Raw genomic sequence first — 144179 nt, 5'->3', positions numbered from 1 at the left:
AGTAATAAGATAAGTTCCTAAAAAACAAAAATCAAAATTTGAACGTGCAGAAGGAATAGCTTAGAACAACGATTAGGACATAGTTAAGAATGGGAAGGATGATATGTAATGGGATCAATTTGCAAAAACCCCAAAATCTCCAAATTAAAGTTACCCAAGTAAAAATAAAAACAACCGAAATATAAACCCAAAATATGAACCTGAAAAATTCAAGTAACCTACAGATCGAGCAAGACTCAAGCTTTCAATTTAACATAGTGAAACAAATATATCTAATTAAACATTGTAATTATACTTTGTAACAAACATCGTAAGAATCTTTCCCACAAAAAATCCAATAAATAAATCCGCCCTTGCGTCGCCAATGAATGCAATAAATATCAGTTTGACCAAATCTTATATGACAGCCAACGAACAATGTAATTTGAATCTTAAGAGCTCGGAATACCAAACTATCAAAAGGGCAAAGTTTATTATACAAAAAAATAGTCACTCAAGATGCAAAATATCTTTGTATAAGCTAATTGCATTGTTCTGTAGACTAAGTTTAAAACTAGCTATCTCAATGCAATTAAATTGTATTATCCTTTACCAACTTTCAAAGAAATAAAATATAAGTCTTCTGAAAATTAAGCGACACCCTGCTGGGAAAATGTTACAATATAAAACTTTGTTCGTTCTAAAAATTCCAAAGTTATATCTTAAAAGTCATAAATTAAGCGACACCCTGCTAGCAAAATGTTGCAATGTAAAATTTTGAATTGTTAGAAAAATTCCAAAGTGATATCTTAAAAGTCATAAACTTTAATTAAACCCAAGTAGCCCATTGGTGCATGCCCGTCCAATAGTTATGGAGGACAAATAGTGCAGCCAATAAGGACTGTAAAATATACTTGTGAGTAACACCCAAATGTAACCTCTGGCGAAATTAGGAAGAGTAGATAGTTAGGACTTAACAATTTTTGCGCCAGTCTTTTTTGAGTCTTAAGCAAGTCTATTTTCAGTCTTGCAGCAGTCTTATTTTTAGTCTTTTTGGAGTCTTAGAGGAGTTATACACCAGTCTAACCGAGGAATTTCTTGTGGTTTATATTATGTGAGTCCATTCAAAATAAACTTTCGAGAGAACCTTTTGTCAGTGCATTAACTTTTGCGTAGCATCGCTCCAGATGACAATTTTGTAGTAGTGTCTTGTATTACAAGTGTGTTGATATAACCGAAGCTCTGCGACAATTATGTGAGTAACAATAAATGCATTACTTTCTTATTTTTTTCTTTCTATGTTAATATTTCTCAAGTTTGTTAGTCCTTATGGCTCCACTCGCTCCTAAGGGAAACTGAAACTTATCAGCCTGATTTCGACTCAGTATGGTCGTTAATATAAGCTCCCTACAGGTACTCCTAGTTTAAGCTCCCCACTCTAGAAGTTCAGCCTCCACTCAGGAAGGCCACACGCGAACCGTTAGCTAAGGGCGTGGCTATTTCCCCATTGAATTAATTAATTGGAATCTCCGTGTTAGGAAACATCAGAAGATATAAGTACAACCATATTTTTAAAAGACCCCCCCCCCCCATTAGAGTTGACTAAGTGTGTAAGTGGAGCTAAAAGACCTGCAGAGGCCTTCTTCAAGATATAGTTGCACAGCCCAAAAGTGTCTTGGGTTTTGCCATCAGGCAGTTTACTGATAATCACTAGTAATTCCTCTTTCGTACATGGTGCTAGAAAAAGACCTGAGATTATTCTACTGTGGGTTTGTTCAGGAGATGGGCCAGAAGCATGTAGAGATGTCTGATTAACGAAAAATTGATTAAAAGCATCACCACGAGATTCACTTGCTACTGTCTCACCACGCATATTTATTATTTCTTTAGGTATAGCCACCTTCTTCCTTTGTTGACATATTATTTCATTAACAACCTCCCATACTTTTCTCATGTTACTCTTATAGTAATTTATTCTCTCTGCATAATACCGCCTTTTTGCATTACGTACTAATCCGTTTAATGTATTTCTGTACTTTCTGTATGTCTCTCTCGCTTCAGGAGTTGTAGATTTACAAGCTTTCAGGTACATTCTATTTCTGTGTTCGGTAGACTGAACGAGACCTTTCGTCATCCAAGGAGTTTTGGGAACACATTTGATCCGACTTGTTCGTAGAGAAAAACACCGTTCTGTTAACTGTTAAAGCCGGCTCGTGACTGCATTTGCTGCCATATCTGCCGAAGACGCATGAGTTACAGCAGACCAATCATTTGATTTCAGGGTTTCAGTGAAGTAATCAGTGTTTTTTTTGGGGGGGAAAAACTTCGATACGAGAAAACACGATTAGACGCTGACTTAGTGGACCAGCCTGCCCTTGTTGGGACCATTGTGATGACTGGGTAGTGATTGGAAACGTCAGATGTTAATATGCGAGGTAAAAGATGTGTGAGGGTTAAAGGAAAGGAATTACATTGTAAATCAGTGTTGGAGTATTTCTAGATGTACAATACCGTGTGGGACAGAATAGAGTGGGGAGAAGACCAGATGATACAGTTGTATCAAGGAACGAACGCGAGTTGGCGTCACCGTCAGTCTTCAGCAAGTTGATGTTAAAGTCACCCATAAGACATGTATTTTTACCTCGACCCCATTCATTAATCTCCGACATAAGCTGCTCAACTTGCGAACAGAAAATGTCACTTGGAAATTGCGGTGGCTTATAAAAACTGTAAAAAATCATAAAAACTGTAAATTTTGCTTCTGTTCTAGTTTAAAATTTTCTGCTTTCAGCTCAATCAGCTTGCAAAATAGAAAATTTATTTTTCTTCTAAAAGGATGCTATTCTGATTGCTTGAGTTGGAGCAAGTCTGATCTCAATGTGAGTTTCCATCGGTTCTAATCGTTTTTTGTCTGGGATTCAATCTATCTCAGGTCGTTGTTTTCTGCGATTCAGTTTGTTTTATCACTTTTGCGATTCCTGAAGCAGACTCTCCTGCGTTCAACCCTTGTTTTTCTGTCTAGGCTGAATGCATAGGTCTTATTGATAGCCAGGATCTTCGTTTCTACAAAATGCCTTGCTATATTACAAAGACTTCTAGACAACGGTTGAAGCACAGACAGCTGAAACAAAATTGTTGTCTGGGATTCAATCAAGCACAAGCCCTCGTAAATAAAGTATCCTTACTAATTTTACGTTTTGGCTCCAAAATCAAAATTTAAATCCAGAATTATGTATTACTACTACTACTACTAACAACTCACTGCAGCACTAAGCTGCCTGAGACCAACACAGCTACACACGCTCCTCCATCCCAAACTATTCAAAGCTTCCCTCTTTACACCCTTTCAGGAAGTTCTCATTTCCTTTAAATATTTCTTTATGACATCCTCCCACCCACACCGTGTACGGCCTGCTTTCCGTTTAGGCCTAGATGGTTGGCCAAAAAGGATAATCTTTGGCAATCTGTCATCCTTCATCCTCAGAACGTGTCCTAGCCATCTCAATTTTTCTCTCATTATAGCCCTAGAAAACGGAATTGATCCACACTTTTCGTACAGCCTACTGTTTCAAATACGGTCAGTCAGCCAGGTACCCAGAACAATCCGTAGGCAATTTCTGTGGAAAAAATGTAGAAAATCTTCATCCTCTTTTCTGAGCACCCATGCTTCGGAGCCATGTTTGACCACTGTCATTATTGTAGCTTCCAATATTCTAATCTTGGTTTGCAGACTTATCTTCCTGTTCATCCAAAGTTTTTTTCAACTGTGAAAAAACACCCTGAGCCTTGGCTATTGTACTTCTAACATCTTCACTGCTCCCACCGTGTTTACTAATAATACTACCAAGGTAAGTGAAGCTGTCCACCTGATCAATCTTTTTGTTACCCAATGTCACATTTTCATCTTCACTTATTCATAGCCTTAGTGAGTTAATCTTCTTAATATTTATTTTCAAGCCTATTTTATCACCTTGAACTCGCAAAACCTCTAAAAGTTCGTTCATTTTGCTCACACTTTCATCTAGGATGCTTAAATTATCAGCATAATCTAAGTCCAGGAGAAATTTTCCTCTCCATTTTATTCCGTGGTTTCCCATTGCCTTTCCTGTGCTTCTTAAGACAAAATCCATCAAAATGATCCATATAAAGGGGGATAGAACACAACTCTGATAAACTGCTGATTTAATACGAAACCAGCAGCTAACCTCATTTCCTACCTTAACTGCAGCAGTCTTATTCTCGTACATAACACTAATCACTTTAATGTATTTTTATGGTATACCATACAAGGATAAGACCTTTGTTAAAGCTCTTCTATCAACAGAAGCGAAGGCTTGCTCATAATCTATAAAACTGAGGGCCAAAGGTGTTTGATAACTCAGGCACTTCTCAAATATTAACCTAAGAGTGAAAATTTGGTTGACACATCCTCTACCTTTTCCAAAACCGCACTGTTCTTCTCTTAAAACTTTGTCTACAGCATCTCTCAGTCTAAAAAGTATCAGATTACTAAAAAATTTGCTACCTATAAAGACCAGACTAATGCCTCGATAATTATCACACTCATTCTTATCAACTTTTTATACAGCTGTTTAATTAAGGTTTTCCTAAAATTGCTAGGTAATTTTAAAATTGCTAGGTAAAATTGCCCTTTTTCAAAAATCATATTCATAATCTTCAGTAACTTATTTATAACCTCAGAGCCGCCAAGTTTAAGAAACTTATTTACCACACTATCAGAACCTGGAGCCTTATTATTTTTTTAATCCTTTTAGTACTGTCGCTAATTCTTCCTCACAAAACAAATCTTCCTTTACATCCATGGTATCACAAACTCTTTCATTTTCGTCTATATTTTATCCTGCTACTCTATCTCGGTTTACCATATTCTCAAAATGTTCTGCCCATCACTCTTTAACTCTTTCCTTATCAATAATTGTGGCCCCGTTCTTATTTTTACTGGGACAAGTCCAGATTGACTACTCCCTCACAGTTTATTAACATGCCAGTTCAATATTTTACTGTTATGCCGTCTAGCTGCATCTTCCAGATCCTCGGCAATTTTATCCATGGCCGCCACTTCACATCTCCTTGGTTCATACTTTAACGTTTTCTCCACTTTCTTTACATTTCTCTTGTTTTCATATGATCTATCACTCAGATAATTCTTGTACAAGCCCCTTCTCCTCTCAATTAGACATAAAGCTTTTTCACTAATATTCCTAGCTGCGGTCCTAACTTTCTTCCGTAAGACACCATCAGCAACTTAAGACACTTTCTTCCGTAAGACGCCAAAAATTATTCCATCCATTTTCCACATTTTCAAGTTTTAGACTCTACAGTTTAGTATTCAGCTGTTAATGGAAAGTTTATCAAATTCTCATCCTGGAGTCTACCAACATCATAACTTCCCGGGAGGTAGTTACCCTTCCGAAATTTCAGCTTAAAATTAGCCCTAGACACTACCAGATGGTGATCTTTACTATTAGCATCAACAACGGCACTCCTATATACCCTAGTATCTTGTATTGATCCTGCCAGTCTTCGGTTTACAATAAAATAATCAACAAGGTTTGCTGTCTTACCATCACGTGAATATCATGTTAACTTATAGGCTATTTTAGGATCAAACACCTTATTGGTTATAACTAAATTGTTATATCTACAAAATTGCAACAGTCTGTAGCCATTACTGTTTTCTTTTCCTACGCCAAATTTACCTAGACTGGGATACCATCTATTTCCAGGGGGGCCTTGGCCCCCCTGGAAATTTGGGACTATAAAGTAATTATTTGGAAACCAAAAGAAAAAAAGCAGAACATGCAAAAACCTTAGAAAAAATGTGTGTTGCCCCATTGTAGACTGCCTGCAAATAGATTTTGACTCTATAATTAATGTGCAAGAGCCTAACTATTGATAACATTTGATCAAAGAGTCAGTTTTTTATGGTGATCCTAAATATGTATTTGTTAATTAGTAATTAGTGCTGTTATTAGTACCCAAGAAAGTCCGTATAATTAAAGAAAACAACTTAATAAGGGGTAATTTCAATAAAAATATGCCATCAACTTTTGCTTGCACTGCTAGAGTACCCATGAGCTGATATAAGAAGCAACTAAGATCAGAAATGTTTCCCATGAACGGAATGCTGTGAATTTTTGTATTTCCCCCCTGAACGGATATGTTTTTTGTGTTTCAATGTCATTTATTTATTTTTCGAGGGGTGATTGTATTTATATAGTTGTCGCTTTGAAAAATATTTAATTTTTTACAGCTATGAAGTAAAAAGGTGTCAACCTTTTTTATTCTTTTGTATTCAAAATTAAATTAAAAGTATTGAATTAAAAATTTTTATTTGATTTTTATAATCTTAGTTTTAATGTTTTACTTTGAACAAACTACTTTGATAATGCGTTACTTTTTATAAATAATTGAGTCTTAAGGCTTTAAATATTTTGGTTTTAGATAACCAAGTTCAAAACTGTCGATATTGTTAAAAAGCTATCCGTCTAATGCTTCAGCATTGCTCAACAGAACTGAATTCTGGGACTTTATATCTTAGTTTTTGTAAGTAGGCTATTATTTTGTGGAATTTTTTTTAATTAATTACCTTTTGAATTTTTATGTACTTTTACTGTAATTGACATACTATTTTCATTGCCTTTAGAAAAATGTTTATTGTTGTAAAGTGGTTTTATGGTTGTTGGGGTGATGTTGTGGTAGATACCTTTATTCTCCCTTTATAGGAGAGATAAACTATGGCCCTAAGGTAAATTAAACTTTGGTACCGTGCCTTAGGCTATGACCAGACTAATGGGGCGTACCAGCTGGGTATATTCGAGAGACTAAATGTAGATTGTAGAGAGGATGGCTATAATACAATACTTTTATTCAGTTAACATTTACTAGTACAAGGTATAATAATTTATAAATTATTCTACTGGGAATATTTGTCCCAAGTAGACCACAAGTATCAGAAATCTACAATAATATGTAATAAGATACACTTACAATAATCCGACAATATTCCAAGGTATTTCTAATAAGATAACGAACGGGCAGAGGTTCGCCCTTTAAGTCAAAGAGTCCGTCCTCAGTCTCAAAAATCTGAGTATATATATGAAAAACTAACCGCATCCATCAGGCTCATTGACGTACTTAGCCAGGAAATTGGTTATTGAGCAAGTTCCCTCCAAGCTTACACATTCCAGGATGTGTACCTATATCTTAATAAAAAGTAGTATTTCGGTTGCATTTGCGTCTTAATATTTTTACTAGATTCAAAATTGACTTAATTAGAAAGCTTCACCACAATACTCCCTATTTAAAGAAGAGTTGTCTCAACTTTCATTATTTTACTTTTAAAACAACTTAATTTTGTACATAGTTACATGCTGCCATCTTTGGGTCATTCTGTGCATATATCCTCAATGGGTTTCCCTAGGGTCATGTTTATGGTCCTTTGTATATGTCATGTCCTTTTTTTGTCCAAGGATATCAATTTTGAAATTTATCCCTGTTTCTCTTTTTATTTGTCTCTAAGACTGTAAAATTCTCTTTTTACCCTCATTCTCATATACATCTTCTGTTTTAGCTTGCCCCCAAGTGGCTTAAGAATGAAGTTCGGGGTTCTGCTTCAATTAGATTTAAAGTTATATTTGAAACGCCAATTAATGATTTTAGTTTAAATTTCACTAACATTAATTATTTAATTTATAGGGGTGACTTAGATGATTTACAGTTCATTTTTCGGTGCTAGAAATGCGTTGGATAAATTATAAATGACAATTTTGGGCTTTTAAATTTTTACATGTTTTTCTAGCACAAAGCATTTTCACATTCTTTCAATAATATAAGCCATTTAGGCTACGTACCACATTCTTTGATATTTTCTAGGCCTAATTTAAGTTCTGATTTTATCTCACTTTATGATGAACTGGGAGCAGAGTCTGTAATACTGTATACAGTTTCCAAAATATCAGTTGACCAGTTATGGTTTGGTGTCTGATGGTGTGAGCTGTTAGTATCAGGACACAATTGAACTGGGTTTGAAATTTGCTACTTTCCAAAAATGTGTCAAAAAATGATTGAGAAATTGATCCGAAAGGACGTCACAAAAAAACTTGATTTCCAAAAAAAACTAAGGCTGTACCTAAAATAAATATTCACATTAGAATACGCATAAAGCATAAATTGTTACCTCTATAGTAAAAAGAAGCGCTCAATTTTTTAAAGATTTATTACTTTTAATTACTTTTCTTTCTTCTCACTCTCAGTATAATATGCCGCTTCAACAGAAACGTAACATTTTTTGCTGGACCATGGTTTGTAAACTCAATACTTAATAGATTATGTCTCAATGAAGATATTTATACGTTGACTCAAAGTCAAACATTTATATACAATTTTAAATTATTATATAAAACTTAAAGCAAATAAAAAAATAGTTTATACACCAGCATTGTGTAATAAACCTATAAAAGCATTGTTAAGTCACAAAAACACGATACAACATTCAACTATTTGTTCAAATTTAGAGCATTTGAAAAAATAAAACGCGGTATAGACTAGCATTGGAATTAATTCCAATTAGTGTTTTGTTAATTGCTTATAAAGTATTAATGTAGAATACTTCTTGAATGATACAAAAAGGAAAATAAAAAACAAAATATTCAATATATTTATATTAACAGAAGTTATGTTGATACATAACTTAACTGTTAAAAACAAATAATAATTATGTACCCTAATAATTTATTTAATCACTGCAATAATTATTCTTTGTACAACTTTCAAATAAGTCCGTCAAGACTTTTATCTGATAAGTCTTAACTGCAATAAAAATATTTACAAAAATAATCAACCCTAACCAATAGATTTATACACTGTAATTGAGAACCGTGATTATCCTCTATATAAGGTCTTGGCAATAGATCATATAACATGACTTTGCTATTTAACAATTCCATATTTAGTAAAGGTTTTCAAAATACCTTTATAACTGTATATATTTTCTCAATAACGTTTGTTACCACTGCGTATATTTCCCATATACGACGTTATACATTTATTTTCCGCTTCCTTTTCTTATCTTTGTTTTTGCAACTTTGGATCTATTTTGAACCAACTTGTGTCATTATCTGTTTTTGGCTCGTTCTATGTCTGTTTGTTTATTCAAACTTATTAGCTTTCTAATTCCTTTTGAATTTCAGGTACTTGAAACAGTTTAATAACGTTTTCGCCTGTAATCTCTTTTTTTCAGCTTCAATGTCCTTTTGGGACAAGGCTCCGTTTACAGCTTAGGTCTGATAAGCTCAAAATTTAGCTATTCGTCTTTTTACCTGTAATGCCACTATCAATGGACTTGTGCTTGCACTCTAAGGTTTGCTTACCAGGGCTGCCTTCTGGTAGCTCCTTACAACGTTTCTAGGTTCCCATGTCATTGGCTACAGCTAAAAGGACTATTATGAACCTGCACACACAATAATTAATTATTTATAGTATTGCCACATTTTTTTTATTTGTGGCCACAGTTTTCTCTTGGGCTATTCTGTTCTCAAACAAAGCGGCCCTTCTGCAGAAAATATACCTTGCCTTCATGGCAGACAGTAATTCATTTTTTAGCCATACAAGTGATAATGACTATTTTCACTTTAACTTCCCAACTTTTAGTGGTCTTGTCTTTATGTCATGCTAGTCATTTTTCCGAAAACGACTCCCAAATAAGAGAGCAAAATTATTCCTGTCTATTTGGAGCATATCTACCTGGCTCCGTAGTATTAAAGCTACTTATATTGTACTTATTTAGTACAATTTTCATACTTGTCTCGTTCGGTCAGTTCAATATGCACGTATAACAGAGTTTAACTGACTCCGTTGATTTTCTTTTCCTTCAATTTCGTCTGGCTATATTTTCAACTTGAACCCTTTTTTTCCTTCCTTTTTGATTATCTACTTCAATGAAGCTTAAGGGGTTTTTTTCAAGTCTTTTTCAGCTTTTTCAGTATTATATGTCTCTTCTAAGCCTAAGCCTGAAGAAGCCAAGCCTACGTCTAATATTTCTGCTAATCAGTCGAGTGCTTACTTTGAGTCCGAGTTCAAAGCGCCTGATCCAATTCTGCAGTCTAATTACGAGAATGAGCTGGCTTCTATGCTTACCGACACCTTCGACGATTTCTCAGTGTCACCGGTCACTATTTGCCAGGCAGTTAAAAAGCTGAAAAAGGTATACTCAAAAGGCTGCGATAGTATTTGTGCTCTACATAATTTTTTAGGAGGTTATGTTCTTTACCATCATATTGCCCTCCTGTTTCAGATGATTTTGACACAAGGGATAGTCCCGAGTTGCTTTAGTCTGGGTATGGTTATACCGTTATTGAAGAAGGGGAAGCCAGCCGAACAGCCTTCTTCGTATCGGCCAGTAACGATATCTTCAGTATTTTGTAAACTATTCGAGATTGTTTTGTTTGATGAGATTTATGATAAGTGTGAGATGCCTCCACACCAGTTTGGTTTTCGAAAAGGCCTCGGGTGCACCCATGAACTTTATCTTCTTGCTAACATATTACTTGATGCTCATCTCTCGTGAGAAACTTTGATCTTAGGTCAGTATGATATCAGGAGAGCTTTTCTCTCAGGGATTCATGCCCAGATTTTGTTTGAGCTGTGTAAGCAAGGCGTGTGTTCTTCTATTGTTAGGTCACTACGTGCTATGTATAGGAACCTCAAGTTTCGTGTTCGTTTGCAAGATGGTGAGCTTAGTGGGGAGATATCCGTACGTAAGGGAATTAAGCAAGGGGATATAACGTCTCCTACTTTGTTTAATAACAGTGTTAATGATGCACAACAGGTTATCTCTCCGAGTTATATTTGCAAGCATATTGACTTGTCACTTCTGGGTTTTGCAGATGATCTTTTAAATCTGTCTCGGTTGCTTTCTTCATTAGAAAATAATTTCTCGCGTCTTGAAAAAAGTCATGCGGATGTTGACTTGCAGTTTAATGTAGAGAAGTCTGCTGTTTTGTGTTTTAATTTTCAAGAACATAATGCTACTGCCGGGATTGATGGAATTACAAGAACATTATCTAGTCATATTTCGCACCTTGGTCTGCCGAATGATCGTAATCTTTGAAGAACCCAGTCTTCGCTTATTGAACACCTTTCGAAAAAAGTGCGCATTGCCTATGCGGGTGTTGTCACTAGCCGTCGCAATTCAAGCCGTAAATATTTGGCTCGTCTTTATAATACAGTTGCTTTGCCTCATGTCTTGAACCTGTCTCCTTTTTGGAAGCTCCTGAGTGCACGAAACAAGAAAGACATAAGGTCGGTATTTTTCAAGTATGCCCGATATCTTCTTCAAGTGCCACCTTTTGTTAGAAACCGCCATATTGCTGTGAAATATGGAATTGTTGAGCCTCTGAGTTCCGTGGAGGAGGTAATTCAGAATTACGTGAATAAACTAGAGCTCCTGGATCACAAGTGGGCCCACCTTCTCAAATAGTTGTGTTATTACGTAGTTCTTTCTGTTTGTATTTGTTTTTCTTGCCAGTATTTGCTTTTTCTTTCTTTTCTAGTTTGGGCTCTGTCTTTTTCTGTTTATTGTAAGACAGGCTATTAATAAAATTCATTCATTCATTAAGGTATTTTGAAAACCTTTAATAAATACGGAATTGTTATCGTAAAACAAATTGTAAATATAGAAATGTAAATAGCGAAGTCATGTTATACGAACTATTGCCAAGCCCTTATATGGAGGCTAATCACAGTTCTCAATTATAGTGTATAAATCTATTTGTTAGAGTAGATTTTTTTTATAAATACTTTAATTGCAGTTAAGACTTATCAGATAAAAGTCTTTACGGACTTATTTAAAAGTTGCAAAAAGAACAAATATTGCAGTGACTAAATAAAGTGTAAGGGTACATAATTATTGTTTGTATTTAAACATTTAAGTTATGTAAAAAAATTACGTAAGTCATTTTAAATATCAATGTAAATATAGTGAATTAATATGTTGAGTTTTTTTTTTTTGCCTTTTGTATCATTCAACAAGTATTCTACATTAAAACCTTATAATCAATTAACAAAACACTAATTGTAATTAATTCCAATGTTAGTGTATACCGTGTTTTATTTGTTCAAATGCTCTAAATTTTAACCAGAAGTTTAATGTTCTATCTCGTTTTGCGACTTAAAAAAATACTTGTGTAAGTTATTACACAATGCTTGTATATATATACTATGATTTTTATTTTTAGAAATAACTTTAAGATTTAACTAGTGATTTAATGTTATATATAAATGTTTGACTTTGAGTCAACATATAAATATCTTTATTGTGAAATAATCCGTTAAGTATTAAGTTTGAAAAGGATAATGCAGCAAAAAACATAATGTTTTTATTTAAGAGGCATATTATTTTTAGAGTAAAAAGAGAGAAATATAATTAAAAGTAATTAACCTTTACAAAACTGAGTGTTTCTTTTTACTATATAAGTAACACTTTATGCTTTATGTGTATGCTAATGTGAATATATATTTTAGATATAGCCTTAGCTTTTTTTGGAAATCAAATTTTTCGTAACATCCTTTCGGATCCATTTTTCAATCATTTTTTTTAGCCATTCTTGGAAATTAGGGAATTTCGTAGCCAGTTCAATTGTATCCTGATACTAACAACTCAAACCATCAGAAACAAAACCATAACTGGTCAACTAATATTTTGGAAACTGTATACAGTATTAAAGACTTTACTACCAGTTCATCATAAAGTGAGATAAAATCAGAACTTAAATTGGGCCTAGGAAATGTGATAAGTTGCCTCAAAGGCTTTATACTTGAAAGAATGTGAATATGCTCTGTGCTGGAAAAATATGTGAAAATTTAAAAATCAAAATTGTTATGTGTAATTTATCCAAGCCTTTTCTAACCCCCAAAAAATAAACGGTATATCAACCACATCGCCCAGATAAATTAAATTATTAAGGGGAATTAAATTTAAACTCAAATAATTTATAAACGTTTCAAATATAACTTTAAATCTAACTTAAGAAGAACCACTAACATAATGCTTAAGCCACTGGGGGTCAATCTAAAACAGAAGATGCATATGAAAAGGGTAAAAAGAGAATCTTCCAGTCTTAGAGACAGAGAAAAAGAGAAACAAGGATAAATTTCAAAATTGATATCCTTGGACAAAAAAGGAAATGGTATATATTTGACCATAAACATGACCCTATGGAAACCGATTGTGGGTATATGCACAGAGTGACCCAAAGATGGCAGCTTGTAACTATGTACAAAATTAAGTTGTTTTAAAAGTAAAATATTGAGAGTTGGGACAATTTTTCTTTAAATAGGGAGTATTGTGGTGAAGCTTTCTAATTAAGTCAATTTGGAATTTAGTAAAAATATTCAGACGCAAATTCACAAGTTTCGAAATACCACTTTTTATTAGAATAAAGATACACATCCTGGAATCTGTAAGCTTGGAGGGAACTTGCTCAATAACCAATTTCCTGGCTAAGTACGTCAATGAGCCGGATGGATGCGGTTGGTTTTTCATACATATCCTCAGATTTTTGAGACTGAAGACACAATCTTTGACTTACAGGGCGAACCTCTGCCCGTTTGTTATCTTGTTAGAAATACCTTGGAATATTACCGGATTATTGTAAGTGTCTAAGTATCTTATTATATATTATTGTAGATTTCTGATACTTGTGGTCTACTTAGGACAACCATTCCCAGTAGAATAACATATAAATTATTATACCTTGTACTAGTATATGTTAACTGATTAAAAGTATTGTATTATAGCCAACCTCTCTACAATCTACAGTTAGTCTCTAGAATATACCCAGCTGGTACGCCTCATTAGTTCGGTCATAGCCTAAGGCACGCTACAAAAGTTCAAGTACCTTAGGGCCATAGTTTATCTCCCCTATAAAGGGAAAATAAAGGTATCTACAACAATACCACCCTTAATACCATAAAATCACCTTACCATAACTATATAAATATAGGCTTAGAAGAGACATATAATACTGAAAAGGCTTAAAAAGACTTTAAAAAAAACCCTTAGGCTTCATTGAAGTAAATAATCAAAAATGAAGGAAAAAAGGGTACAAGTTGAAAATATAGCCAGACGAAATTGAAGGAAAAGAAATTCAACGGAGTTAGTTAAACTGTGATATACGTGCATATTGAATTGACCAACCGAGACAAGTACGAAATAATTGTACTAAATAAGTACAAAATAAGTAGCATTAATACTACGGAGCCAGGTAGATATGCTCCAAATAGACAGGAATAATTTTGGTCTCTTATTTGGGAGTCGTTTTCGGAAAAATGACTAGCATGACATAAAGACAAGACCACTAAAAGTTGGGAAGTTAAAGTGAAAATAGTCATTATAACTTGTATGGCTAAAAAATGAATTACTGTGTGCCATGAATGCAAGGTATAAGTTCTGCAGAATGGCTACTTTGTTTGATTACAGAATAGCCCAAGAGAAAACTGTGGCCACAAATAAAAAAAAGTGTGGCAATACTATAAATAATTAATTATTGTGTGTGCAGGTTCATAATAGTCCTTTTAGCTGTAGCTGATGACAGAGAACCTAGAATTGTAACGAGCTACCAGAAGGCAGCCCTGGTAAGCAAACCTTAGAGCGCAAGCACAAGTCCATTGATAGTGGCATAACAGGTAAAAAGACGAATAGCTAAATTTTGAGCTTATCAAATCAAAGCTGTAAACGGAGCCTTGTCCCAAAAGGACACTGAAGCTGAAAAAAAGAGATTACAGGCGAAAATGTTAGTAAACTGTCTCAAGTACCTGAAATTCAAAAGTAATTAGAAAGCTAATAAGTTTGAATAAACAAACAGACATAGAACGAGCCAAAAACAGATAATGACACAAGTTGGTTCAAAATAGATCCAAAGTTGCAAAAACAAAGATAAGAAAAGGAAGCGGAAAATAAATGTATAACGTCGTATATGGGAAATATACGCAGTGGTAACAAACGTTATTGAGAAAATATATACAGTTATAAAGGTATTTTGAAAACCTTTACTAAATATGGAATTGTTAAATAGCAAAGTCATGTTATATGATCTATTGCCAAGACCTTATATAGAGGATAATCACGGTTCTCAATTACAGTGTATAAATCTACTTGTTGGAGTTGAATTTTTTTGTAAATATTTTTATTGCAGTTAAGACTTATCAGATAAAAGTCTTGACGGACTTATTTGAAAGTTGTACAAAGAATAATTATTGCAGTGATTAAATAAATTATTAGGGTACATAATTATTATTTGTTTTTAACAGTTAAGTTATGTATCAACATAACTTCTGTTAATATAAATATATTGAGTATTTTGTTTTTTATTATCCTTTTTGCTTAATTCAAGAAGAATTATGCATTAACATTTTATAGACAACTAAAAAAAAACCAATCTGAATGAATTAAAATTCTAGTGTGTACTCTGATTCATTTTTTTAAATGCTTTAAATTTTAACCAGTAGTTGAATGTTTTATCTAATTTTTGTTACTTAGCAATGCTTGTGTAAGTTTATTACACAATGCTTGTGTATATACTATGTTTTTATTTACTTTAAGTTTTAACTAGTGATTTAATGTTATATATAAATGCTCGACTTCGAGTCAACGTATAAGTATTTTTATTATGAAATAATCCGTTAAGTATTGAGTTTGAAAAGGATGATCGAGCAAGAAACATAATGTTTCTATTTAAGCAGCATAGTATGTTTAGAGTAAAAAGAGAGGAAAGTAATTAAAAGTAATTAACCTTTACAAAGTTGAGTGTTTCTTTTTACTATATATGTAACACTTTATGCTTTATGTGTATTCTAATGTGAATATTTATTTTAGATACAGCCTTAGTTTTTTTTGGAAATCAAATTTTTTTGTGACGTCCTTTCGGATCAATTTCTCAATCATTTTTTGACACATTTTTGGAAAGTAGCAAATTTCAAACCCAGTTCAATTGTGTCCTGATACCAACACCTCACACCATCAGACACCAAACCATAACTGGTCAACTGATATTTTGGAAACTGTATACAGTATTACAGACTCTGCTACCAGTTCATCATAAAGTGAGATAAAATCAGAACTTAAATTAAGCCTAGAAAATATCAAAGAATGTGGTATGTAGCTTAAATGGCTTATATTATTGAAAGAGTGTGGTAATGCTTTGTGCTGGAAAAATATGTGAAAATTTTAAAACCGAAAATTTTTATGTGTAATTTATCCAAGGCATTTCTAACCCCAAAAAATAAACGATATATCAACCACATCACTCAGATAAATTAAATTATTAATGGGAATTAAATTTAAACTCAAATAATTTATAAACGTTTCAAATATAACTTTAAATCTAATTTAAGCACAACCACTAATATAATGCTTAAGCCACTGGGGGTCAAGCAAAAACAAAAGATGCATATGAGAATGAGGGTAAAACGAGAATTTTCCAGTCTTAGAAACAGAGAAAAAGAGAAACAAGGATAAATTTCAAAATTGATGTCCTTGGAACAAAAAAAGGACAGGGCATATACAAAGGACCATAAACATGACCCTAGGGAAACCCATTGAGGATATATGCACAGAATGACCCAAAGATGGCAGCATGTAACTATGTACAAAATTAAGTTGTTTTAAAAGTAAAATAATGAAAGTTGAGACAACTCTTCTTTAAATAGGGAGTATTGTGGTGAAGCTTTCTAATTAAGTCAATTTTGAATCTAGTAAAAATATTAAGACGCAAATACAACCGAAATACTACTTTTTATTAAGATATAGGTACACATCCTGGAATGTGTAAGCTTGGAGGGAACTTGCTCAATAACCAATTTCCTGGCTAAGTACGTCAATGAGCCTGATGGATGCGGTTAGTTTTTCATATATATACTCAAATTTTGAGACTGAGGATGGACTCTTTGACTTAAAGGGCGAACCTCTGCCCGTTCGTTATCTTATTAGAAACACCTTGGAATATTGTCGGATTATTGTAAGTGTATCTTGTTATATATTATTGTAGATTTCTGATACTTGTGGTCTACTTGGGACAAATAGTCCCAGTAGAATAATTTATATATTATTAAGCCCTGTGCCAGTAAATGCTACCTAATTACAAGTGTTGTGTTATATCCAACCTCTCTACAATCTAAATCTAGTCCCTGAAAAATTCTTAGCTGGTACGGTCCATTTGTCCGGTCATAGTCCAATGCACGCTTCGCAAGTTTTATTACCTAAGGGCCATAGTTTATCTCTCCTATAAAGGGAGAATAAAGGAATCAACAACAACATCACCTCAACAACCATAAAACCACTTTACAACAATAAACATTTTTCTAAAGGCAATGAAAATAGTATGTCAATTACAGTAAAAGTACATAAAAATTCAAAAGGTAATTAATTAAAAAAAATTCCACAAAATAATAGCCTACTTACAAAAACTAATATATAAAGTCCCAGAATTCAGTTCTGTTGAGCAATGCTGAAGCATTAGACCGATAGCTTTTTAACAATATCGACAGTTTTGAACTTGGTTATCTAACACCAAAATATTTAATGCCTTAAGACTCAATTATTTATAAAAATTAACGCATTATCAAAGCAGTTTGTTCAAAGTAAAACATTAAAACTAAGATTATAAAAATCAAATAAAATTTTTTAATTCAATACTTTTAATTTAATTTTGAATACCAAAGAATAAAAAAGGTTGACACCTTTTTAGTTCATAGCTGTAAAAAATTAAATATTTTTCAAAGCGACAACTATATAAATACAATCACTCCTCGAAAAATAAATAAATGACATTGAAACACAAAAACATATCCGTTCAGGGGGAAATACAAAAATTCACACCATTCCGGTCAGGGGAAACATTTCTGATTATAGTTGCTTCTTATATCAGCTCATGGGTACTCTAGCAGTGCAAGCAAAAGTTGATGGCATATTTTTATGGAAATTACCCCTTATTAAGTTGTTTTCTTTAATTATACGGACTTTCTTGGGTACTAATAACAGCACTAATTACTAATTAACAAATAAATATTTAATATCACCATAAAAAACTGACTCTTTGATCGAATGTTATCAATAGTTAGGCTCTTGCACTTTAATTATAGGGTCAAAATCTATTTGCAGGCAGTCTACAATGGGGCAACACACATTTTTTCTAAGGTTTTTGCATGTTCTGCTTTTTTTCTTTTGGTTTCCAAATAATTACTTTATAGTCCCAAATTTCCTGGGGGGCCAAGGCCCCCCTGCCCCCCCCTCCAGCCGGTGCCCATGAAATGCCCTGTAAAACCGACTGACAGAGATACTAGTGATTCAGATGAATTTTACTTACAGATACAGATGTAAATAAACAGGGTCCCAAGTAGAAATACGGTGTTTTTACTATGAGATTTTAACGCCCAGGTCGACAGAAACAGGGGTAGATGGTATCCCAGTCTAGGTAAATTTGGCGTAGGAAAAGGAATATGTGTCTGCCATTTTCATTGCAGACACATATTCTTTGTCTATGGTACTTCACACAAAAAAATAATGCCTAGTTCGTGCCAAATTTTGTTTTGCGATAAGGGTTATCAGTGCCCATTGCGGTTTGCCTATAATCTCTTATATTATTCGTGACTGGCGTTTCTCCTCAGTTTAATTTTCGCCTTAGTTTTATATATTATTTTAGTGCAATTTGTCCCTTTCGTGATATTTTGACTATTACCCTATTCTAAAGGTTTATGGGTTTAGTGCCAGGGTAAAATTTCCGACATGCTATTTATTTATTTTGGTCAATATATACGAAATCATATTATTGAGTTAGGACTAAAGTGAATACAGAATTCGATGCCTTTTTTATGCTGATTACGAATATAATAAGCATTTCTATCGGAAATGAGTTTTAGCCCCCCCCCCAATATAGGCCAATTCCGGGTTAGGATAGGTTAGATATAGCCTATATAGGGGGGGGGCTGAAATTAATTTCCGATAGAAATGCTTATTTTATTCGTAATCAGCATAAAAAAAGGCATCGACTGGTGTATTCACTTTAGTCCTAACTCAATAGTATGATTTCGTATATATTGACCTATATTTTTCCTAGCATATCGAACTTTACCCGAACATTCAGGTCAAACCTCCTCCAAATTTTGACTTTTATTTCGGATGTACTTTTGGTTAGCTTGGTGGATCCCCCCAATGACAAGACGATTAGCATTTTACATTTTGAAATGCCAATGGTCTTGTCATTGGTGTCTTTCGCCTGCAATTTCCTCGCCCTGGTTATTTCTGTTAATGGTGTTTTGTGAATTTATTTAAAATGTGAAATTATGTATACCTGAAAACGAAAACTATGTTTTATACTGTGCTATACTTTTTAAATTGTGAACAATTTTTTCGACGGATCTTATTTATGTATACCGTCCTTATTTGGTAAGTATTCATTTATTATCTTCTAGTATTTATAATAAGATTACAGTTAGCTTATACATGTCCGGATTCATGTAAACTCTTGCTGAATTTTCCATTATCATTATTTTTAGATTTCTTCAAAACAATTTTTTTTCAAATTCGACTGGAAGTGCCACCGAGAGTCAAAGGTCAGTAGATGCTTAGCATTAACTTAACAACGAGAGACCAGCATAGATTGAGGTTACTCCAAATTTTCTAGCTTCCAATGACCCTATTTCAGTTTTTTTTTTCGTTTTTTTTTTATTACCCCCCAAAATAATTTTTTCAACATACATAGTAAAAGAATCGCCTTTTAATGCTGATTCTAAATATGTATAATTCAATTAGTTTTACTTCACCCATTGAAAGTTACGAGGCAATAATAAATTTCTTTTATGAAACGTAAGAACACGAGTCTTGTTAAAACACGATTCGCGAAGTTTTATTTCGACTTTGAGACAAAATTTGTGCAGGAAACTATCATGTCTCTTAGATTTGAGTTTATTTTTCTCTGGGAATTTACGAGTTTCTAGGTTATATTTTTTTTTAGTTTATTTTCTACGTTAATAATTTTTACTGGAAACATATATTATGAAGGAAATTTTAACGTTATTAACATACCGATGAAAGGAAGAAAAAATATAGATATTTCTTTTGAGGCTCTTTACTAGTTTTATTTTTCCCCGGTTATCATTATTTTATTCAAATACTAATCGGCTGGGAGCAACACTAGTTCTCCCTTTATCTGTTTCCTGATCTGAATTTTGGATTTCAAATTTTTGTTTCTCTTCTTCATGGTATTGACAAGTTTTTCCGCGGACCTTAGAATATGGTTTACATGGTTTCGAATTTAAGTGTGGTTTTGTTGCTTCGTTAAAGGTCTTTAGCCTCCATTCTTCATGACGTCTGGCCTTTTTCATTAGTGTTTTAGCCACTTGTGCTGTCGAAGAAGAAAGTTGTGGCTACATTTTCGGCTTCTTAATTGCTCTCTGTAATTTTTATCATAAGGAGGTTTTTCTTACCGATGGTCCAAGTTTAGTTATATCTGTGTCCGTAGAAGAATTATCTGTTTCACATTCTGTTAGCTCGAGTCTGGTAGATTGCGTTTGTTCCAAAATCCATTTTGTGTTAAGACTGCAGTCAAGTCTAGCGTATGAAAAAAAGATAATTCTTTGGTTTCTTCCAATTTTTCTTCCTCTTTAGATTTAACCTCTGGTTTATTATCTCTTAAAGCCGTAGGTTTTTTTGAGGCTCTTCTCTATCGCTTTCATCGCTAGTATCTGATGAGCATTGGACTTTTCCCTTTTTCTCTTCTTTGTTTTGGAACGTTTGTAGCCAAGACTGGGCTAAATATTCCTTCTACTTCTCCCAACTGTTGTGGGCGTTAAAAAGGTCATAGAATTCATATGGCCTTCTGATGTATACTGGTGAAATTGTTTCATCTATTTCTTCGTCTGAAGGAATAGGCTCTGATTTCCATGGCTTTGAGAAAAATCCTTTTTTCATTCTATTATGGTGTACTATTTCTTCCTTTTCATTAAACTGATGTTTTAGAATATAAATTAAGTTATTTGGTAGAATTTTTGCAATCCTGTAGGGCCCGTCCCATTTCGGTTTTAACTTTTTTGTCCCTTCTAGATTGGTTTTGTCTACATAGACCAAGTCTTGACTTACTTGACTTAAGGCTCCTGCCTCGTTGGGGGTGGCGTAGAGAGCGTCGCAACTCTTCTCCTCCAGGCTGACCGGTCTACTGCTATTAATGGGGCCTCTTCGACAGCGATGTTAGCTATCTCAAGGAATTTGTTGAGGCTATCCTTCCACCTTGTCTGAGGTCTGCCCCTCGGGCGAGACCAGCCATTAGCTTTAGCGTCAAAATCGTAGACTATTCGGGCTGGGGTTGTCGTCGGCATACGCAGGAGGTGTCCGAACCATGAAAGAGTACGGTGCGCTATTTGGACGGAGAATGGCACTTGGGAGTTGAGTGCGAGCAACTTTGCGTTGCTTACAAAATCGTCCCATCGAAGTCCCTGAATCCGACGGAGCGGTTTCGTCTGGCAGACGTCTATCATGCTGAGGATTGTTGATTTGAGAGGCCAGGTTTCCGCTGCATAGAGGAGGACCTAGCCTACGATGCATTATAAATTCGCATCATCGTGCACCTAGATATTTGCGGCATTCTCCAGAGATTGTTGAGCCTTCCGACGATAGACGAGGCTTTTGAAACTCGGCTAGACACCTCTTCCTCTATAGAGCCTTCATTTTACAGCACGGAGCCAAGATAAGTGAAGTTCTTTACAACTTCAACAGGAGCTCCGCAAACAGTTATGTTCTCAGGGGGCGAGACTGGGCTTGGGGGCTCAATTGCCATTATCTTCGTCTTAAGCCAGTTTATTTTCAGCCCCACTTTTGCTGCCTCTTCCTGTAGGACTTCCAAAGCGTCAGTCAACTGGTCAATCGAGTCAGCAACGAGACCAATATCATCTGCGAAGTCAGCGTCCGTCAGACTGCGATCTCCAAACTAAAGACCAAGGGGCAGGCGATTTGTTGTTCGTGTTATGACATGGTCTATCACGCAATTGAACAGTTGCGGGGTGGCGGCACACCCTTGTCGTACACCGGTTTCGATGCCGAATGTCGTGCTCTGTTTGCCGTTGACTTGGACGCAACCCACGGTCTCTTCGTAAAGATTTTCAAACAACTTGCAGTATTTGTCTGGTGGACCAGTTGATCGAAGTATCAGCCAGAGCGAGTTGCGATTCACCGAGTCAAACGCAGCCTTGAAGTCCACAAAGGCTACATATGCTTTCCTCCTGAATTCCTTCGTCTTCTCAATTAACTGGCGCATGGTAAAGATTTTTTCGATTGTGGATCTCGCGGAAATAAACCCAGCCTTCTGGACTCTCCTCTTTCTTCTGAGGATACTCGTGCATCTATCCAGCAGGGTCATAGAAAAGAGCTTTCCAGGCACGGAAAGTAGCGTTATGCTTCTGTAGTTCGAACAGATGCCGTTGCTCCCCTTTCTCTTCCATAAGGGCAGGATTATACCAGCTCGCCAGTCCTTTGGGATCCATTTTGTGTGCCAAACCAAAGAAAACAGCATATGGAGCCAAAGTAGTATTGCCGGTCCGGCTTATTTCAGGAGCTCAGCAGATATTCCACATATGCCTGCCGCTTTGTTGTTCTTTAAACATTTTACTGCTGTGTAGATTTCTGATGACTTCAAAGGAGTTTCTGTGTCAGTTGTCAGTAGTTCCTGGGTGCTGGTGGCTAGGCTGATAAGTTTCTGGTCAGTATGCGTTACGGCTTCGACGTTGAGGAGGCCCGAGAAGTGGTCTTTCCATCGACTGAGCTGGGCAGCTTCGTCACTGAGTGGCTTACCATCCCCAGAGACAACACATGCAACCGAGGGGGCTATGTCTCCTGTTAGATCACGGAGATGCTTGTAGAGACCGCCAACGTCACCTTTCTTGGCTGCACACTCTAACTCATGTGCCTTCCTTTCCACAAACAGTTTCTTGTCTCGCTGTATCAGTTGGCTGCGGACCCCATTAAGGCTTCTATAGGTTGGCATGTTACCGAGTAATCTCGCCTTGCGTCTCTGCACTATGACGTCAAGCGTATCCGACTGAATCCACGCTTTATTAGCACGCTTTTTCCGACCAACATTTGCTGTCGCTGATTTCAGGACATTCCTTTTTAACGAGAGCCATTTGTTTTCACAACTTTCAAATGGCAGGAGTGCGTCGAAGCGATTCGATACATCAATGGCATATTTCGACCGTATCTTCTGATCGCGGAGACGAGAGACATCGATCTTGGCTGGTATTGGTTCTGAGCGATGGGCTTTGAGCCATAGTCGCATGTTAGTGACGACGAGGCGATGGTCAATGTTGCCAATCTCAGCTTCCCTATAAGTCCTGCAGTTACTGATCGAAAACCTCCATCTCTGTGACACGATGATGTAGTCGATCATTTTTTTGGTATGGCCGTCATTAGTGTACCATGTATATTTTTGAATATCCTTCCTTGCAAACATGGTATTCGTAATCACAAGGTTGTGCATGCTGCAGAGTTGTAGAAGCCTTAGACCATTGTCATTTAGGGAATCCGGAGTAAATGGTCCAATGATTTGTTGCCATAAGTCGTGGTTGTCGCTCACAGTTGCATTAAGGTCACCCAGGAGAATGACAATATCGTGCGGGGATATCTTAGACAATTTATTCGTCAACGCAGAGTAGAAAATGTCCTTTGTTTCGGTGTCAGCTTTGTTTGTCGGGGCATAACAAACAAGGACCATAATTTTTCCTTGCTTGTGATTTAGTCGAGCATTAGCGATTCTATCCGAGACAGGAGTGAATGACAATAGACACTTCTTGGATTTGTCATCAAGAACTAGTCCGACTCCATTTCTTCTGGTGGTTGTATGGCCAGACCAGAGAAGGTAGTATCCCTCACTTATGGGATCATTTACAATCCTGACTAGGTGGGTTTCTGTTATTCTAGAAAAAGAGACGCGGAATCGCTTCAGTTCTATTACCAGAAGCGTCTTAGCTCCGGGAAAATTTTATAACAATGTACTCCAAGTGGTAATTCGGAGGCCACCTTGGTCAATAAGATTCAAACGCTGGTCATTTCTCAGTCCAGGGGCAAGCAAGGGTTGTGATGGGATAAAAGAAGGTTGGTCATCCGGGGCAGTTGTTACGCTATTCGTTGCAATGGGTTTCGGTTGGAGGGTTGCAAGCCCAACCGACCCTAGGCCTGGATTCTGATTAGAGCCAGGATTTACCTGTACACTGAGAATCCTGGGGTGGGCTCCACCCACCTCATGAGGCAGAGGCAACCCTGATCGGAGCGTTTAGTTAGGGAAAACCCCGTATCCAGAGGTACGTGGTGAGCAGACATGGTCTGCATCATTCCGGACGAGCTCCATTCACCTCCAATCTAAACCTCCAACCTCCATTCACCTCCAACCCATTCACCTCCAACCTGCAAAATTGGTCTAAAATAGACTAAGTCTCCTAAACAAAAATTTGTCTTATTTTTGCTTTTTCTGTCATATTTTTCTTTTTGTTCTGTTTTCGCATCTTCCAAACTGTCTTTAGCCTGTTCCATAAATTTTCTCATTCTCATCACCATGTCTTGCTTGTATTGGTCCAGATTGTAATATATTGTACCATTTTGTATTTCATCTAAACAAATTCTGGGATCTCTTAGATGTTGTAAAAAAAAATAGCGTTTCTTTTAAAGAATGTGAAAAAGCCGTATTTACTGCAAAGACTACTAATGGTATGTGTTCGTCCCAATTCTCATTGTCCTCTCTTGCATGTATCCCCAGCAAGTAAGCTAATTCCCTATGTTTGCGTTTAACTTTTCCATTAGCATATGCCATGTAAGACGAGGTAAACCATCACCTTACACCAAAATATTCCGTGATTTTGTCCAATAATTTGGCTCTAAAACATGGCCCATTGTTACTAAGTAAAATTCTAGCGAATATCGCGTGTTCCAAAAACAGCCGGTTGACTAAAACTTTCGCAAGGTTTTATGTTTTTTCGTCTTTGATTGGAAAAGCGTATAAAAATGAGTTGAAATGGTTAACTACTGTTAATACACACCTATTTCCTTTCCTGGAAACTGGCAAACTTCCTCCTGCACCCCCCCCCCAATGTCTATTGACATTAATTCTCCTACCTCTGCAGGCATGGGCGTAGGCAGCATCTTGTGTAGGGGGGGGGGGCCGCTTCTGTGATGGAGGGGGGAGGGATCTTGCTAATACTTCCCGAGGTCCTTTGAATATAGGTTTTTAGAAACTAGTCATTCTATATTTCACTAAAATTCGGCCTTTAGCATTTTCCATATTCTACTTTTCCTACAACAGTATAACATAAGAGACCCACTATCTTACTTCCAATTTCCAGAAAACATAAACACCACAAAAGCGATTTGACACAAATCACATTATGGTTGGATAACAGCTTCTTCTAAGAATTCAACTCAAAAGTTTACAGTTGGGCAAAATTAAATATTAAAATTGGTATAGGGAAGACCGGCCCACGTCTAGCCAAAGCAAACAGTTTCAATACAAAAACCTATGGGGCTTCTGGGGGATTATAAACGCTGTGACAGATTGCAGTGTATTTTTTTTAAAATCTGACCTTCATTAATACTTTTACCAAAAATTTCAGATTGGATCAGGTTTTAAGGTGATTAACTCTGGAATTTTGTTCAATTTTGTCTGAAAGCCTACGCCTAATTAAGAATACTAGAAAACTCGCGTTGTAAACTCACATTGTATTCTCCTATTATTTGCCTGTTTTTGGCAGCTTCCGAGACGTGCCATGTTCACCAGTTTGCTGTTAGTATTTTTTCATCCTGTGGGATAATGAACTCCCATGTTCGGCCACAATACCCAGGGCAAATTCGGCATGCCGTACCAAGGTGTCCAAAAGTGGGCTATGCTTGTAAAAGCTGTGTAAACAGCATATTTAAAGGTTGAAGGCAAGCTTAATACCCAAAACTATGTTATTTCTGGCGTTGATTAATCCCGTCAGAACAGTAGGTGAAGTGAAGTTCTTTTTTTTCCATCTAAATTTCATTCAAGATAGAATAATCGAAAGTAAAAAAGAAGAGAAAAGAAAGGAAGGTGACTGGAACCCAGAAGAAGACAAAATAACAGTTTTTCTGTCTTATCTACAAGAAGTCAGTTGGATTCTCTGGAAGTACCATGGGTATCCCTAGAGGAACGCTGCAAGAGTACATAAAAAAAGTTGAGAAGCTGAATATCCCTCTAAAAAGTCTGGACCTGAATTTCCTTACACTTTGTTACAACCCATGATCAATATTTACAGAGGAACAAGCAAAAAGATTAAAAATTACTTGAAAACGATAGCTGATATGCTTTCGACTGTATTCACCTAGAAGCATGTAAATTTGCATACACTTATGCCATTATTAAGAGCATAAAAGTGCAGGATAACGGAACTGCAAAGGCAGTGGAAACGGTCGAGGAATTACAGGTAAAGATTGGTACCGTGGTTTTATGGATTGACTTTAAACTCTATCAGTAAGAACGCCAATAAGTAAAAGCCTATGACGGACAACTGCTTTCAACTGTCACAGTGTAGGAGCTTTCTTTAACAACCTGGATTGAGGCCTATATAAACACATGTTCAGAGCACAAGACATTTGAAGTTTTGACGAATCAGGTCTGAAAAAATCCACAAGCCTGGTAAAATCATTGCACAGCGTGGTCAGAAGTAAGTAGGGAAAGTCACGTCAGTAGAAAGAGGTCAGTTGACCACGATTGGTGCCGGTGTTAATGTGTTGGGAACACAGTCCCTCCTCTATTTATTTCCCCACAAAAACAGTGTCCGGAAGTTTTACTCAGGGGAGCTTTACCAGGAACCATCATGATCAGCTCACAAAATACTTTTGGCTGGATGACTGCCTCTCATTCTTTGCTTTACTTGCAGCATTTTATTAATCAAGTCAAACCCAAAAAATGAACAGGAAAAAAATATGAAAAAGTCAGAAGTGCTCACTAACACCCCTATGAAAGAATGTATTACTGCTAGGATAAAAGCTGTATCTGCCAAAAAGCCCTTGTCCTGGAACGGAAGAAAGTCAGAAAAGTGAAAAGACTATAAAGCAAAAGGTGTGTCTCTGGCAATAAGAGTTACAGTTAGAGTGACGATTCTGACGTAGGTGATCCTGTGTACAACAACTCTTCAGACCCCAGCAAAGACATTGAAGACAAGCCCCCAACCAGCAACTTCTAATTTGACACTGAGAAATTCAAGGCTGGTGATTACATTCTGGTTGAGCTGAAGAGCAAGAAAGGGAATTCTGTTCATAACGTTATCATTATCAAAAGTAGCAACTGAAGAACTTAAGGTCCACTTTTGGAAGAAGACTGGAGCAAGAGACTTTGCGCTAACTGACGAGATGAATAGTGTCTTAAAGACAGAAGTTGAAATAAAACTGCCACCACTGAAAGGTAGAACACCAAGATTAGCGGAGCGGCTTACTTTTGGTGTTGATCAGTCAATGGATAATTTCAAATTAATACTCTTTATTTTTTTTTAAACCTTAATGGAATTCATTCTGTAGTCTTTTATGCTGACCATATTCTTTCTTAATTTTATAGCCAAAAAACAAGCTTTAATGTTCCCCTGGTCACTTTTCTTTTTCTTTTGTCCGGTGGCCAAACTTAAGGCAGAGACGAACGAACCTTTTGCTTTGACATGATCAGCAACTTCTTATCGCTTGAATCAATTCATGGAGAGTGAAACAAGTCAAAATCAGCCAATCGTGGGCCAGTCTCCTATCTATATATCGGACTGAAAATTACTATTAAAGATCAAAACGTAAATGTTGATATAGCAAACGATATTCGGAAATTCCTGTTTATTTTTAGTTTTTTTAATCATCTACCAGGTAACATCCAACAAAAAATTCCAACATACGGAAAGTTCTCGCTAATATCTATCGTAAATTTGAAGTTCTAGGGGGGGGGCAGCTGCCCCCCCTTCCCTACGCCCATGCCTGCAGGGATGGGGTATTGACCTAATTCGGCCTCAGGGTTCTTTGGTGGTGACTTTTGTTTGGCACACTCTTGGCAGCTTTGTGTGAAAGCTTTTACATTTGAATACATTTTTGGAAAATAAAAATAACCTTTTATCCCCCCAATAGTTTGGGCTTCTCCCATATGACAGCCAATAGTGGCGTGTGCCATCTGTAAAATTTCTCCTTTCAGTGATTTTGGAATTACTGGAATAATTTTTAAGTAATTTTTTCTATATTCTTGGGGTGCTCAATAATATCTTACCAAAAGGTTTTTACTTTCATCTAGATCAAAATTATCTAAGTCCTTCAAAAAATGTTTAAAGTGCTCTGGCAGTTCCGTTCCTTTTGATAAAAAGGATTTCATTGCTAAACAAATATCAGCTTTATCTTGATGATTCGAAATGTTTCCATTAGATAGTATGTCTACCCCTTCCAGTTCTTTTTGGATGGTTGTTATCAAATTTCCTTCCGTATCAGGATTTCGTGACAAATAGTCTGGTAAAATGTTTGTACGGCCTTTTATATATATATTGGGGTATACGAATATGCTTGCAGACGTAGTATCCACCGTGTCAGCCGCGCTGAAGTATTTTGCATAGTATGTAGCCAAATTTTTTTTTTTTTTGGTCTACGCGTAATATGAATTTTTTCCAAGTAAAAATTGGCGAAAATATTCTGTACAAACTACAACTGCTAGGCATTCTCTTTCAACCGTCAAATATTTTCTTTCTGCCTCCGTCAGCGACCTGCTGCTGTATTGGACTATTGATTCTACTCCTTCGAATCTAAGTTTAATAATATGGCCCCAATTCCGTACCCAGACGCATCTTTTTGTAAACAGAAATCTTGTGACAAAGCTGGTAGTTTAAGTATTGGCGCCTGTAATAATTGCCATTTTATTTCATTCAGCGACTGTATTGCATCCGATGGACATTCGAATTCGCCTGATTTTTTCAAAAGGTTTTTCAAAGGTTGTGCTATCGTCGCATAATTTCTAATATATCGTCGGAAATAACTTAACAAACCACAAACTGATCAGTTTTTTTTTATCTTTTGGTGGCTGTAAATTTTCTATCACCTTAAATTTTTCTGGATTTGGCGAAATAGTACCTTGGTTTATCAGATATCCAAGAAAAACTAGTTTTGGTACTACTATTTTTAACGTCATTTTTAAGTCCGACTAAATGGTCTTCTAGGTTTTCAGTAAACAAAATTACATCGTCTAAGTAAACCAAGGTATCTTTTTTCCTTCCTGGTTCGTTATCTTTTAACACCAAATTCATTAGTCGACTAAAGCAGTTTGGACTAAATGATAAGCCAAAAAGCATACGTTCAAATGTAAATGTTCTTCCATCATTAATATTACTGTGACTTTGTGCTTTGTATCTGGATCTACGGTTATTTGCCAATATCCTGCTATTAAGTCAAAGCTAGTGTGGTATTTTGTACCTCCCAGCGAATCTAATATCGTATCAATTCTTGGTAATTTCATAATATCTTTTACCGTGACTGCATTTAGCGCTCTAAAATATATGTATAATCTCCAGGTATTATCTTTTTTCTTATTACTACTATTGGAAAACTCCAATCGCTAACACTCTCTTTAATTATTCCCTGTTCTTCCATCTCCTTTATTTGGTCGTTTAGCCATGGTTTTAAATGATAAGGTGTTTTATGCGGTGACTTTTTAATTGGAGGGCCCTGTGTTGATATTTTGTGCGTGAGTAAGTGAGTTAATCCGTAATCCGCTTTGTGTCTGGCGAATGTCCATCTAAAATCCTAAAGAATATTTCCCACCAGGGTTTTTACGTTTTCCGGTAAATGTTTTAAATCAAATTGTTGCAAAAAGTCAGTTTTTGTCATTCCATACTTTTCTTGTGGTTTGCGGGTTTGATGGAATTTGTTCATGGCTAGTGAAATTTACGCTTAATTATGGGCTGTTTAGAGATTTTATTTCTGACTTTGAAATCTTTTTCGCTGACCCAAGCCCTATTTGGTTCAGCTTTACTTTGCTATTACGTAGATTTGATAGTTTTAAGTAAGTGATACCATTTTCAATTTTTAATAACTTGATTTTCCACGAAAATCGTGGGGTATTCTTCGAGGGTGTATCCTCCTATCATGGCATCCATTGTTTTAACCTTTCCTTCTTTTGTATTTAATGTTGCTAGCACTTGAGCCGTTGTTCCCCCTTCTATTGTGATTTTTGAGTTTATTTTCAGGTTATAATTCGAACCGTCAATCTCTTTATCTGTTGTTAATACAAATTGGCCTATTAGTTTCATTTGCCTGGGTTATGGTTATTGTATCATTTAGGGGTTTCCATATGATCCAATATTTCCCTATAGCGTCTACTCCCAGAATATAAGGAAATGGTAGTTGCTTACATATTATCAACATTACTGTTATTCGTTTATACCCTTTGTTAAATTTTAATGGACATTCCCCAAAATTTGTCAGCTTTAGACTTGTTATTTATGCCAGGGTCTTGTTGCATCTGCTTAGGTAATTATTCACTCTAAGAGGAAACCCCTTAAATACTTCCCCTCGAATTAATGATTTAGACGCACCCGTATCTAATAAACATGGTAAATTTTGAAAACACTCAATTTTAAAACAACACAAAATCGGTAGATTAATATTATTTGCATTTGTATCACAACACTCTAAACTATAAAGGGTCTTTGTAAGGGTTCAGCTCTGGCGACCCTTAAAGGCTGGTTTCTCCGTTTAAATGCCCACTATTTGACCAAAAGTTTCTGGGTTTATCCCAGTTTTCTTCAGCGTTGCTATTTTGACCCTGGGGTGTTGTTAACCATTTGCCTTCTAGGCCTAAATTCGAGAATATTATTAGTTGTTTGGCAAGTATTATTTGTTCCCTGTCTTCCTAAAGTTCTGCCCCCCTGCGTTCTGAACTGGTGTCTTGTCTTGTACGTCTGGCTTTCTTTGCGTATACTATGCCAGCAATCTGCTGCATAGTGATTTGGTGTGCTACAATAATAGCAATTAAATTTTTTCTTAAATTGTTTGTTGGTTTTCTGGTTACTTCTAAATATTCTTTAGCTGTCATTGTTGATTCCCTAACTATCTGTCTTTAGTGGGGGTGGGTGCCCATATTTTCTATAATTATTAGCAGCTAATCTCTCAAGGTCGTGGAATCTGTCAGCTTTCACGGTCACCCTAGACGGTGACCCTTGGCCTCCGTCGCGCCTTTTTGGTTCACGGTTTGGCTCCTCAGAGTTTACCCGCTTCTGTCCCTTTTCATCTTTTATACTTTTTTGGGCTCCTGTGTTATTAATTGACATTTGATCAAATTTTTTCATAGCTTCGTCAATTTTTACTTCTGTTTCTACTAGGATTATAGGCTGCTCTAGATTTTCCGGTTTCTGTGATAATGTTAGTCTTGGCAGGTTTTTTGGTAATCCCTGGGCAAAAATGTACGATTGGACAGTTTCTACTGTCTTGCTATTTCCACCTTTTTCGAACTGTAATCCTGCAAATCGACTAATTGTCTCGTCATGCTCCCTCATGCTGGCTGAGATATTGAATATCACTACCTCTGTTCTTACCCTCTCGGATATTCTTGTCTCTATGAACCTTGTTTTAAAAGATTCAATTAGAGTACTAATCTCCTTTAGCTCTTTTTCCTTAATTGCCTTAAAATGTTTAAGGGTGCTTCCCATTAATCTGGCTGCAATGCATTGCTCTTTGACTTTATCGTCAAACGACTCAGTTAGTTCATCGAAATTTTTTTATTTTTCGATAAACTCATCTACATCTGAAATTCCCGTTTATTCTGGTATAATTTTGGCAATTTCAAGCACCGTTGATAGGGAAGCCATTTTTTCCTCTGTTAAAGCCATTTTATTTCAACTTAGTATTTTTATCTAGCCCTCTCGGCCCAGTTTTTGCAACCGCCACCAGTTGTAGTAAAGTGATTTTATGCTATTAAGGGTGGTATTGTTGTAGATACCTTTATTCTCCCTTTATATGGGAGATAAACTATGGCCCTAAGGTAATTAAACTTTGGTAGTGTGCATTAGGCTATGACCGAACTAATGAGGCGTACCAGCTGGGTATATTCGAGAGACTAAATGTAGATTGTACAGAGATTGGCTCTAATACAATACTTTTATTCAGTTAACATTTACTAGTACAAGGTATAATAATATATAAGTTATTCTACTGGGACTGGTTGTCCCAAGTAGACCACAAGTATCAGAAATCTACAATAATATATAACAATATATAACAAGATACTTACACACTTACAATAATCCGACAATATTCCATGGTATTTCTAATAAGATAACAAACGGGCAGAGGTTTGTTCTGCAAGTCAAAGAGTGTTTCTATAGTCTCAAAAACTTGATTATATATATGACAAACCAACCACATCGATCCAGCTTATTGACGTTCTTAGCTAGAAAATTGGTTATTGAGCAAGTTCCCTCCAAGCTTAAGGATTCCAGGATGTGTATCTTTATCTTAATAAAAAGTGTTATTTCGAAACTTTTGTATTTGTGTCTTAATATTTTTACTAAATTCCAAATTGACTTAATTAGAAAGCTTCACCTCCTTATCTCTAAGCTGCATTAAATAAATAAAAAGTTTTTTCAGCTAAAAGCAAGGAGCAACATTAAAATTTAAAACGAAACGAAATTATTATTTATATGAGGGGGTTGCCGCCCTCCTCAATACCTTACTCTTCATGCTACAGTTTTTCAGCACTTCAAAAAAAGTTATCTATTGTTCTAATTAAACGACCCGTGTGTCTCAGTAGTTTTTTTTAAAGAATTGGGATAAAATTTGAATTTTAGCGTAAAGAGCGAGGTGTTGAGGATAAAGCAACCCCCCTCGTATACGTAATAATTTTTGTTCGTTTTAAGTTTTAACGTTGCTCCTTACTTTCGGTTGAAAAAACTTGTTTTTTTTTATTTAATATCGATTTTTTTTAATAGCGCCAGGATACCTGGCTCCACCTCCATGGAAAAATTCCCCTCTTAGCCGAAATATCCTCTGGACAATTCAATCCTGGCAAAAATTTAACCCGGACAATTACCCTTAACATCTCCACGCCTAAAACTGAATCGGTAAAGAAAAAGCAAGACATAAAGAACTTTCATATAAGAATTCTGGCAAATTCACCAAGTGTAAAATTTCCCCTGAAAAGTTCACCCACTGAAAACTTCCCTCTCCATGTAAAATTTGCCCAGTGTAAAATCCTCCTAGCAGAAAATTCTTTCTCCCCTCCCCACCCAAAAATGTATGCATATTCCCAACAACAAATAAAACATTATTTCCATATTATAACTTAAAAACCTCTCCCCAGAGGCTGTAGTGGGTCATTTTATCTCTAAAGACATAGTTATTGGACCTTTAAAGAATACTGAAGAAAAAAGCTATCTCAAAATTCTGATCGGACGGTTTTGGGAAAAATATGGCGTGGGAGGGGGCCATGGGTGCCCATATGGGGGGACATGGAGGGCTGTCGCCCCCCCCCCCTCCTCTGATTGAATGATGTTGCCTTATGTTTATATTTTTTTTATTAGATTTCTATTATATAGCATTAAAAGTGCCAATTAGACGAGGTTTGCCCCCCCCTGGAATTCAGCTTATGGGCGCCCATGGAGGGGGCCTAGTTTCCCTCCAACTATTTGGTCACTTATAAAGGGCTCTAGAACCTTTCATTTCCATTAGAATGAACCCTCTCTCAACGGTCTAGGCCCACTGGGTCGATACGATCACCCCTAGGGAAAAAAAACAAATAAACACGCGTCCGGGATCTTTCTTTTGGCAAGAATTAAAAAATTCCACATTTTGGCAGATATGAGCTTGAAACCTCTACAGTAGTATAGGCGTCCATAAGCTGAATTCCAGGGGGGGGTGCAAACCTCGTGTAATTGGCATTAATGCTATATAATAAAAATCTCAGAACAAAAATATAAAAATAAGGCAGCATCATTCAGCCAGGGGGGGGGGTGCAAGCAAATTTTCTCAGGCTCGTAACTTATGATGGGTAAAACTAAACTTAATGAAACTTTTATATTTGGCATAATAGGCCAATTATTTTAATATATCAATTGATATCAAAATTTAGTTTTTTTAGAGTTTCGGTTGCTATTGAGCCGGGTCGATCTTTCCTTATAGATCATTACCACGAACTCTTTGATTGCCCATCAAAATCCAAACAGAGATCATTGAAATATGAAATATTTCGTTTTTCTTTCTCTACTGTATTTCTTTCTCTATTGATTTAAGTTCAAGAGGGAGAATTGTCCTGTTGTGAAACAGGTCACCTACATTTTACATGACTGTCATAAAATCAAAATGTGGTATCTGTGCAGGAAGGATGATCTTTTTTAGCATCTCTGCTCCTTCTGTAAACTATTCTAAGGTGTAAGAAATTGCATAAAGATAAGTCTACGTCTGTTATAATCTATAGAAGCAATCTCCGTAATTTTGATTTGAGTTTGATTTTCTTTTAAGATTAAATGCATAATAATTAAATATATTATTGATTAAAGAAGTTGATCCCTTTGCCAGGAATCTTTGTGGTTTAAAATTGATTGTATTTGTTTCGTTTTGCATTCAATTTAATTGCTCTTTTTATTTGAGAGTTTTTTCCCAAAAGTATTTAAAAATAAACTTGTTCCAACGTAAAAATATTCCTGACAGATTCCCCGTCACCCAACCACCACTGAATATTTTGGCATTTGCCCCCTCCCTCTGGAAAATTTTCTGCCGGTGCCCTGGGGGCAAATACTACTGTAACTGATACCCTGAACTTTTTAGTCATAAAATGAGTGACTAGTATTCTATTATTAATACCTTCCCAGCCTCCTTAACGGCCCTTATTAGGGCTGCTAAGGTATTTATTAATACCTTAGCAGCTTCCTTATTCATCATGAGCCCTACTCCCTGTCTATCTACCCCTTCCTTCCTGCCTGAGTAAACAAATTCTATATCACCTAATTTCATGCTTCCTACCCCTGGAATCTGAGTTTCTGAAATTCCTAATAAGTATAGTTCAAATCGTCTGAATTCGCAGTCAAAATGTTGATACGATAGTTATTTTTTAACGTCGTAACATACCAAGTTCCAATTTTCATATTCTTTAAATCACGGAAATTATTATGGCCTCAGGAAAAGCAATGGTTCCAGAACCAGCACATGATGGGGACTGCCATATCTTCTCAAGTCTACATGAAGCACTTAAGCCGGCTTAGAATCAGACAGCAAGAAGTTCCTGGGACCTCCAGAATGAATGGAGGCTTTGTGCAATCCTGGGCCCGGTGCTTGTTCTACATAATTAGGTAGTTTTTATAACTACTACTAAGAACTCACCGCAGCACAACCGCCTGAGGCCACCACTGCTACGCACGCACCTCCTCCATCCCATTCTATTCAAAGCCTCCCTCTTTACACCTTCCCAGGAATTTCCCATTTCCCTAGTTAAGTAATTAAGAAATTTAACGAATATTATTGTTGTAAATTACTTAAACTGAAGAATCCCCGGGTTTCCTCTCACTTGAACCATATTTAGTTTGTGAGGTGCTGCGAGGAAATAGTAATCATTAGTATGATTGGAAGGAAGTACGGTGCACAGATTTTTTAAGGTCTATTAAACAAATCTGGAGCATGCCTTCGAGTCCTTCTCAGACCGCATCGCGCTGCTTCTCCATTTCAAATGAAAAGCGCTCAAAAAAATATGTATATAAAAACAGGTAAAGTTTGTAATCAAGGCTGGAAACAATCATACAACTATACTCTGGATAGTTCAATTTCACACCTGAAAATCTGTTTCAACGTCAAACCAAACTTTAAAAAGAAAACAAATAAAATAAACAGAAAAAAAGGACAAAACTCACATCTAAACGCTTCTATAGCAAGTAGTACCAAAAGAGAGTAAATTGAAAAGAAAACTCCTAAGTGTGCCTAGAGGCGCAACTAAGGTAGGGAGGGCACCTTCTCTCCCCAAAATTCCAAGGTGTTGGGGCGCAGCGCCGATGCATTGGATTTTAGCTTATGTTTTTAGTTTAATTTAGCTTATGTGTCCGCATTTGTCGGCAAACTGGGTGTTTTGTCGGCACATTCCTTATATCCCCCCTCCAAACTCAAAATCCAAGCTTCGCCCCTGTGGGGGCCCATTTAAACAAGATATTTGCTTTTTAAAAATCTATGTCTGTCAGAATAAAGTACCTGTTTTATACAAAACAGTATGATTAACTAGAAAATACACATTATAACAGACTGATTAACATTTGGTGTGTTCTACCCATTTTACCATTTCCCGCAATTAACCAAATTACAAATTGCTTTTGTGCAACAAAATTGACCTAGAACTTGAAAGGAAGGAAACTAGAGTTTTATGTCAAGTGCTGTGGGATGAATAAAATTTAAAGTGAGAATTCAAAAATACCTCTTCAAAAAGTGTCCTTGGTATTTTTGCACCTTGCATGCCTTAATCCCGCTTTGGTTGTTGTCCTTAAACCCGCTTTGTTTGTGTTTTGGTATTAAATATGTCCCTTTTGTTAAGCAATGATTCCACAGTTGGCTTATTTTTAAGAGCCAATCTTGCATTGTATTTTCTTGTTCTTTCAATTTGAGGCAAAAAAATGGGTCCGTGTGTTAGGGGGGTCTATATATGAAAAATCAGAATAGGACCCACTCTTGTGACAAGTAGACAAACGACCAAAACGAAAAATTCATTTATATACATTTTTAGGTTATAATTTGGGCTAAACCGATAGGTGAAGGCAATTTGTCTATATTAATTTAATTTCAAAGGAAACAAAATCAGTTTATCTTACGCATCAAACAGTATATTTTTGAAACCATTCTTTTTTCTTCTTTTTTTTCAATTCATATGGGTACCGTTCTAGATAAGTGGCTGTTCAGAGCGAAATATTTCTATAAAATGAAAGTAGTACCATTAGAATTTTTTTTCTTTATTTTTTGATACCGTATTCGCTTTCCGACAATGCACAGCACCCGCCATTCCTGAAGGTCCCACATACAGTCCTAATAGTATATATCTTCGTTGTTTGTCATCAAGGAGGCACACTTGTGCCTCTATAAAGAGGCGACCCACCACAATGTTAAGCGATTTCGGGTCCTAGAGGTCGCAGAGAGACGGTGGTAATCGCATTTTGTAGTCCAAGCTCAAACTAAGAAACTTGCAAAATTTCATCCTCCTCCGACTTTATCTTCATGGGGTAAACTGGGGCGGAAGTTTCGACCCTCCCACCACAGCCCCCCTTTAACGTTGTCCGATTGGGCTGAAATTTAGAGGTTAAGCTTTTCTAGGGCCCGGGAGCTTATCCTCGAAATTTCAGCTCAATCCGATTACTCCTTCCCTGTTTTCAAAAAACCAAATATAGCCACTTAAAATTCATTTCTTTTTTTTTCTTATCCACGCCTACAGGCCACAGTTGGCAACTGATCCGGGTGAATGAGGACTCATTCGAAGCAGAATTTGACCTGTTAGGGCCTTTTGATATTTTCAGACCGAAAAAATTATCCCCCGAATTTACATTTACGAAAAACCTCGTTTTCCTATAATAGCCCATTTTAATTTTTCCCACCACAGCCCCCCTTTAACGTTGTCTGATCGGGCTGAAATTTAGAGGGTAAGCTTTTCTGGGGCCTGGAAGCTTATTTTCAAAATTTCAGCTCAATCTAATCACTCCTTCCCTGTTTTCCAAAAACCAAATATCAATAAATAAAAGTTCAAATAGGGATAAAATCCTTTTAATAGACAGTGATGATGATAACAGTGATAGAAATTCACAAAAATATCAGATATTTCGGTCACGCAGCCTTTAAATAAGGCCCCGCTTTTGCAGCCTTTAAATAAAAAAAAAGTTCTTTAAACTGAAAGTAAGGAGCGACATTAAATCTTAAAACGAACAGAAATTATTCCGTATATGTAAGGGGTTGTGCCCTCCTCAACGCCTCGCTCTTTACGCTAAAGTTTGACTTTCTCACAACTCTTTTTTTTAAACAATAAAAACTTTAGCGTAAAGAGCGAGGCGTTGAGGAGGGCACAGCCCCTTTCATATACGGAATAATTTCTGTTCGTTTTAAGATTTAATGTCGCTCCTTACTTTCAGTTGAAAGAACTTTTTTTTTTATTTAAAGGCTGCGAAAGCGGAGGGTTTGGGGGGCGGCAGCCCCCCATCTGTGCCTTCTAATCCCTGTACGTTTTAAGGTTCGACCTTGTAACTCAGCCTCTTTAACTCTTTAGAAAACGTAGTTTTTTTCAAATAATTCGGTGATGCATCGTATAACGTGTAGCTCCGGTCTTGGCTTGATGAAATCCAGCTTCGCATAAGTTATTTCAATGTTATTGTTTGAAGGGTTATTATTTAGAACGATTAGAAAAGGGGATAATAATGAAAGAAAACGGGATAATCTGATTAACTTGCAGCATATTACAAAGTAGGAAATTCACTGCTTTAGTATTTTCTTTTAGTTCTGTACATATCCTAGTGCTATTTATGGGACCATCAGGGGGGTTGGGGTGCACAACTAGAAATACAAGTATGACATTGCCTGCTACACAATACGGTTGAAAGAAAACGGCACCCATCTCTAATAACAGATCAAAGCCTTGAACAGGGCAACAATGATAACATGTTTGAAGAAGAAATTGTTTACCAAGTAGAATTATACAAAGTCTACGCTATGTGCAATGAACAACCGTGACACAAAAAATTTTATAGTCAACTTAGTTAAACTGTACTGCGACCATTTCCAAGGTAAAATGCCAATAGAGATCGAAGAATTCAACAAGCATATCAGTGGTGTAGACCTTGCCAACCCAAAACCAATGGCACATTGACAGGATTAAAAGTCCCTAAAATGGTGGCATTGACGATTTTTTTTTATCATTATTTATTGTCATGGGCAATGCACTAGTTCTTGATGCCTCTTGCCACTCAACCAAGCTAATAATGCTCGACTTCAAACAAAAGTTACCAGAAGGCTTTTTTTTCTACTCAAATCCAGAAAAAGAAAGTCTGCTGAAACTTTTCAGTTAGGAGAATCGACAAAAGGCTATGTGACATCCCTCTCTGCTGACGTCCAACTTTGTGGATTGAGAGACGATTGGTCAAAATTACGTCCCAGCGGTCAAGAATTGAAATATGCTTCCTAGTAGGGGTTCGAGTCCAAGCAAGGATACAAGGGGGAGGCGATGGGGGTGATCCAGCCCCCCCCCCACCACACGCCCCAAATGAATTTTTTAAGAATCTTTCCTAAATTATACTATTGAGCACTATATACGAGAAATAAAGACTGAAAGATCGATCGTTTTCGGAAAAAAAAACAATGAAAAATATTAACGCAATAAAATTGTTCAAAGACGGTATGTGGTATAAACGTAAGACTGAAACGTTTCTGTGCTGTTAGGGAGATTCCAAAGGAGCACAGACCCAAGACGAGAAAATTATAGAGGGCGGATGTTACACTTTCTCCTTTTGGCACTGCAACCCCCCCCCCATCTCCCCCCCTCAAAAAAAAATAAAGGCTCTGGATCCGTGCTTGGTCGAGTTCCGGTCTTCCACAATCTCACTGTGCATTAAAACTGCAAGAACTGTTGGGTATCATCAATAAGAGCTTTATTTAAATTCTAGTTTTTCCTCAACAATCCTTATCTTTTTGCGTTATAAAGAAATTCACCCTTTGAGTGGGAATACTAAGTCACGGTTATATTGTCATGAATCTTGGTCGGGACTTGAGTTTCCCGCCTTTTCTACCTTAAGAGCAACTGGTTTTATATCGCATCCAACCATGGACAAAGGAGCTTTCAGTTTTTGAGCCAATAAAGTCGAATTTTCATTCAATTTAGGTTTTGCCGTAAACGTACTGGATTTAAAACCCTAGCTTTTAAATTCCACTGAAGATTCATAGGAAAAGGAATTGCTTCAAAGTGGCATTGATCAACATTTTTTTTCTTTTATTCCTAATAATTTCAAACCGCTTCCAGTACTTTGTTATGATTGTGATCAAATTAACCTCAGCTGTTAGTTGCTCCTTTCAGTATTTTTTGTTTGAATTTCTGAGGATACTATCTGACTATACTTAACGAACAACTTCAATGCCTGTATTAGCAAAAGGTCCTTCAACTCTACATAATTACGTATACATTTCGCAATTACAAAAATTCAATTTTGTCCACTTTTGGTAGTACATGTAGATGACTCTGTTCAGTCATCATTTTCATTAGTGAATGTATACAGACTTTGGAGAATTGTTTTTGCCAAATTTGAAAAGTTAAATTATTTTGCGAAAATCGTATTACCTGTTATTCGGTAAGGCTCATTTTATCGTGTCCAAAGATAAAAATAAATAAAATTTCAGACTGTTGTACACTAGCATATTTACTCTTGCTATTTAATTTTATAATTAGTTGCCATAGGCTATGGGATTGATAAGCTTGGCTGTCAACAATTGTTTTGTTGTAAAACATTTTTATTTTAGAAAAGTAAGGTTAAATTGCTTGCTGGACAGAGTTAGGGTAATTTAGCTAAATTGTTCTCAGTCTCATGGAAACTGCAGACTAATGGCAAAATAGTAGCCTAGGCCAGTAGGCTAGGCTACCATTCAGTTCTCATTCAACACTCTTCCAAAATATGATGGTTGCTGTTGTGATAGTTGCACCCTAATAGGCCCAGATATAGCTTTAGGTTCAACACAAAATTTGGTAAAGGTCTAGAATAGGGACTAGACTATAGGATATTTCTAAAGAGCCTGCCCCTTGAAAATTACATCACAGCAAAACTGATGTAGGGTTCTAAACCAGTTGGCTGACGACTTCTATTCTACTAAACATAGCTGGCAATAATATTTTGGGTAAATTTTTCATTGTTCATATTATTGACTTATGAATAAAGAAAACATACCACTCAGTGCCTTTTTTATGCTCTTTCCAAATAGGCTATAATAGTGATTTTTGTCAGAAATGAATTTTACCCCACCACTATATATATGAATTCAGGGTATATATTTGCATATTAGGGGGGTGGGGGTAAGTTTTATTTCTGATGTAAATGAGAGGTAAGTTTATAGTTTTACCCACCCCCTAATGTGCAAGTATATACCCTGAATTGGTATATATAGGGGTGGGGGTAAAATTCATTTCTGACAAAAATGATTATTATGTTTGGAAAGAGCATTAAAAAAGGCTTCAAGTAGTATGTTTACTTTATTCATGAGTCATTAGTATGAACTACAAAAATTTACCAAAGTTTGTTCTTTTTTACTTTAAGCAGCATTCACAAGCATGTCTAGCTAGAATCCCATGTCTAGACACATGTCTAGCCAGAATCCAATGTCTAGGAAATAACTGTTCACATGTAAAATTTGATGCTTAGCTAAAACAACAAATTTAGTTTCAAATTGTCATTTCTAGCTGATCAACAGAGCTTATGCAGGCAAAACTTTCAAATATTATAATCCCTATTTTTACTGTCACAAACTAATGGATGAGATAAGCAAAACAATTGCCTTAGTGTGCTTCATTATTATGTCTGATGTTGTATATTTGCCTAAAATGAAAACAAAAATTAATTTTCAGTTTGCAAATGTAAACAAAAATGATGAAAATAGTGGATCTCGACACATTCTGATTGGCTGTAATTGAAAATCCTAGACATTGAGTTCTAGAGGCTAGAACTTAATGTCTACCAAGTTCCTTGTCTAGAGTGTCTAGCTAAGCGCTGAATTTTACTTGTGAACAGTTGTTGCCTAGACATTGGATTCTGGCTAGACATGTGTCTAGACATGGGATTATAGCTAGACATGCTTTTGAATGCTGCTTTAAGTAACTCAAATTTACTTAGATAATAAAACTGAACTCACTCTTAGTTTTACTACTGATGATGGTCACTGCATAAGTGACTGAAATATCTGGTATTTTTGTGAATTTTTATCACTGTTATCATCATCACTGTCTATTAAAAGGATTTTATCCCTATTTGAACTTTTATTTATCCTCAAGTTTATGCTGTGTAAAATTCAAGAACACACCAGTTTTTTTGTTAGTTTCCTTGTTACTTTAAAAATAAATTTGCACTATAGATTTACACAATAGGGAGGGGGGGTAAGCATAGTGGGTCTGCATGCAAAATGTGTTTGGTACAATTATTCTGCATATTAGATAGATAAACAAATAAGTGTATTTTAAAGCCAAATATACAGCCATGAATACAGTAAAATAACATAAATGAATATAGTGAATGGGGGGTGTTTAACCCCCTGGATCCCCCTCCTCCCACAGAAAGTAACCCAGCAGAAAATACCCCCTCCTTGGAAAATACCCTCCCCCTGTGGAAAATAAGGTTTATAAATTTGAAACTTTTATTTGATTTTTTTTTAGTTCTGTTGAAAAGTGCTAAGGAACAGGAAAAAGAGGAATTTACACACCAGAAGTGTCTTAAAAACAAAAAAAAAAACACAAAACCATTTGTGTATTTGCTAGGGGGGGGGGGGTAACTGCCTAGAACCAAAATTGATGCATGATTGTTTGTTATGTTTGATGGTTATGTTGTTTGTTGGTTATATTTGATGTTTTAGTTATGTTTGTTATTGTTTGTTGTTTTATGGTTATGATTGCTGGATGTTGGTTATGTGTGCTGTTTGTTGGTTATTTTTGATGTTTGATGGCTGTTGGTTATGCTTGATGGATGTTTGTTGTTTGATGGTTGTTGGTTATGTTTGATGGTTATGTTTGTTGTTTGATGGTTATGTTTTGTTGGATGTTGGTTATGTTGTTTGTTGGTTATGTGGTTTGATGTATGTTGGTTATATTGTTTGATAGTTATGTTGGCTATGTTTGTTGTTGGTTATGTTTGTTGTTGGATGTGATTGTTGATTATGTTTTTTGATGGTTATATTTGTTGGTTATGTGGTTTGATGTTGGTTTGTTATGTGGTTTGATGGTTATGATTGCTGGATGTTGATTATGTTTGTAGATGGTTAATGTTTGTTGTTTGTTGGTTATGTTGTTTGATGTTTGTTGATGGTTATATTTGGTGGATGTAATTGTTGGTTATGTTGTTTGATGGTTATTTTTCTTGGATGTTTGTTGATGGTTATGATGTTTGATGGTTATGTTGGTTGTTGGATGTTACTTTAGATATATTTGAAAATAAATTATGTTACTACCCAATGCCACCCCTTGTTTGTAGGCAAAATTCCCAGGTGTTTTTCCTCCTATACATGTCCAAACATGCCTCCCCTGGTAATAGAGTCCCCCACGATGTTTTTTCTGTTGAAAACCATAGATGGCCATTATGGAACATGTCCAATATTCCCCCTTAGCAACCTCCATTGTTTAGCATATTAGATAAGTGGAGCTACCTCCCCCTCAAGCTGTTACACCTGTACAATGCAGTCAGCTGGCAAGATTCTGAGCAGAGCCCTTTGGTTGTCACACCTATGCAATACAGCCACTAGTTCTATTAAAGGGAATACACTTGGCCATACTCACATGACACAGCCCTCTACACTCCAATGATGCACAACACACCCCATTTCAAATGGTCAGGTCTAATATGCTTGACACAATTTTATGTAACCCTGCCTTAGGAACCCATGGAGAATCTCTGTTTGTAATGTAATGAGAGCACACACCTTACATAATGATTGTGCATCATTTTCATGTAATACTTCTTTTTTTGGCTGAAACCTTCAAAGCATTTTTTTCATTTACTTAATGGTGACACACACTTTATATAAGGTCAGCACATCTTACACATGGACAGCATATCCATCACTGTTGCTTAATACTTTTTTTGGCATTTCATTTTTTGTCCATAACATACAATCCTTTTCTTTCTTTCATTAGTTGTTTCTTTGACCCTGCTAGGATTCAAAAGGTCAATTTTCTTCCAATGGATTTGTGCCCTAAGCATGTTATTCATGAAACCATTTCCAGTATTTTATCCTATTCTTAATATTTTAAAATTAACCTATTTCATGACACTTAAGATTCCCAATTTTTGGCAAACACTAGAATAACATGTTACTCTCAAAATTTGACACGCTCTAGGAGACACTACTGTCAAGGTATTAATAGCAATACAGACTAAGGAGTGGTTTAATTAAGTAATCTCCTTAATCATCTAAAACAATACATCTTAAAAACAAAGACTTTGTAAATAAAGGTTTTAATTTAAAACAAAATGACGAGCAATATTAAAAACATAGAAAAAGACAGTTAAAAAACATGACAAAAATAAAAGCTGAAAAAAGCCATATCATAATATATGCAAAAAAAAAAGAACCATGTATTATTGAAAATTGGGGGTCCTAGCATGCAACCCAGGGGGTAGGGGGGAGTGATATTAGAGATGGATTTATAACGTCTGAAGAGCTTTTAAGAAAATACCCCTTTTTCATTGAACTAAATTTATGAATATTTGACAATATCCCAACATTAGGTTCCACCCTCCACCTAGCATTTATTTTCAGAAGGCACCTTGATAATAGATACAGTGTGGCAGCATCATTCTGCTCTGGGTTATAAGTATACTTTTTAATGGTTTGGGTATCTATCCTTCTTGCAAGATGATCTTCCAACCTCTCCCATTAGGTGTTATTCCTAAGGTGAGCACTGCTGTTATTATGCAGCACCTGTGTGTGTGCTGTGCTTGGGGAGTGGGATTCCCCCAAAGGGTCCTGGAGTTTAGTTTGTAAGATACAATGGCGTCATCCATATTAGTCCTGGTTACAGAAATAATGGGGATCTTCCAGAAAAACAATATGCCAAAAATAGATGGGAATCTTGGCAATACAGAAGAAATATTAGAACGCCTGGAATCCCGGGTGGGCTATCAGGGGTTGGAATCTCGCCAGATGAGTGCTAGAAACAGGGATGCTGTGACATCAGAGAGGGGTATTTCCTAGAAATTCTATTATAATTTCTCTATTATTACTACTTTTTAAATTATCCTGGGCAAGACCATTTTTTAACCTCCTTTATCACCTAGCTGAGGTCCGGATTCTGTCCCCAGAATGAGTAGACACTGACCAAACTCCCACACTGTGCATGGGATGGGTGGGAACAAGAATTTCCCCCCTTGTGTGTTTTGATATTTTTGCTGAAAAGTGTGCCCTGGGTTGTGTAAGGGCTGAGACAAACTGCTCGGTGGACTGGACACTCCTCAGGACCTCAGAGGCAGCAAGCGTCCAGGCGGGTACCCTAGTGGAGGGAGGGCTGTTGCAGGCTAACAAAAAAAAATAAGAACACATGTAAAAATTATACACTTGAAAATTACCTCTTTGCACAACAAAAAAAAAACAAAACATAAACATAAATGACTAGATAAAAAACTGCAGAGCCAAGCTGGTGACGGAAAAAATGGGGCCCCTCCTCCCACAGACACCTCCCCTCCCCTGGAGTCCTCTCTCTCATCTTTCTTTAAATTATGTATGCTATTGTTTATATTTTACCCTTTTATAAGCCACAATAATGCTTAAAAATTGCATCTGTTATCAAGGCACCCTCTGAAAATGAATGCTAGGTGGAGGGTGAAACCTATTGTTGGGATATTGTGAAATATTCATAAATTTAATTCAATGAAAAAGGGGTATTTCCTTAAAATCTCTTAAAACGTTTTAAATCCATCTCTAATATCACTCCCACCTACCCCCTGGGTTGCAAGCTAGGACCCCCAAGTTTCTATAATACATGGTTCTTTTTTTGCATATATTATGATATGGCTTTTTTACCTTTTTTGTCATGTTTTTTAACTGTCTTTTTCTATGTTTTTAATATTGCTCGTCAATTTGTTTGAAATAATAAAACCTTTTATTTACAAAGTCTTTGTTTTTAAGATGTATTGTTTTGGACGATTGAGGAGATTACTTAAATTAAACCAGTGCTTAGTCTGTATTGCTATTAATACCTTGACATCGAGTATCTCCTTGAGCGTGTCAAATTGTGAGTGTAACATTTTATTCTAGTCTTGGCCAGAAATGAGGAATCTTAGATGTTATGCATTAGGTTAATATTAGAATATTAAAAATAGGCCAAAATACTGAGAATAGTTTCATGAACGCCATGATTAGGGTATACATCCAGTGGAGGAAAATTAACCTTTCGAGTCCTAACAAGGTCAAAGAAACAACTAATGAAAGAAAAAAAGCATTGTATGTTTCAGACAAAACATGAAATGCCAAAAAAGGTATTAACCAACAATAATGGATGTGCCATCTGTGTGTAAGATGCACTGACCTTACATAAAGTGTGTGCCACCATTAAGTAAATGAAAAAGTAATGCTTTGAAGGTTTCAGGCAAAAAAAGAAGTAATACCTGACAGTGATGCACTATCATTACGTGAGGTGTGTGCTCTTGTACATTACAAGCGGGGATTCCCCTGCTTAAAACAAAAAATCGCAAAGAAAGGAAGAAAAAGAGGACAATTAACAGCTGTGAAAAAAATGAAAAATTATGCAAATATTTCGGTCAAGACCTCCGCTTGACCGTCCTCAGTGCAGAATAAAACTGATAAAAATATAAAAACCAAACCTTAAAATAAAAACACCAAACTAAAATTGGACGACCCTTTCCTAGTAACAGTGAAAGGGTAAATGAATAAAAAACACAAGTCTAAATGGCATTTCAGAATTTCATTTTGCGTAAAGCACTCTTAAAGGCTGATTGCTTTCCAGTTTGACTATTATCGGAGACTCTATTCGATCGCACAATATAACTTTGTGGATGTATGTAAAAACGATCAGAATTAATAATTTTGTCATAATTGGGACTTAGAAAAATTTCTCCAGTGTCCCTATTGAGAGCTACCTTTTGGTGAATGTGCTTTTTTATTTCAACTGTCTCCCTGAAAACCTGCGTGAGACCTTTAACGGGGGCAACAATAGAGGTTTCGTCAAACAAAATGAAATGGTGTGGATTCTTGTACACATGTTGCACCAAGGCGGAATCAAAAACCTCAGGCCTTTGGTGTAACCTCATGGTCTTGTCAATTGAACACTTGTGTTCAGATAACCTCTCCCCCAATTGCTGTTGGGTTCTACCATCATAAAAACAGCCACAAGAACAAGGAATTCTATAAACACCACTGCCCAGAATGGGGCTGATTTTATCTTTGCTGTTGTTAAAAAAGTTCTGTGTAATATTTGAATTCTTAATGGCGACGTTAAGTTTATGTTTTTTAAGGATTCTTTTCAATTTGTCACTCGATTTTGGAATGTAGGGTAGAACAGTGAAAAGTTTCTTATCATACACCAATGGAGCGGTATCTGTTGGGGTCTGTGGATTTGATGCATTCTTTTCTGCCTTTTTTCGTCTTTTGTCTATAGTGGTCTCAAGTAATTTTATAGGATAGCCATTGCAAAATAAAATGTCCTTAATATAGTTCAATTCTGAGTCTATGTGAGGCTCTGAGCATATTCTTATTGCTTGGTCAACAAAAGAAATAACAACTCCTCTTTTTATGCAGGGAGAGTGTTTGGAGGAAAAACGCAAATACCTATCGTTATGCGTAGGCTTTTTATAAATAGAAAATTCAAGTCAAAGAGACTTATTAAAAATTAAGACATCTAGAAAAGGAAGTTTGTGGTTATGTTCTAGTTCTAAAGTGAACTGGTGGTTAGAGTCCAAAGTGTACAGATGAGTTAAGAAGGAGTTAAGTGACTCTCCTCCATGGTCCCACATAGAAATAACATCATCCACAAACTGACCCCGGAACTGGTGTTTGATTGGAAATTTTTCTAGAGCAGAAATTTCAATGAATTCCATATAAAAAGCTGCCAAAAATGGTGAAAGACTTGTACCCATGGGTATGTACCCCTAATGTGGTCTCAGAAATTATAAATTCCCCTGCTTACATAAAATTGCGTTAAGTATATTAGGCCTGATTGTTTGAAAGGGGTTGTATTGGGACATCATTGGAGTGTAGAGGGGTGTGTCATGTGAGTCTGGCCAAGTGTATTCCCTTTAATAGAACCGGTGACCGGATTGCTCAGGTGTGATGACTAGAGGGCTCTGCTCGGAATCTTGCCAGCTGACTGCATTATACAGGTGTAACGGCTTGAGTGGGTGGTAGCTCCACTTATCTAATATGCTAAAAAATGGCCGTTGCTAAGGGGAAATATTGGACATGTTCCATAATGGCCGTCTATGGTTTTCAATAGAAAAAATATCGTGGGGGACTCTAACACCTGGGGAGGCATGTTTGGACATGTATAGGAGGAAAACACCTGGGAATTTTGCCTAAAAACAAGAGTTGGCATTGGCTAGTAACAGCATTCATTTTCAAATATATCCAAAGTAACAACCAACATAACCATCAACAAACATCAAACATAACAAACAAACATAATCAACTACCATCAAACATCCAACAAACATAACCATTAAACATCAACCCACATAACCACCAAACAACAAACATAACCATCAACAAACAAAAAACATTAACCATCAACAAACATAACCAACATCCAGCAATCATAACCAACAAACATCAAACCGCATAATCAACAAACAAAACCAACAACAAACATAACCAACATACATAACCATCAACAAACATAACCAACATAACCATCAAACACAATAACCAACAAACATCAAACAGAATAACCATCAAACATCAAACCACATAACCAACAAACATCAAACAAAAAACATAACCACCAAACAAAAAACATAACCACCAAACAAAAACATAACCAACAACCATCAAACATCCAAAAAACATAACCAACAAACAACAAACATAACCATCAACAAACAACAAACATTAACCATCAACAAACATAACCAATTTACAGCAATCATAACCATCAAACAACAAACAGCAACAAAACATAACCATCAAATATAACCAACAAACAACATAACCAACAAACATAACGAACAATCATATGTTAATTTCCCTAAGGATGTCACAAGAATTCTGTGGGAAAAGAGAGGGCATGTCACAGAAATCCTATGGAAAAAGGGAGGGCATGTCACACAAAGCTGCAATGGGATACTACTGACAGGATTAAGAAGCAGTTGCCTAAGAAGGAATAGATATTTTAGGCATAATTATAAATGTCTATTAGTCTTTAGCCATAATAGATGTCTTTTGGCATAATTAAAATCATCTATTTGAAAAAAAGAGTGGAGGATCAGCTGGGATACCATAAATATATAAAGATGTCAAATGGACAGTAAGTTTCAAGGAAATCAGGGCATAGTTTGCTTTGGGGCAAGGCCGTACCCAGGATTTTTTTTCGGAGGCGGTCTTACTTAAAAAAAATTACGGGGGGGGGGTACACACAAAAAATCAAAAACGCATAGGCTACAGACTTTGTTTATGCCCATTTTTGTTGCGTTTTTTCGATTCAGACAAATATTTCAGGGGGTTAAAACCCCCTAACCCTCCTGGGTACGGCCTTGCTATTGGACAGGGGACAATTACCCCTCCCAGACCTTGGGTTGCCTCCCTCCAGACCCCAGTCCCCCCCCCCCTCCCCCCGAGCTGAAATTTAGTTTCTTCCAAAATCTTGTCAAAACTAAGATAAACCTGCATTATTCAAGCATCAACAGAAACAGATCAGTTTTTAGTACATATTAATTAAAAGAACTTTCCACAAAATAAGTTTTTCAAAGAAAAGTAAAGAACTCCATTAAACCAAAAATGAGCAAAAATAAAATCAAATAATCTACCAACTACCACAAATCAGCATCGATAAATAAATGAAACCCAAAACGAACAGAAATTACAATAAATAACCGAGTGAAACACAAAACGAGCAGAAATTAACATCAGTTGGGCGCTAAACCCCTATGCCTTCCCAAGGCCTGAACAAAATTGCACTTTACTGAAAAAAATATAAATGTTTTACTTTTATAACTTTCATAAATCAAATAATTTTAACATTTTGATTACTAAATATCAGTATATGTGTAGTAAACTGACAATGCACATTCATTTGTGTTTTTTTTCAGTAAAGTGCAAATTATGTTCTGGTCTTGGGAAGGCATAGGGGTTTTGCACCCAACCTATGTTAATTTCTGCTTGTTTTGAGTTTGACTCGGTTATTTATTGTAATTTCTGTTTGTTTTGGGTTTCATTTATTTATCGATGCTGATATGTGGTAGTTGGTAGATTATTTAATTTTATTTTTGCTAATTTTTTGTTTAATGGAGTTCTTCACTTTTCTTTGAAAAACTTATTTTGTGGAAAAAGTTTTTTTAATTAATTTCTGTTCGTTTTATATTGACTTAGTGTTGTCAGGGTAAAAAAAATAACATTTTAAATCTTTTCGTTTTTTAAAACTAGTTTGGCCTGCTATTTGTATGCCGGAGAAAAAATTTATGCAATTTTTAACAACATACACCCTTTTAAAAATCTGGACACAAATAGTACTGTTTAACTTAGTTTCATACCTCCTCTAGTTGACCTGAAATGGAAAACTTGATACCATTTGTAAAAAAATCTATTTACTTTCTTTGATAGCTTGGATACACTTACACTATTTTGATTTGTTTAGATTTTAAGAACAGAAGTAGCTTCGAAAGTTTGAACATAATACCCTCAGTCGTTCTTGGGATACTGCTGAGATGCCTTATTGGGAATTAGCATTATCACAGTGCATTTTAATTTAATCTTAAGGCAACTTTTAGTTTTTAACCATAATGGGAGGGTGGGAGTGGAAGGGGGATTAGATGCCCTCCAACCACTTTCGACTATTAAAAAGGGCATCAGCTCTTTCTATTTTCAATCGAATGAGGCCCTTTCGAAGTTCCCACGACAACTCCTTCGATATGAAGTGCCCTGGTCTAAACAACAACAAAAATATTACTAATCACTTTCGACTATTAAAAAGGGCACTAGCCCTTTGAATTTCAAATCGAATGAGCCCTTTTCTGAAGTTTCTACGACAACGCCTTCTATAAAACCTTATATGCCCCCAGGGCAAAATTAAAAACCTTTGCCCTGAGGGTTGTGGGGGAGTATCCTCCACAAAAACATATGTTCTATTTAGAATACCACTCCTCTGAACGAAATGCCTCTCTGCAAATTGTTATTGGATGTGTTTGGGTGAATGATGGGTATGGTGGAGTGCTAGTTACCCTCCAATCACTTACGAATCTTAAAATGGGCACTAGCCCTTTGAATTTTCAATTGAATGAGCTTTTTTTGAAGTTTCTACAACAACGCCTTCCATAAAAACATTATATGCCCCCTGGGCATAACGTAAAACCCTTGCCTGAGGGTTGTGGGGGATTGTCTTCCTCAAAAACATATTTTCTATCCGGAAATCAACCACGCTGAACAAAATGGCTATCTCAAAATTTTGTTTGGATGTGTTTGGGGGAATGATGGGCGTGGGGGGGGGGGCTAGTTGGCCTCCAATCACTTTCGACTATTAAAAAGGGCACTAGACCTTTGAATTTCCAATCACATTAGCCCTTTTTTAAGTTTCTACGACAACGCTTTCTATAAAAAAAAAACCTTATATGCCCCCAGGGCATAGCTTAAAAAACCTTGCCCTGAGGGTTGTGGGGGAGTGTCCTTCTCAATAACATATTTTCTATCTGGAAATCAACTAGCCTACCCTAAACAAAATGGCTATCTCAAAATTTTGATTGGATGTGTTTGGGTGAACGTGGGGGACGTGGACGAGGGGGGGGGGCTAGTTGCCCTTCAATCACTTTTTATTATTAAAAAGGGCATAAGCCCTTTGAATTTCAAATCAAATGAGCCCCTTTTGAAGTTTCTATGACAACGCCTTCTATAAAAACTTTGTATACCCCAGGACATAACTTAAAACCCTTGCACTGAGGGTTGTTGGTGAGTGTCCTCCTCAAAAATATGTTTTCTATCTTGAAATCAACTACGCTGAACAAAATGGCTATCTCAAAATTTGGATTGGATGTGTTTGGGGAAATGTTGGGCGTGGGGGAGGGGATAGTTCCCCTCCAATCACTTTCGACTATTAAAAAGGGAACTAGCCCTTTGAATTTCCAATCGAATGAGCCTGTTTTTAAGTTTCTATGACAACGCATTCTTATAAAAACCTTATATGCCCCCGAGGCATAACTTAAAACCCTTGCCCTGAGGGTTGTGGGGGAGTGTCCTCCTAAAAAATATATTTTCTATCTGGAAATCAACTAGCCTACGCTCAACAAAATGGCTATATCAAAATTCTGATTGGATGTGTTTGGGGGAATGATGGGCGTGGGGGGCTAGTTGCCCTACAATCACTTTCAACTATTAAAAAGGGCACTAGCCCTTTGAATTCCAAATCGAATGAGCCTGTTTTGAAGTTTCTACAAAAAAGCCTTCTATTAAAACCTTATATGCCCCCAGAGCATAACTTAAAACCCTTGCCCTGAGGGTTGTGGGGGAGTGTCCTCCTCAAAAATATATTTGCTATATGGAAATCAGTTATGCTGAATAAAATGGCTATCTCACAATTTTGATTGGATGTGTTTTTTTGGAATGATGGGCGTGGGGGGGGGGCTAGTTGCCCTCCAATCACTTTTGACTATTAAAAAGGGCACTAGCCCTTTTAAGTTCCAATTGAATGAGCCTGTTTTGAAGTTTCTGCGACAACGCCTTCTACAAAAGCTTATATGCCCCCAGGGCATAACTTAAAACCCTTGCCCTGAGGGTTGTGGGGGAGTGTCCTCCTCAAAATCGCATTTTTTAGCTGGAAATCAACTGCTGAACAAAATAGCTATCTCACAATTTTAGTTGGATGTGTTTGGGTTAATGATGGGCGTGGGGGGGTCTAGTTGCCCTCCAATCACTTTCAAATATTAAAAAGGGCACATAATATATATATCTAATATCTATATATATATATATATTATATATATATATATAGAAATTCAGCTAGAAACTAACCTAGCTAGTCTAATCTGAATATGTGAAGGTTTTATTTATCCGTCGACTTGTCCAGAAATGGCTCGCGGATCGCCGTATTGCGTGGTACTCTTCCGTCCACAATTTCAGGTAATAAAGCTTCCATACAAAATTTATAGAACTTTGGAAACATTTTGTCTAGCCAGAAGTTTTTGTCGCGGTTGATTTTTTCTACGTTGATATCTCCTTTGCCCAAGTAACTTTTGATGCAACTTTGCCAAATATTACAGTAACTTGTCTTTCACTTGCCGAAGTTTACTTAATACTAAGCAAAAAATAAAAAATGTAAAAGAAAACATATATCCAACGCCTAACTATTACATAACTTAGACCAAATTGCTTCTATAAGACTCTGAAATGTAGTTACGTTTTCTCGGCTAGTCTGTCAATCAAGACGGGTGACAGCACAGAAATTCCCAAAGCGGCATTATCAGTAAAATTATTGATCCCTTGAATGGACTTTCATTATTATTTGAGCAGGAAGACTAAACTATTTTTAGAAACTGAACTTTCCTGTACTTAAATTAGACAGTTCTGGTCGGATTAATAGAAAAAACAGAATTCATACTTCCTGATAATGTAAGTCTCATCAAAACTGAATGTCTCTGTATCAGGCTCAAATTGAAAGAAATTAAGTGGTTTTTCTACGATATATGGGAAATTCGGTGTCGGCTTTTAGTTTTCTCTCTTTTATTTAAATCTTTTATCTAAGTTCTACAAGTTATATCAAGGCCGCCAACATAATTCTAAATAGTTTGACCACACAACCTAACCCCAAGAGATTTCCACCTAGTTGAATCATCATTTTCATTTTCTGGTAGCATTTTGTTGTTAAGTCTCGTATTTGTTGACTTAAGTTTGATTTCTATCATATAAGCAAAATTAGCCAAGCAGTTGAGATATGTGAATACAACTCTCAGAGATTTGATGTAAGATAATTGAACTAGTACCAATATTTAGCATTTTCAATGGCACTAGGCAGTGTGGTAAATTAGATGGAGGATTTAGGGCTTGAAAATACCTTTTTTTGAGTCTTCATTTAAAAAATGACTCCCTCCCTTCAAGTTTTGAGAAATACCTTTTCTTTCTGCAGCTTCGTTAAAAAAAACAAAAAAACTTGCGCTCCCCCCTTTTGTGAATTTTCACCAGCATTGCATGCTAGATAAGGGTAAATATTGACTGTAGGACAGAAATTAGTTAGAAAAGAGGAAGTATACCATTTGATGTCTGATTCTATGCTCTTTCAAAATATAAAGATCACTGCTGTTACAATTGCATTTCAGTTTACACTAATTGGACCAGGCTCTTAAATTATATAAATAACTACTGTTGCAATTGTAAGGATTACTACATTTGAAAAGAGCATCGAATGGTATGTTTGTTGTCTGGTATCTTTGCTACACAGGATAAGCTTAGCCTGAAATGTGGACATGTCAGAAGGTTGAAGAAGGTACAGTAGATTAATGGTATGGAATCTGGTAACAGTATATTCTATCCCTTCTTCTGAACTTAACACTGAGCTCAAGAAAACGATATTGAAGTTACTGCTGATGACAAGTTGAAATTTAGCACCCATATCAAGACTGTATCTTCGTCTGTTTTTCAATCTCTTGGCATCATCAGAAGGAGATTTTTAAGCTGGAATCCTAAAGTGCTCTTGAAATTCTATAAGGTACTAGTGCAACTGAAGCTTGAGGCCGTAATACCCATGACCTATTTTCAAAAATAATAAAGAAACCCTGGGAACAGGGCAATGCTGAGAAACCAAAATAATGAGTTGATTGCAACATGTCCTGTGAAGAACACCTCTGCTATCTCAATCTCTCCACACTTACATACACAAGAAAATAGGGATATGCCCCACGGTCCTATCATCATCGACTGGATTTGTCCATATGGCAAGCAAGCGCGATTTGACTTAGAAGCAAGTTAAAACTACTTAGAAAGAATTAATTAGTAGTAGACTTTTTTGTGATCCTGAACTCATTTTTCGAAAAAAAAAAAAATGAAGACACAACACTGAATTTCAATTAAAATCACTTATGGTAGAAAACTACAGATATAGTCTGTTGCATGGAATTGGATATGATTGCTTCAGTTAAACATGAAGGTTGAATTCAAATACTCATGGCAAAAGGGTTTTTAGTTTTTCTTCTTTTTTTTCCATTGGATTTATTCTTTTCATGCTTTAGCAAAGGTCAAAGGGAAGTTTTTTCATATTGTCTTTTACTGTCTAAAAACTTTATATGTTAAGTATTTTAAGAATGTTGAAGAACTCGCGTATCTGGATCAATAAGCTATTTTAAATCCTTGAAAAAAAATTGTGTCCATTTCTCTCACCTACTGGGAAATTATTAACACTATCGGTACTTGTGTATGATATACCCTCTACCTAATATTCTTCTAATATTTTTCTCTTACGCTCAATCCTAATGAAATATACCAAAGTAAGATAAAAATATAATACTTCAGAAACAAATTTGGGCTATAGATTTGCACATTAGGAGGGGGGGGGTAAGTATAGCTGGTATGTATGCCTAATGTGTTAGGTACAAATTATTCTGCATATTATGTAGTAAGAATTGCTTTTCAACTTCACACTGTCCAAATACTTTACCCCCAACCCTTCGTCCCTTTAATGTGCAAATATATAGCCCAAATTATATATTTTCCATCTATTCTGGCACTTCTGTTTGTCTTGTCTCACGCTAAGCTGAAAGAAACCCGTTCTATAATGTGTTAATAAATGAACAACTTGAGCGGTAGTGGGTTTATCATACTAGTACCATACCATCTATTATATTTGTTATAAAATTTCGAAGATGGCGCTCAAAGTATTATATAGGAGATCGCGATTTCGAGTTCTCTTACACGCTATGATTGAAATGGTGTCGTTTAGGGGCAATCCTAGCTTTCTTTCTATTACAATTGGGTAAATCGTGTATAAATTCTTTGGTGTTGTAAAGCATGCACCATATCGAGCAACTTCTTTCTTAGCAGATGTTCAATACAACATTTATTACAAAAGACGGTTGATAATGCAAGGTGCCTTCCAGAAACTGCCAACGTAGAGTCTCGTGCAAGACAAGACAAATCCGGAAAAGCAAATATTAAAAAAAAATGAAGAATTTGCTTTGTTTTGATACCTTTTCACTTATGTTTAAGTATTTTTAGGTAAGCTGTTGATTTACACGAGAAAGCTGTTTCAGTGATCAGAAACTGCGCTTTTACTGCACTGTAAGTTTTTTCCAGTTTCTTAATTTAATGTTAGTCTTACTGTAACAGTTTGAAGAGTGGTAAATCATGGGTTATCCGGGTCAATCCTGGGATTGGCCTGGTTAAACATGGAAGTCTGAAAAATTATATTAAAAGGTCGATTTTGAGGTTTTATTAAGATATTGAGCTAATCCTTAAATTTGCCACTTCTTCAGTTCGTACTCAAAATAATAATTTGCCAATCTTTGGCCGTTTGTAGCAACATATAAACGTTTTCAAAATTGCTTGACCCTTTCTATACGAACGTTCTCGTCAAATGGATGCGTCGTCATTGTTATGCCTAAAGGTTGTATCTGACAGTTTCATTCCTCTGAGGTACTTTGCAAAACTTTTTTACTAATCTGTTCTCAAAGGATGGATCAGAATGGTAATTTAGATCAGGAAGATCGACGTGTCATTGACAGGGCCGTACCCAGGATTTTTTTCCCGGGGGGTGTTTTGTTCAAGGATTTCTTTTCGGGGGAGGGGGGGGGGTATACAAAAACCCCTCAAAAAATGAATAAAAAACTTGTTAGTATCCATTTCTGTTACGTTTTTACCAGTCAGACAAACATTTCGGGGGGGAGAGGGGGTTCAAACCTCCCCCCTGGGTACGGTCTTGTCAGTGAACAATACATTGCTGTGCCAATCCTACCGTTAAATGTAGCTATGAAAGCGCTTTTTGGCCATTATTTCGAAAGTTTGAAAATGTCAGATCCGATCTTTGGGCGTAGACAAGCGGATTAGTAGGGTGTTTTGTATCAGGATTGGTGAATATAGGGTATTTTAGGGGTACTCTTACTCTGATGTTAGATATTGTTTATATTGTTATCGCTAGATTTTGTTATTTATTTTGTTTTTAAATTAAGATATTGATGGTTTTGTATTCAAGTTAAGATAGTCTAACATGAAGTTTACTGAAAATAAAAGAACAAGAAAAACATGTTGTTGTTTAATGCATACATTGAAGATTTCAAGTAGTAACAATTTGTATTTGAATATTATTGTCTTCTAATTACCCAAAATAGATGCTCCAGTGAGTCTACTAGTGACAACCCCTAAGAACAACAAAATTGCCGATAACTGGTGATAATTTACCGTCAACTAGTGGTAAAAACACCTATAAGGTAGAGCCGTTGAAATGCTACATTAACTTATTCCAATTGTGGAACAGTTTGTCCTTGCCACTTAACTCATCAAGTAATTTTTCCCCCTTTCAATAATAAAAAAAAGAAAATCAAATAGAAAATTTTCCAAGATTGTATTAAACTGTGTTTGATTCTGTTGAATAATAAAATCTCAACCAACTTGCTGATATTAATCAAGTCAAAGTAGTGAATCGGTTCAGGCTCTAAGCAAGATTAAAATGTAAAATAATTGCTTATTATTGAAAACAATAATAATCATTCTTGCACATGGGAAAAAGGGGGGCCCCCCCCCCCCCCCTCTTTCAACACCCCTTGGTTTGTTCAAAGGGCCTGAATAATTGAATATGATTGTTTAAAAGTGCACTTTTGTTTGAACCTTGGATCAAGTCTTTGTGCACCTCTAGTAATAATGAAGCATATTATGCTTTGTTCTTTCAAACAGTTCGTGGTAAGGAACAATCCGGCTCAATAGTAACCGAAACTCTAAAAAACGGAAATTTTATACCAATAGGTATATTAAAAGAATCGAATTTTTATGTTGATTTTAAACATATAAATTTCATCAAATTTAATCATACCCATCAAAAGTTACGATTCTGAGAAAATTTGCCTAATTTTCGAAAAAAGGGGGAAACACCCCCTAAAAGTCATAGAATCTTAATGAAAATCACATGATCAGATTCATCGTATCAGAAAACCCTATTGTAGAGGTTTCAAGCTCCTTTCTACAAAAATGCTGAATTTTGTATTTTTTGCCAGAAGAAAGATCACGGATGCGTGTTTTTTTTCAGAGGTGATTGTAGCGATCCAGTGGCCCTAGAATATTTATATAGGGCTCATTCAAACGGAAATTAAAAGTTCTAGTGCCCTTTTTAAGTGACCAAAAAAATGGAGGGCAACTAGGCCTCCTCCACTGCTCCTTTTTTCTGAAAATTGTCCGATTAAAATTTTGAGATAGACATTTTGTTCAGCATAGTTGTAAGGCCGAATATCTATGCCTTTAGAGATATCATGACCCCCCACAGACCCTGGGGAAAGGTCTTTCAGTTACAAAATTTTCCCGTTGTTTATGTATAGTATTTGTTATCGGGAAGTATGCATACATTTTTGGGTGGGGGGGGTGAATTTTCTGCTGACGGGATTTTCTAAAAAGATAATTTTCCATAGGGAGGGGAGTTCACAGGAGGTGAATTTTTCAAGGGAAATTTTACACGAAATTCTTCTTATGTTTTACTTTCTCTTTGCCGTCTCATTTTTACCCGTGGAGATGTTAAGTGTAATTGTCCGGGGTAGATTTTCACCAGTATTGAATTACCTAGAGAATAAATCCGTGGAGAGAAGGAATTTTTCGTGGAGGTGTAGCCTGATTTCCTGGAATTATCTAAAAAACGATAAGAAATTAGATTAAAAAAAAAAGTTTTTTCAACTGAAAGTAAGGAGCAACATTAACACTTAGAACGAACAGAAATTATTACGTATTTGAGGGGGGTTGCTCCTCCCCAACACCTCGCTCTTTATGCTAAAGTTTGATTTTTTTTTTCCAGTTCTTTAAGAACAACTCTGTTCGTTTAATTAGAACAATAAGAAGCTTTTTTTAAAAGTGCTAAAAAAAACTTTAGCGTAAAGAGGGAGTGTTGAGGAAGAGCAACCCACACATATACGTAATAATTTCTATTCATTTTATGTTTTAGTGTTGCTCTTTACTTTCAGTTGAAACTTGTTTTTTTTTTCTATTTAATTTAAGAAAGCAGTTAAGTTTAAGCTAGTTACCCATTGCTGCCCCAGTTTGCCCAGAAGTAAAATCCTCATAGAAGGTTTTGGGTTTGTCGGGGGGGGGGGTTACTGGAAAGTTTTTAGGCGAAAAGTTCTTTTTTATACATTTAAAGTGTTTTTTTTACCAAAAAACCTTTTGTAAGGAAGGCTCTGTAAGGAAGTTAATAATTTGCCCGCATTGTATTCATAGAGTCTAAAGCTAATTTTTGGAGTATTTTGATAGTGTTCTAGCTATAGGATCTTAGCTTTTCTTATTATCTCCTTTTATTCATCGGTCAAATCTTAAAAAAAACATCCATATTTTCAACACAATACTTGGGCCCTAAAGTGAAAAAATTTTGACATTATGCCATTGTAGTATGTGCAATCTCTCATCAGAGCATTGGGGTAAACGAGTAGCTTAGATACAACTTTTCTCCAGCCAACAGGGTAGTGAAGTAGAACCAAATCGGTTTTGGCAAGCTAGAGAGCGTTATTTCGTGCAAAGTAAATTTTGATGTGAGATTAAAAAAGAATTTAAAGTGAGTTTCGTTTTTTTTTTTTTTTTACTGTGAAACAATAAGCCGAAATAAAAACACGGTTCGATCCAACTTTAACGTATTTTTCAAAATCTAGGGGGTAGTTTTTCGTTTGTCTTTTTTCAATGAAAATACCAAGAAAAAAAATTGTTTTTCAATGAAATTTCAAAAAAAAGTATAGGAAGGGAAATCACCTCACCTTCCAATTGACTACCCTGAGTTGTAAAAATATTAGCGACCAGATTTTTTTTTTTTTTTTGTCATAGGAAAAAAAATAATATAGTATTTTCAATTCTTAATCATTACCTGGGCCGGACCTTTGTGCAAGTAGTTGTTTAGCTTAAGGCTATGGAGTAAAAATCCTGGTTTCATAAAATATACCGCATATTGGCTTTTGAATTACCGTGGCTGAAACGCCCTGGACATGCACTGCTAAAAAGAACAACTTTTATGACGCTCAGGAACACTGCATTGAACTGGGTTAGTAATGAGCCCTTTTCAGCACCAACAGCTTCAAGGTTAGCAGCATAATAAAATATTCAACATGACTATATTGCCTTGATCCTATGAATAATGTCATTGATCGGTTTGTCCATTCAAGTTAGAATATTCTTGGCTTGATACAGATGCAATTTAAGTTTCACACACACACACACAAAAATCAGTTTGATACTATTTACAGAGAGGAATAAAAATTAACTTAGTTTCTTTGTAATAAAATTTAAACATACAATTCTTATCGGAATGATTACGCGCAAGACAATAGTGCCAATTTCTCAGACGCCCAGCATTTAAATTATAACTATTTTATTTTCCGTGAAATCTGGTTGTTTGGATTTAAAGCAATCAGTTGCTTAGGACAGCTTTTCTAGTGTGAAAATTGAGGTAGGGCGAGTCCTCTGCAAAAAATTGAAACAAAGTAGAATAAAATTCAATTTTTTCTTATTTTGTAATTTGTGGGCCTGTTGATGGAAAAATTCTATTTGTTGGATTTTCAAGTCAGTATGAAAAATGTCACTAAGAATGTAATAATACATCCATGATCCCGAAACTGCTTATCAACAATGTTCTGGCTTGCGTTTAGGTCCTGTACACATTCATTGACGATTTTTCTATAACTTTTTATAATTTTAATTATCATAATTATAATTATAGTATAATAACAATTAGAATTTTTTATATCGCCAGATATTTCACCCTTTTTTCCATTTTATTTGCCGCTTCTCACCACGCGAACTGAATTTCAGTTTACGTGCCTGTCAACGTTAATGTTGCTTAACGCCCCCATTCATAATTTTGTTCAAACAACTAAGAATTTTTCCTTAATTAGACATGGCAATCTACAGTAAATTCTTTATCTATGGTCATGTGCGTTCTTTGGAGCAAGTTTTTCCTTTCGATTTTTATAAGGCTTTAGGACCCTATCCCTCAAGTCTAGTATTGATCTTACCGTCCCCATGGTAACATTTGGGGGGACTGTCCTCAATTGAGTCTTCTTCATTGGCATCTCAAGAAAATACTTTGGAAATAATGGTTAATTCAGTTATTGGTATTCGCGGTTCCAGCGCTGAACTGGGGGAGTAATTTTTGTCCTAAACACATCAAAGGAATTTTTAACTTTTCGTGATTTTGTACAGCGGGAGAATTACTATGATAGACGGTTTTCATAAATAGTTATTTACATTAGGCAGGACCGTATCCATGATTTTTGTTTAAGGATTTTTAAAGTGTCAATGCGTAAAAATCTGTTTACATCTATTTTTGTTATTTTTGTACAAGTTGGACAAAATTTCTTTTGTTGGGGGGGGAGGGAGGGTCAATACAGGTACTCCTTGGATATGGCCATGACATTAGCTCATACTCAATTATAAAAGAAACTATCACAAAAAAAGAAACTGAATGCTATATAATTTTAAAATAACAGACATTGTTAAAAAAAATTTGGCAAAAATTAGCTTGTCCGTCGTTTCTGTGGTACTATGTTAAATAAAGCTTGGTAAAGAAATATTGAATTTGATGTCATGAAATCCCTTCGACCCTCTGTCTGACTTACTTAATTTGAATTTCACCGGTAAAATCATATTCTTTTAGCTATCATACTTCTTTGATTTAAAATACGTACGAAAAACAGCCTGTCGTTCGTACTTGTAAGCTTTTCCAGCGGCGAAAGAAAATTGTAAAACATAAAAGAATACAAAAAAGCTAAAAATTCATAAGAAATGTTCATGGACCTAGGTGCCGTATTTTTTCTACAACTGTAGTCGTTTCCACATATCTTAGGGGAGAGTTTCCTCCCTCCACAGCTCCTATATTCAAGTTTGCTTAGTTTTTTTTTGTTTTTGTTGGGGGTTTGGTTGGGTTTTGTGGTGGGAACAAACTAAAGAAATAAGCATTTACTTGAATTATTGTAAGATTCATAGTAGCCTTCAAACAGGCGATTTGTTTGAAATTCATCGTTATATTCCTGAGAACCTTGAGATATTGTAGGATTGTAACTGAAGCCCCCCCCCCCTCCCTCTTCTTTTTAATAAAAACTTTTGGCTCGTGAATCTTAAGTCAGGACTATACTGGCCCTTCCTCGAATGGTGCCCCTGCAGAAAGCATGGACATAATTTATTATGGATTTTAACGATTTGAGAAATCATACCAGAATAATTTGCTATTGGAGATGAAAAACGGGGTCATCCTTGGCGAGTCTTTCAACTCGTTTTGTTTTTGCTTTTAGCTGCAGTCCCCCTTTTATTTTCCTTTTGCAAAATGTGCCACTTTATTTTAACTTAAATTGGCTTTGAGTAGATGATAAAAAGTGAAAAACATTACAAAATAATTTATTTTTATTAGATCATGTTAGCTTGTTGTAACATTAACTTGGTCTGCATAGATGAATCAAAAATCAAAGTAAGAATAAAAAAAACATTATTTGATTGCACCTAGGTAAGGCAATATGTATAAATCCCATCACGTGGGATGGAGGGGGCAAACCCATTGAAAAAGGATGATTTAGAGGTAGATATTGAAAAATAATGGAAATTGTAAGATGCGTTTTAATTGGATACCTTTTTTTTCAAATCGATTGATTATCGATTTTATTTCTGTTTTTGTCGCATAAGCAGTATCTTATGGTCGGCACTTAAAAATGAGAAGGAAAAAAACTAATTCTGTGGGCAACTTGTAACATTTCAAATAGTTTTTCGTAGAATCACTGTAGGACGTAAACATTCATCCTTTTTTTTCTTTTCATAGAACAAACTCCGGTTATAATACTTTTGAGACTAATTTTGGTTTTGACATGCGCTGTGTTGGTTGTTAGCGATTTTATCTCCATGCCAAAAGTCGATCAATTCTGTGAGTGTTCCAAGCTCTGGTGGCAGTCGGCCTTTGTAACTCAGTTGCTTCGTATCATTTAACGCCAATCATAAAGAAAGTTCATATGAAGGCCATATTTGTTTGGTTTTCGTAGGATACATGTTATAGTCGGGGCTATGCTATAGCATGTTGTTTCTGTTCTACCCGCATAGACAATTAGAAATAATAGTGAGTGATCAAAGACCCTACCGAGTAAATTATTGGAATTGCAACGAATCACCCTATTGGAATTTTTTGAAGACGCTTTCCTACTCGCTGACGGGATATAATTTGATCACCGTGGCGAAGCATACCCAGACCAAGCATAGAAGGCGTGCTGCCATCTCTCGACATAATATGGAAACCAGGTGGGTTGTGCCAAACAGTTGTTGTTTTTGAGTAGATTACCATTTGGTTCCCCCCGGTCGCAGCTGATATACTATACTGTATGTAATATGCTGTGTTAGAAGATGCGAACAAATAAAATTTAGGTGAATTCATGGCAGGCGGTACGTTTTCTATCTTGTTGTTTATTAAGGTGAACGGTTTAGTCATTTGGGGAGGGAGGCTCAGTTGCCTTTATAGGCGAGACAAAGTGCAGAAGGTGTAATATCATTTTCAGATAAAACACATGAAAGCCAGATGGTTTGTTCTGAACAATCATTACTCTTAGAGTAGCTCGCGCCTGGGTTCTTCCGGGAAGGCTTATAAAATTCTATGCATGCTATGATGTGATCATGCTATGAATTATTGATTGTCGTCTCAAATAATACTTTTTATTGTGTTGTAGGTTTAAGGTAGGGTACAAGTATGCTGTCAAATAGAGATGTTACCGTGAATGTCCGAAATCTGGTTAATGTCGACATTCATCGGTGAATGATTCCTTTTTCTCTGCTTGGATTCTATTAGCTTTGCGAGTCAGCTTTTTCAGTCTTATGCTAGCTATGATGGTAGAAGTTGAAGTTAAGTTAGGTTACATTATGTTAGTTTAGGTTAGGTTAAATTTGGTTATAAATATTAGAAATAGGTTAAAAACCTAAGCTAACCCAACCTAACCTGTCATCATCAAACCCTGCATTAAATTGAAAAAGTTGACTGGCAACCAGTGGCGTCATTTCGTCTAAATCCTGGGGGGGGGGGGCAAAGTTGGAGCCAATTTTCTTAAATCAAATAAAATTGACAGTAAAAATCGAAAAATGAGCAATTTGGTACCATGAAAGTGCTATATAATGCTATAAATATGCTTTGTAGTACTATAAAGGTAAATATAATCTAAAAAAACTGATCCGTTTCTGTTGAAGCTTGAATTATACAGACGTATCTTAGTTTTGACAAGATTTTGGAAGAAACTAAATTTCAGCTGGGGGAGGGGGGCAAACCAAGGTCTAGTAGGGGCAGTTGGCCCCCTGCTCCATGGCAAATTACGCCCCTGCTGGTAACGCGTGAATGTCAACATTCACGAATATTGAACATTCACGGTAACAGAGACACAGCTAGCTCAATAGTCCAAAACTTGGCTTAAATCCCCAAAACCCATTTCTTATAGATGGGCATGATTGGTGTAAATGTATTAATTAATTGAACAGGGATGGGCTCAATTTTTATTCAGTATCAACTAAGTCTATTGCTGATTGCCGAAAAGGGACTGTAGTGAAAAGAAAGCGTAAAAAACAACAGTTGCTTCTACCCTCCAGACACGTGTGCAAAATTTACTTTTGAGGAGGAGTGGAAGTGAAGTAAAAAAAATTAAAATTAATGAATTATGTGAAAATATGTAAAACTATAGGAATAATTGAAAAAAAATCCTGATATTTCGATAGAGACGGGGTCTAAAGGACCCCTCCTTCTTTTTCACATGCTACCTGATAAACTACTTTTTTGCTGCTATTGCGGCATCTGAGAGTTTTTAATTCGTCCAAGACGTCTTTCTGTGAATTACTACTCAGTATACACACACACACACACACACACACATATATATATATATATATATATATATATATATATATATATATATATATATATATATATATATATATATATATATATATATATATATATATATATATATATATATATATATATATATATATATATATATATATATATATATATATATATATATATATATATATATAAACAGAAATTATTCCGTATATGAAAGGGTGCTGTCCCCTCCTCAACGCCTCGCTCTTTACGCTAAAGATTTTTTATTGTTTAACAAAAATAAGAGTTGTGAGAAAGCCAAACTTCAGCGTAGAGCGAGGCGTTGAGGAGGGGACAGCCTCATTCATATAAGGACTTATTTCTATTTGTTTTAAGTTTTAACGTCGCTCCTTAATTTCAGTTAAAAAAAAACTTGTTTTTTTATTTAGTTTTTGATTTAATGCAGGTTTTGATTTTGGCTCACCGTACATTAATAATTAGAACAAAATTTTCATATTAATTTAATTTTATTTGGTTAAATGGCTTTCTCGAAACTTATTTAATTTTATTTACGAACTTTTTTATTAGTAATAAATATACGTAACTTACGAAGTAACTTACGTAACGAACTTCTATATTCATATATCTTTAATACGTATATTAGGGGGCTCGTCCCCTAGTCAATACCTCGCTCTTTAAGCTAAAGTTCGAATTTTGTTCCAATTCTTGAAAAATGACCCCTTAATCACAAAGGCCGTTATTTAGAATAAATAGCTCTTATGAAAGTAATAAAAAATCTTTGGCTTAAAGAGCGAGGTATTGACTAAGGGGTGAACCCAATCATACACGTAATATTTTCTGTTCGTTTTTAAGTTTTGATGTTACTCCATATTTTCAGTTGGAAAACTTGTTTTTATATTTAATTTCTGATCTTTTTTTTAAATAATAATGGGAAATCCAGCGCCCCCTTCATAACAATGTTCCCTCCCCCATGAAAGCTTCCTCCATGGAAAGATTTTCCCACATAACCCCCGACCCACCCACCCTCCTACTACCAGAAAAAATCCCCCTAAAAGCGTTTGTATACTTCCTAATAACCAATACTATATGTTAACATTGGGTAAAGGTCATAACTTTCAGCCCTCCCCCCGGGGACTTCGGGGGATTAAGTCATCCTAAAGGACATAGTTATCATATTTTCAACAATGCTGAACAAAATGGCTATCTTAAAATTTTGATCAGGTGACTCTGGGAAAAAAAAGCGCGTGGGAGGGGGCCTAGTTGCCCTCCACTTTTTTTGGTCACTTGAAAAGGGCACTAGAACTTTTAATTTCCGCTCCAATGAGTCCTCCCACGATATTCTAGGACCACTGGTTCGATACGATCACCCCTGGGAAAAAAAAACAAAAAAAAAAACAAATAAACACGCATCCGTGATCTTTCTTCTGGCAAAAAATGCAAAATTCCACATTTTTGTAGATAGGAGCTTGAAACCTCTACCGTAGGGTTATCTGATACGCTGAATATGATGGTGTGATTTTCATTAAGGTTCTATATCTTTTAGGGGGTCTTTCCCCTTTTTTCGAAAATCAGCTAAATTTTCTCAGGCGCGTAACTTTTGATGGGTACGACTAAACTTGATGAAAGTTATATATTTGAATTCAGCATTGAAATCTGATTCTTTTGATGTATCTATTGGTATCTAAAACCCGTTTTCTAGAGTTCGTTACCACGAACTGTTTGACTAGTGTTTAGAAATTAAATTAGTCTTGTTTCTGTGGACCTCTGTGGAGGCAGTGATGATATCAAATTAAATTTAAAAAAAAATGAACGCAATTTCATTTTATTTTTAAAATTTCAGCGTCATGCATTAAATAGATAAAACTTAGCACACAGCAAAACCCCTAAAAATGCCAGGGCACAAAATAAGAGAAGGAGGGGCGAGTTTATCGAAAACAACAAAGTAAAATTTGTTCATCTTTGAAGGTGTAAAAAAACATAATAATTACAGCATATATTCAGCTACCATTATCAAAATACTCAACAGTTACTCCTTTTCTTAAATGCACCAAGCAATAATAAGATATATAAAAATAATATTATAAATTATTTGTTCTTCTACCAATGTTAAAACCAATCAAATTAATCATCAAAATCAGATTCAGAAAATAATTCATACTTCTATAACCTTTTAATAAGTACTATTTTGATGCTGGTTGTCTCTCGAAAAAGAAGGATTCAGATTATTAATTCTTTGTTTGTCAAAACTTACTATATTAGTAAAATATATACTTAGTAAATTCAGCATACTACTTAGTAAACTTTTTATTTCGTAAAATAGCAAGGAATAAAAATGAATTAGTTACTTCTGGAGCAAAGGCGGATCTAAAGCAAAATCTTGGGGGGGAGGGGGGGGCAATGTGACAAGGACGACAATAACTGACCAAATTGACAAGTTTGTTTAAAAAAGAGGTAAAAAACAAATGAAAGCACCAAAAAATCTTGGGGGAGGGGCTTGTTCTGGAGAAAGGTACGCGACTCACCATACATAGCATGCTGTAGATACCAAGCGTATCCTTAATAAGAAAGATAAAATAATATGCTTAAAAAGTACTAGACATACGGTAACGCATGGTAACGACAAAATACTTAACCATATTTAAATGAAAATAGTGGCATTCAGAATTCTATTGTCGGTAGTGTATGTTTTAATGATCCTGAGCTTTATTCAGGTAAATCGAAAGGAATGGGTGCTGATCAGATATATAATATTCATCCCACGCAGCGTTCCCATCTGCCATCAGGTTCGTAACCAGCTGCAATGTTTATTCATCTCGTCACGGTCTCTCTCCATGGCTTTGCGTTGATAAAATCCACCACCTGCGTAAACACCCCGAAAACCATGTTCATGACCTTTTTGAGATTAGCCCTATCTCAATGGCTCTTCAGATAGCGATTGAATTCTCTGTTTGACTAAATTTTTACCTTGCAAATATTACCGCTCATGGTAGTAAATTGACCAAATAGTGTTCAAGTTCAGCGCATGACAACGCTTGCAGAAAAAACTATAGAAGTGAAAATACTGGCGAATTCTTCTAAATCCTGAGGGTTTTCGTAATTTCCGCTTCTATGGTGTAATGTGTATTTTTCGAGTTTGACAGCTCCTCCCCCCTAACGAGAAAAAGATCACGCGTGCAGTGTTAATGCTTTCTACATGGCTACTGATTTTCGCTAGTTTCGTCTCCGTACTTGAAAGGGTGTTTTAAAAATAAATATAAACTTAGTTTCTAGGACCTTAATAATTCTGTACAAAGGTAAAATCACCGTTACAATACGTATTGAAAGCCTCGGTACTTGTCTATGATATAAAACACACTCGAGAAGTGAAGTTTGGTGACAATAAAATATGATGGAAATAGAATACTTTATTAGAAAAATTTTAAAGGTCATTTATGAGTTATTAAATTGGGAGCTTCGGCGTCTCAAAGACAGAAAATTCATTATTAACGCGATTCGGTACTTATGTACTATCTGTAACACACGCGAAAATTGAAGTTTGGTTAATGCTAATGAAATAAAACAAAATAGAATAAAAATATAATAGTTTAGAAACAAATTTCGGCTATATATTTGCACATTAGGGGAGGGGGGGGGGAGGAAAGTAAAGCATATATTAAATACGTAACCTAACCTAATCCAACCTAGGTACCTCCCCTCCCCCCTAAACCTTAAAAAAACCATAGTTTAAATATTGTAAACGCAATGACAAGCCACGTTTTCAATTATCTATTGAAAGAAAACCGCTTGACTAGTTTCTTAAGCATCTTTCGTATATAATATGGCGCGTGTGTTACAGATAGTACATAAGTACCCGCGATTCTTGACCTAGTTCATTTTAAGTTCATTATTAACGCGAATCTTGAGGACACCGGTTAGTTTGCTTTGACTAGTGATAGAATATAGTATCTCACCATGGATGTTCAAATTAAGATTTGGGAAAATTGTGAAAACTACAGCTTTTAGAAAACCACGTATTGAGACGCAAATTGACGGTTTTCAAAGATGGCCTAGTGTTACACTTCTAAAAATGTTGCTTCTCGTCAGAGTACAAAGTCATTGTGTGTCCATTGACGCACTGCTTTGTTTTGGGACAACAACCCCTTATCCTGAAAAAATATATTTGCCTGTTCTTCGGTCCTTGGCAAATCGCAAATCTTAATTTGAACATCCATGGTGAGACACTATATTCTATCACCAGTCAAAGCAAACTAACCAGTGTCCTCAAGAATCGCGTTTATATTGAACCAAAATGGACTAGGTCAAGAATTGCGTTAATAATGAACTTTTCTTTGTCTTTGAGACGGTCGGCCGCCACCGTAGCTGCCAATTTAGTAAATCACAAATGACCCTCATAATTTCGCTCATGAAGTGTTCAATTTTCCTCTTATTTTACTGCAACTAAACTTCACTTCTCGAGTGTGTTTTATATAATAGACAAGTACCAAAGCCTCTTACAGGGCCGCCAGTTCGTGAAAAATGTAGGGGGAAGGGGGTAGATTTTTTTTTTCCAAATGAAGATATAAAAAAATATTTTCGAAATCTATAGGGGGGTATTTTTATAGCGAAAATTAAAAAAACGCATTTTCTTTTATAGGAGGGAAGTTACCGCCAGCCCCCCGCGCAATTGGCCCCCGTGGCCTCTTCTTGTTCGATCGGAAAGAAAAGAATTTATTAAAGGAAGGATTCATTCTTTTATTTGATTTTGTATAAAATATCTATGTTGTAACCTTTTAGATCGACAAAGGATGGCACCGCTTTTGTTACAAATAGAGGAAGTAGTATTTTGATTTATGGCACACTTTGAATCTTTTTTTCTTTCAATTTACCTGATGGATTATGACGATCCGGGCTTGAAAACATCTGCTGTTTTGTCTGCTTCTGCACCGGTTTGGTTTATGTTTTACACGTTGTTATCTTGATCGCTATCATATCCGACAAATTTTTGTCCTGTTTTAAAACCATTGATGTAAAAGTGAATGCAAGCTAGTTCATCAGCGGCGACTTATCAGTTAGTGACGGGCACCTATGTATACATCTCTCCAGAAAATTTCAGTAAATTTTCATTGGTTCCCATTTAACTAAAACCCCTTTCACTCAACCCTTACTCGCCACAACCCCGGTTTTACTCAACCCCCATGCAATTCAACCCCTGCAACACCTTAGATTGAATGGGGCTGAGTTAAATGGAGGTTGCGCTGTATGGGGATGAATTGTAGGGGGACTGGGTCGAATGAGGGTTGAGTTGAACAGGAGTTGAGTTTTACGAGGATTGAGTTAAACGGGGGCTGAATTACATATACGGCAAATTTAATGCATGCACCTGGATCTTTATTTATATTTTGCAAGAGGCTGCTAACCCCCTGGAACACAATCGAAACTTAACAATATGAGTAGTTATGATAAACAGAGTTTCTCGTTCTACTCCATAATTTTTTTTTATATAATTATATGGAAATCTTCGATCAGCGTCATTACTCCTGAGTTTGCCAAATTCTTTAGCAATGTCATTAGAAGAATAACCATTTATGTACTGCGATGATCTTAGCAAGTTTGCCCCAAAACCCTATCAAACTTCAGATAAGATTTATCGGTCATTACAGACCTTCATGTTCATTTTATTTTAAGGGCCATATTCAGTTGAGGTTGGTTCAATTTCAAAATTTTTTTTGAAAGTTTGAATTTTTCGTCATATTTTTGTTTGTGTTGGTTTCTAGTCATTAAAGTCTACTCAGGATTGTATGCTGAAATGGAAATACTTAATTATATGTTTGGTTCATACCTTCGTGCAGGGAGAATAGGAAAAGGGTCCTTCTAATATTGGCCTGAAGAAGCCACCAATAAAAATTACTTCCCCTCAAAAAGAACTTTAGTTTCTTAGCTCCTCTTTTTGGGAAATATTTCCTGATACCTTGGTAAATCTTATCCTATGTGCACCTATGTACCTGGTTGTTTTCTTCTTAAAGAAAAAAAAAATCAGGCTGAAGGTACGTAGACAGGGTGGGTGGAGGTTTCAGCTCGGTGTCCTCCCTCTCGAAATGTGGGATTTTCAATTTGTCAAAACCGTAAAAAGAGTTTTGAAAAATTTACCCCCTCTACTAATTGAATCTATTATTTATGTACCTTGTGAGGAGAGCTTTTTTTTAAATGCTGAAGTGCTGTTAGGAATTCATGAGGCATTGAAAAAGTTTGATCGAATTATATAGTTTATGTCACCGGATGACACAACAGCAAATAGTTGCCCCTCCCCCTCCTCTCCTTCCACTAATTTTCAGAGTGTAAGCTCTTAGTGGAATGTTCCTAAAACTAGGAATTTCTATAATATAGGCTAATATCGAAAGAAGTTACACAAACGAAAAAGGCGAAAAAAAATTATTCGGTTAACTAGCATTATCAAACTGATTCAGAAATAGAAAAATGACCTAAAAAAGGCTGAACTGCCATTGCGTGAACATTTTAAGATAGCCAATAAATTTTAAAATATTGAAAAACCGTAATAACGATGAACAGCTTTTATTTGTAATAATCTGAAAATGTACGATACGTAAAGTTTACGATAATCGTACATCTTGAAGATAATTATCAGGATTGAGCAGCAGCAATTCATGTCATTCGCATCTACCAGAATAGACTCTCAGATCTCAACAAAATTTATTACGAAGTAAAAACTTGTGTGCTATTTGTGCTTTTGAGGTGTCTTGACACAATCTGTGGGGTCTGGAAATCCAACCAAACCTGGTGGAAAAGTAAGAGTAAGTGTCCCAGTTTTACTTTTCGGGAATCCACCTTGTCTGACATCTGTTTGGGAGAGTCGGTGGAGGCCAGCTTTCCTCCTACATTATTGTCCTCAGAACATGTAGCTATAGGGGCTATTGAATCTTAACCAAATTCTCTGGGAAGTAAGACCTATTTGGTTATTGTAGGTGTCCAGATTAAATCTGACAACTGCGGGGAAAGTTACAAGGGTTCCTAAATGTATCTCTTCGGGAAATCTGGCTGGGAAGATAGTCGCCTCTCGACCAAATTTTGTGGGAAGTAATAGATAATGCCCTAGCTATGCTCTTTGAAGGATGAGGGCCGTATCCGACCTTTAGCTGGGAAAGGCGTAAGGAAGGGAGAGGTACTCGTAATTTCTGGTTATCAGAACATTTGACAGAAGGGATTGTCGGATCTTAACGTAACTTGGTCAGACGCAAGAGTGAGTGTTTTGACGCTTTTTATAGGCTGGTTTGCGGGGGAAGGGGATCCCAAAAATATTTTCATCAAAAGACCTACTTGAACGGGATTGCCTGTCTGACCTCTCTCAGGGGGGGTGAGAGGAATATGATATTCCAGGTACCAGTGTATGGAAAAATGTGTTTTGGATATCAACCTAACTTAGAGGTAATAATTCTTGTTCTATTTATGTCGTTTTAGAATACGTGATCAATCTGACCTCTAAGAAAAAGGGGTTTTCTAAATTCTTGTCAAAAACTCATCTAAACTTGGTAGGAATTAAGAGCTATGCTCATGGGTCTGCCTTTTTGTGGTCTGGATTCGATCGGACTAATGCCAGGGAGGGGGGCTGTGGCTTTAAAATTTATAATCAGTTGGCATGAATAAAAAGAAGCAGGAAAAAAAGTAAAAGCATTTTTCCTTTTTTGTGTGAAGAGTAAAATTATGAATACAGTGCCATATGATTCATCTTAGGCCCTTGATGAGCATCAATTCTTGTTGATTACATTTAATTTCTTTGCAGTCTGGATTGAAAGGTTTATTTCCTTTATTATTTTCTTTTGCACTGTATATAGCTTTCACCAGGAAATCGCTATAATAAAATTTAGTATTCCGAATCAAAACTATCAATTATTATATGGGCGTCTATGTTTAATACGCCTATAAACACAAAAATAAGGAATAAATATGATTTCTCCTTCGGTACTAAAATATTGTCTAACGAACAAAAACTGAAAAATTAAAAAAAAGATACGTTACCTGACCTCGTGATGTTGCCTTTCTTCCTGTTTTTATAGCAAGATTTGCAACGTCATCAACTGCTTGGTGTATGCTGCTAGCTTTAAAAGTCTGATGTCTTTTTCATATAAATCCGTCAAAAAAAATTCAGGGAAATTTCTTTTACTACAAGGGTCCTTGCATCAGCTCTATCAGTGTGCATCATGGGAACAATTTCCTTGGAGGGAGGGAGATTATTAATATCACTTTGTTATCCATCCATCTTGAATGTTAAAAGAAAATCTCAAAGTCGTATTTTAATGCATCCGATTTCTTGACATGGTCTTGTGTTGAATCTTACGGTTTAGATTGGGGCAGTGGGATGAGCTTTTGCTTAAGAAATACGAGACCTTCTACGTCTATAATGGAGGTGCAATTTGAAATTTGGTCAATCGCTGCAAGAAATTGAGAAAAGAAGTAGAGTTAAATGGATCCCCCATGGCATGTATAGACCGTGTTAACAATTGAAGAAAAAGATTCGTAGCTTTGGTCTCGAAATTGAAAAAGTTACAAGAGTTCCCGGAAAAAGAGCTTTGTGGGGGGGGGATATGATGGCACGTGCACAAAGCGCGAGACTTGAAGTGGATACTAAGGCGCGCGCTTGTTCAGCCGGTAACACAGTTCATATAATTATCAGATAATTATATGAACTGTGGCCGGTAACGACACTTCAAAGTTTCCGGGGTGGGGTTCGGAGAAAAATAAGGATGCCCCCTACCCTCCGTGTGATTCAAATGCGCGATAGGCTGTATTATGAATAACACCTTGAAAAACCATAGTCGAATCGTGTTTGGACAAGTAGCTAGCTTCCCGCAACCCTTGATAGACCTGGATTTCGGAGGCGACGTCACTTTACTGGAATCAACTGCCCGTGATCAGGCGTGATCAGTGATGTCTCCGATATCTCTAAGCGCATTGTACCTACTATCAGTGGCTCCAAGACTATTATAGTGACTCCAAACCTGCGTGCTCCTTTCCAGCTCAAACGTAGTATAGAGGCAATAGAGAGCATGTCGGAATTCAAGTATATTGGCTCTATTTTAAAGCCATTTTGCGTCGTCCTGCAGGCATGATATGCGGAGACATGCTTTTGTTTGTGAACCAGTTCCCTCCTGGAAATGAAAGCCAGGAGGACAAAAGAAGAACCACCGGCAAAAATTTCAAGAGATCTGGAGCTATGGGGGGAGGGGGAATGCATGGTTAGAGATGGGATAAAAACTTGCTGAAGATCGCAGGTGAAGCTGTAGACGATAGATCAAGGTTGTTCTCAGAATTCGTTCCGAGGTTCTTTGGTGCCGGACAGGACAGTCCATCGTCTAGTTGCCGCCGGAAGTAAGTAAGATATAATATATATGATGGTGATGTTTTCCTTTTTTGTTCAAATGAGTTGCGCTCGGTGAAATGAGCCGCGAAACTCTGATTGAAAGTAATTTTCGTGCAGTTTATAAATATTAAGGTCATCGGAAGTTCTTGTATCACCTTTCAGATTTGTTGTTCACAACTATATTTACCGGTTGCTTCTCCAGAGACTTGGTAATGTAATACAAAAATGTAGAAATTCGACTTGGGCTGTATTTGTCTCATGCTCAACGGTATTTGAAAAGCGTTACTGAAATAGGAAGCCGAATATTCTTGTGGATCAATCCAAATCACTTTTTTTGTCTACGAAACAGCAGGAATAAATAGGCCTTGTAGGCACGTACGTAAGGTAGTGCGGGCCATTGTGTCTGTGCCTGAGTGTTGTTTCGCGTCTCTCTGAAATCTTGAGTTTTTTCACTATCTCAATATGTCCTATGTAGCTCAACTTCTTTCTAGCTTTTATTGTTTCTTTGCGTCAAATTGATTCGGTGTAAATAAATGTCTTAGTGCGCTAAATCTTATGGTTCCTTGGCTAGGCTTTTTTATCGGTTGCCAAGATGACAAATTTTGAAGTTTAGGCTATAATTAATCTAAAATTTAGGCTAAGTTGATATTTCGAGCGTCAAACTAATCTGGATCTTTGGTAGATATACTTTATCTTGGCCAGATTTCAACTGCCAAATTTGACGGAAGTATTTTCTGCCACTTTTCAGTGAAACCGGTGCTATTTTGTGCTATATCAAAGAAGACTAGAAAATAATTTCTCACCAATTGCAAGACTGGGATGGGCAGGGTTAAGATAAGTCGAAAACGATTTAAGTGGGAAACATGAGCTTATAAAAAAAAGAAGAAAAAACACATCGATTCCATGGCCTTGTTCTGTTTGAAGTTGCGATTAAAAGTTGTACATGCATAAAATAATTGACACATATAGAAATGTAGGTATCCTGACTTTACAAAAATAGAAGGAATTATCTATAGGTTACAAAATTGGGAAATATTTAGAGTTATAGACAATATTAACTGTGAAAAAGAACTGAAGAAAAAGAGCTATCTCGTTTTTGATACCGCAACGAACATGTTCATGAGTTCATAAGGGTACACCCTTATATGATTGCCTAATATAGAGGAAGAAGAGCCGAAAACTACTCAATGCCAATAATATAACCGAGGTCCGAAGTGTAAATGTAAAAAAAAAACAGATAATGTAACAGTCTATACCTGAAGATATTCAATTTAAAAATACTTCTTTATAAAATGAACAATAACATAGCAAATGACCAATACTATCGATTGGGGCTCATCAGAAAAATACCACTAGTTTGGGTTTCCGCGCTTTGTGCCGACTGAAGTTAATTAGAGGAAAAACTAACAAACATATCTGGAGGAAAAAGTACTGCTACTAACAACTCATCGCAGCACCCAGCCATCTGAGGTTAACACAAATGTACATTGTATTCAAAGCTTCATTATTTGTCCTTAACTGAGAATTTAACCATGTCCTGTAGTGGCGCAGTGGGTTTGACCTCAGCTTGGTAATACGGGACCCAGAGTTCGAACCTGAAACACATTGCAACAGTTTATGTTACAACAAACTGTTGCAACACATTACAGGACTCGAGATTTAATGCCTCTGATGAGATTATGCGAAAGCGTATTCATATTCATCAAAATAAGCAGAACCAATGAACCAATTGTTTGTAAACCTCTATTTTCTTAGTGTTTTTGAATTTTTTGAACATAGAAAAGTGCATGTCTTCTTGCTTCCTTTTCATCGGACTAAACGTTAAAAATAAGATAAACATCAAAATTGAAAATAAAAAATACCCGAATTTCTGTTTGTAATCTTCTCTACGGTAACGAGATAACCAATGCGGGAAAGTTAATAAACTGTTACACAAACCGCATACAGTAACACAATAATTTCACGTTTTTTACTTTACAGCATTTTTGAAACAAATAATTTGAATTATTCAGCCGTGGAATTTTGAAGTAGATCACTTAAATAATTAACTGTATTATAGAGAATCATCTTTCTAGCTTTTTTCTTCATTTTTGTAAGTCTCTCTCAAATTTAAACCTTCTATTCTGTCAAAGTCTTGCTTATATAAAAAAAAAAAATTTCTCGATTAAACTTAGCCGTCTTGTTTGGGAAAGTTAAATAAAGTTTGACTTTTTTCCAAGTTTAATAAAGTAGCTAAAGTCATATGAGAAAATGGTTTATCAACTTTGTGGACAACTTTTATTAACGTAATTGGCGTCTTAGGAGCCCCGCATAAGAGTTCAAGTTCGAAATTCTATGGTGAACATCCTCTGTCTAATCTAGTCGGATCTAGCCCTTTCAGCACTCGGGGTAAGAATTATATTTGGTGCCCCCAGGTAAACAAACCCATTATAGATATCAAACTATGATTATTTTACTTCTTTAAAGAATGTGTTTATTTATTGTATGTTTACTTAATTGTTTTACTAGCATTAATATGTGTAGTTTTATGTAAATCTGGGAAATTAGGGTCCGAATTTTATATGGTCAGGTCAAAAACTGCCTTACGAGCTGGAGCCCCCTACAAACTAGCGCCTGGGGCAGGTTGCCCCTCTTGCCCTGCCCCAAATCCGTCCCTGGATCTAGCCAATAAGATATTTCTTCAAATTATCCTTTGTAAACGGGAAAATCTGGTCACTAGCGTAATGCTAAAACCAAGCTTTGGCAATAGCGGAATATTGGCAATAGAGGAGTGAAATCTCATTGTGAAAAACCTTTTAGGAGCATATCTCTGAAAAAAAGTATCAGTCCATTTTTTTGTTTTGGGTGCAAAGTATTGGCAGAATTGGATGATGAATTCGAGAATGAATCAAACAGTTCGTGGTAAAGAACTGTAAGTAAGGAGACCCGGCTTAATAGTAACCGGAACTTTGAAAAACGGAATTTGGGTACCAATAGATATATCAAAAGAATTGGATTTTTATGCTGATTTCAAATATATAAGTTTCATTAAGTTTAGTTTTACCCATCAAAATTTACGAGCCTGAAAAAATTTGCCCTATTTTTGAAAAAAGGTTGAAACACCCCCTAAAAGTGGTAGAATCTTAATAAAAATCACACCATCAGATTAAGTGTATCAGAAAACCCTACTGTAGAGGTTTCAAGCTCCTATCTCATTCGAATGGAAATTAAAAGTTCTAGTGTCCTTTTTAAGTGACCAAAAAAATTGGAGGGCAACTAGGCCCCCTCCCACGCTCATTTTTTTCGAAGTCACCTGATCAAAATTTTGAGATGGTAATTTTGTTCAGCATAGTCGAAAACTTAATAAATATGTCTCAGGATGACTTCATCCCCCACAGTTCCTGGGGGAAGGGCTGCAAGTTATGAACTTTCCCCATTGTTTACATATAGTATTGCTTATTAGGGAGCATGCAGCCGTTTCCACGAGGAACGTTTTCTGGTGGGGGGGGGGGTCGGAGGAGGGGTGAAATGGGAAAATCTTTCCATGGAGGATATTTTCATGGGGGAAGGGACATTTCTATAAAGGGAGCGCCATATTTCCCAGTATTGTTTAACAAACGATCAGAAATTAAATAAAAAAAACAAATTTTTTTCAACTGAAAATAAGGAGCAACATTAAAACTTAAAACGAATGGAAATTATTACGTATATGAGGGGGTTCGCCCCCTAGTCAATACCTCGCTCTTTACTCTAAAGTTTTTTTTAGTACTTTCAAAAGAGCTATCTATTCTAATTAAACGGCCTTTGTGATTCAGGGGTTTGTGATTCGAACAAAATTCGATCGTATCGTATCTATCGGATCGTACGAAAAATCATAAAAAAAAGCAAAATTAATATGCAGATTTCGTTTTGATTATTCATGTACGGTGAGCCAAAATCAAAGCTTCATTAATCCAAAAACGTTCAGAAATTAAATAAAAAAACGAGTTTTTTAACTGAAAGTAAGGAGCGATATTAAAACTTAAAACAAACAAAAATTATTGTGTATATGAAAGGGGCTGTCCCCTCCTCAACTTCTCGCTCTTTACGCTAAAGGTTGACTCTGTCTCACTACTCTATTTTTTTAAAACAATAAAAAACTTTAGCGTAAAGAGCGAGGCGTTGAAAAGGGGACAACCCCTTTCATATACGGAATAATTTATGTTCATTTTAATGTCGCCCCTTGCTTTCAGTTAAAAAGAGAAAACATTGTTTTTTTTTATTTAGTTAATCAAAAACCGTACGTAATCCTTTGTCAAATTTGGCAATGACACTGTAGCTACTTTTTATTGAAAACAAGATGGTTCTGCTTTATAAAGCTGAACCTTCTAAAATCCATGTCTAGCAAAGTTGGGAGAAAGATGAAAAACATGTTGACATTGTCGTTTCAAATAGTGGATACTGGGACACTTCTGGATATTATTGTAACTTGTAATTTTGTGACAAAACCATTTAAGGGTATAAGATGATGGAAAGTATGTTGAAACCCCTATTAATAAAGTAAATTGGGGTAAGAGCTGCTTGTCTGAAGCTTTGATGGTAAAAAAAATAATACGGCACTGGGCTTTACAGTCCCTACCGGAGGTACTGATCTCCATTCCATGACCCTTCAGCCAGAAAGTGCAATTGGGGGGTGGGCCAGCCATTCTATGCTTTTGCAAACCCTTCCTGTTTCCCTTTCCCAGATTTCTGTAGGTACTCATTTAGAGCTGGGTCGACTCTGGCTGAGCTAAGTCACGTCACTAACCTCCGTTTTAAACCAAATAGCCAGTGACACCAGGACTCGAACCCTTGTCCCCTCGGACAAAAGATATCAAGTTTGGCGTGCTAACCCGCCCGACTAGGACCGCTAGGACCGCATCCGTGATCTTTCTTCTGGCAAAAAATACAAAATTCCACATTTTTGCAGATAGGAGCTTGAAACCTCTACAGTAGGTTTCACTAATACGCTGGATCTGGTGGTGTCATTTTCATTAAGGTTCTATAACTTTTAGGGGGTCTTTCCCCCTTTTTTCGAAAATCAGCCAAATTTTCTCAGGCGTCTAACTTTTGATGGGTAAAGGACTAAACTTGACGAAACTTATATATTGGAAATCAGCATTAAAATCTGATTCTTTTGATGTATTTATTGGTATCAAAATCCCGTTTTTTAGAGTTTCGGTTACTATTGAGCCGGGTCGCTGCTTACTTACAGTTCGTTACCACGAACTGTTTGATTTAGTTGATAAAACCCAGTATATTCCAAGTAATCTATTATCATTTCACTTACCGTGCAAAACAGCAGCCATTGTTATCGTATGTACATTAAAACCATTTAAGAACACCCTTCATGGCCGTCTTATTAGTTTTGTTAGTCCCAAGAAACCAGTAAACCTTATTATCAGAGGTATAGGAAACTATGCCTTTTAGAAAGATTTATCTTGGTTCAGGTTGGAAACAATTAATTATAAGCATCATCTTTGAAAACCTAAACAATTTACAGTTCTCAATTTTGTATATAGAGATCAGAGGCAGCGCTGTAGCGTTGCCTATACTAAAGGCCATAAGGTTTCAATGTTCTATTATTTATTATTTTTTTCGGAGGGAAGGGGTCGTCGTATAAACTTCGGAGGGGGTCATTCGATTGGAAATCAGAAGTTATAGTGCTCTTTTTAAGCGTAAAAAGTGATTAGTCAAAAGTGATTGGAGGGCAACTAGCCCCCCTCCCACATGCTTTCTTTTCTTCAAATGCATATGATCAAAATTTTCAGATTACTTTTTTGTTCAAATTAGTCTAAAGATCAGATAACAAAATCTCCAGGGTCGACGAAACTCCCAAGAGCCTGGGGGCAAGTGTTGTAAGCTAGGCCTGGGGACATATAAAGTTTTTATTAACGGAACGGTTGTATGAACTTTGGAGGAGGCTTATTTGATTCGACATTGAAAGTTTTAGTTCTTTTTTAATAGTCAAACTGATTGGAGGGCAACTAACTTCCCACACATTCTTTTCCCCAAGTGAATTCCATCGTAATTTTGGTCGATAGCAATTTTATTCAAAATAGTCCAAAGATCATATAACAATGCTTTCAGGGTTGACTTCCCCCAGAGCCAGGGGACAAGTACTGTAAGTTGTGCCCCGAGGACATAGAAGACTTTTATGGAAGGGGTGGTCACATAAACTTTGGAGGAGGCTCATTTCATTGGATATTGAAAGTTCTAGTTTACTTTTTAAGAGTCAAAAGTGATGAGAGGGCAGCATTTTTGCTAACTGTTGAACATAAATTGCCAACAGCCTCTCATACCTTCTATGAGGCACATGAATATGCCACGGACATGTGATTAGAAGGTAGACCACTCCAGAAAATATATAAAACTTTAATAAATGTACTACCTTTGTGCATAATGTACGGGATAGTATATTTGGATTTCATAATTGGTTTTTACTTTATTTGGCTATTTATCCGTTTTATACTTTTTTCCTTTTTACCTTGTTTTTACCATTTTTCCTTTTTTGCTGATTATACGGACGAAATTGCTATTTTCTGCAATTATTTCTTCATTTTAGTTATATGCAACTCTGTTTTCAGTTTTATTTTAAATTTGCCTTTATGTGTCGGGTCGGCTTTTGCTCCTTTATTCTGCTAATTAACAAAGTTGTTATTATTCCTCTCTTGAAGCCCTAAACAATTAACAGTTTATTCTCAAAGGCTTGTATTTTAAAATTTACGGAAATTGACACTAAAACATGAATAATTAGCAACGCTAACAATAATAGGCATAAAAATAGGAAGCCTTAGGGTGCATTAAGTATTCGAGTATAAATTCGTCTTTTTCGTTTTTTTGTCTGGCACTCTCACTCTCAGTCGACCCTGGCCTTAACTCTATTTAGCCTTGGTTATGTTTTATGATTTTTCAAAGCTGAAGCAACTACAATTGTTGACTAATAATGTTCTGTACATACGATGATTGAATGCGTAATATTCATGATGATCAAACTTTAAAGTTAAGAAAGTGTGGGAAAAGCGTCAGTTGTACTTGAAAATTTTAAAAAAACATTTTATCGCTAGATTTGGACTTTGGCTGGCTTTGAGAGCTTGCGAATTCTTGCGAAGCATTTTTAGAAAATCTTCTGTTTTTATGATAAGTGTACAAAGCAGATGGCTTAGTAAGAAAAACACTTACTTACCAATGGTTATCCACACGTCGCAAGAAATATCGGAGTTTTTTGCAATATTATAGGAGATACGGTACTCCCGTACAATCCAGAACACACTCGAGAAGTTTGCTTCATGTAAGATCTGAAATAACCGGTTTCATAGCGACAAATGACGGGTGACATAATGCATTGTTGCCTACTTATAAATATTGGGCTATATATTTGCACATTAGGGGGTTGGGATGGGTTAAGGTTACGTTACTTTAGTGGCCACGTGATTACCTCCCCCCCCGGCCATTACCCCCTCCCCCGGAAGATACCCCCTCGGAAAATACCCCCCACCCATGGAAAATAAGGCTTTCCGAATTTGAGAATTTTATTTGTCTTATTATTTTAATTTCCGTAGGGGGAACGAGTTTCGGTACTTGCGTATTATAGGCCACTCACTTAAGTTTACGCTGTTTAAAACTCGAGAATAAACCGGTTTCTTCGTTAGTTTTTTTCTGCTTAGCGCGAGACAAGACAAATACAAGTGACAGAATGTATGGGAAATATATAATTGGGGCTATATATTTGCACATAAGGGGGGGGGTAAAGTATTTGGACAGTTTGAAGTCAGAAAACAATTCTTTCTAGGTATATGGCCACTAAAAAATTACAGAAGAATAGCAAGGTATCTGGAAATTTTGTTAACTTAAAAAAATATATATATATGTATATAAAGTAAATCTAATGTTTCATTTAAGTGTTTTTTCTTCCAAGTGTTAAATGTTTTTTTTCAATGACCATTTTCCAAGTATTAAGTACTATTATTAGGTTAATGTAGTGTTTCATTTAAGTGTTTTATGATGATCGCTGATCAAAGTTTATGTTATTTTACTATGTTCATGGCCGTATATTTGGCTTTAAAATACGCTTCTCTATCCATCTATCTAATATGCAGAATGATTATACCAAGCACATTTTGCATGCAGACCCGCTATAATTTAACCCCCGCCCCTAATATGCAAATCTATAGCCCAAATTTATTTTTAAAGTTACGAACAAACTAAGGAAAAGACGGTGTGTCCTCGAATTCGTAAACTTGAATGAGTGGCGCATACTACACAAGTACCAAAATTCGTTCCCTCTACGGAAATTAAAAAATAAAACTCAAATAAAATTCTCAAATTTGGAAAACCTTATTTTCGACGGGGGAGGGGGGTGTATTTTCCCGGGGGGGGGGGGGTATTGGTACTGTGCTGCAATCCAGGAAACATGCGAGAACTTGCATAATGGCGTGTTCGTAATGCCCTATTCACAATGAGACTTCGGTTAGGCTATACTGAGATTTAACTGGTGCTAATTTAAGCCAACACGAATTCTTAATAAAATTTTGAGCCAACCTGGAAATTCTTAGAGAAATCTGATTGGCTTAAGTTTGCGTTTGATAAGTCTTGGCATTAGTTAAATCTCATTGTGAATAGGTCTAAGTAATTTTTTCTCTAATTCGATTTGAAAACAAGGAATTCCGGGCAGGGAATCGAAGCCATCCCACTCGCTTGTATATGTCGATGCGAACCCTGGGAAAAAAACACAGGAAACTACGGGGAAAAGTGTACAACGCTAAGATCTTGAGGGACTCTGGGTTCAAAGGCTCCCTTCTGTCCAAAATGTAGCATTTGCTACGGTGTCTTACGTGAAACCAATTTCTTTTTTTTCAAAAAGCCAGATTGCATTAGGTTGACCAGAAGCAAATAAGATTCATTTAAAACCCTCGACTGACCTTACGCTATTAAAGCGTCAAGTCTAATTTTCCCTTCTTTAAACGTTTGGATGAATAATTTCTCAACTTTTAGCATTAGTTTGTCTGATTTTATTTTCTGTTCCAGGAAAACAGTAAAGATTATTTTCTCGCTGCTTATTATTCCACTGAAGACACAATAAATAGACTTTGTTGGTATTATTGCGGTTTAGTTTTATATTATTAGCCGTTAGTAAAGTCAAGGTCAGCCGTAACGGCTTCTCTGATATAGTTCTATTTGTAAATTTAAAAATGAAATGCCAGTAGATACCTCGCGCTTTAGTTCATTGCCATTATACACTGAGCTGTGTGAATAATCTGGACGATTTCTTCGACTTTGTCTTGTTAATGTTGCTTAATTTGAGGGTACTGATAGTGTAACATTCATAGCTGGGTTAGCCACCCCTTGAAAATAATTCTTTGTTTTGTGGTATTTGTAATTCATCTCAGATAACTGTCACCAAGCTTCTTCTTGTTCCGCTTTCATTTCCGTCGTTTTAGGCTAGGATATCTGTTTACAGGAAGCTGAATAATCTAGTACCCGTATTTGTCGCATAGGGGTAGTCTATACCCTTGGTGGATGATGCCTTTGGTGTTTAAGCTGACTTCATGTTTTGTTTAGGCCTAACTTTATTATTTATGGATTCGGCGGATTCTCTTTGATATATTTTTTTTTACATTGTGTATGGAGCAACGCTCAGGATTGGCAGCCCTAGTGGTTTATCACGATTCCTAGTGATTTATCACTATTCTTAATTTTTTTTATATTGCCTAAACAAAAAAAAATCACTAAGTGAACCAAAAAATCACTGAAATCTTGTTTCACCGCGTGGCACCCCTGGCAACAGTACTGCTTCAATACCTTTTCCTTTTTTTGGTGTCTTGTGAGTAGCGATCTGCAGTTCGGTAACGGTAAAAGATGGAACAGAATTTGATATTGGTATAGTGAAACTGAAAAGAAAAGCTCTCAAGTTTTCAAAATTTCTAGTAATCTTCCAGAAAAGGAGTAGTGAGAAAATGATTTCTTAATTTTGCTCTTTTGATGCCCAGAGCTGATCCCACTTATATGGATAACTGGGGGAAAGGGGGTTAATTCTTGTAATAAGGTTTTGAGGGATTTTATACTGGTGAAGTGAGGTCTGATTTTCACATTTTGCCCATTTTTCGGCTCTAAATGCAATCCGGTCCCTGTAGGAAGAGGGGTCATCAGCACGTTTACAAGAATAGTGTTTTCAATCACAACTAAACTTGATAAGACATAGCAGCCATTTTCGTAGTTATGCTTTTCAGGAACCCAGGGGCAATGGGACTTCATTGTGGGGAGATGGGGGTTTGCTATACCGAAATTTTGACCGTCAAGGTATTTACCAAAAAGGGTTGCTGGATCTGGACCAAACTTAGTCGTAATTAGCAGTTGGTGACTTACATCTGTTAGTCCTTGGTGGAGAAGGATGTTAACTATAGAAGTATCTACCAGAAGAAACCCTCTACCGTTAGAACCCTCAAGCCGTAACGGTCAGTGGGTTTACTTGCGCTTTACTAAAAACTTAATACAGTACAACAGATACCGAATTGGTAAATATGAATGCTTATCGTTTAGAAACATCGAAAAGGGTTGTTTTCGGTTAAGTGTCAACGTCCCCTTGAACGTTACGATTAGAGTGGTGGTTGTTACCCTGGAGGTGTTTGAGAGGGTTCTAGGCGTTTACCCTCCCCCCCGGCGATTACCCCCCGGAAAATACCACCCCCGCCGCGAAAAATACCCCCCTCCCCCCGGAATATACCTCCCCCCGTGGAAAATAAGGCTTTCCAAATTTGAGAATTTTATTTGAGTTTTTTTTTTATTTCCGTAGGGGGAAGGAATTTTGGTACTTGTGTATTATGCGCCACTCACTCAAGGTTATGCTGTGTAAAATTCGAGAATACGCCGTTGTTGTTTTTTTTTGTTAGTTTCTTTGTTTCTTTAGAAATAAATTTGGGCTTTAGATTTGCACATTAGGGGGGGAGGTAAAGTATAGTGGGTATGCATGCAAAATGTGTTTGGTACAATTATTCTGCATATTAGATAGATAGATAAATAAATGTATTTTAAAGCCAAATATACGGCCATGAACATTGTAAATTAACATAAATGAAAGGGCACAAATAACATAAACTTTGATCAGTGATCATCATAAAACATTTAAATGAAACACTACATTAACCTAATAATAGTATTTAATGCCTAGAAAAACGGTCATTGAAAAAAAAACACTTAACACTTGGAAAAAAACACTAAAATGAAACATTATATTTACTTTACACTGGGATTTTTTTTTTTTTTTTTTTTTTTTTTTTTTTTTTTAGTTAACAAAATTTCAAGATACCTCGCTAGGCTGTAATTTTTTAGTGGCTATATACCTAGAAAGAATTTTTTTATGACTTCAAACTGTCCAAATACTTACCCCCCGAAAAATACCCCCCCCCGCCGTAGAAAAAAAGGCTTTCCAAATTTGATGATTTCATTTTAGTTTAATTTTTTTAATTTCCGTAGGGGGGAAAGAGTTTTGTTACTTGTGTATTATGCGCAACTCACTGAAGTTTGCACTGTGTAAAACTCAAGAACAAAACCGGTTTCTTCGTTGTTTTTTTTTTTTCAGCTTAGCCTGAGACAAGACAAAGACAAGTCAAATCGAATGAGCCCTTTTTCAAGTTTCTACGACAAAGATTTCAATAAAAACCTTACATGCACTCAGGGCATAATTTATAATCCTTGCCATGAGGGTTGTGGAGGAGTGTCCTCCTTAAAAATATATTTCATGTCTGGAAATCAACTACGCAGAACAAAATGGCTATCTCAAAATTTTTATTTAATGACTTTGGGGGAATGATGGGCGTGGGGGGGGGCAAGTGGCCATCACATAATTTTCGACTATTAAAAATAGCTATCGATCTAGCAAAATCAAAACGAGTGCGTCCTATTTTAAGCTGCTACAGCCACGTCATCTATAAAAACTTAAAATGCCACAAGGACACACATCACTAACTTAGCCGTATCGACTGTTGGGAAATGACCCCCACAAAAATACAAATTCTATCGGGAAATAAATTATATTGAACGAAATGGCCATCTCAAAAATTTGATTGGATGTGTTTGGTGAAATGATGGGCGTGAGGGGGGGTAGTTGCCCTCCAATCACTTTCGACTATTAAAAAGGGTGCTAGCCCTTCGAATTTTCAATTGAATGAGCCTGTTTTGAAGTTTTCTACAGCAACGCCTTCTATAAAAAAACCTTATATGCCCCCAGGGCATAACTTAAAACCCTTGCCCTGGGATAGCTGCCCTGGGGGGGGATAGCTGCCCTCTAATCACTTTCGACTATTAAAAAGGGCACTAGCCACTCCAATTTCCAATCGAATGAATCCTTTTCGAAGTTTCTACGACAACTCCTTCGATACGAAGTGCCCAGCTGAAGAAAAAAAAACACATTGTGCCCACATCGTTCTTTACTTAGGCAGCGCTGCCGCGCTGCCTATGAAACGTTAATCTAGCACTCGCAGAACGTTAAAGTTTGCGGCTTCAGGGAGGCTATTGTCCCGCTTTCGTTGGGGTAAGCGTATACAGTTTTAACGTCGCTCTTTACTCGTATTCAACAAACAAAAGATGTTTATTCTGATATAAAACATAAAAATACCACTTAATTGAGTAAAAACCGTGGATTTTTGTATAGAAACTTATCCGAAAAAAGCTAATACTATATTCCGGCTTTTAGTGCATGCTGCGTGATTCCTCTTTTATTTGATTTCCTGTCTAATTCTTTTGTTCTTTTTTTTTGGTGGAAATATTCCTTTTGACTTCGTATTTAACGCTGGCTTTTCAAAGAACAAAATACCAAATGGAACGCTTCCAGAAGTTAATGGAAATCGATAAGAGTAACTCCTAGTTACCTAGGTCTTCTGCAGCTCTCTGGGTAAGGGAAAATAAAGGAGGTTGATTGCCTGTAGCGATATAATAGGACGAGTAGAATTGATATTATTGTTTTTCTTTCTAGTTGAAGCAAGATTAGTCACGTTCTCTATGAATTGACTCTAGTTGAGAATATCTCAAGAGTCAAATTTTTAGGGCGGTGAATATTCAATTTTTTTCTAAGGCAGAAAGATGCGAGGAAACCAAAAAAAGGATGTTTTAACCAGATTTTTCAGTATCTCTGGGAGAATTCCTCCGATCACTGTTGGGGGTCTCTTTTATAGCCTCCCATGTCCAGGATTGAAACATTACATCTATGATTCCCAGGCTATTTCTGCTACGGAATGTTCCTTAAAACTGTTTAAAAATATTAAACTATGTACTTCTTACGCTTAGAAAATCTTACCTCCCCTTGACAGTTGACCTGGTTTGGCTTCATTTTGTCCTGTCTGTTTGCAGCCTGATAGGATTTGATTTGGCAGCCAAGTTAAATTACTATGGACCGTATTTCGGCCCAAAGAGATACATGCATCAGGAAGCTTAGTCTGGTCCAGTCGCTTAGTTTCATCCAAATCCTATGGGGGGGGGGGGTGAAGTTCTAGATGATCTTCCCGTGTCAAGTGAAGATGACTGTGAAAAATGAGCCATATAGTACCATAAAGGCAAAGGTATGCTAAAGAAAACTTTCTATGGATGCTTAAATTTTGTAGGCCTACCTTAGTTTTGACAAGATTTTTGAATAAGCTAAATTTAATCTGAGGGAAGTAGGGTCTGGGGGGAGCAGTTGCCCGCCTGCCCCGTTGCAAATTACGCCCCTCGCCCCCCACTAAGATTTAAAATATGCAACCTCGCCCATTTTTTTCTGAATTTTTCATGCACCCTACACTAACAGTAGTATTGACAATAAGAGCTTGACGGTGGTGTTGTTAATAATTTTAGCTCTTATTAGAATACTTAACAGATACCACTGTCGAAATTTTGGCCCACATTTTGTCTTTGTATAGTCTATAACATTAACTTTGGCATGATAAGTGTACAAAGTAGATGGCTTAGTAAGAAAAACACTCACTTACCAATGGTTATCCACCCGTCGCAAGAAATATCGTAGTTTTTTTTACAATATTATAGGAGATACGGTACTACCGTACAATCCAGAACACACTCGAGAAGTTTGCTTGATGTAAGATCTGAAATAACCGGTTTCATAGCGACAAATACAAATGACGGATGAGAGAATGCATTGGACTTATGTAATTTGTGCAATATATTTGCACATTAGGGGGTTGGGGTGGGTTAAGATTTACGTTAGGTTACTTTGGTGGCCAGTGTTTACCCCCCCCCCCCCCGGCGATAACCCCCTCCCCCGGAAAATACCTTTCGTGGAAAATACCCCCCGCGGAAAATACCCCCTTGGAAAACACCCCTCCCCCGCGGAAAATACCTCCCAGGAAAATACCCCCTCGGAAAATAAGGCTTTCCAAATTATGAGAAATTTATTTGTATCTTTGTTGTTTTTTTCCGTAGAGGGAACGAGTTTCGGTACTTCTGTATTATGGGCCACTCACTAAAGTTTACGCTGTGTAAAACTTGAGAACAAACCGGTTTCTTCGTTAGTTTTTTTTCAGCTTAGCGCGAGACATGACAGACAAGTGAAAGCATATATGGGAAACATATAATTTGGGCTATATATTTGCACATAAGGGGGGGGGGTAAGTATTTGAACAGTTTGAAGTCAGAAAACAATTCTTTCTAGGTATATGGCCACTAAAAAATTACAGAAGAATAGCGAGGTATATGGAAATTTTGTTAACTAAGAAAAAAAAAAGTCTAAAGTTTATGTTATTTGTTCCTTTCATTTATGTTATTTTACTGTGTTCATGGCCGTATATTTGGCTTTAAAACACATTTATCTATCTAACATGCAGAATAATTGTACCTAACACATTTTGCATGCAGACCCGCTGTACTTTACCCCCCTCGCCTAATTTGCAAATCTATAGCCCAAATTTATTTCTAAATTAACGAACAAACTAAGGAAGAACTGTGTGTTATCGAATTTTACATAGCGTAAACTTAAGTGAGTGGTGCATAATACACAAGTACCAAAATTCCTTCCCTCAACTGAAATTGAAAAATAAAACTCAAATAAAATTCTCAAATTTGGAAAGCCTTATTTTCTACGGGGGGGGGGGGGGTATTTTCCACGGGGAGGTATTGGTACTGTGCTGCAATCCAGGACAGATGCGAGAAGTGAAGTTTGGTTAATGCTAATGAAATAAAACAAAATAGGATAAAATATAATAGTTTTTGAACAAATTTGAGCTATATATTTGCACATTAAAGAGGGGGCGGTGGTGGGGTAAAGCATATCATATATTACATACGTAACCTAATCTAATCTAACCTAGCTACCTTTTAGTCCGCCTAAACCCCAAAAAACTAAAGTGTAAATGTTTGTCATGGAGTGAGCAATATCCCGCTATTCACCGGAAACCTGTTTATCAATGGCGGCTTTAAGATTCCGATTTGGTCTTTCTTTTGCATGTCCTGGATTTTCCGGGGGGCAATCGCCGTGGGGTAAACGCCTAGAACCGATTACTTTACACCCCACCCCCCTCCAAATGTGTAAATACATAGCCCAAATTATATTATTATATAAACTGAGTATTATATTTCCACTATGTTTTGGTATTTTTATTATCAATTTTTTTGTTATCAATTTATTCAATCAAAAAACTTAACATGAAGCTGAAACATAAACTTAACACGAAGCTGAAACGAAACATAACATGAAGCTGAAACATAAACTTAACAGGAACTGATGAAGCTGAATATGATTGTTCTATAAAGCAGACGAATGAAGAAGGCGAAGGATTCACTGACACAAGAAGTAAAACATCGATTTTTCACGGTTCCTACGGTTTTCATCCGCAAATCTATCTCGTCTTTCCATGTCTCTACTCCTCGTCATGGGAGGCACGTTAGCAGATACCACAGCACGTCCATTCATCAATGGCCTTTCATTAGCCAGTATCGATGTTTTACTGCAATTTAATTGCAATTGCAATTTAAAAGTAAAAAAATGCCAACATAGCTTGAAATAGTCTTGAATACTATTTGGTAGAAATCGTTTTGCATATCAATTTTTTTTATGATTGACCTAACTTCACTTCCCGAGTGTGTTCTGGATTGTACCCGTTTCAAGCCTTTTTTTTCTACGTCTATCTTATTCAAATTAATTGAAATTGAAAGATTCATCCAATTGAAAGGCTGATTTAGATAAATATTGACTTACTTCTATAATAGTCAAAATTTCAATCCTTATCATATGGACAGGTCTTCTGGTAATATTGCCTTGTCATAAAAAAGACTCCCCCATCTCTTTAAATCGATAGCAGCTATTGTAGTCAAATTGGAACTTTCGCCTCCTGTCATCAACGTTGCTTCTTCTTTTGACGAGGTAATGATGCAATTTCTTTGTCCGACTTATTGAAAAACTCTCTGTCAAGAGTACATTCACGATTCACTGGTTTTCGGCAAAAAATTTCTTTAGATTGTGGATAACCAGCTTAGTGCAATTATCAGTCATGGTGTATTGTTAGGAGACGTGTGACGTTGCGTGCGCGTGCATGTTGCGGGGGAGGTGACCCCCTGTGTTGTTCTATTTATTGTGTCTGGCATACCTACCCATTGGGGATTGAATTTCGGGTTTCTGTGAGATCTTTTGTCGACGTCTTTATACGCTGGGGTGAACTTTGGCTCGATTCTGATTGTCTGTCCAGGAGGCGACATCTGATTGAATTGCTGAATCACTCGAGAAATTATATTAAGTTTTTGATTTTCTCATTTTAAGACAATTTAAGTGTTAATCTCTTATTGGTTTTTCGTTACTTGGGCACTATATGGGACTCTACAAGGAAACCAGTCACGAAAAACCCGTTTTTGACGGGTTAACCGCTATAGAGTAATACAATGTTAGCGTGGTTTTCATTGCGTATACGATATTTAAACTGTTGTTTTTGGGGGGTTTAGGGGGGGGGGACGGTACCTAGGTTAGGTCACGTATTTAATATATGTGTTGCTTTAACCCCTCCCCCCCTAATGTGCAAATATATAGCCAAAATATGTTTATAAACTATTATATATTCGTCCTATTTTATTTCATTAGCATTAACCAAACTTGACTTTTTAGAAAGGCCCATATAATGCCCAAATACCGGTTTTTTTCCTCATCTCTTTCAGAATTAAATATTTATCTAATGTTCTCAAGAAAAAATCGGGCTTTTTATTGTTCAACTTTTTCTTAAATTTAAGCTTTTTTCAAGCGGAAGAAGAAGAAGAAAACTATGCAAAACGATTTCTACCAAATAGTATTCAAGACTATTCCAAGCTATGTTGGCATTTTTTTACTTTTAAATTGCAATTGCAATTAAATTGCAGTAAAACATCGATACTGGCTACTGAAAGGCCATTGATGAATGGACGTGCTGTGGTATCTGCTAACGTGCCTCCCATGACGAGGAGTAGAGACATGGAAAGACGAGATAGATTTGCGGATGAAAACCGTAAGAACCGAGAAAAATCGATGTTTTACTTCTTGTGTCAGTGAATCCTTTGCCTTCTTCATTCGTCTGCTTTATAGAACAATCATATTCAGCTTCATCAGTTCCGGGAATAAGTGGCAACTTGCAAGATTTGGTGCTTCCTTTTTTCTTCTATTTCTCAAACTGGGAGGCACGTAAAAACCTTACGGCTGGCACAATCGTCAGTTGTTCCGTAGATTTAACGCCAAATTTGTCCCAAACTTCTGAAGCACTTTCATTGACAGCTGCATCTGTATCCGCCTTCGTTGGGTCTTCTATTGCTCCCTTGTCATTCATTGTTGGCCTTTGGATCCTTGAGCCAATAATACAGTCTTTCTTTTTCAAATGCATCCCATTTCTCCTCTTGCAATTCGTCAGGTTCTGCTGACTCAACAATCGTTGGCCCAGGTTGATCATTCAGATAATAATTTGGAGAGTCGAGCCCGTTGTGAATGCACTTAGTTTTTAAATAGTCTCCATAATTATTCGAAAGTTTAATGAAACTTTCTCTAGCAAATTGCCATTTTTCACTTATATTCGTAAGAAATCTTGATGATTGCCGCACTGCCCTGATGTTTATAATTGAAAATGATGTCATATTATCTGCACTACTATAATGTTCATATATGGCATGCGTCTCTAGCTCAAAATTGTTTGGGAATCATTGATTTAAAAATAGGGAAACTAATTTCGGATTGTATCTATGTATTTTTCTACAATGTTCTTCATATTTACATTTCTTTTTATCTTAATATATAGTATTGTCAAACATAAAAATACAGGGTACGTTATTACAGCAAAGCGGCCGGAGAACTCAGCTGGAGAACTTCATGCAGTGCAATAACGGCTATTTTAGTGATAGTTTTCTTTTTTTGTTTCCGCGCCATCTTGGTTTTACCTCCGTCTTCAGCTTTACTTTCTTCTGCTGACACCTCCTCCTCCTTCTGTGTTTTACTAGCGATTTCTTCTTTCTCTTTTTTCATCTTCTTTTTATCCTTGCGTGATTCAGTTTTTGTGAAAAATTGTATTTTACTTTTTAACATTAGGATTTTTAATTACAAAAGGCACTGGACTCCCTTTAATATGAGCCCTTAAGCAACCCTCTGCTGTTTAAATGCCCCGCTAGGAGTGGAGAAAAAAAAAGGAAAAAAGGGGACGAAACAGTGCTATCCAGGCAAAAAAAGGACGAATCAGTGTCCTCCAGGCAAAAAAAAAAAAAAAAAAAGAGCCGTGAAACAAAAAGTAGCCGTGCAGGCTACTTTTTGTTTCAATCTGAGGCTATTTTTAGAGGCTTCAGGCTTTTTTTCAAATTTATACGAATTTGTTATAGAAATAACATCATACTATTAAGACTAATCCAGATGATAGTTATCTAAAACTACAAGTGGCAATTTTATCTCGCTAACCAGTATTTTTTTTAACGCGTTTCTTAATTTTCGATTACTAAGGGCCGTGGTTCGTTCTTTACTAGGTTGCAGCTACCGCTGGGAAGGGTCTCTGTTCGTTTTAAGTTTTTGCCTTGCTCTTTACTTTCATTTGAAAAAAAATTATTTTTTTATTCACCTTGTGTTCGTTTATAATATCAGGAAGTTTTCTTCCAGAGTAAGTCTTTGTACATTTCAATCTTTCTCATTGGAATTACTATTTTGACTGTTTTTTAGACTTGTGGTCCCTTTTTCAAAGGGTTGATCTTTTACCTACCGAATTTATTCTCCTCTCCCAATTTATTAGTGTGCACGGCTTTTATTTGAAGGCTCGACTACAAACTGTTGAAACTTTTTCAGAAAAATAGTATTGATAATATTGAAAAATAATATTATATAAAATAAAATTTTATATGCATTATAATGTGGAAAAATATCATTTATTTGTTTGTGTTTACTCGGGTTTTTGTATATTTTGGATTCACTCAGGTATTTTTCTGTGCACGTGGGGGGGGATCCCCAATTGTTCTAGAAGACCCCCTCCCCTCCATAGAAAAATAGGAAATTAGTGCCTCAAAAATGCATTTTTTGACATGAAAATTCCCTGAAAAATTCTCTTGAAAAAAATATGATACCCTAGCAGGGGCGGATCCAGGATTTTTTTAGGGGGAGGGGGGCGCAAGATAGGTTGATCCCAAAAATTTTTTTAGGGGGGCGCAAAATAGTTTGATCCGATAAACTTGTGTTAGGAGCAAGTTTAATTAACGCAAACTTGGGTTAATTAAGTAAATTACACTTGTTTAGACTACGCTAGGGGGAGGGGGGCGGGTGGCGCGCCTCCTGGATCCGCCACTGTACCCTAACCCAAGACGTCCATATGAACCTGTCTAATTAGGTCTTGTAAAAAGTATTTAGTAGTCGATGGTCAAGATGTTACGTTCTTTTTGTTTTTTGGAATGATTTGTTTAGAGAATATCCTTATAAATCTTTAAAAATAAAGAGTTAATAAAAATATAAAATGTGGTCTTAATTTATTTGGCTTCTGAATGGCCTAATGGACCTTGGTCCTTTTTTCAATCCTTAATCAAGTCGAAAATCGGTCTCTTTATTCGATCGTCCTGCTGAAGTTCGGTTTTTAACCAAATAATCATAATGATGAACAAAATACTGACCATGGCATTGACTTTTTGCACTGTGTGAATTGGCAATAAAATAGCCTAGCAGACTTGAGGCGATAGCTTTTTTTTATCAGATTGCTAAAATTATGGCAGGACTGGTTGTCATTGCACTCAAAATGGACTTGTGCATATATTTTCTTGGCAAAGCTACTAAACCAGTTCTTCTTTATTTAAAAACTTTATTTTTATTTGTTATTTTTTTTCCAATCAGTTATGGTCAATTTGTATCTGCTTCTGCCCGTGATTTTCTTTAGTCATTATATGAGCTTGAGATAAGTTGGGAAAATCAAAATTAAAAATCCAATTAGTAAGTTGAATTAAATGTTTTCGAAGTTCCAACTAAGAGTATGGGAAACCGATGAGTTCGGAAGTCGGACCTCCTCTCCAGAAGCAGGGGGGGGGGACTGACGATCAACTTCTTTACTTTTTATATATTTTCGGCTAAAAATAAAAGGACCAATTTTGCCAAAAAAGTTTTATTGACTTATTTTTGTGCACATTTTAAAAGCTAGCCTAAGTTCTAAGCACTAACCTAGCCCTAACGATTTATAACCCAGTAAAAATTATTAAAAGTAAAAAAATCTACCTACCTTAATAAATTTTCAGGTCAAATTGAAATAAACTAAAGCCTTCAATTGAAATCCAAGCTTTTGATGTTAAAACTAAGCATATTTTGTTTTAAAATTTTCAAGTTTTGCTGGGTAACACTGTGCTGTTAATGGTGCTAGTAGTTTCCTCTATTGCAATGCTAATTACGCCGATGTTAAAGACAGAGAGTTTCCTCTCTCGCAGTTCGTGGAACAGACATTCAGTCCCCTTCTCGAAATGTCAATATTTTTGTCAGTGTCCTGATGTTTTACAGTATGTATCATATTTGAGTCTTAAATTTTTGGAGGGAGGGAGGGGGTGTTAAAACCCGACACCCCTCCCCTTTGGATACGGCTTTTGTCACACCTCAAGAGGTTTTCTGATTTTGACCCCCGCTTGTATTAATTAACAAGCTTTTCGGTTATTTGTTAAAATAGACGCAAAACTAACGTTTTCCGTAATTGAGCCCTTCCCCATGAATTGGCTTGACCCCCCCCCCCCCCGTCTAAAATCTTTGTTACAGGTCCAATACTCCTATAATGACTCGATTTTAACATGTTCTGTTTAAAATTTTGGCTCTAAAATATGACAGTAGTGAAAGTGGTGACATAAATCGTATCTTTTATGTTTTCGCTCTTTCCTGATTGAGGGTATGTCGTAAGTCTTCAGGTCTTAATGATGCATGTTGCCTGATGATGTGTCGTCAGATTAACGTTTAGAAAAGGTAAAATCTTCAATAAGGTTTCTTAATAGCAGACATGCTATCTTCCGTTCGGATATTGTTTCGGATATTAGTATTGATGTTGGTTCGACAGCTGTTTTCAGGACACAAATCCGTAATGAATTGTCGGATCTTTCACGAATGGGTACTGCAAAACTTTTGGAAAAAAAAAACAGATAAATATAGTGAACGACACGCATTTCATGGCTTTGATTCACTTTCAGCTTAAATTTAAGCATTTACCTTTATGGAATTTCTCATTAAACCATACTCAGCGTTCGATTATGTTCAATAGATTCATCAATTTTGGCAAAATAGTGGTTACTTCATATTCAAAAGAGTCGAATCACGCCAAAAAAAAAACAACAAAAAAAAACCTTGCATGACGTGTAATCTTTTTCAAATTAAAAAAAAAAAGTCCATTAACACTAGGCTACCGTAAAAATTAATAAAATTACCACAAACAAACTGTTCAAAAATGAAGAATACGGAACGGAGATAGAAGCTCTGACCAAGCATGAAAGGCTTTCTAGAAAACGTCTATTTATTTTCTAAATGTATTAATTCCATTTGTCGCTACTACGTTGACTTTTCTATAGCGTAATTTGCGCTTGCGTAACGTAAAATTCTACATAGAGCTTGAGTCAACTTAGAACTGCCTATCTTACACACTAAATGTCTTCCTTAAGGTTACGTTATGTAACGCAAAGAGTTAAGTTATGCTATTGTGAAAGGTTTAACGGCGTTGTGTGGTAGATCCATTAAGAACACCTTCACGTTGCGTTTTGCCGTAGTATTCTCCCCTTCACGCTGGATTTCGCGAGGCTTAGTAACCATGCGTAAGACCTTGCGTTAATGTAATCAAACAGTTTGTGGGGACGAACGTAAGACGGAACGAAACAAAAAAGCCGGGACAGAAGAAATTGAATAAATATCAATTTCCCACTATTATGTATCAATGTCCCATTATTATGTTGTTTGTGAAATATGTCGAATTTTTTCAATGACCCTGTATTATTATATCAGGTTCAACCCTCGAGGTATTCAAAGCGTCTTTGATGGCGTTATTGCTAGAATTGTGTCGATTCAGCCATTATGAGATATAGTTTATAAAGAGAAATCGAGAGAAATATAACCTAGCAAAGTTCATTTTACAACAGTTAACTAAGGCATCGAGTGATAACTGATTTTCAGAAGTCACGTCCACCAGGTGAGGACTGGCGAAATTGTTTCAGGTTAGGCAGAACCGTGCAAAGCGTTGCGGGGGCTTCGTAACGCGTGGCGGAACTTTGCAGCACCTGTGCCACTCCGAGATGTATACCGGGGGGAAGTGGGTGACCCGTCGCTAAATATACTGAAACTGGTTTGATTCGATTATCAATTAAATAAATTTCTCGGTTTTGTTTACTTTTCAATTAATCAATCAATTTATTAATACTAAATGAAAAAAAAAAACAATTACAAAGCCCAAGAAGCTTTGCTTGTAATGGGCCAACAAAACAAAAATAAAACACTTTTCTAAAGCACATACAATGAAAAAGCACATACAATAAAAATACAAGCACATAAAAAAAAAAAAAAAAAAAAAAATGCTGGAACAAGATCAGGACATTTATCAGATAGGAGATTTAGAAGGAAATTTAACATATAACTGAAAAAGAATGTAAATGAAGAGAAGATATATAAAATTAAAATTTTAAAATAAAATTCTATCGTTTTCGGTAAGCGTAAACTGAAAGACGAAGAAAGTTCGAAAAATATATGTACATTTTATATTATTTACATTTTATCTCATGTGACATCGTAACCTTTGAAAAACTCGTTGATTTTCCTCCAAAATTTGGGAATATTTGCCTTCCTAATTTATTGTACGTTTTTATTCTGTAATTTGTGAATTTCTTTTTCTAATTTGTCCCTCACTGAAAAATGTTAAGTAGGCCTCTTTTTTGTCTCTTTCAGAAAATCTACCAAGTATCACCAAATTTGGGTTTCTAAAGCTTAAATTTGAGTAAATATGCACGAATTGCGTTTATTGTTGTATGAGGGGCTTTTGAAACAAAATTTTACCTTATGCCTCTGATACTCCTTTGTGTTTTAAATATCCTTAATTGATTTTGCCAACGAAAAATTAATGTAAAAATCACTATTCATAGTTTTAGACTAAAGTTTAAGTGTATTTTGGAAATATAATAATTTTTCCCCCTTTCTGTAAAAGTTTTAAAATACCTGTTTGTTCCCCTGCAAATGAATTCCACAGAATTCTATCGTGAGATTTGAGATCATATAATAAAACCATTACATAATCCAGAGTGATGCAATTACTTTTGATATGTGTTTGACCTTTTTTAAAGCAACCTGGCTAGTGAACCCAGTCTGTTTTTTTCTGCCATTTTTGCGTTGATGTACGTATTTGTGTCCCTGGGTGTGAAAACATCCAAAGGTCATTCTACTGATGAGGCTTTCACATAGCTACATTAGAACTTCATTTTACGGAGCTGAATTATATAAAATTGTCCATTACTGGTCGTTAAAACATTATAACAAAGAGCTACAAGTTTAAATACTTACGGACCTTGCGTAAACGAGTGTGGTAGACAGGAACGTATATCGGGAGTGGCGTCAACCCACCCCCCCGTTTCTGAAATATTTCTCTGACTCCTAAGTTGGTCTTAAAAATGCTAGTAAAAAGACTAGTTCTCCTAAAAAAAAAATAATTCTTTGACTCGTACATTGGTCTTAAAAAGACAGGTAATTCCCTTATTCTGCTGAAGTAATTCCTGCTGAAGACGCCTTGTTTGTATACAGGCGAAATATCCGCGTTGTTTTGTTTCTGTTGTTTTTCTTTTCTCTCCACTGGCCACAGTCTCGTTTGTTTGTTTTTTTTTAGAGATTTTTCTCTTTGTTGGTTTTTTATTCCCTTATTCCGGTCCCTAACAAAAAAATTTTGGTAATCCCTTCACAACGAAAATCCATGTGGATCCACAGGATATAGCCCTGTGGGTTAATTTGTACTCCTTGTTTTTATATTGTTTGAAGTACCCGTATAAAGCACTAAAATCTTTTCTTAGTCAGTTAATTTTTTTCCCGTGAGCAATGTCTTTATAATTTAGGCTAATAAGTCTGTAGTTACGTGAACTTTCGCACGATCGTAAACCCTCATAAATTTTTATTATATGCGAAAGTGTTGTTTGTTTTATTTATTTATTTGTGAATGTTAAAATAAAAAAGTTGAAGCTGATGAAATTTTTTTTTTATAGCGATAAAACATAAATATAGAAAGTCCAGAGCCAATGTTAAATAGAATCTGTACTCTTGAATCTCCCCCATGTTGTAACTGTGATAGATGCCGGTTCCTTGATAGGTTTCTTTTTGAGGGGTGGATAGACGAACTTTGGGATTTGATCGATATTGTCCACAGCGCACGTGCTAAATTATACTTTCTCCCCTTCTTTATGTGTCTTACTGATTCTTTTTACTGGTGAATCATGAGTAAGCTCAGCAGCAGAGCCCGTCAGATGACAGGCATAGGAAGAAAGCGTGGTGTATACTTTTTTGTGAGGATTGGAGAAATATTAGTTTGGCTCCTTGTCTCACTGCAGTATTGGAAGTCCCTTTACTCCCCCACCCTCCCCCTTAAAAAGGTTACTGTAACTTCAAACTCTATCTCCCAGCCATGAGGAAATAGATTGAACTTACCAAAACACAAGGCCGAATAAAGGGTGATTCGAGCGATTGGGCCCAATCGGTCCCCGCATTTGAAAGGGCCCCGCGATACCATCAAAAATGAACAAAATTTTTGAAATTTAAAGCAGTTTGCTTATGATGATAATGAATAAACTATGAATTATTCAAATAATTAAAAACATATTTATTTTAAATTCGCTTTGCTGGATGAGATTTATTAATGGGTTGAATATTATATAATGTATATTTTGTAATGTAGAAAACTGATAGGCCTACTCGTAAAAGTTACCGTCAAGTGTATTGAAATTTATTGTCAAATGAATTTGAATTTTATTTAAATTTAATATATAGAGAGGGCCATGCACAAAAATTAATCGGACCCCGCACCTATTCCATCCGGGCCTGCCAAAACACGCATTATAAAATTCGTTTCTATTTTGATAAAAAGCCTACTGATGGTATAACGAAAAATACTTGCTGGAATTCGGACTTCAGATACCCGGTGTATGATGTCACACGATCGTTTTCAGAGTTGAAGACTAATGATTAGCTGGGTTTTACCGACATACTTCGACTTTTTCGTTAACTTTTTGACTTTTATTAACATAATAAACAAAAAATATAAACTATTACAGATATGAATCACTGTAGCCTATAGGTAAAATGGAGAAAATTTGTAAAAAAAAATTTACCTGTTCACAATTAATCCTGATACACTAGTTGGTTTATCAACCAATAATTTAAGATTGCATTCACGAGTTTGAGTATAGTAGAAAGTGGCAAAACATGTAAGAAACTTTTTCACTTGAAGAAAACTAAAATAATATTTTTTTTTTTTTTAATCCAGAAAAGTCAGTTTTTAAAAAGAGGTTCTTGAAAACATCACCCCCTTTTGACTTTCTACTTGATTCCCAGTCGATTTAATAGAGTTACTATGTGCACTAATAACCAACCACTGGTCCCAATAAATATCATGCACGCGAAGAAATTCAAGAGGAATTTCCCTTAGCGACCAAGGTATAATAATAATAATAATCTGTATTTAAAAGCCAATTAAAGCCATATACAAAAAGACAAATACTAAAGAAAAATTACACAGGTATATTAAAAAGATGTGCACGGTTTAATGTTAAAACAAACGAAATTCGGGCTATTCAAGTTAGAGCTTTTGCAAAAAGCCCCTAATCTCTGCATTAAAGATGTGGACTCCATAGAGGAAACACATATTCATAGGGGGATCTCCGGGTCCATTCTTAATGCTGTCGTACGATTTTGGAATTTGTTGCAATCATTTTCAATAATTTCTATTTCTTTTTAAATAATATGCCCCCTCCTCGGGGTCATCTATGGAAATGGTGTTTTTAAGGTGTTTCAATCATTGCGGAGCCAGGAAACGTATTTTTTTACCTGGGTGGGTTGGAACCAAAACCTCTCCTCTTCTTTCTGCTGGACGTTACTAGTTTTCAGCTTCTAACATCGTTATTTTGGCTAATATGATGTACAATAGAACTTTTCCTGTATGGAATGCGAACATTTTGTTGTCTCTGATAAAAGTAGTTATACATAGGTCCTATATTCATGCTCTTATCAAGTAACTGCAAATTTTTCTTTTTGGTGGCTTATGCAATCGTTATATGTCCCATATCTCGTTAAGTCAGAGATAACGTTTTCAATTGTATGCATAACCTAATATTTTAGTGTTATATGCTGAGGTGCTAAATGATAAATTGACCGGATTAGTAAGAACTGGTTCATGTTGATAACAATCTTCCTGTATTCCTTTATCCTACATTTTTTGTTTATCTCTTTTTTTGCTATGACAAAAGACTAAATTTTGGACTTCTGTTATCTTAGGGACTCGAATACTACAATGTTGTAGATACAGCAGGCACCTAAGCAGAAATAGAGGCCTTCGGACCCGTGTATCCTCAAACATCTCGTAGTTTTTATGATTAACCAAAACATTTCCTATTAGTAATAAGCCCTTTAGCTGTGATAAGTTCCCCCTTCCATGTATTCTCCACAAGTAAAATCTCGTTTGTGGGCATATCTACCTCCAATAAAAATGGCGCTTTTATTATTATTCAATTTCATTTCATCTAGTACTTGAAAAGAAGTTGGCGAGAGCTCACTATTTAATAGAAGGGGAGGGTCGATGATACTAATTTCAAGTAAGACCCTGCTCTTGATGCTAAACCAGCTAATTTTAAATACTAAATTTATCACTTTGGCTTTTCCCGACCACGAAGGCATCATGTTGCAAATTCCCTTCAAATTGTCACGATGTTCACGTTTCATTCCAGAACATCTGATAATTTTCATAAGTAGTAATTTGCATGAATTTATTCGTTTATAAACCTCCCTGGAATAAAATCCTGCATATTGGCAAGATCTCTCAAACCAAAAATTTGAGAAAATAGATATGCTTGGTATATAGTATGGTGGAGGGGGAGGGGGTCAAGTCTCTGATTTCCCCGAAGTTTCGATGTTTCTACACTGTTTTCACTAACTTTTTCATATTAAGTATCCATACTTATATTTTTCTTATTTGTGTGTGTGTGTGTGTGTGTTTTTTTTTTTACGATTTCTCGGAATAAAATTGGGCGGATAGGACTACTGTAATACCCCTTTTTTATTTTTAACTTTGTGCTCCTATCTAAAGTATGCTTAATATATTAATATTGACGTGCTGGAATTTCCTAAGTGACTTTTCACTAGAAGAGCTGTTGTTTGTATTAGGAAAGGTAGGCCGATATTTTCCTAAATTCGAAGAAGCACAGTCTTGATTGGTTTTATGACCTAAAAAGACATTATTCGGAGTTGACCCCCACTCAATTCAAACCATTGATACATCCTTTAGCGATAACGAGGATTTTTAAGGGGGGCAAGGGGGTTTAAAATATCGGAAAATCGCCCCTTGCTGTTCTCTGGTTTCTTTCTAGTTCTGAAGTAATTCAAAAGCCTATTTTCTTTCCAAAATGTGTCATATCTCCTTTTCTCATTTGCAGAAATAGTTAAGAAAGGAAGTTTTGGTATAAAAAATTCTGTTTTACCGCGATTGAAAGTCTTAAAGGAAATGTTCAACTGCGTGATAAATAATATCAGAAATCTATTGGTAAATTCGTCGAATGTTAGATTAATTTGCTGGCTGAAAGATTAATGTACCGTTCGATTTCCCATTCAACGTTCTGTACCCATATACCAATTGCGTCCTGGCCCGTTTCCCAATGCCTGAATATAGCCCAGGGCCTTATACACGTTTTGATGTTGTTGTTTTTTTTGTTTTTTTTTTTTTTAAGATCGCCACTTGAGAAAATTTTCTCGACCAACGAGAGAAAATAATGCTAACCAACAAAATCGACAAGGTTTTGCATATAGTCTAAAACTATACCAATGCATTAGGGGGGGGGGGTATGCAATTGCCATGACATTACAGCCATTAAAAAGTGGGGGCAACTGCCCTGGGGACCATGGCTGCGGGATTGCCCATTTTGATTTGACTTTTTTACTTATATTTGAGTCGTCAGAGGGGGCGCTGTAATTAATTTTCCCCCAGGTGTCACCAACCCTAGGAATGGCTCTGGGTGGCATTGGTTTTATTATATGATGGGCAATGAATGGCGAATTGAGTGGTATGTTTCAGCTAGCCATTTAATGAAACATTTTAAAATTTACTGAATCTTCGTTGTAACTGCAGGCATTTGAATCGCCACCGGTGAGTCCACCTTTTTACTCCATTTTTGTAGTTGCCTAGCTACAAAAGTACTGCAGGATATTTGAATACTGCCTGTAGTAATCAGTAGCTTTGCGGGCTCTTTTCGAGTATTTATGCAGTGAACCGTATTTTTCATTAATGATTATGGGTGCTTATGTGCCCAGCTGTTTCTGACGTACGCCTGGAGGGGTGGAAGTTAAGCGGGGAGACCAGACGAACCTTACACGGCTGAAGAGGCCTGTTTTTGTGTCGAACAAAAGCCAGTCGTAGGAAGGAAGGGTGTGAGTTGAAAATGAGAACCAAAGCTGGAAATAAAAATATTGTGAAGAAGTGTAGGAATAGGAAGAAAAAAAGTGACTCGGTTGCGAAAATGTGTAAAGAGCTTGCTGAATCTAATAGGTTAGTGTTTTTTTTACCTCTTCTAATATATAAAAAACTGAAACGCTACAGCATTTAGGCAACTGATGGCCTCAATGTTAAAATGAGTCCAGTATATTGTGTTGGTAAATTGGTCAGGGCTCCTTAACAGGTTTGTTGAATCTTGTCATTTTCAATAGTTTTAGCAGTTTATATTCAACTGTACTTTTTCAAGACAAGAAAGTTGTAATTGAAGTCATTTCAAAATGAGCAAGATCTGTGAAAAATCCAAATTTTTGTGGCAAGACTTTCGGAAAAGCTGAAGATCAATTTGATGGTTCGAAATAAGAAGGAAGCTAAACAAAGGAATATGGGGCCTCAGTAGGCCCCTTGTTAGTGTTTTAGTGGTTTTGGGTAATCTTGGTGCAAGGTAAAATTTGAGTCGAGGGGCTAGATGCGGGCGCAGAATTTTGCTATACATCTAGTGGAAAGTTGGGGAGTTAGAGGAACGATAGATAAGGTCTTAAGGTACTCCTTTGTTAAACGGACTCTTTTAAAACCAGTCACGAAAACCCGAGGCATTCACTATAGAGTAGGCAATGATAAAACCCGTTTTTGACGTATTAACTGCTATAGAGTAGGCAATTCCCCCACCCCCCGAATGTGCAAATATATACCTTGAATTGGTATATATAGGGGTGGGGTAAAATTCATTTCCGACAAAAATGATTACTATATTTGGAGACATAAAAAAGGGCATCGAGTGGTATGCTTACTTTAATCGTAAGTCAATAATATGAATAACGAAAAATTTACCCCTAGGTTAGGTTAGGCTACGCAATAATATATGCTATGCTTTACCCCCCCCCTCTCCCCCTACTGTGAAAATATATAGCCCAAATTTGTTTCTAAACTATTATATATTCATCCTATTTTATTTCATTAACATTAACCAAACTAACACTATATAAAAGAGTCCGTTTAACATAGAGTACCGGTCTTTAATTGAACCTCTTCAGAAAGAGATGTGCTAGAACAAAAAGAAACACATTTTTAGATTTCTAATTTCAGATTTATTTTAATGGTTTGGTTCGAGTTTTTGACAGTTCATCCCCAGCCCGTCTCTAATGGCCTCATATAGCCTTGGGCTATGTAGAAAGAATAATATAATAATTAATGAGGACTGATTCAAAAACAGACTCAAATGGGGAAATGATTTATTGATACTTGCTGCATAGTATAAAGCATTTTTTTTTTTTTTTTTTTTTTTTTTTTTTTTTTTTTTTTTTTTAGTTTCTTTATTTAGTCTAGGGCTATGTGAGACCTTTAGAGGGGGTCTGGGGAGGAAATGCATAAAACACGAAGCAAACAGTGGAAATAAGTGGATAATAAAATTAATAATCTTAAAATGCGCCTCTTTTTGTTCTAGCAGGTCTCCTCCTGAAGAGGCCCAATTCTAGATCTTTACCGAATGATATTTTTCAGGAATGAGTCCAAAGCTTATATTGAGCCCCAAGAAGGTGTTTTCAAACTTCTATCTCTGCTCCTTCTCTATTGCATGGGAGACAGGAGTCTTAACTTTGATAAAATATGTTTTTCGTTGGTTTTTGTTTGAGACTATTTTTCTTTTATTCTAGATTTTGAAAATACATTTGCAATTATTTGAGCAAAATTCTAAACCGTTATAATTTTTTTTAATTTAAGAAACTTCCAAATTTTGGAAAACTTTATTAATCAGGATTTAGCAAAGTTATGAGATTCAAAATAATTAGTAAAGTATTTTGAGCCGTGTACATTGTTAAAGCCTGATTTATAAGTTTTTTTTTGGTACTCTTTTAAAATCCAGGACACAGGAAAGAAAGCCGGATCGAAATATCAAAGCCGCTATTGATATTTCCGCTGCATAGTGAGATATTGCTCATCGGTGACAAAAATTTAAACTGTAGTTTTTTGGGGTTTATGGGGACTAAAAGGTAGCTAGGTTTGGTTAGGTTACGTATTTAATGTATGCCATGCTTTGCCCCATCCCCCATAATGTGCAAATATATAGCCCAAATTTGTTCAGAAACTATTATATTTTCATCCTATTTTGTTTTATTTCATTAGCATTAACTAAACTTCACTTCTCGCATGTGTCCTGGATTTTAGAAGAATTCCGTTTTTTTGTATAAATGTACCTTAGATTTGGAAAAAAATCTCTGTATTGCTGAAAATCCGGTACTTGTCGATTATTCGGAACACATTCAAGAATTACGCTTAGGTTATATTGCAGAAAAACGATATTATAGCTACAAAAACAGGTGACGGATGATACAATGCATTGGACTTAGACAGAATGCATTAGACTTGAATAATTTGGGCTCTATATAGGCATATTAGGGGGAGGGGTAGGTTTCCTTAATTTTGTGTCTGAAGTATTAGTTCATCATCATGTTTTGTTACATTTCATTCTAACTTCACTTCTTGGGTGTGTTCCAATAACCGACAAGTACCAAAACCCTACTGAACCCATTGGAAGTGGATTTGCAAAATTAGGAGCTGAAGAAAGTCAAACTCAAACCCGCCTCAAATAGGGAAAGAGCTGAGATAGTAGGTTGAAAACACCTATTTGGGGCATATTTAGGTTCCTGCCCTTTCCTGAAAGTTTCACTCACCTAACTCAGCTGATTTCCAAGATAGCAAAAAGCTCCTAGAGGTACAAAAAGGTACATTTTGAATGTGTCCCGCTACTACTTGTACATAAGTCATCAGAGTGATAGACTGATTTAGGCAACGCAGCTACACAGGCTTCTCTATTTCTTCTTTTAGTCCACTCCTTCCCATTACTTTTTACTTCCTTTAAATTGTTGCATTTTACCTCTTGTCCCATTTGTATGCGTATACGTGGGTATACGTAGCCTGCTGGAAATACTACGTTCCCCGTTCCAATTGCATCCATAAACTGTGTTCTAGATTTTTTACTGGAAATTATGTGCAATGGTATTTGGAGCAATTTCAAGGAGTTGGTCCTATTACTGCTACGTGACACGTCCGTTGAACCTACCATCATTGCCAGTTATGATTTCCAACTGGTGAACAAAAATTGCCAAGTTCAATCGTCCGAACAGCGTATCATTAGGGACATCTTGTGGTTGCACTTGAGCATCTCTCTTGAAATAAATTTTTGGAATTGTGGAAAAAAAGAAAATATTTCTTTGTTGTGCAAGTTACATTTTTTGTCCTAGCCGAGTAGTTGGCACGCTGGATTCGGAATCCTCTGTCCGCAGGGCGGGGGTCGATTTCTGGTGTGTCCGGTTTTTTGGTTTGGGACGGGGGTCAGTGGGAGGAATCTAAGCTCAGCCAGAGTCGATCCAGCTCTAAATGGGTACCCGGAGTAATCTGGGGAAGTGTAAGAATAGGATGGCTTCCCTCCCGCATTGCAATTTCTAGCTGAAAAGCCTTACAACGGAGGTCAGAACCGTCGGTTTGGACATGAAGGGTCTAGTGTCGTATCTTTTACTTAGTTTTTTTGTCAGTCATATGTTTTAACAAACCTAAAGAATTACCAAGTACAAAGGGGCTATGATTGTTATTTCGAATTAAAGCTTTTTTTTCTCCATTTACTGATCCATGCTCTGACACTGAAAGCTCCACGGCTACTTGGTAAATCAAGAAAAAGAGTTGGGGTGGGGCAATTCAATATGGAAAAACTATCAAAGAGTGCCCTTTGAACTACGTAGGTACAGTGGCGTACAATTATCTATGCTTTTGACGATAGTGCAAAATTCATTGCTTGGAATATCAGGTTGGCATTTAATTAGGGCAAAAATCAACAATTTTATTAGACGTGTTAATCGCAATTATTACAGAATATCTTGTGACATAATTCACCTATCCTTCTTCAAATGTTCAAATGTCTTCAGTAGATCTAGTAGCAGGAATGTCTGTTTTGAGTTTACATGCTTTGAAGGTAAAACCTATTAACTTTTTTCTCCCTATCGTTTCAACTTATTTGGTTTTATTAGTGTATTGTCTATTTACTAACCACGTGTGTAGCAATTTTGGTTTTGGTTTTAATTTTGGTTTTTTACTTTGATTTTGGTTTATTTTCATGGCATGGTGAAAATTTTGGTTTTACTCGGTCATACCTAGTTTACTAAGGCCTAGCATCTCCCTGTATAAACAGATACCATTAAACATATGCGATGTGTTTCCAATAGAAACGTGTCAATTTGTCGACCGAAAATAAAACATAAAAATACCAAAGAGGTGTGGTCGTTTGTTTTATTGTATTGCAAAACGATTGACACACATACATTCTGTTTTTATTTTTCTTTACAAAGATATTTTAGTTAATAAATGCTATTTGAATAGTGGCAGTAAGTCATGTCTGAGATTTTGATACACAGTTTGGACTCAGTGCAGTGATTATGAGAATCTAGCTTTTGAAGGTTTGCATTATGATTTTGCGAGTAATAAAAAAAGAAGGCCGCCACTGAACTGTAAGCATCGCCAGAGGAATAATTCAAGAAGGACACGTAATGCTATCATGTTAAGGGTCAACCTTAGGGTTGATTCCGCCAGAAGATTCTAAAAAATATTGGTGAATTGCGAAAGAACAGCATTTTGTCACCACGTTGGAATAAAGAAAAAACCAGTTTTAACCTTCAGAATATTTTACAGGTACAAGACACGAAACAGTGCATTGCATTGGTTGCCACCAGTACGGAATACTCGTCAAAGCGAAACAAATTATGGGAGTGAACTGAGTTGTTATAGTGATAAAACAAGTTCTGAACAGTGGACAAGGTCTCGGTCGTATAGAGACGAACCTCAGGGAGAAACTTCGAGTCCGCCTAATAGGACTTCATATCCAAGACTGGCAAAAACGTTGCCATCTAGTGTAGCTCCTCCAAGTGAAAACACGGTTCGCTCTCAATGCCGACAAAGGAGTGGCGTCGAATTAAGAGAGAAGAGGAGGCGTTATAGAGGCATGACAATGGGCCAAAAAGTATCTAGTAAGTGGGCTTTTTTTTCATTAACCATTCTGCGCAATAACCATATCATTATTAATGTTTCGTCGTATTGATAATGTAAGAAAGAATGTGCATTGCATCTTTTTCAAATATGTTTTTGATGGGTCTTTGCTCAATAATAGCATTTACAGAGGGTTATCTCCGAATTAGGTAAGGGAGATGTAGCTTGATTTAGACAAAAAATATGCATGTCTAGAAGGCTGCGTAATCTTTTTTTTTCTTCGTGTAAATCCTGGAAGAAATTTCGTTTTTACGAAAAGCCGAAAAAATGATTTTCGCACTCTTGTAAAACTGCAGAAATTTGGAAGGACTCTTGTTTTGGGCACGACAAAGTTATAACCAAATATTGTCATTGAGTGACATAATTAGTCTTTGTTCAAGATTAAACGTTCCATATATTATAGTTGAACTGGAAAGTTATTGCATCGCTGCTTTAAAAAAATCTTCATATAAAAGTACAACTTGCTCGTTGTCAACATTTCGCATTGAGAGTTTAGCAGACGGTGATAAAGCGTTTTATTCTTGCCTCGAAGGGCATCAGCCCAATTAGAACCGCTTCAGAACTGCCTGGAAGTGATGGCAGATTATTTTGAAGTGGCTCAAAATCATATAGAAGGGTAATTCTATGTCCCCGACCCTGCTTACTTAGTTTAGCTTGAATTGGTAAAATTTCAAGATATTTTACCATCAGCATATATTATTGATATTCAGAGCCATATTTTTTGGCTGCTGCTGAGGCAGAGTCTAATCGAGGGGGCCCGTGGGGGGGGTGAACTTGGCAACTAGGGTTTGAGGAACGAGTTTGGAGTAGCTGGCTAATGAACATAGGAGAAAATGAGTAGGTACTCTGGGGCAAAATGTTTTGGAGCTATATCTTCGTAGAGGTCACAGATTTACTTGAAATTCAAGTATTTTTTTTCGATAATATTTTCATTAAACGGCTTGTATTGATATCAGCAATTATCCTGCGGAGGGGGTGCTTTTGGAATTAGGGGTCTGAGAAATGGGCATGGAAAGTTGTGTAGTTCTGAATGGGATATGATGAAGGATAAAGTCGTATGAAGTTAAACGCCTCAAGCAGAATACAGTTCGACACCCAGTTCGATTTGGGGCCCTAGGGAATGGTTGGGAATGGCTGCTAAAGGTGAAAGGAGATGTGTATTGACAGCTTGAGAATGACTCAATGAAAATTGGGTAGTTTATAGGTGTATTGTCTTAGATGTATATTTTCTAAGAAGCTGAAAGAAAAGACCGGATCATGGGGTGTCCCTGGAGACAAATTAAAACAAAAGATGTGAAAACTTGGAGGTAAGTGTAAAAAGGCTGAGACCTTTATTTACTAGTCTCGACTGTATACATAACTGAAATAAAAAGTAAGGAAAAATTCACCCAAGAAAATACATCCAAAAGCTAACCATATTTTTTGACTGCAGCTTTTGAGCCATTTTCAATCAGCAAACCCCATCCCCGTCTGAGAGTTCGTAAACATTCGCAAATACGATTTTCAAAAATATTATAATGTTGTTAAAATTTGCCTGATATGATATAGATCTGAGGCATGACATTTGAACTATGATAAAATATAATAACATAGAAATTGAGTGTCGACTGCAATATTTTATCCAATCCTTATCTTTCAAATGTGCCAAGTCAAGAATGAGCATGTGACATTGTTTCTCTTACTTTGTATAAGATAAGGTATTATATCAATAAGTAAAATCATTCGTCAAAGTTCTGTGTAAAATTCGGTACTTGTGCATTATACCCACTCTTTTATATACTGCTAGTTTGGTTAATGGTAATGAAATAAAATAAAATAGGATGAATATAGAATAGTTTAGAAACAAATTTGGGCTATATACTTGCACATTGGGGGGGGGGGGGGTGTTGGGTAAAGAAAAAAGACAGATACTCCAAAATGGATTACATTTCTTCTCATTCAAGTAAAAATTCATGGTTTGTCTATTTTCACACTCTTTTGTTTTGGGCAATAACCCCTTATCCTGAAAAAATTCAACTGCCTCTTTTTCTGCCTGGCAAATTCCAAATTATAATTTTATCATTCATTTTAGATCATCCGTTTCACACAACTCGACTCTAACAACTGTTTTATGATTGGGTATCTGTCCCGGTAACTGCTGCGTCTCATTTGACATATAAAAGAGTGGGTATAATGCACAAGTACCCAAAATCCAAATCAGCCCCGACTTTGAAAAATATCCTATTAAATGTTAGTTTTGGGTACTTATGTATTATGCCGCCAACACTCAAGTGCTTCATTTCAGTAGAAATATTGGTACTTGTCTAGAATCCGATAAACACGCGACAGATGTATCGAAGATCGGATAGGCATTTTACCGGGCAATGCATAGACGCTTTAAAACAAAGGGTTTCTAACCCTGGGAACTATATTTAAAGTTTAATTCTTTGGGGTTTTGAGGGAATAAAAGGTACCTAGGTTGGATTAGGTTAGGTTACGTACTAAATGTGTGCTATGTTTACCCCCACTCCCCTAATATGCAAATGTATAACCCAAGTTTGTTTCTAAACTATTAATTTTCATCCTGTTTTGTTTTATTTCAGTAGCATTAACGAAACTTCACTTTTCGCTTGTTTATAGGATTCTAGAAAAGTACCGAAATATCACATATCCTAACAATAGAATATCCTAATGAAATATCACAAAATATGATACTTTATTAACAAAATTATGGAAACTACGGGAGAAACTCGGAAGAGTATAGTCATGTTGTGTCCATTGACGCACTGTTTTGTTTTGGGCAACACTCCCTTATCCTGGAAAAATCTAATTGCTTCTTTTTCAGTCTTTGGCAAATCCCAAATTTTCATTTTAACATCCATGATCAGACACTATTCTCTATCAATACAGATCGCAAACTAAATAAATTTCATACGTGATCATAAAAACTGGTTCTTGTTAGGTTCTACCACTGTATAAAGATAATTAACAGTAAGTTCAACGCAGATGATTTCTGCATCTCCATTCTCGGTGCGAACAAACAGCTCCTCCCACATACTCTTTCATTAGTGGGTTACTGATGTTAGTATGTGCCAGCGGTCCAATTACCCTGGAACACGTAATTTGGCAGAAACTTTCTCAAAATGCCTTTGAACCCAACTCGAGACTTCGAAACCTGCTTGTGATTCCTAAAAATATCAAATAATAGCACTGCACTTCTAATTACCGATTTTTATATATGTATTGAAATATATTAATTTAAAATTAGCGTCTTTAAAATTGAGTGTTCCAACGTTGAAGCCAAATTTCGCGTTCAAGAGATCTGACTTGTCTACCCGTGAAAAGATCTAATGTCGCTTATGGTTTTACGTTATCCGGAGCACTCACACCTCGGTCCGGGTTTTTATAATGGGTGAGATAGGGAACGATCATACTGTACAAACTATTATTTATATACTGTGGGTTCTACTTAAATGAAGCAATTGAGTGTTGGCGGTATAATACATACGTACCTATTTTTTATGATTATAAACATCATAAACAATTAATATACTGTCACAGAGAATTAGTATATAAAGGGAAATCATGGAAGAAACACTATTGTGATACTAAAAACCCATATCCATGGCATTACAAAATCGTTTTGTCTTTTCGTCCTACTAGGCTCCTTGTAGGCTATACGAAGGTAAATGCTTTAATGTTGTTGTTTTTTTAGCTTTCAAATTTTATGAATGGAATATTATTTTTAGACTTCATAGTACGTAAAGGTTTCTCTCTAAGTAAAATGTAGTGGAACCATCTTTCTAAAATGTTGGAACAACTCCCCTCTTGGTGCGATCCGGAGTATAAGTGTAAAGGCCCATTCACAATGACATTTTATTAATACCGAGATTTAGCTAGCGCTACTGTAAACACCTTGACCCCATCCTTCAATCCTACTTCATCTGTGCATTATATAAGACAGTGCAGTCATACAGGTGAAAACGGTTCAGACACCTATTTTTTGCCTATCTGGCAACACTACTCGATCGCTACCTTACTTTCTATGCCTTTGTTCCATATTGATTATGAAGGGGAAATTTCGTTTCATATAATGTAGTAGTACTGTATGTGCTTAGTCTACAGTCAGGGCCGTATTCAGGATTTTTTTCGAGGGGGGGTCATATGGGGGAGTTTACGAAAAAAAATTTAAACGCATCAAAAATTTGTTCATGTACATTTTTACGAGTTGGACAATTTTTTTTTTTGGGGGGGGGGGGTCAGAACCCCTAACCCCTCCCCCTTCTGGGTACGGTCTTGCTTGAAGCCGTCCTTTTTTGTGGAAATGATCCTGTTTTTAGGATTTTTTTATTTCTGGAAAACACGAGGACACAGGGACCTTTGTCTCTGTAAATTGCGTCACTGTTTTTATTTCATTTAGAATTTTTTTTTTTCTAATGAAAGAGAAAGGATATCTCCAAAAATGGAGATGTACTGCATGCTGATCATCTTTTGTCATTAATAGTCCCAGTACAAAAAAAATGTTAGAACATTTAATGTTGCTTTGTTCAGATACAAAAATATGCAAACAAAACAAAAGAATTTTATTGAAAGCGAAGGATTTAATGTTCTTGACACTCAGTCAAAGGTATTGAACGAAAACATCTGTTGATCGGACCCAAACTTGCATTTAAGGTAGACACCCTTGAGATGCAAAGCGTAGCAAGGTTGAATAGCCCGTTCGTTTAAATATGCCTTTCATTCAGATATGGTTAAAAGAATTTCTGCCCGTGATAATGCACCTTTAGTTCTAATTAACGCTGATTTATATTCTGATATCAAATGTCTGCCGAGTTGGCATTAAATCGCTCTCGGAGTTAAAAAATTCTCTATGATCTTCATTTACCTTCAAGCATTTTTTTTGCTTTAAGTCAAACAATCAGCTTTTGAATTATGTATCAGTTTCATTTCCTTTTTAAGTAGCCTATGTGGGATCACTTAATTTTCTTCTCTCACTTTTTTATTGTAGGATAGATTTTTTATTCCGTATAAACTGTCTTCTAAATGGAACCAAGAGACTAGGCAAAGAGTATAGGTAACTTACAAGAGTGGAAACTGGCGCTAGCGTCGACAAAAAAACTACTAATGTCATCTAGCTTGTGGCGCTTGGCATTTTTTCAAGCTCTGTTATCTTTTTTTAGGAACTAAGATCAGATACTTATTACAACCCTAATTTTATCAATTACGCTAATGAAATTAATTAGTCTTATTATTACACTGATAAAAGCCGCGTTTTCAGACACTGGGTCTCAACGCGGGTTGGACGCGTGTAGTGCAACAAGCGTTTTTAAAATGTGGGTTCTACCACCAAAAAACAGGGATAGAACCCGCTCTGTTGAAAACGCCTTATGGTAGGATTGAAGGCAAGAATTCAAAAAATGTATAATCAGGACTTTTAAACCTATATAGACTCCAGTAACTTTGAGGTTTAAGAAAAAAAAAAATCGAATCAAGAAGTACAAAGATATTTGATCGTTAGTTATGCTTCAGATTTTCATTGATTTTTAATGTTTTCCATAAAGATAATTCAAATTTTATAAGCTGTTTCTATTGTTGCATTTCAACCTTATCTTAAAGAGATGCATAAATTGATCATATTGTGAAAGATTGAATTTATGAATAGTTTTCAGCCCAATGACAAAGGCCACAAAAAATTGAACAACAGATCGTAATGAACAAAATTCATTAAGTGTAAACTCAGGTTTGTAGTTCACTTTTAAATTCTAGCGCCAATTACTGTGAACCCCGTGTTTGAACTTGGTACTAAAGCAGGTTCCAGAATCAAGAAACCCAGGTTTGAACACGACAGAAACCACGATGGCTGAAAACGGTTGATAGCAGAGCCCAGACCTCTGAAAACGAATGGTGCACAGCTGGGTTTTAACCGATGTTGGAACATGGTGCCTGAAAACGAAACTAAAATAAACACCAAATGTTAGATGACGTTGGTAGTTTTTTTGTCGATGCTACCACCATTTCCGCTCTTAAAGTTACCCATATCTTTGGGACTGCGCTCAATTTGCTTCATGTGAATTAGAAGGCCAGGAAGAACCGAAAATATAATTCGTTGTAAGAGTAATATTAAAACTAAAACAATTCCTTGGATGTGCGAAGTCGTTTGCACCAACAATCAGTAATTAGTGACCCCTTGAATAGACAAAGACATGTGATGACCCATGATAAGTTCCAGCAATAATTCAAACAAGTTTAAAAGAGGGGTTCAGAACCCAAGCTAATCTGGTACCCGTATATTGATCAGAATAAATATAGACGTCTGATGATTAGGTTAACCAAGTTGTACCACCAGTTTTTGCTAAGAATTCATAATTGTTGGATGTTACTTATGTGTTTTCTAAGGTAGAAAAGACAGTTGCTTTTTGCTTGCATGTATGACAGATAGAGGTATTTGGTTTCTGTACCTAACTGAAGGAACTATTTTTTTTAAACTATATTTTTATGTTTGCTGTAAGCCTGTACCACTGTATATATAATTAGCAGTATGACCTTCCCCTATCTCACCCATTATAAAAACCCGGACCGAGGTGCGAGTGCTCCTTAGAACGTATAAACATAAGCGACATTAGATCTTTTCACGGGTAGACAAGTCAGATTTCTCTTGAACGCGAAACTTGGCTTCAACGTTGGAACACTAAATTTTGAAGAAACTAATTTTAAATTATTTATTCCAATCCATATATGAAAATCGGTAATTAGTAGTGCAATGTTATTATTAGATGTTTTTAGGAATTAAAAGTAGGTTTCGAAGTCTCAAGTTGGTTTCAATGGCATTTTGAGAAAATTTCTGCCAAAATACGTGTTCCAGGGTAATTGGACCGCTAATGGCAGATATATATATATATATATATATATATATATATATATATATATATATATATATATATATATATGTATGTATATCATGGGCATAGGCAGCATATTGTCTAGGGGGGGGGGGCCGTCGATAGTGTGATAGAGGGGGAGATGAAGTTATGTCGGCATGGGCGTACGTAGCATCTTGCCTAGGGGAGGGGGCAGTCACTTCTGTGATGAAGGACGGGGGGAGCATAAGTTATATTGGCAGTTCACAAAACCTTACATTGTCAGCAAGTTCTATCATACTTATGAAATCCTTATTAATAAGTAATCAACAAAAATTATAAATCATCAATATGCTTCAGCATATTGATGCATGTCCAAATATCGGAACCGATATTTGGACATTTCTGTTTATTTCCAGTTTTTTCAACCATCTACCTTTTATCAACTGCTTTTCCAACCATCTGCTTTTTCAGCCATATTTAATGTAAACTTGAAGGTCTAGGGGGGGGGGCAGCTGCCCCCCTGCCTCCCGCTCCCTACGCCCATGATATATATATATATATATATATATATATATATATATATATATATATATATATATATATATATATATATATATATATATATATATATATATATATATATATGTGTGTGTGTGTGTATTTTCTTGGATAGGGCTATTGTGGCAACTTTTACCACAGCAACCAAAAATTAGAACCCAAGTCCTAAAATTGGTCTCAATCAGGAACCCTTATCGCTATCTAAACTCACAAAGTACAAAGATTTTCAAACAGAGGTGCTTATTCTTTAAAGTTCAGGAAAGGTCTGCCCATTTCATACCAAAACATTGATTGAAAACGAAACTAGTCTTATCTCGGCTCTCGGCCAAAACAGGTAATTAACATTTTTCAAGCTTCACAGGAACTACAATCTGAGAAAATAAATATAACGACGTGAAAAAAAAATGATAAACCATCCAGTAGCGGATCCAGAGGGGGGGGGGAGGGAGGTGCCCCCCCCCCTAACCTAGTCTAAAGAAGTGTAATTTACCTAATTAACGCAAGTTTGCAATAATTAAACTTGCTCCTAACGTAAGTTTATCGGATCAACCCATTTTTCGCACCCCCCCCTAAAAAAATCCTGGATCCGCTCCTGAAACCATCAAATCTATTCCACCAATTATTAGAAGAAAAAACAATTCCTTATTTTCACAAATTTCATCAACCCCCGCCCCCGGTTTTAGAAATCCTACATAGGCCAATCAGTTAAGTCCACTGTAAATAAATAATATATTAATTCATAATTTGTATATAAATTAAGTCATACCTGTGAGATGGGACAGTTGCAAACCACTTGGCTGGCTCACCAAGTTTTTTTCTGCTTTTGCAATTACGAATAATACAATTTCGAACCATTTCTCATTGATTGACGCATACACACTAACCCGCTAATGCATGAATAAGTGGGAGGAGCTTTTTGTTCGCACCGAGAATGAAGAGCCAGAAATCATCTGCGGTAAACTTACTGTCTAATTGTATATACAGTGGCCTGTACACACTGATAGCATGACGAAATTGAATTTCTAACAGAAAAAAATCAGCTAGAATTAATTTCCCTTAGAATTTATTGATGAAATGATAATTGAATGGGAACATATAGTAAGGGAATTAAGTACATTATGTAAGCATAGTGCAAATAAATGCACTTCGGGTAAAGAAAAGTAGGAGCTATAGAATTCAAATCAAGTTGCCATCAAGTCATGGCTAATTGGAGAAAAAGCCAAGACAGATAGTCTGAGTGAGAGGCAAAGCCTTTTTCAGGATTGTATAAAAATTATGTCATTTTCACTTGTCGGTAGATGGTCTATCATCCATCCATCCTAGGGCAGAACTAAGGTAGATAGTCATAGAACTAAGGGATGATCGAGATTTTTGGGATGACTCATGAAAATGTCCAATGGACTTATATGCAAAACAGGGGGCTGAATTTGTTTGGACTCACAGGCGAACAAGTGACCTAAGCCTAATAGGCTTGATCTAACCCCCAGGACAATTTCCAGGAGAAAAGCCATTGCACTTATTAATAAAATATAGATATAATGTGTATATGAATACAATAGATATGTGTATGAACACAATTGTGCGAGTGAAGTCATCATACTCAGGGTTGTCTGCCGGTGAAAAAAAAATCACTAGATTTAAGTAATTTTGTGGTTGGTTTAGTGATTTTCTTCAGTACTCTAGTGATTTATGTGCTGATTTAGTAATTTTTTACTTAGGCAATATAAAAAATCGCTAGAAATAGTAATGACCAGGGGTGGCATCCCTAATCATACTGATTGATACACTATAGAGATAGAGGTTCATTTTCGAATGCTGAGTAAAATATTCACTCAGATTTGAGCCAAAAGATCCTGGACTTTGTGCGGCAATGGCTTTATGTGAGAGAAAATCAGTCAAGTGCCAGCAATAAGAGGATTCGTAAAGAGAAATCCCTCTCCATACTGAAATTGGTAAAGCTACGCCAAAAATACAAAAAAAAAACTGCATTTTCGACACCTTTTTTTTAAGGAATCTTATTTTGCAAATCCAGAAGTCTTCCTTCGTGGATGGCTTCGTGGATAACAAAGCACGTATTAAACAACGCATTTCCTGTCTAGAGATTGCATTTTTGAAATAAAGGAATTGAATTTTTAGCTAAAAAAAAAAGAAAAACTAGAAATAACTTCCATTAAAACTTATTAGAATCCCCCCCCCCTAACCCAGGAGAACTACTACGTAGGCTCCTAAGGAAAATATAAATACAATTATGCAAAAAAAACATCTTACTTATTAATATAATGCAGAGACAGTGACGATTTGTATGGAAATTTTACAATGTTCAGTAAAAGCAGAGACTTCCAAATATTTATTCATTTAATCCGAAATGGTAAGTTGTGAAGCTTTTCGTGAAGATGGCGTACCGGTATCCCTTCAGCTTCCAACTTCTACACGCTGCTACTCAATACTGAAACCTCTAACTGTTATTAGAACACAGATTACAATTGCTTGACTATGTTCCTGTCTTATTTTGATACTGGGTCAGTAATCTGTCCTTAAAATACATTTTCAGTAATTTCCACAGTTTACCTTTGCCATGCTTCTCCTTTTGTCTGTATCTTTTCAACGTTACTTCTTTTTTTTATTGTCCATTTGTTATTCTATTCATGTGATTTAAATGAAAAGTACATAACTTTATGCTACATAAAATGGAAACACATGGTAAACCGTATCAAGCATAACGAACTAAAAAAGCTCATGACTTTGATGCTAAAAATTAATCGGGAGAAGGAAGGCACCATCGAATTTGGGGAAACATGGAATTACCCTCCAGTGAAAGTTATCTGGAACACTTTGATCTAATTTTTAGTCCACGTCTTAAAGGTTCCGAAATAAAATTTGGCAGGCTCGAAATTTTGGCCATGGTTCTTGTTTGAATGACGTGTTTCCAGCTGTTGTAAACGGAAAATAGATATTAGGCTGGTGTAGACATGCTTTATCTTGTCACCCGACTGCTTTATCACAACTCATATAAATAGGATTCTTCAGTATTAAGTCTGTATGATATGTTTGGCTTGCGTATTATCCATTCAAGTAAAGACAATCAACACCACATTGTTTCAAGATATGATGAAAATTGGTTGAAAAAAACCTGTCATAGAGACATAAAAATGAAATATACGAGGGGGTCCAGTAGTTCTCCAAACTTATCAGAAATTTTATAGGGATAATTATTTCCATTGATTCCCCCACCTTGTCTACAGAGCTGTTCCTAGGGTTAGTGGTGCCCGGAGAAAAATTGATTAAATTGCCCCCCTCCCGGCTCAAATATAAGAAAGAAAAGCCTAATCCAAGTGAAAATTTGATCAAAGGAGGCGCCACCACCCCAGCCACAGCACCCGGGGCAGCTGCCCCGGCTGCTTCCCCTTTGAGCGGCTCTGCTTGTCTTCTAAACGCATTCCCGTGAACTTAAAGTGTATATAATTTTGACTATTTCAGTGCAGGGCGTCCTCAAGAAGGGATAACGCCATCTTCATCTTACCTCGTTGGTTCTCATTTTGTGTTTTGATGCATTTCTTTCGAAAAATGTCTTCTTTTTTTAAACTTGTTTTTCAGACTTTAAAATTTAGTGTGTTCCTAATTGAGCTTTTTAGAAGGAGTTCAAATATATAACCAAGAATTCTTAACAGCCACAATTTATTATCATATTTTTAGAATTATTATTTATTTCATCATTGTTCGATGTTAATTCTTTATCGTTCATTGCTGTTTTATTTTTCAGGCGGTGTTCGTTCAATTAGTCGCGAAGGTGGCTCCAACCTCAAATCAACCCTGCCTCGTGAGCTAGGTCAAGACCTCGTCAGACCTTCACGATTAGATATGCTTTTGGATATGCCCCCTGTTTCAAAAGAAGTACAAATTAAACATAGTTGGAATCCAGATGATAGATCATTAAATATATTTGTCAAGGTAAAATATTATCGCTAAAAGCTTCGTCATACAACACTAATAAAGACTAATTTGAAAATAAAACCACAAATATAGGGAATTGTTGCACCTAAATTCTCCAAAATAAGAGGCATTACGGATTGTCCTAACAACATAGAGGTATTAATTGAAAGAAAAGTATTAGAAGGCACTAGAAACTATATAATGCACTGCTAGCGAGGGCTAGCTATGCTGTTGGCTCCGTTTGACTGGAATGCACAAGCAATTCCTTATTTTTATGCAGCATGCTACGTATTAAACGAGTCACTAAACGATATTTTAAAACTGTCACTACAGAATATTATATAGACACTTACACATCAACAAAACAGATATGTGTTTACTCACTTTCAGGGACGAACGTAGGGAGTGTTGGGTCCGGATTTTTCCCCCTCCAAAAAATCCTAAATTGTCTTGAAATTCTTGGCTCTTCTTATTCAAATTGTAATATAAAATTTGTTTTTATTATTTGTTCCTTTGAAAATTTGTTTTTATTCTGAAAAGTTTGTGATTGCTCTAGATTGGTAAGACATAAATATAATTTTTGGGTACAAGCGTGGGTATTGGGTAGGTCTAACCTGGCGATAAATCTGCAGTAAGAGGTGTAATTTTGTTTAAAAACCGCTTGCCTGGTTGGTGTGAATATTGATAGGTCTTCGGGAGTGGTGTCAATTGACGAAAATGTTGAGGGCACAGGATTTTTTTTATTTATTATTTTTTTTTTATTTTTTTTTTTTTTTAATGTATATACAAAAGTAAAAAGAATGGCAGTGCCCTTTCGCCCTTGTTTTTTTTTTTTTTCTTTCTGGGTCCTTAGTACAAATCTCTCGGGGTAATTGACCCCCCCTCCCTCCCCCGTTGAGTACTTTGAAGCGTTACATATCTTATTTACATCATTTTGGTAAGGAAATGACCCATTTTTCTTTTGTCGGGCGGCCAAAGTCCTACGCTGCACGACTGAGAGACACTAGTTGTTGTCCATGACGCTTATTCCATGTACCTTTTAAGAAGGTAGTGAAGTCCCCACATCCATTACTTACGTTTATATAGATCTTTCTAATCATTCAGTTACAGATGCAAAAAAGTTCAAATAGGGATAAAATCCTTTTAATAGACAGTGTTTCACAAACAGTGATAGAAATTCACAAAATCCCAGATATATCGGTGACCATATGCGACTGAAATATCTGGTATTTTCTATGATTTTGTATCACTGTTTGTGAAATACTGTCTATTAAAAGGATTGTATCTCTATATGAACTTTTATTTATCGTCATGGAAAGGCAGTGTGGTCTCTGAAATTATCCATATCTTCTGTAGCTTACCCTTGGGTCATATGGTTCCTCTTTTCCTGATTTTTCTCCAGATAAAGCTAGAAAAGAAGTTAGAAAATAATTTCCGATATCGAATAGAGCCAATTTATTAACATATGCGCCGTTTCCTGCAACAAAATAAACACATACAAACACCTTGAGCATAACTAGCGGAAGCGTCTGGAAATTTTGTTCGCACGCGTGTTTCTCGCAATCTTTGGTTGTCTGGAAATATCCATAAGGAACAGTTATACAATCTATTTGCATGCCGGAACCTGTAGAAAATAGATTTTTCGCAGGGGAGATGTCGGGATGTTTGTTTTGATAAGCTCTGGCTTTAAGTGCCTTTTTTCTGCTTATTTCTATTCCAGTAAAGAACAACGTTCTTGGTGTTTTATCAGCTTGATCTGAAGGTTTTCTCTAAGATATGAAAAATAGCAGGTCTTCTGGCCTCCAATTTTTACACATGCACACGTCTTAAAATAACAATCCTTGACGGGGGAGCTGTCATGAGGTAACTAATGTTTCCATCCCTTCTTCTAGTTTATGTATATTGAACAAAGCCAGGAAATTTTCTGAAATTGATATCCTAAGTATCTCATCACTATCATCATCATTTTGTTTATAACCCCTCACAAAAAAAGTGGGCAGAGCCCAGAAAAAGACAGAGTAAAAATCGAGAAAAACAAAAAAGAAACACCAGAAATAAAAACACATACTTTGACAACTACGAATAAGGGACAAACATAAATGACCAGCTTAGGCTTCAGATCATAGGCACTAAAGTTGTCATTCTTCTAGAGGAGACTGGGGCTCTAGTTTGAGTCTAATATAAACATAAGTGTACTAAAAGGAATGTTTGTTAACACTGCAGATTCTGTTAAAGAATTCACAATTTGAAATTTTTTTCAAATTATCTCTTTTTCTTCTTTTAGTGACAGGGATGTCTTTGGTGGGCTATTTTTTGATTGCAAATTTGTATTATTGTTTAAAGTTTTTTCTGTTGGTTTTCCTACCCCGGGGGTCTCCATCCCCGGATCTGCATGAAACTGGTGTGTATGGTAGGGGAATAGGCTATGAAATTTGCCAGGGGGATCCTCTTATCTTAAATTGAGATTGCTTCCCCCATCCAATTTTTTGCGTTTTACTCAGCGAAACAGTTATCTCCAACTCAACTGACAGGAGTTAGGTAAATTTACCTCGAAACCAACAACAATTTCTTATAACCCTATTGAATATTTTGTATTCAATTATATAAATAATATAAATATTAATTAAATATTTAATATAAATATTATTATAATAAATATTATTAAATATAAATATCAATTATATAAATAATATAAATAACCCTATGCTGTATTTTGTACTAAGTCACTTGTTAGTTGCCAAGTGACCAAAAAATAAACAGGTCATCAAATATCCGATTAAATAAACAATTTAATAGGTCAGGAGCTACGTGGAATTTCGCACTACCGCAAACAATTATAGGTTCTTCTTCAATGTGAAAGTGTTGTTTATTTTATTTAATTGTTTATGATTGTTAAAAATTAAAAGTTAAGGTTGTTGTAACTAATTGTATTAATAAAGATTTACCTTACATTACTGACAAAGTGAATTATTAAAAAGTAAGAGCTTGTGCGCATATTTCAGTATTCTTTGAATTCCTTTTTTGAGTTCGCCCACATAAGGAAGACAGCCTTGATAGAGCAAACACTTTTGCAGTTATAGGTTAGGCTGTAGATAAGTAAAGATCAATTATATTTTAAACCAAAAATACGGCCATGTAAACAAAAAAAGCGCAAATTGTATAAACGTACATCAGCGATCTCTACTCTTCCAAATACCTATCACAATGAAAACACTTAAATGAAATATTACATGTATTTAATAAACTAGGATTTTCTTTAAATAAACCTTCCCAGATACCTCGCTATTCTGCAGATAAAATATGGCGACATACTTTTTAAGATATCTGGAAGTATCAACTCAGTTTTTCCGAATATACCTTTGCATATCGTAGAGAGCCCCTGTCATCAGCTCAGGCAGTGCACCAAATCATCCTCATCTTTCCAAAGTGGGCAAGTATACTGTCTTCTTTGCTAATTCTTTCTTTTTAATATGTTTTAAATTTTGCGCTAATTGGAAGGCAATTAACCCTGAGTTCCAACCAAAAAGTGGGAATATATAGCTGGTAAATTGAGCTTAAGGTAGAACTCGTACCCATAAACTACCTTAACATCCTTCTAGAATTTTGACGTATATAAAATTTTTAACATTTGATTTCCTAGGATCATTTTTTATTTTTCTATATTGCAATTGAATTTGGCAACTAGCATGGGCGCCCACAAGCCGAATTTTTCGGGGGGGGGTTTACCTGGTCTAGTCGGCACTTCTAATGCTGTATAATAGAAATCTCAAAACAAAAATTTAAAAATATAAGGCAGCGTCATTCAGCCAGGGGGGCTCTGCCCCCCGTATGGGCGCCCATGACAACTATGCAGATCTATTGCACAGTTTTTTCTCAAGTTAGATTTTTCCAGTGTCTTCTTTTCGTGGAAATAACCTTAAGTGGAGCCCGAAAATAAAATTAAACACGCTAGTTTGATTCTTGTACAATTTGTAGTAACAATAATTTTTCTTTTGTGGATAATAATGGTTACATTTGGTCGTGGGGATTGCACAGCATAAACACGTTACTATGGTGACAACTCATCATGATAAGTCAATGAAAGAAAGGCCAGAAGGATGGAGAGAGCCTAAGGGGGAAGGCATTAAAATTATAACTTTGAAGACGTTAGATCATGGAGATAATGATGCGGACGATGACCTCAGTAACGTTTAAGACAAGAACTACGACTTTATTGACTGCGATGATGATGGCGTCGGAAACAGGCGCAATGGCCGTCGTTGTCCGTAAATATGACCACCGTTTGTCATCGTTGGGATCACCGTCGTCAATAATTTCCTCATTCTTGTAATCATTTGACTTATCTAACCATCATGGCTACCACCGTTGCCGGCGTCATTTATGATCAGCTTCGTTGACGTCATCCGGAGTGTCTTTGTCCTCACTAAAACACCTAAAATATTCCCCTATAAAGCTCCATCAATCTCGTGGCAAGTTGTCTCCATGAATTTTGCGGGTTGACTTAAGCGTGCACCACTTTTTTGAAGTAAATTCAGTCTACCTATTACTGTGTTTTTTTTTTTGTTTTTTTTTCGTATTGGGTATATTACAGTTAAAAAAAATTAGATGGCAGAAACAAAGACATGACTTATTTTTAATAGTAGCGTATTCCCATCAGCCTCATTAGCGAATTATCAACAACCTCAGTACTTGGGTCATAAAAGAGCAGGTTGAGTTACTTGGACATGTTTCTTGGATGGACCAAGACGATATCCCTGTAACAATTCTTCTAAGTAGCCCACAAGAGTATGAGAGAAAGGTTGTGTAATTCAGTTTAAGGTGGGGTAATAAATCGATTCCTTGGATTTCTTGGGGGTGGTCTAAGGAGAAGCTTTCAAGGGTGGGATGGAGGAGTTTTTGCCATCGGTATGATACAATTAAGTGTTTTCTCAGCAAAACCCGATACTTTGGTAACACAGGTAAAAGTTACGTGCGGTTCAGATGATGTTTTTCTATGGGATTGGGGTTGACACTGCAAAAAGTAGTATTTCGGTAAAATATTCGACGAGTTAGTAGTAGTAGCTGCGTTTACAGTGTAAGTGGTAACTGAACAATTGGTCTGATGCTATTAAGTGCTTTTCTCAGTAAAACCCGTTACTTTGGTAACACAGGTAAAAGTTACGTGCGGTTCAGATGATATTTTTCTATAGCATTGGGGTTGACACTGCAAAAAATAGGATTGAGGTAGAAAATGACTTCTTTTTTTCATAACTCTGTAGAGGCTTCCGAGGGTCCGTGGGGAAATCAGTCTTTCATCTCTCCCTCTCTGATGTGGATTGTTTTCTTCTTATTTATCTGAACAAAGGGATGAGATTGCCCCTTCCCAAATGAAAAATCGAAAAGAATGGGCTTACATTGCATTGTTCTATGTCTTAGACCTTGTCTCCTAAAAAATGTTCTCTCATAATGTTTAGATCTATCTACTACTGTGTCTACAAATATTTCACTTGATAATACTTACACAATAATATATTATCTCCCCCTTCCTAATGTGGATAATTCTATTCTTACTATAGCTGAATACAGGAAAGAGATTCTTCCCCTCCCCAAGGGAAACGTCCAAAATTGTTACTTGCGATGCACTGTTTTCGTATTTTAGATGCCCCGATCTCCTGGATAATCCTCTAATCCCTCAAGGGCTGAACCTCCTACACAACTATATCTACAACCATATCCTTTGATGTTATTTTAAGATTAGATATTATAACGAAAAGTGGTAATAATTTAAAATCCCAAAATGGAACAGTTGGTCTATTTGACTTGTTATATAGTTGCTATAGATACATTTCCCAAGTAATTAATATGGGTATTTACTTTTCAGGAAGACGACAAATTAACTTTCCACCGACATCCAGTTGCTCAAAGTACGGACTGCATTCGTGGTCGCTATGGCTACACAAGAGGCCTTCATGTCTGGGAAATTCATTGGTCAACACGACAACGGGGAACTCATGCTGTGGTCGGTGTTGCCACTTCAGAAGCACCCCTTCATTCAGTTGGATATCAAGTACGTTTTTTTCAGTCAAGAATTGTGTAGAACAAGAAGATGTAGAATAAAGAACCGTTTAGAACAAAAATCGCCAACTGACCCCATATTATTTGTTTTCGCAATTTGTAAAAAAAAATGTAAATAAATACCATTAATACCAATCGTTTTGCGCACAAACATAGACTGTTTACATTTTAACTCATCAATGAAAAGTTGTCAATAACGGGCGATTTTCTTTTGATCCTTAAGCAGATCTGGTTCTCAATCAGTCAATATTTTTTGCTGGGATTTTTCAAAAATGGATTGCTGATATTTTTTTGTAAAACTTTAATTCATAGATTGTCTCTCTAACGCAAATTCTACTGATTTATCTATCAGTTTTGCTTTTCTTTTATTTGTTTCTCAAGATATTTAGCATTTTCTTCTTTTTTTTCAAAAATATTTGATTCTCTCTCTCTCAAAAATGTTGATAAATTGCGGGAAAATGTTTCGTTTTATAGTAAAACTGGTTCTGATAAACATAAAATGCATTTGAATTTCAGGCCAATATTTAGCTAAATTTTTCCTTTTGGAATAAAAACTCGTGTTCTAGTGATTAACGCTTTGGAGTGGCAACCCTGGTTATGAGTAATGAAGAGCATATTATTTAGACTTCAAAAACTGAACATGGCTATTATTATGCAACGGCCAGTCTGAAAAACAACTAAGGTATGAGAAGTTGATAAACATGTTTTGGATGTCTATAAAGCAAAGCATGATTTGCTTACTTTATCAAGGCGTATCCTTGAAACGAATGAAATATACAACCATTACTTTTGGAACACACAGAAGCTATTGCATATGATTTTGTCCAGAAGATTTTTGCAATCATGCCCTAGATGGATGATTCTTGCATCTCAAACCTCTCTCATGGCCGAATTCTGGCTCTTATTGTTCTTCTTATGGGGTAAATCCATAGTTTGTAATCGGTTTGAATCTGCTGTTTTTCTACAACATATTACTTACTTTTATATCGTCACCATCAAATGACCACTTATCTGCAATTTACTGGATCCTAAGTTTATCTGTCAAAAGTGTTACGAAACTGATGATGGGTGCAATTCCAAATTTGTATGATCTCTTAAGTCCAACATCTCTGTTATGTTTAGAAAAGAAAGATACTACAAGTTTCAAAATAAAAGTTTGCGAAGTTCTAACATTTAGATCAATCAAGATGAATTAAATATTCGTCTCTTTCACAGTTGCGTCGATATCTATTGGGGAAGGGGGGGGGGCCTTGTGACATTTAAATTTTGTGGTTCAAAATTTTGCATATATTTACCTGGAGGAAGCTGAAAAGCCCATAAACTTGGTATTTTTTTTTTTTTTTTTTCGAGGTGTCATCTAGGCATATTTTATAGTAATGACCCCCCCCCCCCCAAAAAAAAAGAAACGGAACAAATATTTCCTGGGAGTCAACTTTATCCCCTAGCCACGAAGCAAAAAAAGGTTATCTTACCAAAACTGATATAAAATCCCTCCCAACTTTAATGGAACTCAGCGACTATTCAGTGAGAAATACTTGCTTAGCTTAAGGCATTAGATAGCTGTTGTGTACTATTACACGATTGTTCTCAAATTTAGGTTTCTCCTTTCATTAACGTAAATTTCGTTTACTTATTTCCACTTAGTAAACTGGACAGAAGATAGTATTTATGTTAATATTAAACAATTATCTATATTGCTAATGTAGCATTAAACTACATATGTTGAAAAAACTACAACTTTTTTGGAAGAGGCAAAAATGATTTTTAAAATTTCCTTTAGTTATGGATATGAATAACAATAATAGATACGGAAATTGCTCATAAATACGTTAATGTTAACTTTTAAACAGATAATTAGACCAGGGAGGAAACCCCTTGGGATTTGTCCCAAGATGTCGAAATTTCAATCCCAAGCTTGGGAAAACTGTTGGTGAACATTATTAACAAGTATATTCACAATAAGTATATATATATACATATATATATATATATATATATATATATATATATATATATATATATATATATATATATATATATATATATATATATATATATATATATATATATATATATATATATATATATATATATATATATATATATATATATATATATATATATATATATATGTTTGTGGCTGTGTATTGTTCAATTCAATTCAATTTCAATTTATTCGAATAAAAACATAACTCAAACATCAATAACAATAAAGATCCTAGAAGATAACTTGTTAAGGACCAAGAGAAAAAAAAATTAAAGTAACACTGAAAGAGAAAAAAAAATTGAAGAATAAAACATGGCTAATTAGAGCAAATTTGTTAAAAATGAAATATTAAATTATACCATCAAGTTTTGTTACATTTTTATACAACTTGCAGAAACTTGTGGCTAGTTCAACACTGGAGGGAATTTTGTTCCATTGAATAATAGATTTGTAAATGGGAGATTGCTGGGCATCACTAGAAACGCATTTAGGAATTTTAAAGGCTCTATTGGATGAACGGAGACAATGGGCTTCCGAATTATTAATATTATAATAGGTTAGGAGTTGAGGTGGAAGATTATTGTGGAAAGCAGAGTAAGCAAGCGATAAATTTAGTTTTTGTATGATTTGATCAAGTGGAGCTATGCCAAAATCTGAATACAAATCACGAGTTGGATATAGACGGGGAAGCCGAAAAACTGCTTTAATGGCGCGGTTTTGGGCAAATTTGAGTTTTTTAATGAAGGACCGTTTTGTATTTCCCCAAACTGATCCGCAATAAGAAAGATAAGGAAAAATAAAGGAATAATAGAGGGTAACTAGGATGTCAGGAGGAAGAAAATAATTCACACTGTTAATCATAGCTACTTGTCTCAAAATTATTGCTGTTATGTAAGAAATATGATTAGAGAATGACAAGCATGAGTCAATAAATACACCAAGAAACTTGGCAACCTCCACTTTTGGGATGATGTCGGAGGAGTACCTGAGACCAAGAGCAGGTTGAATAACGTCTTTGTTGTAGGGGGTTCTGAATAACACTATTTGACTTTTTTTGCTATTAATGGTCATGTTATTCGTAAGGCACCACGCCTGGACTCTGTTCAGAAGGACTTGGGCAGAGGTTACTGCCAATGGTAGATTGGTGCCAGTGATGAAAAAGTTGCTGTCATCAGCAAATAATACAGGATACACTGACGGGCCCAGGTCTATAACAAGATCATTGATATACAGGAGAAATAAAATAGGGCCCAGAACGGAGCCTTGCGGGACACCCCTCCGAACAGGTAAGGGCTGAGAGGATACTCCACCTAGGCTCTCACTCTGTACCCTTCCAGATAGATAAGAATCAAACCAAGAGAGGGGAACACCATGAACACCGTAACTATTTAATTTACTTATTAAAATACAATGATCAAACATGTCAAAGGCCTTAGAAAAATCAAAAAATCAGCCCAATACAGTTTTTTTAAGGTCGAGTTGTGAGCGTATGAACTGTGTGGCGTCAATTGGAGCATGAGAAGTTGAGAATTTCGGCCTTAAGCCCTATTGGTGAGGATAAATCAAGGAAACGGAGTGCTGGCTGCCAAATAGAAAGGGAGAAAGACGTCTGAAGATAATTCTCTCGAGCAATTTGGATATAACAGGAAGAATTGAGATTGGACGATAATTACCTATCTGAGCTGGATCACCCTTTTTAAGAACTGGAATAACAAGGGCTGACTTTAGTAAATCAGGGAAAACTCCGTGGGCTAAAGATAGGTTTGCAATGTGCTTGATGGGCTCATAAACAAAAGGAGATATGGTCTTCAGGAGCTTATTACTTAATCCAAGACAGTCAGGAGTAAAACTATTAGGGAGAGAACCGATGATTTGAAGTACCTCATTGCTATCAGTTGGGCAAAAAAATATGGATCTAAAATTGAAGCAAGGGAATACAGCCTGTGAGGAGGAGCGGGAGTCAGTATGAGGAACATTCAAAAAATAATTATTAAATGCATCAGGTGCATGTAAAGGGTCAATTAATCTACCATTTGTGTCTTTAAGACGAATAGGTATAGACTTTGATTTTCTATTTTTGAGAGTATATCATTAATGGTGGACCAAATCTTTTTCAGGTTTCCTTTGCAATTGAGAATTTTTGTATAATAATAATTTTTCTTCGCTTCACGGATGAGTTTAGTGTATAAGTTTTTATAATGTTTATAATTAGATAGGTCAATATCACTACGGGTCTTACAGGCTAACTTATATAATTTGTTTTTACGATATGAGGAGACAATGAGGCTATGTGACATCCAGGGGCAAATAGGGATATTGTTATGATTTTATTTTGGGATTTATTTTTTTTTCAAATACTGAGATTTTGTGGAAGTGATTTTTCAGGTATTGTTAAATTTTAAATGATAGCCCGAGCGATTCACTCTGAATATAGCACTTCAGGTATACATGTTCCTCTAGCTTAGAAGAATACGCAATTTCGTTTTGATGATAATTGCAAGACCTCAGAGTTTAACTCGGCGATATATATATGTAGCCCAGAATATGATTTTTATGTTTATTATTTTTAACTTTGGCTGGTTAATTGTTGTTTGTTCGCTATCTTCTCTTTTCCATTCCGTTAGACAGTATGAAAAAAAAAATTAAATCACTAAGTTCCACATATCAGCCCTTAATAATGTACTGTCGATGAGTTATATTATATATTATTAGCACCTTCTTCAGTAATGTTTTTTACATATAAATTCCTTTTTTAATAGATGGCTACCCTAGTTTAACTTCAACGCTTTCACACTTATGGTTACGTCTGTGCTATTCGCAGACGATTGTATCTGATTTAGAAAGAAAAAAGGTCAAAGAAAATAGAAGGGGAGAAAGGAATTGGCAAGAATCGATTTTTGTTCCTCCATGACAACTTTCCTGTTAGGGAAAATTTCTAAAACCACTAGTGCAGGGCAAGGCTCGGATCAATATATTGACATTCTAGAAATCCCTTTCTTGCCAAGGGTGTTCTATCCTGAGAGAGGTGGGAGAATTATCTAGGAAATCTCGTGCGCGATAAAGGAAGATTGGTTGGAAGGTTTTTTTCTGAATAGTTCTTTATTTTCAACCAAAAGTGGGGGAACTTTCATTTGTATTGTTTTGCTCACGAACTTAAGTTCGTGATAAGATAAAGATAGTCATTGAGAATGTGCAATTGATTGAAGTTTTTTTTCTCTCCTTGTTTTGCGCAGACACATTTCTGGGATTGAATACAAGATAGGACAATTCCTTCTATGAATGGCTGAGGCTGGAAATGTAAACTGTCTGTTTTTAATTGCAGTTTCATTGTACAGGGCTACTAAATCCTGTGTCCGTCCTAATAATTTCTGAGGATTGTTTTCATTGGCCTCTCTACTGCCTTGGGTGTATGTTTCCAATTCAGCCAGTCTGACCTAAAAGCTGTATATATGGATATACAGGGCTGATGTCCATGCAACAAATCTTACAGGGCCTTGCTCTTCATTCCTCTGGAAAGTACGCAAGAGAGACCTTCGAGCTCGTACCACCATCAAAATGTCATGATTTTTACCATTTTTCCTACAATTTACAAAAGTTGTCATACAATTAATCTGTTTAATGAGTTTTTTCGAATATATAACATCCTTTCTCCCGAAACAAATTTGTGGGTACCTGCTTGTTGCTGGTATCGTGGAATATTCCGAAGAGTGCAAAAAGGTTGTGGTCTTTCGAGTTTTAGTGCACTTAATTTTCTATTTTCTCCCATTATTCCCATTATTCTATTTTATTTTCCCACTTCTGAAAGTGGGTGGAATTTCAGCTCTATTCTTTTTCTATTCTTTCCTATTTTCTCCCATTATTCCCATTATTCTGTAAACCTTTATTGTCACCACTCTGTAAACCTCTTTTTAGTTCTTTATTTGTATGCCTTTTATATTGGCAGATTTAGCGGTTTACGTAAATTCCAAAGATAGACGATAAACGTTGGTACATGGTCTTTATTAAATAACGTGAGAATACACTTAGAGAAAATAAGGTAGCACAAGAACAACTAGCTACGACGAAGGCGAAAGATGGACTCCCTTTAGAAATGAACCAAGACTATAACTTTCCTGGAACGGAAATCCAGCTATTGGTTGTTCAACCATGCCTGGGAACGGGCCCTTTCCCACGACTAGCTTTAGTCCCAAGAGCCCCCCTGGAATGCTCTCGTTGACACATAAATGCCCAAATAACTAAGAAATGAGATACCCGGAAAAGCTTCTCGAATTGATGTTAAATACTTTACAGATTCTCCCCCCTGTTTTAAGTTAAATTTCCCAAATTTGGCTTATCCCCTTCTCATTAAACCCCCAAACTTTAATTGAATTCAAAACATTCCCTTCCCAAATCATTCACTTCTCGCCTACTAATATTCTACAGCATGAACTAGTAAACAATTACGTAATACAAACACTACACAATACTTGCATAAGTAAAAACTTACATAGTATAAACGAACCACACTAACAACAGTAGTCGGAAACTGGATATTTTAACACTTCATTTTTCCTTGTATACTTTAAAATAGACTTGTTCCCCATACCAATGAATTTTGATGAGGACAAGGAAGGTTGGGATTATGTATAAACTTCGGATTAGGGCAAAAGGAATGACCGAGAAAGGCTAATTAATCCTGAAAATACCGGCGACAAATAAATGAAATTGCATAAACTTATAAATAATGGAATAGATATTTCAAACATTGCAGTTTTATTGGCCTACCATGCTGCAATGACGTCAAGATATTATTACCAATAAAATCCTCGGGGTTTTATTGCTATGGAACGCCTCGGTTTTGACCTATTTGGTTTTGCTCTAATAACTTGTGGTTCGACAAATGGCAGTACTACTGTTGATATCTCTACATAACTATTAGCGCTACGCATTAAAACCATCCCGTGAGGCATCAACCTCATCCCACTGGACCTCAAAACCAGCCCCCTTTCCACCTATTTTTTTCTCATCCCACGGGACCTCAAAACCAGCTCCCTTTTCCTGGGTAGCCAAACCGCCCTGCGAGGCATCAGTACCATCTCGCAGTGCAACAAAAAAAAACCCATCCCGTGAGGCATCAGTACCATCCCACGAGACCTCAAAACCAGCTCCCTTTTCCTGGGTAGCCAAACCGCCCTGCGAGGAATCAGTACAATCTCGCAGTGAAAAAAAAAAAAAAACATCCCGTGAGGCATCGGTACCATCCCACGGGACCTCAAAACCAGCTCCCTTTTCCTGGGTAGCCAAACCGCCCTGCGAGGCATCAATACCATCTCGCAGTGTAACAAAACCATTATCATTGAGTCCAAATTTCACCCTCGTCAGCGCAGAAAAAAAATTCATCGGAAAAAGAAGACGTGTCTCCTTACCCCACTATCTGTTTTATCTGCTCATATTACTTTGCAGCCTTGTACCCATCACCTAAACAAAAAAAAATTCTGCATTATTCTCTAACAAATACCGTTTGTAGTACGGTCTGATCCCCTCCTTAAATAAATTAAGAACAAATCTTCCAAGGACTACACCATCATCCCTGGCTTCTAAGGACACCCTACATGACCTTCCTAATTTTTGCATCCTTCTATAGAATAGATATGCCCTTTCATCCTTAAATTGAGCCACGCCTACAAACTCTGCAACCATTTTGCCTGGGGCATATGCTACAAGTAATCCACGTTTTAAACTTGACAAATTTATAATTGAGGGGAGTCAAATAAAACAAGTGGAAATATGCCATTTTCCCTCCACTGTTTTACAAAATCAAAAGCAACCTTTTTGTTATATCCAGTTTCCGCCGGATCGAGAATAGGAATAAAAACTGACATATTGATATCAAAATCTGAAAAAGCAATTACTCTAAAAATTCAAATATTTGTTTTAAACACCGTTCTTTAATTACGGACGCTAAATTTTGGGCAATAACTTCACTTCTAACAACAAGGGTCTAATAAAATTTACTGGGTTGTTTAGTCTTGCTAAATCACTGACGAAAGATAGTCCGTTCCAAATCCAATTGTAGTTGGTCTCAATTAAATCACTAGCGTCAAATGTAATCACAATTGAGAATTAATTTTCGATTATCGAATTCAAAATGTTAAATTTTGGTTGGAAACTGTCAAATGTAGATCACACGTCGACTGTATAAAATCAGGTAAAAAAAAACACCAAACGTAGAATGGCTAAGCGAAGGTGGAAATCAACCGGAGACTCTCAGTTGTAGAAATTGGAATTAGTAGGTAGAAGCTATCGCGAGGAAATCCATATTAGGCATTGTGTAACAGCCTATTTCAAAATGTTCATTTAAACGAAAGTGTTTTTTTAAGAAGGTGCTTTGAATAGAAGAAAGTTCAATAGCTCGTAGCGTTTCGATGTCTTTTTAATCAGTCTTTTGCAGTATTTGTGGCTCAATATCACAAGCAATTTTGGTAGCGGGCGAAATAGCTCTTCAATATGTTGTCAATATTTAGCGTAAGATGTCGTCAGTACTTATAACGGTCACTCAAATGTCACTTGGAGGTTTTCCCCTAGTGATATATGCTCCAGTAGTTTTAACCGCTTGCCACCACTCTGTAAACCTCTATTGTCACCACTCTGTAAACCTCTTTTTAGTTCTTTATTTGTATGCCTTTTATATTGGCAGATGTAGCGGTTTACGTAAATTCCAAAGATAGACGATAAACGTTGGTACATAATCTTTATTAAATAACGTGAGAATACACATAGAGAAAATAAGGTAGCACAAGAAAAACTAGCTACGACAAATGCAAAAGATGGACTGCCTTTAGATATGAACCAAGATTATAACTTTTCAGGAATGGAAGTTCCAGCTATTGGTTGTTGAGCCATGCCTGGGTACGGGCCCTTTCCCACGACTAGCTTTAGTCCCAAGAGCCCCCCTGGAATGCTCTCGTTGACACATAAATGCCCAAATAACTAAGAAATGAGATACCCGGAAAAGCTTCTCGAATTGATGTTAAATACTTTACAATTCTATTTTATTTCTCATCTTCTGAAAGTGGGTGGAATTTCAGCTCAATGCTGAACAACTTCCAAATTGAAAAGTTGCAAGGAAAATTTTGAAGGATGGACCCTAGTTTTTCTTCATCTTCTCAGTAACCGGAACAATTTTAGATTTAGATCTAATGCACAATTTTTTTGGCTATTCTGTTTTAAAAAGCTATTGGATTTATTGAATTGTTAGCCTTTACGTATATGATGGTTATTAGAAATCGATAGTGTAATAATATTTGATTATATTTTTCAGAGCTTGATTGGTAGCAACGAACATTCATGGGGCTGGGATCTCGGACGAAATAAACTATTTCATGATAATAGAAACAATAATGGTGGTGTTACATATCCAGCATCGCTAAAAAATGACGAAACATTTGTCGTACCAGATAAATTCCTAGGTAAGAAGTTATTTACCGCCAAGGCCGTATCCAGGAGGAGGGGGGCTAACCCCCCTTGGAATGTTTTTCCAACTCATAAAAACGTAATAAAATACACGTAAATAAATTTTCGATGCGTTTAAAAAAAAATTGTAAGAAAAAACAAAACAAATTCTCTCCCTCCGAACAAAAATCCTAGATACAGCCCTGTCTACCTAATTATTTTTTCTCCTCTACCTCCTCCCTATTTCCTCTCTGGTTTCGAGTTACATATATTCTCTAGGTCAGATTTAATGCTGAATCTTTTTCTTCTATTAATTGAAGTTTCTTCAATTAGCTAAGTTCAAAAAGGAGTAAACTCAGCGTAGTTTCTTTTCCAATTAATTTGTTGTGTCAGACTCATTTGACCTTCACTGTTACGAATTCAAGGAAAAAGGAATATCTGAACTGTTTTGACCTCATTGCCTCGATAATTCAAATTGACTTTGGTATAAGCCTAGAATTGGAGCTGCTGAAATGGAAATATGTTAAGAATACAATTTTTACTTCATAATATGCAGAACAATTCTAGTTACCACATTTTGACGGTGATTTCACCATATTTTACCCCCAACCTCCCATTGTGCAAATATATAGACCAAATTAAATATTTTCCCGTTTTTTCCGTTTCTTGATTTCGTCAACGTTAATTCAGTTTATGGCTACACGGATGGAATTTTGGCTATGTATTTGCACATTGGGGGGGGGGAGTATAGCGGAGTTACCGTCAAAATGTGCTAATATAATTTGACTTCGGCTAGTTGCCTTTCAAGGAACAAAATAAAAAGCTCTAGAAGAACAGAAAAAAAGGTAGAGAACATCAAATAGTAATTAGGAAGACCTTCCCAATTAGGCAAATAATTAAATATCGTACAACAAATGAATGCAACTAACTTGGAGTTAGAAACAAAAATTTTTGCTAGCATTTGCAAATCCTATGTTGGCCAGTAGCAGAAATTAAATTGCACAAATGATGAGCTACCAAAACAAGGCAATTTGCAAAAAGGTAACCTGCTTGCTACGTAAATTAAGAACAGACAAATATGATCGAAACATATAGACTTTTGTATGTTTTCACTGTCTAATAAATGGACTTATCCCCATTTGTACGTTTATTTGCTCATCATAGAAAGGCAGTGTGGTCTTTGAAAAAAATACATAATTTGAGGTATTAAGTCAAAAATACGTAAATTAAGATTTTAACAATAAGATGTAAACAAGTCCGATTTTTTTCAGAATTCCAGTTTTGTCTATCTTTTCATTTATTTGTCTAGGCCTATTGTTTTTTCGTAAATTGTTGCTTTGACTTGTTGGCTGTTTTTGCAACGCTATTCAATTATCCATAATACTTTTTGATTTTGAGGGAAATAAATAACTATTAATGTAACTATAAGAATAATTTACGATCAATATTTTTTTATATCAATGTCCAGTTAAACTTAATTAGATAATTGGCAATTTCACTAAAATTATTAAGACTAGCTTTGAATGATAATCATCATTAAGGTTCGCTTGAAACTCATCCTAAATATTTTATTCGCCTAGCATACTTAACTGCCCGATGAAATGAGTTACCGGTTTTAAAAGAAGCATATCTGGGTTTGTGAAAAGAACAACTAAGATCTTGGCTTTTGGACAAGGCCATATTCATAATTTTTTGTTGGGGGGGGCGGGGGGTACAAATAAATACTTTACAAAACACAACAAAAAATGTTGTATCTATTTTTGTTACTTTGTTACAAGTCAGACAGAAAGTTTGTGGGTTCAAACTGTTCTCTCTGTTTGTAAAATAGTGTTATCTTCATACTGCAATGATAAAACACTTGAAATCCGAATGGCTGCTGTAATAATATATAATGATAAACCATAGAATAATCGTTTATATCATGGTTTATCTCCCTTTTTATGGTCATGACACCCCCTCCCGTAAAAAGTGGGTTTGGGAAAAACGTCAGTCACTTCACGACCCTTCTGGCAGTAGCTTTGAGCCTAATTGTCTGTTTTGTCAGGAAAACCTAATTATTTTATTATTTGTTTATTTAATACGTATATATTCCTTCTAAGTTTTATTTTTATATTTTTGTATACATTTGATTGAACTCTGTTAACTAATGAATAAAATATCTTTCGTATGGAAGCGCAATTCATTTTCTTTTTGGCCCACTTTTGACGCTTCTGATCATTGCGACCCATATGCCTAAGGTCAATTATTTACATTAATGTAAACCGGAAGGAATAAAGGTCTGTTGACTTTTCTCTTTTTGAAAAAGGTTGGACTTCTTGAAACGAAAAAAAAAGGTAATGATTTTAAAATTTCAAGAGTTTTTTTTTAGAGTTGGTCTCAGTTAACCAACCATAAGAAGGTGGTTAACAAGTTTAAGCATTTAACTAGTCAATAAAGTGATAAAAATCAGCGACAAAAAAGGCCAGAAGTACTCTACTGACAAGAAATAACCGAAAATCCACACTACTACTTCCAAACCTGAACTGAAACCGCAGCGTTTCAAGATAAGGACCCAAAGCCTAATCTCAAAGGCTTTTTATGTTCGGAAATTATTGTAGCTTGGCAACCCGGTCTATTATTATGAAAACTAGTCACACCCTGCCCGGTTTTTAGATACACTAGTTAAACTATCAGAGAATTGGGACAATAACCATAATTATTATGCCCTCGGAAAAAATAATGTCAAAAACTTTTTTTTTTTTTTTTAAACCTGGATTTTCGAATTTATCCTGGTATTCCACGGATGAGACGATATAGTAGTTTTAAGAGTCAAGATTTCTTTTGTTGTAATAAAAGAAGTATTTTTTTTTTTTTGAGGGGGGGCGGGTGTTAATAATAAGTCTTTGTGATTCTTCCATATATATATATATATATATATATATATATATATATATATATATATATATATATATATATATATATATATATATATATATATATAGCAGTATAATATGTAATATATTGCAGGTTTATTAAAATAAAGAAATTATAGTATTCAAGGTTAAACGAAAATATCGTTTTATATGTTCGCTGCAAACTAAAAAAAAAGTAGCCTTATGAGTTCACTCATTTTCAAGCCAAAGTTTTTGTATTGTCTGAACAACTGCACGTCTTTTAACCTGGAACCGGAACTACCTAATCTGTATGTTTCCAAAATTCATGAAAGAAATGTATTTGCACATTTTGTCTGTCAGGTTCCTCATAAGCAATGCCTCAAGCAAGTCAGTTTCAGATATCTAGTAATAAAAATAAATATGGTAGTAAAATGGTATAGCCAAAACTATTGCTTGGTCATTACCATCAAGAGATGAGTTCCACGCATGACTTGAATCAACGGACTGGTTTCATGCATTACTTTGCACTTGACATTGCGGTTGGGTTGAAAGCCTTGACTCTTCTGTTTTTTGTTTTTTTTTGGGCTGACACAAAAAAAAAGTTTGTTTGCTAGCATTGTGAAAACGTGTTCTTTAAGTACTGAATTTCGTAAGACATGCTTTATTTTGATTATACTTTGACTCATTAACCGAAAAAAGATGGTTTGACTATTGCTTTCGGCGTTTACTGTCGGATGGGACCAAATTTGAGTTCGGCAGTATTAAGGATATTCCCGTTATTTGTTTGGCGTTGGGTTTTTATGAAGTTACTTTAAGATGCTATAAGATAATATACTTCGAGTTGGAACATATTTTTCTGTCATTTTCTTATTAGATACCAATCAGGGAATGATACATTCGAAGCGCACCTCTTTGGGCAAAAAAAAAAGAATCTCGATTTTACTCATTTTAAATGTTCTTTTCATCAAGATTTGACATGGGATTTTTCTTACCCCCTCCCCCCTCTTGGTTATTTCTGTTGCGAGTATGGTTTGGGGTTCTTGTGAAATTAATTTTAAGTGAGTATTACCCTGATACTTTTAGTTGGAAAATATTTTCTTTTCATTTTATCATATATCAACGAAGGAATGAGACCTTTTGGAAGTTTCCAAGCCGCCAAGATGCACCAAGCCGCCTGAGGTCAACACAGCTGTGCACGCCCCCCCCCCTTCATCCCGATCTATGTAAAGTTTTTACACCCTCCCATGATGTTCCTATATCTATATTGGTATATATACAAAGAATATAGATATACTCCCTGTTTTTTCTCCCTATTGATTAAGAGGATGAATTATGAAAAAAGGAAGTATATATGCAGTAACATGCCTAAATGTAAAACACCTGCGTAAGGAGACTACCATCTAGACCTATGTCTAGATGGGGCTGGAAATCCTGTCGGCTGTGCTGTAAGAATGTATGTACAACACCAATCTAATTCTATATTTCTTAGATTCTATATCATTTAATTACATATTCTTGTTTTGAGGGTAATTAATTCTCGTAATACGAGGGTCTTGATTTATAGGCTCCCTTTAATTTTCTTCATTTTATTGTGTTGTTTTCTTTACATTACTAGTGTATGTTTGTTACGTGGCTATGTCTAGCTAAAGAACATTTTTGATATTTTATTTAATGTGAAGCTTTTATTTTCAGTTGTACTTGATATGGATGAAGGTACCATGTCTTTTGTTGTGGATGGTCAATATTTAGGGGTGGCTTTTCGTGGTCTCAAAGGGAAGAAGTTGTATCCAGTCGTCTCCGCTGTTTGGGGACACTGTGAAATCACTATGCGATATATTGGAGGCCTCGATCGTAAGCTTGTTCAGTTTTTCTTCTTTAGATTTTTTTTTCTTCCAGCAAACCAATTTCTCGTAAATTGAAATTTCAGAGATTAAAATGCAATTTTCTCTTGATTAAAACGCAATGAATCTTGCAAATGCAAAGAATATTGTTCTGAAGGTACTTAAACAGTACTTTTATGTTAATAGGCCTGTAAAGGTTCGTATATGAAGCTAATTTGTGTAAGATAGAAGGCTGTTCTAAATGTCGAAAAGGTTTCTATATTATTTTCTTGTTTAATTGTGCATTCTGTTTTTCTTTTTTCATCTGATGTTTAACATTTTATTTTTTCTACTTCCACGAATGAAATTTTTACGAGTAGAATCTTGTTCTATACTGAGGCCATCGATTTGAGAATATGGATTACACTGGATTATTAATAAACACCAAATTTTTTGCGATTAGATCGTCAATGAAAATCCAAATTTTTAAATTGAAATGCTATTTTTTGTAATCCAATCGGTAATGAAAAACCTCCTCTAGACAGGCAAAAAAGTACCCATCCTGTTCGGTACTTGTAAATCAGCCGGAACCCACGCCATATACTGTATACGGAAGATACTTAAGAAACTAGTCAAACGGGTTCTTTCAATAGGGTTTAGGTTTTTTTTTGGGTTTAGGGGGGAAAAGGTACCTAGGTTAGGTTACGTATTTAATATATGCTATGCTTTGCCCCACCCCCCTAGTGTGCAAATATATAGCCAAAATTTGTGTCTAAACTATAATATTTTCATCATATTTTGTTTTATTTCATTAGCAGGACTAGTTTGACTAGTTTCTTAAGCATCTTCCATATACAATATATTGCACGGGTTCCGGCTAATGGACAAGTACCTCCTTTTCTATACCAAGTTGAGAGAAAATCGTTGGGACAACATAGACATGACTTAAACAAATAACAAAATTAGTTGTTCTTCCACCAGTTGAAACCATGTTGACATTTTTGGTAGTATTTTCTTTGTGAACCAGGTCAGACTAAAATCGTTTAAATGTAAAAATTAATAATGATTATTATAATTTTTATATCGGCCTCAAAACGGAAGGTCGTACCATACCTTGTACTTTTTCCAAAATAAAATTAGAAAATCTGGAATATTGTCCAATGGGTTCTTTATGCACAGATTGGACTCTCAGGTGCCTATTTACCCCAGAAGGGACAATCAGCCATGATTGGGAAAAAACATTGCAGTCTCTCGAGCTCGAACAATAACTACCATAATTGTAATTGATGTATTTCAAATTCAAGCTGCAACATTCTGCTATATTTTCTGATGATCAGACTTTTTTATTATTATTATTTCACTCTGCTACAAAGCTATGGAAACATGCAATATTTTCTTTCGTGTTTTGTTTTAGCATAATCTTTATCTCTGGATCATTTAACTATGTGTTCGTCCATCTCCGCGCTAATATACGCAGGGCTACGCTAGATTATATTATGAGGCCCCTGAGCAAATGAAGTATTCAGCAATGTAATTTATCAGTTGTATTTAAAAAACAATGAGTTTTCATATCAATAATGGGTTCCATTGGACTTCAGCCTAGTGGTTAATACTGCTGTAATTTTATACACCTGCTCAAGACTTATGAATAGGTCCAATAGCAGTGTCAGAACTCACTTTGGCTAAAAATCCTTACTTAATCTCTCTCACTCTTTACTTAGTATTTTTATTGCCTCCTTTATTCACCTTTTTCTATATTTTTAATGCTGTCTTATTTATATGCTCTTTTTTTATTTTGTTCTTTTATGTTTAGAATTATTTTGTTTGTGAGAAAAAATTTAAAATTTTCTATGAAGTTAAAAAGTGTTCCACCTTCTGACTCGTTTCTTTTTTTTTGGGGGGGGGGGGGGGATAAACTTAATTTTTGTTTCATTGAAATTAAAATAAAATGAGAAACTACCAACCAGTATAATAATAAGTTTTCTTTTATATTTGTAGCTGAACCATTACCACTGATGGACTTATGTCGTCGTGTCATTCGCCAAAATGTAGGGAAACAACGATTAGATCGTGTTCAGGAGCTGGACCTGCCTCAGGCTCTTATTTCCTACCTTCTTTATCAAGATAGACGGTAACAAGGATGTTAAACTCTTACAGAGGGCATTGATAGTGGCAGATCTCTGACGTTGCCATATTAGTGATTTGTGTTCAGTGTTGCCACATTATCCTGCAGTATTAATAAACTACAGTGATCAAGCCTTTACTATTGCTGTAAAATTGTGGCTACTGCTGTCTTGAATAGTCGGTTTTTTCTCTGACTACCACTGTGAATAAAATCTGTGTGGTCAGTGATGAATTTAGTGTATATTTAGAGATAAAATTCTAGTCCTTACCTAACTTTCAGGGGTTTTTTCTGACCCCAGTTCACTATATCGAGTGTATTTGGCGAAGAAACGTTATGAATAGGCTTAATTTCTTTGTTATTTTACATTGTGTCTTTTTCTTTTGCTTTTTTATACTTGTTCTTGGTAGTACTTAAGAATTTTCAAAGTTCGACTTCAGATTGGTATATAAACGTCATTATTCTCTATTTCAACGTGATTTTTTACTTTGTTTTGTCGATAAAAATCGTCGTTCAAGTCTTTATAGCTAGCTTGGTTGTCCAGAATCATAACACACTTAGTGTTGAATTGAAGTTTTCAGCAGCTGTAAAGTTTTCTTGTGAGGGGAGGGGTAGAAGGAACATTCTAGTTTGTGTTCTATTCTGAACCGGAAAACGAAGTGAGTCGCAGATAAAAACAACAAATTTAGACTCCCCCTGCTATGTTATCTTAGCACAAAAAATGCTTGGCAGGGGCGTCTTTCACTGTAGATGAAATGAAGCAAGAAGAACGATTTTTTTTTTTCTCTCTCTCTCTCTGTTTTTTTTTAGTGAAAGAAGTAACTGACTAGTTTTATATGAAAGGTTCTGTGTTTTGTTGCATCTGTCTTGTGTGTACTGTTTTGTGTCAGAAAAAAAGACAGTTGTAAGACTTGTATTTGGAAATTACGAAGTTCTGAAAATACCACTACTGCACCATGTTAGTATTGGCAACCTCATTTCAACCATCAAAACTATTGAAAGTACATTGAAGTACTTATAGTGAGGATTATGGTTGACTGAAAATTGTTCAACTGTTAAACCAAAAAAATCATGCAAACTCGAAATTCGGTAATAATCGGAATAAGGAACAAAGAAATTCTTGGAAAGACGATTGGAAACAATTTTAGGGAAATATACATCACTATAGACTTGCTTTAAAACAATAAACTTACTTTAAAACAAAAAACAGACGCTCTTGAATTTTTTTTTTTAAACTGAAAAATTGATAATTATAATAATTATTTTAATTTACTTGATTATTAAAATAGTTCAAAAGCCCGACTTCTAGTGATTTGTGCATATAGAAGCCTAGTGGTTTCTTGGGTCAATACAATGAATAGACCAGTCACCAATAAATAGAGTGGAATTGATGATCCTATAATTCGAAATTGTGCGAAATGTAAGTATTTTTGGGTTTTGGACGGCCTAGCTTTCTTAAATTCTTTTTATGTTGTTTTATTTAATTGTATAGGTAATAACGCAATTTTGTTGTTACGAATTAGTGTGGCGTAAGTCTTTGAAGTGATTGAATGTGTTGATAAAGTTTAAAAGAAATACAATTCATTTTTCCTTGCTTTGCTCTTAAAAAGCTTTTTTTTTTTAGTATGTCTAAGCATAGGATGAATGCAGAAGACAAACCTTTAAGCTAATTCAAGTAATCAGTAAAAATTCTTTTTTAAAGAAAGGTGTATCTGTTCTTTGATGGATCTGTTCTCTGATTGGGCAAATCGCATTTTTTTTTTTCAGTAAGATTTGCTGATGTAATTCTAATATAACTTATGCAATTGCCCTGTATCTGTTTACTTTTATATCCATTTGATAGATAATTTAGTCTTACCAAAGACTTGTCCATCATTCTATCTTCTACGTTTTTCGGCAATTATAAACGAAAATTCAATTAAAAGTGTTTTTCCCTCAGAAAGGCAAGTAAAACTCAGCTCAACTGCTCCTAATGGCAATTCATCACAGTGTCCATCTGCCTAAGGCCAACAGCTGCGCATTTGAGGATATCCAATTTTTAATGGCCAAAATTGGATTGGCAAAAGTGGAATTTTTGGTAACCTGTCACCCTTAGAACGTCACGCAACCATCCCCAATAGTCTTCTATATATGCCTTAAACACTGGGAATGGCTC

At 35.9% G+C, this 144179-nt stretch overlaps 2 protein-coding genes across 4 annotated transcripts; one reads left to right on the top strand and one right to left on the bottom strand.

Moving 5' to 3' along the window:
* Nucleotides 1-22589: 22589 nt before the first annotated feature.
* LOC148949534 (uncharacterized) lies at nt 22590-31707 on the bottom strand. The gene is made up of 2 exons (XM_089092718.1): nt 31204-31707; nt 22590-24005 (listed from the first exon to the last, which is right to left on the bottom strand). The coding sequence occupies exons 1-2, from the start codon at nt 31705-31707 to the stop codon at nt 22590-22592; spliced, it is 1920 nt and encodes a 639-aa protein (XP_088948844.1).
* A 24397-nt stretch (nt 31708-56104) lies between these two features.
* LOC148949533 (protein gustavus-like) lies at nt 56105-143618 on the top strand. Of its 3 annotated transcripts, none has more exons than XM_089093561.1 (7): nt 56105-56161; nt 108057-108391; nt 119568-119755; nt 125598-125783; nt 135079-135226; nt 139775-139933; nt 141901-143618. In XM_089093561.1, exons 2-7 carry the CDS (start codon nt 108367-108369, stop codon nt 142035-142037), a joined length of 843 nt encoding a protein of 280 aa, XP_088949687.1. In that variant the 5' UTR covers nt 56105-56161; nt 108057-108366; the 3' UTR covers nt 142038-143618. The 3 variants fall into 3 exon arrangements, with proteins under 3 accessions (XP_088949687.1, XP_088949685.1, XP_088949686.1); XM_089093559.1 differs by lacking the exon at nt 56105-56161 and adding an exon at nt 62990-63331; XM_089093560.1 differs by lacking the exon at nt 56105-56161 and adding an exon at nt 103283-103436.
* The last annotated feature ends 561 nt before the right edge of the window (nt 143619-144179 follow it).

This window comes from Artemia sp. Qi Xiang Cuo, chromosome 8, assembly GCF_049724085.1.
Source record: "Artemia sp. Qi Xiang Cuo chromosome 8, ASM4972408v1, whole genome shotgun sequence".
Lineage (NCBI taxonomy): Eukaryota > Metazoa > Arthropoda > Branchiopoda > Anostraca > Artemiidae > Artemia > Artemia sp. Qi Xiang Cuo.
This window is presented reverse-complemented; position numbering and strand designations above follow the sequence as displayed.

What these genes read in the sequence shown, in the direction of transcription:
- LOC148949534 (XM_089092718.1), bottom strand. Translation starts at nt 31,707, where the DNA reads ATGGGAAGCACCCTTAAACATTTTAAGGCAATTAAGGAAAAAGAGCTA. An exon ending in GCCAAGGGTCACCGTCTAGG is followed by an intron (nt 24,006 to 31,203) that starts GTGACCGTGAAA and finishes CCCGGAGCTAAG; the next exon opens with ACGCTTCTGGTAATAGAACT.
- LOC148949533 (XM_089093559.1), top strand. Translation starts at nt 63,111, where the DNA reads ATGTTGTTTCTGTTCTACCCGCATAGACAATTAGAAATAATAGTGAGT. An exon ending in TTCATTCAGTTGGATATCAA is followed by an intron (nt 125,784 to 135,078) that starts GTACGTTTTTTT and finishes TATATTTTTCAG; the next exon opens with AGCTTGATTGGTAGCAACGA. An exon ending in CGTACCAGATAAATTCCTAG is followed by an intron (nt 135,227 to 139,774) that starts GTAAGAAGTTAT and finishes TTTTATTTTCAG; the next exon opens with TTGTACTTGATATGGATGAA.